General features: G+C 38.5%; 1 long non-coding RNA gene across 3 annotated transcripts; it reads right to left on the bottom strand.

Moving 5' to 3' along the window:
• Positions 1-55,428: 55,428 nt before the first annotated feature.
• LOC135312578 (uncharacterized) lies at positions 55,429-106,457 on the bottom strand. 3 transcript variants are annotated; one of them, XR_010372186.1, is made up of 6 exons: positions 106,215-106,457; positions 100,686-100,835; positions 100,271-100,363; positions 92,058-92,113; positions 87,948-88,031; positions 55,429-69,040 (listed from the first exon to the last, which is right to left on the bottom strand). It is a non-coding gene; the product is annotated as an uncharacterized LOC135312578 (long non-coding RNA). The 3 variants fall into 3 exon arrangements; XR_010372187.1 differs by lacking the exons at positions 55,429-69,040; positions 87,948-88,031; positions 92,058-92,113 and adding an exon at positions 97,668-98,677; XR_010372184.1 differs by lacking the exons at positions 55,429-69,040; positions 87,948-88,031; positions 92,058-92,113 and having other exon boundaries at positions 100,183-100,363.
• Positions 106,458-117,500: the final 11,043 nt, after the last annotated feature.

Genomic DNA, 117,500 nt, shown 5'->3' with positions numbered 1-117,500 from the left:
TAAAATAATTTAGCTGGCATAATCTGACAAAATAAAATCGAACAAGGATATAAATGCATGTTGGAAGCAGCTTTGGGAAGGAAGAAAATAACTAAATGTCAACACAATACCTGGGTACAAAGGTTTCAGGAATAAACTCAGGCTCAAAAGGAGAAAAAAAGTCAGAACAGAAGAAGAATGAGATTCTAGAACAGCTTCCCAGTATCACATTTCTGAGTAAAAATTCCTATCCTATTTCAAGATGTGTTTTGAGAAGCTAGTGAAACACACCTATCCAACGTCCTTGTTTTCAGATAGAAGAGACAACTCAGTAACCTAGGTGGCTTTTCTTTAGATCCTGTACCTGTACACCTGCAAGGCTTTGATGGGGTGGCCCGGTGAAAGTGACCTGAGCAAACTGCAAGACAGCTGGCTTCTTTCGCATTTCCTAAACTGGACTTGTATGTTTAGGCCTCAGTAAAATGTATTTCCTTCCCTGAATTGCCTCATTTATACACATGGCTTTTTATCTTTACATTTAGAATTGCAGCTTTTCTGCTGGGCTTTCTCACCGCTCAGGCTGATTATTCTTTACTTTAGAAATTCAAAGAGCCATAATGCACTGCAAGCTTCCACTGCCGAGAGCCCCTTGGAGAGGTTGAGGTTTACAGAAAAATTGGTGCTACTCATTACTAAATACCACCTCGTTGCATGCTTACCTGCCTGGCAGTTGTGGAGCACATCCTGCCGCTAGCAGGAGTCTTTGTGGTCCAACGAGCCCTTTGCTAACTATGCCAACAAAAAGCTACTACCTTTTAATTGTTACGTAGCTATTCTGGTCACCAAATATGTGGATGTAGGCAGGCAGCCCAGGACCTGGCCATCTGCTGTCCACTTGGGAGAAAACAGTCAGGGCTTCATTTACTCCTCTACACCTGAGCCTTAGGTTCAAAAAGTCTATTCAGTTCAAAATAAAAGCTATTCCAAGCTGTAAGAACAAATATTGTCCTTTTAATAAGTGTATAAGATGGTTACCAGTAACAGCGTTTGGTGAACCCTGTGTGGATAGACTGGTTGATAAAGCATTTTAAAACTTGTCTGTTCCTATACAGCACTCTACAATGTTATACTTCACAGTATTTGTTTTTGTAAGTCTGCACAGAGACCAAAACGGCAATATACTTATGACAAATATTCAATAAAAGAGAACTTGAGTATCCTTGAGAGCCAGGTTCTGCCTCACACATGTGACCTGCGTTGTGGGACTGTGTTGCATCACACTCCAAGGTTAAATTAGAGTTGGCCTTCCACCTCACTATTGCTGGTTAAGGTGATTCTATCATAGGGATTTTATTGTACGTCTCATGATATTTCATATTTTTCTTAATCCCTGGCTCCTGAAGTCATAGAAATCACTGAGGCTTAGTGTTTTCATTAAAAGGAAAAAAGTTTCTAGTCCTTACAGGGTAGAAGGCAGCATGAAGAGTGCAAGCCTGAGAATACCTTCATAGCTGGATGAACGAAAAGTAGCCTCATTTATTATTTATTTGCTATTTACTTCCCACAAATTCTAAGCCTAGCTCATGAGTCTCATGATCCCTGATTGATGATTTTTGAACTTCTATCATCTTTTACTGATTGTGATAATCTATAATAATTCACAGTATCGTAAATTGTCCCATAGTTTATCATGACTGTTGCAGTACTGATACACAAAACCTGTACATATATTTGCAATTTTTAATATATGGATATATAAATATAAGACCAGAGGACTTAAGTATCTGTGAGCTTATACAGACTGGACATACACACAAAGTGAGAGAGAGAGAGTCTGAGAAAAATAAGGACTGTTTTGCAGTAATACTGATCATGATCGCGGCTTTCTGTCTCACTCACATGCTCTGCCTCACAGAGCAACTACAGAGTATATAAGTGTCTTCAGAACTCTGTTGTTCAGTGAGGGAATTAATATGAAAAAAACCCAGTCTGAAAAACAGTGTCTTCACTGGTCTACCTTTCTAATAGAAAAAACCCATCAGTTGAGAGATGACTTCCAAAAAGTGCAGAATGGAGCACTTAGCATGTCTCAGTGACATCTTTACTTTAATTGTCCAAATATGGACAGAACACAGTGTCACCATTAAAAGTTCTCTGCTTACGATGCCAGCAGTAACAGTCTACTAATGTGTTTATTATAGAAATCCCCATGATGCTTCCCACGGAAAACTTGACCCACTTCAGGGAAATGACAGAAAGATCAAGGGCTATGGCTACATCGTGATGGCTGCAGCCAGATGCCAACTCTATCAGCTTTGGCCACTGACAGTACTTTCAGCCAGTACAGTCCAGTCATATATTACACTTATGACATCTCCTTCCCGACGGGGTTATTTAATCCAATCTAGTCCTATTGCACTTGTCCCACTTACTGCTCTCTTCCCCTTCTAGGTCATGTTACCTATGCATTGCAGCTTTGTGTTGCATCTAACTCTTCCTTCTTTGGTCAGGAACATGTTGCTTGGGCACTCCAGCTAATTTTTCCTCATATTTGCCTGCTGTAACAAAGATATTTCACTCATAAAGTACACACTAGCTGTCACTTGTATCCAGCACTCTATTCCTCTGTGGAGGACATGTCACCCATGATAGCTAAGCCAGCTGTCATTCATGCACAGCACTTCCAACCTTATATCTAGGGCATGTCACTCATACACTTCAGCTGTCCCTTACACCAGATGTCCTTTAAATCTAGCACACCATTTCTCTATCTACTACATGTTTGTGTTCATTACAGCTGCCCCTTTTCCCTATCACTTTCCTTTCCTGTTTAGTAAATGTCATTCAATCGTTCATTCCATCTGTCTTCTTCACTAAGTAATCCTTTTTCTGTCTATATACTAGCTCCCCTAAAAACTCTATTTTACTCGTATGTTATGGCTGCCTGCTGTACCTAGCACTTTGGGGTAGATTTGCAAGAGTGATTTAGAGGCCTTAATGAGTCTCTAAGCATGTAGTTTAATACTTAGTCATCATTAGCACTTAAAATTCCCTCAATTCAGCAGGTGTCTATGACTAAGTTTTCTCCAGTGACGGCCTTTATGTATTCAGGTTTCGATAGGTGTGTATGAGCAAAACGTCCCTTGCCTAGGCAGTGCTGAATTTCTTGAAGCTCCAATTCATACTTTGTTTCACAAGAGATTTACAAATCATGTGCTCCACCACCTTTTTTGCTTGACAGATCTATCACAATAAACATTTTCAGAGCATGCCTATCTGACAAAACGCAGTAAGTTTCTTCCTCCCCTTCAATGAGAGATTGGAAAGTATAGATTAGATTTAAATTAAGCATATATTTAAATTCTTCTTCCTCCTTTACCTTCTTCAGGCTGTGATTTAACATGAGATCTTTCCTCCAGTGGAAGAGTACTCTAACCAAGGGATGATATTGACTTTTAAAATATTCTCTCGTATTTAGTCCCCCACCTTGGTATTTTTAACAGAACAACTGCAAGTGATAGGGTGAGATGTAAACTTCTGCCTTGCCGAAAGCCTTCTGGTTATATCTTTTGTGAAGAACTTAAGCTCAGATGAAATAAGGTTTTGAGAACCGGTCTCTTGGCTGCATGCCCTCGTCATCGAGTGATACTAGACTGGGTCCTTTTGTTTATGTTCTTTTATCTCTTTGTGGAAAAAAAAAAATCATTTAAGTGGTTCACTACAGGAGGCAGTTCACAGCTAAGAAAGTTGTAAGCAAAAAGATATCTTATAAAAAGGGACAATCCCTTCAGCTTCACTGCTCTTCTCGCTGTTTCCTACCATCCAGCTTCTAGCTCAGTTTTCTTCCATTGGCTTACAGTGTATCATGGCTTGGGGAATAAGGAGAGGTGACTGGCTGGCAGTTTGCATGAAAATTAGATATCACAGTGTTAAGCTCTTCTTGACAATTTAACCCTTCATCTGTGGTGTGAAATGCATAGCACCAGGGAGGCTGGAAATAAAGAATAATGGTTTGATACACCATAATTTCAAGTAACATACACTTCCATGCTGATGATCCATTGAGTCCTTAGAGGTATGTTTTTCTGTCCACAACACATCATTTGAGCTGTCACTGTGGTTCAGGTCTTCTGTTTACCAAACCAGAACTTCATTTAGGTACTTATGTGACATCATCCTGATCTTCAAGACCCTTGATGAAAACCTCATTCTGAAAGTCTTGTTTTCTCTAAGTTTTTCAAATGCATCCTCTCACTCCTTTTGTTAAAGTTTTTTCTAACTTCTTTTAATCTTATTTTTAAAAAAGCCTTTTTTATTGGAGTACTGGGCAGAAGTTGCAGTGTTTTGACTAGGGGCTGCAGAGTGACCTCTGTGGGAGTAGGACACAAATTGTCTTGTGTTGTCAACAGCTGGGTCCAGCTGCCCTGAAACAAGTGTTGGCACTGCGTCATGTGCCAAAACTTCAGCCAGTTACAGGAGCACATAGTGCCTCTGCTAAAACATGTTTAAGAAACAGCATCTGCTGCTGTGGGGAAAAAGAAATGGAAGATGCACATGGACGGAGACATTGCTGGAAATACAGCTCAAGATGCACTCTTGGAAGGAGGAGCTTTACTCCAGAGGATGTCAACTCTGAGGGACTGAGGCCCATAGGTAACTCATGCCATGCCAGGGAAACACCTGAGGAATTGCAGTTATGGGTGGCCTTTGCTGGGGCAGGGACAGCCCTGAGGGACTGCAGCAGTGGGCAACCCGTGCTGGAGCAGAGCAACATCAATAAGAAGCAAGGATCTGTTTAAAGCATTCATCACACAGTGACCCCAATGTCCTCTGCCCCTGAAACTCACCAAAGTTTCTCACAAAGAAACTCACAAAGAAACTCACTCTACTCACCAAAGGAATTGAGGTAGACTAAATGTAACCCATGGACCAAATAAGGGGACCAAATAAGGGGAGCTGAGGCTAGCAAGAGAGGAAGAGGGGTGTTTGACTGAAGGTGAGCCTGCTGAAAGGGAAGGAAAGGTGTTTACTTAAGTGTTTCTTTATTTGTTTATGCTGTCTTTTTCTCAATATCCAATTCAATAGTGCAAAGTTTGTGCTTCTTGTCAGTAAATTAAATTAATTAAAGTTCCCTGAGTCAAGACTGTTTTTGCTGTGAGAAAGGTTAATGAAGTATTTCTGTGGCAAAGACAAGCCCAGAGTAAAAACTGAGAATGGAGGTCAATCTTGCCCCTTTTTAAGTGGAAGTATCCTTCTACATGAAATAAGTCGTCAATTTGTAAGAAGTTTTCAAAACATTTAGTACAGCCAAGATGTGGGTTCCTCTGGGACATTTGCAATTGCAGAACATTATATGCTTAAAAACAGTTGTTAAAAAAAGCACCTGTGCTGTTAGACACTAATAAACATGTATCAGTGGGAAGGGATCTTGTGAAATTCTCTGATAAATGTAGATGCCTATGTTCTTCCTGAAATGAAACATGCCCTTGATCGCTTCATGAACCTGAACTTTCCTCAGTGTCATCTGCTGATTTCTATAGAAGTGTAACCCATATGAAGGCTATAGACCTTTGTGTTGCTGAAACTATTTTTGAGGATTTGAGTCTAGATTGCTAGCTCTCAGCTGTGATGTTTCCAGGATGAAGTTTCCTGCCATACAGAAGCCAGTGCCTGTCCTAGTAAGGCATTATTTTGACATCTGAGGTAGTGAAAAATCTTTACACTTGCTTACTGCTTGTAGCTGAATGTGTCTCTTCATGAATAAGCCTTCACTTATAACACAGAACAAAAATTTATCCTACAAAAATTGCTTCAAGATTTTCAGTGAAAGCACTTGCTGTGTAATCAGGTTCCAAAAATTCCTTGGTGAACACCTAAGAACTGGGTGGTGTCATACCTCTTAACATCCTCATAAATGGATAACATCAGAATTATTTCACTGAATGTGTTTATAGAGAATAAGGTCACCTACACCTGGGGCGGGCTCTCAGAGGTGATGACAACACTACTGAAGCTGATTGCCTTAAAAGCAAATACACATGGTTTTAGTTTATGTCTGCCTGTAACTTACTAAATATATTTACAGGCTCAGTCTTGCAACCTGCTGTGTGAATACAATTGTATCCATGTGTGGACTATGGCAAAGCAGAGAAGACAGATGATCTTCCTTATATGGACTTTTCCCAAATATGCACTAAGCATTAAGAGATGAAAAACCATTGCCCCCGTGTTTGTCTTTTCCTCACACTGAAGGTCATTGCATTGTCTGCTGTTGATCTGCAGGGGTTATGATCTTTGGCTGGCCATCCCTTGCAGAGAGGAACGTACATGTCTTGCAGTGATTTTTGCAGTATTCCTTCACGTAATCCATTTGTCACCACCAAAGATGACTGCTTTCCTGGAGAATGCTCCTTGTTGACTGAAACCAGAAGTGAGCTCCACTTATGTCAGGAGTTGTTAAGGTAGCCTTTGTCAACAAATCAAAAGGTTTGGTCATTGTCCCAAAGTTTCAGCCTTGGTTCAGTAAGGGCTTTTATTCTAAGGAGATAGCCTTTTGTTGGCTGTAATTCTTCTCTACCTGGCACCTCTGCCAAATTAATGAATTGGCCACACGCCAACCTTTGGAATGATCTTGAGCCTGTTGAGAAGGGCTGTTCCTCCTCTGTATTGTACCAAGCACAACAAGGCCCCTGTCCTGACTGGGGCTAGATAATTTGAAAGGATAAAATCAGTCATGAGCTTTGCTAATGCTAGTAAAAATCTGCAGATTCTAATTGTAGGGCCAGTACTTGACTCTACAAGTTGCAGTTCACTAATTTGTCCACCTTTGTTAATGATCTCTCTTACAGTGTCCTGTAATAATTTCTCTGCTTCCTAAATGTTATTAGACAAAAGTAAGATGCATCTGGATGTTTAGAAATGGTGCACCTGAATATTTTAAGGAACTGTCTGAAGGACTTTTTTGAACTCTTGCAGATAATGTTTGTCAAGCTAGGGATTCAGAGACTAAAAATAACCCCATACAGCAGGAAGGAAGAACTGGGAAAATTCTTGCCAATTAAATTTACATAGATTCTACGTATAATATTCAGGCATACAAGGGAATCAGTATGCAAATATTTAGGGAGATTCCAATGAATAATTAAGAGTAAGCTTATTAAAAATAACCAATGCTTAAAAAAAATATAATCACTTTCTGTTGTAATTACTGACCCAGATCTCACCATTTATCCAGGCAGATGGAGTCTTTGGTCCATATGGAATGGTGCTGGAGTCCAAAGGGCTCTGCATGAACAAAGGGCCCAGTCAACAAGCAGCAAATCTTAGGAATGAAGCCTACGTAGATAGGATGGAGTACTACGGATAATGGACTGGAATAAGACGTTACACAAAGTGCTACCTAATACAGATTTACTGACTTGGAGATAAATACTCATTAAAAGTGATAGATTTCAAATAGGTTGACAAAAGGGAGAAGAAAGTAATTACTAGGGTAAGGCTTCTCAGGGGAGAGCATTATCTAGGAGTGCCAGGCAGCATCACTATGGTCACTACTGGAATCCATCTTATTTCTGATGACAACTTTCTTATCTCAGACATGGAAAGTACAGAAGATTCACTAATTGTGCTTAGGCACCAAAGGCAAATTTTTAAAGGGATTAAAGAGAGTGATCTTGTCCATTATGCAGATGTAACAGATGTTTTCAAAGTTAAAGGTGACATGCCAACAAATGCTTCTCCCATGTCACCACTGCTGCAGTACCAAAGTATTTATAAACATGTTTCTGCCAAGAGGATTTTCAAAGTATTGATTCTGTGTTTCTGTGTTCAGACAAAATATTGATGCTGGCTAATAATTTGCTTGAACCTCTATTTCAATTTGAAATTCAGGAAACCCATGAGTGGGATTTTAAAAAATATAGGGAAGAGTCTCCTTTTTGTCCCAATACTACAGGTATGCCCTGATCCTGCTTGCAACCTGGTATGTGCCAAATTCCCAAGCAGACAGCGAGGTACTAGAACACGCAAATTTTGAGGCAGTACAGCACCTATTCAAAAGCAAGTTACTGGGTCTTGGCAATAAAAGACAAGTGTGACATAAGTATCAGGTTTCTGAAGCATGTAGATCCAAGAAAAGAGGTAAGCACCTGAACTGTAATTTATGAAGAATTTAGGCATTTACAACCAAAGTGAGAACTGTGAAAAAATTGTTCTTCCTAATTTCTAATCTGAAAATTATTAGATTGATAGGTGTTAGTCTCAGAAAATTCATATTTATACCTCAAGTATTATAATTGTCCATGTCCACAACTGTGGCCATCTTGGGTGGACTAAATATGTTGGTCCATAATACTGACCTAAAATTCAAAAATAATGAATAACTAATAAATCAGAGAGTGCCAAACTCCGCATTGGTTAATTCAGAGCATCTCTTGAAAATATCTGTGCATAACAAAATAAACCATGACCATAGACATTTTCTATGAAAAATACAGACAGTGGAGGGGAGCTGAGATCAGAGGAACATTAAATGATGTTATAGGCACAGGGTGGTTCATATAAAACACTAATGGCTGCACTACCATCTGCAGTCCTGCTCTCACAAGAAATTACAAGAAATCCATTTGATGCCCAATGGAAAACTGTGCTTTGGGGCAGGAAGAGAACTTCAGATTGTGACTGCCATCCTCACACAGGCTCTAGAGTCAGTGCCTAAGAGGAGATGGGAGAGGCACTCCAGACACAAACATATTTCCTATTAGTTGGCTCAGGTTCAGTTTTTTTGCTGTTTCTTGGTCCTCCTCGTCTCTGGTAGTCCTGTAGTTGTGGATATTATTTTTACTGTATAGCTCTGAATTCAGACTTATGGACTTAGGAATCACTTCATAAAGGAGAGGTATGAGATAGGTGTGCAATGCCACGCCCAGTTGAAAAAGCATGTGGTATAACGTGATTGAGTCATTGCAGCTGAAATTACAACAGTCACAATTGACATTGACATAATTCTCACTGAAGTTTAAACCACTTTAATTACTTTGTGATTTGAGCTAGTCAAACTCATAGCTAGATAGTTACTATGCCTTACTTAATTAACAGTAACTTGTTATGTGTCAACAATGCATTTGTGTTTGCTTTTTTTGTCCATTTTTCAATCCCTTTGTGCAGCTATGTTAGGTACTGCTTAACCTAAAGCCTTCAAAGTGTCAGCTGTGAAGATACAGAATGTAGCTATATACGGTATGGGCCATAAGAATATTTGGGTTTTGTAAGGCTTCATAACACCATGTGTAAGTACTACCCAGCTATATGAAGAGCTTGATCAATGAAGCTCCACATAGTCCACCAGTGCATGTGCAGGAAGAAACTTCTAAATACAGGCAAACCTATAGGATGCTGAAAGAACAGACAGAGGAGTCCTGTGGGGATCGTTCAGTAACATTTTCACATCTGTAAAGTACCCAAATGCCATTGCAGATGTCACTCTTGGGCATCTTTCTGTTTAACACTCAGAGTTAAATCCTCACGGGAGACTGATGCAGCTCTTAGTCTTTTAAGTACTCTGTTACATATACTGAAATATGAGGCTCCAAGTTAAGGATCCAGAGCTTTAATGCAGGCTGGTGCTAAAATCACTACACAGCATGCTGGGTAGAATCCTCTTCTGGTTTAAAAATGAAATGGAAAATGGATTGCCAGAATGTAAGTTCTTCTAAGCACATCCAGGAGCCAGTTCTTGCATCCATGAAAAAATTTACATGTGATAACCTCAGCAGCTTGAGCCTTAAGTGCTAAACCTTAGCAAGAAATCTAAGAATTCTACTTGGTGTTAGGTACCTATAGTGGCAGTTAATACTAGTGTCCTTTTGTGGATCGAGGTCTGAGTCCCTGAAGAGTGTTGACTTAAGCCAAAAACACATCTCTTGAGTTATTTTCATTGGCCGATGTAGCTCCAAACACGAAAATTTTCAGCAATCCTATTTGCCGTGCAATACAGAGGGTTTGGCTATTTAACTCACAGCTGCAATTTCCATCATGCAAAAAGTGGTTTCCACATCAAAGCAGGAGGGACTGTAGCTACTTGCAATCAGGGTTTAAATTATATCTAGCCCACCCAAAGGTGGAATCGAAAGGCAGAAGGTGAGCAAGAGTCAGGTTTAAAGTAGCATAAGTGTCCAGCTTCTTTACAAAGCAAATACCTCTTCAATTCTAGTGATCACTTCTTGTGCTAATTAGTATGGAGCAACGAGGGGCATGAGCTGGGGAGCTGGAACAGACATGATACCTAACAGTAGCAAATGGTTGAAGTCTGCTCCAAAATATGCACAACACAGAAAATCTAAGGCCAATATGTCTGAAGTAGTTTCATTTGAGGGGACAGTGAATATAGTCATCAATCAAAGGAGACTACAAAAAATGAGTAGATGACAGCTATCTGAAAAGTAGCAAATATAAGAAAGAACAAGGGTGACAAATACTCATAAAAAACATCACAAGAATTAGTAAATAGGTTAGTAGCAAATGGATTTGTGTCTTGTGGTTGATTGATAATTCTTAACTGAATTATACTAAGATTGCAGCATAAACTCATACCTTATTACACCATAGAGAATCCACAGGGAAAAGCTGCCATTAAGAAAATGAGGCATTGGAAAAACTTCATTTGTGGGGTGGGCTTGCCTTACCAAATACTAGGGAATCTGTGTGAGAGAAAACACCAATGCAGACTAGATTCTCTGGTGCCTTATAAAACTGTGGTCTTTTATTGTAAAGCTCTCTTCTGTGTGAAGAGTGTTAGTAACTCTCTCCATCTTTTCTACCCAATCACTCATTTTCATCAATTGTGTAGAAATCACATACTTCTTATGATTCTAACCCTTTCTTAAATGTGGCTGAAACCGAAATTGCCTGCAGATTAGACAATTACTGGAGAGGAGCAGACAGACAAAGGAGTGCAGACATGTGGAACCTGATGGGATAACATCCATTCCTCAGAAATCCAGGTAAAAAAATGCTAGAATCAAACTACCATAATCTATGGACAGATTTACCTGTTTGTAACTTTTTGGAAACCACTTAAGGATTGGAAGAAGTATTATATATATTTACTGTCTAGGTTTTTCCACTCTCTGTGGTCTTTCAGATAAATACTAGCCTAAATGATGGAGCATTAGCTGTACTGAAATTTAAAATTATTTATTTTTTTAAAAAAAAGTTTAAGAGGTGTATTGGGTTTGCGTGGCAAGGCTGGGGGTGGGGGGCACTACAGGGGTGGCTTCTGTGAGAAGCTTCTAGGAGTTTCCCCTATGTCCGATAGAGCAATGCCAGCCAGCTCCAAGATGGACCTGCCACTGGCCAAGGCTGACACAAAGGTGGTAGCACTTCTGTGAGAACATATTGAAGATGGGAAAAAAAACTGCTGCCCAACAGCAGCAGCAGAGAAAGAAGGGAGAATATGTGAGAGAAAGAACTCTTCAGACACCTAGGTTAGTGAAGACGCAGGAGGAGGTGCTTCAGGCACTGGAGCAGAGATTCCCCTGTAGCCCGTGGTGAAGACCATGGTGAGGCAGGCTGTCCTGCCTCCCTTGGAGGACCCTGTGCCAAAGCAAGTAGATGTGCCCAAAGGAGGCTGTGATCCCATGGGCAGTCTGTGCTGGAGCAGGCTCCTGGCAGGACCTGTGGCCCTGTGGAGAGAGGAGCCCATGCTGGAGCAGGTTTGCTGGCAGGGCTTGTGACCCTGTGGGGGACCCACATTGGAGCAGTTCATGGAGGACTGTCTCCCCTGGGAGGGACCACATGCTGGAGGAGGGGAAGAGTGTGAGGAGGCCTGCCCCTGAGGAGGAAGGAGCAACAGAAAAAACGTGTGATGAACCGACTACAACTCCCATTCCCCTTTCCCCTGCATCACTCAGGGGGAGGAGGTAGAGAAAACTGGGAATGAAGTTCTGCCTAGGAAAAAGGGAGGGGAGGGGTGGGGGGAAGCTGTTTGAAGATTTAGTTTTTATTTCTCATTACCCTACTGTCTACCTTATTGCCTATTGATTGGCAATAAATTAAATTAAATTTCCCAAGTTAAGTCTGTTTTTCCTGTGATTATAACAGTAAGTGATCTCTCCCTGTTCTTATCTCGACCCATGAGCCTTTCATTTTATTTTCTTTCCCTTGTTCAGCTGAAGAGGGAAAGTAATAGAGCAGCTTGGTGGGCACCTGGCATCCAGCCAGGGTCAACCCACCACAAGAGGAAGCTTCACAGAAATTTTTCATGTAAAAATAAATAAATCTACATGTGAAATGCAAACAAATGTTGCAAACACTGGTAGCAAGAGCATTACACTGGCCAAAAAGATGTGAGAGAAGAGATGAGGTTTCTACATTTATATAGTTGAAAATAGGGAAGATAAGTGCAGGACATGATAACAGTTTATAAATACCTTCAAAGAAAGATTATAAAGAAGGCATGTAGATATTCACAAGCTAAACAAATAGGTAGGATAAAGAAAAATGACCTGAAAATAAGGCTGAAGATGTTTAGCTGAATATTAGGAAAAGGCTGTGATCTGTAAAAGAAAAGAAAAGGGGGCATGAAAAACTGAGTTCAAGTTGGCTTCTGTTTGAAGTTCTGTAAGTAGAAATATTTTCTAATGAACTAGAAAAACAAAATAATTTCATACATGAAAATGGCCCTGTGAAATAAGAGCAAGGAGAGAGGCAATTCTGAGAAGCCAATGAGAGTTGATGGTTTCTAGCACTGAAGTTAAAAATCCATGTCAAGCTGTGGAGTCAGTTCAGTAAGGCTAAGTACTGGACAGTCATGGTTTTTTCAGCAGAAATTAATTATGTTTGGAACTAAGAATGTATTCATTGCCATGACATAGCCAGGGTAAATTCCTTCCACTTTCAGGAGAACCTGCCTAGAAGAACATTATTCCCACAATTAGTTAGCTAAAACATAGAAGAAGTGGAAACTCTGGTTTTTGAAATCTCTTCCCTCAGCCATCATGGGGGGAAAAAAAACCCAAACCCCAAACCAAAAAAACAAAGCAGAAAACAGTTTTGTTAATATGTAAGATACAGTCAGTAGCAGTTGTGTTTGAAAAAGAAAAAGTTAATTTTGTCAGCAGCCTGACCGTGTCAGGGAATATTAGAGGAGTCAGATTAGGCTACAAAGGCATTCTTGGCAGATCTAGTCATTCAAGTGGGGAAGACTCAAACTGACATACTCCAAGCTTATGAGGCAAGAGTAGACTGTAGTTTACAAATCATTAATTTCATCCAACTTTAGATGTACAAATCTAGATGCACTGCTAGAGCACATATTCTGATTTATTTTCATTTGAATGGAATACAGCTCATGTGCTCCACAGCCACCCTGTGATGCCAACCAAAGTGCACTGTGTGGGGATAACTGTGAGGCTATCCTCAAAAATACACTCCTATTTTGGAGTAAAAGACTTGTGTAGCCAAAGCCTTAGATGCCTATCTTAGATATATAACTTTCAGGTATGTTAGCATTAGAATATGTCATGCTTGAATAAGGCAGATCAACACTCAGGGAGGAGGCAGGAACATTGCAGCTGTGTGGGCCAAGGTGGCTTTGCACATGTACGCTGGAGAAACACTGGTACCTAGGGAACTTCAAAAAGCTAAAGGAGATACCTGATGAATTTAGATACCTGCAAATTACTGAGCAAGGTTTTGGATTGGTTTGGTTTTTTAAACTGCAAATTTGAATGTGTATATTTTTTTCAATGCCATTGTAGTCATTAGATACAATTTCTGCATCTGAAGTTTAGCTTCACAATTAATTTCATTCACATGCCTCAGACTGGTTCATACAAGCATTTGATATCTTGCAGTTGGATAGGTTCTTTATTATTTTAAAACCTAAGATCCACTGATTCTCAGGTACTCTCATAAAGCCTTTACAGTTTTCCTAAAATTGGCTTGAAAGCACTGTTTTAAATAATGTTTCTTTCCCAGAGGTGGTTTGACCCAAGAACATTTCTGCCCCATCTCTGAAAACGCACACAACATGACACTCATGCAGACGCAGACAAGCAACACTCATTTTCATGTGTATTCTTATTTGTTAAGACTTCGGCAAGTGTGTCTCCCATCAACTAATTAGTAAGAACACTATACCAATGTCACTGTCTCAAGCTCGTTTTTGACAACAGAAACAATCAAAAAGATCTGATTCTGGCAATTGGTAGCCCATGATTTGGAAAGACTACCATTTAACTGATTCAGCTACATATATCTCAGTATATTCAGAGCTGAAATATGGAGGATTTCTATCTTTGGCTGACTATTTATCAGCTTATATAGTTTCAAGCTCTTGAAGGTGTAGAAGAACCGAACTACTAACAGATAAGAATCAGTTCCTGAAATAGACATATCCTGCATGAGTCGTTACGGTCTCAACCGTTGCAAAGAGCAACCACTCTTACCTGTTATATCCCTACAGTACAATATAACTACCCTAGCAACTGCTAGTCCCCTCTTCAGGGCCCAATCATTATATTACATTCTCCCCAGTCTTCTAAATCTTTTGCAGTTCCACTCCATGTTGAAATTTGTTTGGATAGAATAAAATAAAGAGATTATATTGAGAGTAGGCAAGAAGTCATTTTATGGCAACCAGAGGCTTCTGAAATTATAGATTAAAAAAAGAAGATCTGTATTTTAACATAAAAGGTATCTGAGGCCTTTTTCTCTGAGAAGCCTGGGGAAATCAAAAATACCATCCTTCTTCTTGGGAAGATTTTTTAATATCTTTGAACATTTATTCAGCATAGTAATCCTGCAGAACAAGCATTGGTCTTGTGGTTAAAGCAGAGAAGGATGCCATCTGGGTTTCATTTGCAACTGTGCTGCTGACTTGCTTTGACACCTTGAACAAGGCATTTAACATCACGATGGCTCAGCTGTAAATGATAATTAATTACAGTTGTGTCCAAAAGCTCCAGTCAGGATGAGGCCCAAACACGCCTGCTACCGTACAAACCAGGTCTGACAGCATCCCTGCCCCAAAGAATGTAATTTAAAACAAGATGCAGACAAGAGGAGGGTAATAGAAATAAGATAATGAAATTACTTAGGGATCCATTATAGAACTTGAATGTTCCAAAGCATTAATTAATTGATTAATTAATTAAAATTAGCTCTCCCTAACTGCACCACAATATCTTCACCACGGATTTTGTGTAGATGCCGTTGCAGAAAAAAATCCTGAAGAAGTACCTAAAGGAGAGGAGAGGTCAAGGCCTTTGGTGAGGTCTTTCAGGTTAATCTATACATCAGAGTAATACTGAAAGAAGTGCAGAACTGATTGACAACTAGAAATTCAAGCCTGTCATCCCTAGGGAGAAGGAATATATAGGGACAACAGTTTTCATTATTTTTTTTAATTTGTAAATAAAAAACATGACACTAAAGTGCATTTGCTTTTTATCTTGTTGCAAATGTCATAACTGAACTGTATAATACCAATGTCAGATTGAACTTTTTTACTTCATTTGTTGAATTGTGTGGTTTTCCCTTCCTCAAGTAGCTGATAGCAAGTGAAGATGTTGAAAAAATAAGCAACACGTCACCAACAACTTCTGCCTTTTCTTTCACGATTGCCATCTTTTTCCTTGCAAATGAAATGAAAACCAAGGACTTAGCCATCAGCAACAATTTCTTTCACTCTCCTATGCCTGTGTTCCACCTGTTATTTCAAAGCTTCTTCTCTTATGGGTCAGCTCATACTCCACAGAAATAAGTATGTTTTCCTCCTGTTCCCATTGCCTGTTTCAAATACCATTTTCTTCCTCTGAATTGCTCTGACTTTACTAATTTGCCTTCCTTCCCCCTTTTTTAATATTCTCTTCTTCCCTTATACTCCTTCTACCTCTGTCTTAGTTGGATTTGGGATCAGAAGATTATCTACTTTTCCCAGGCATATGAAACAGGCTATATAATTTCAATTATTCCTGCAGAGGGTATCAGTACAGCAGGCAGATATGAAGAGCAGAGAAGGAATCCAGGCATACCATGGTGCTAATTTGTTATAGGTAACTGGAGCAACAAGGAATCCTGCACACTGGTGGAGTAGGAAAATCAATAAGGAAAGGAAAGCGTTTTCTCCCATCATCAGTTGTAAAACAGATATAGCAAAGTTTTCACTTTCACAGCTAGACATCTAGATCTTTACTTAGCGTACAGCAAGGTAGATTCAGATGGTAGTCTGTAGAAATGTAGATGGTAGACCTAGCTCGAAAAAAGAATTCTTTTATTCCTAAGAATCTATTTTTACGTTCACTTATTTGAGATTTTGAGGCAGGAAAAAAAAAAAAGAGATATTTTTCAAAAATATTCACAAACTTAGAGATGGGGAGCTCTTTTGGGAAAGCCAAAGCTGAGTGCTAATCTCCTTGATGCAGGCTAGAGGCTGGTCCCAACTTCTCTTTGGGAACTTTGTCCTGTGTAGAGTCATTCAGTGACATTTTCAAAACTGAATATGTTCTGTTAAAAAAAAAAAAAAAAAGATTTCTAATTAAGGACTTTTTTTTTAAAGTGAGAAAAGATTGTGTTTCAGTCTGTTTTAATAGCTTGTATCCTCACTCACCTAGAGGTGAAGTCAATGGCGAAATTCCACTGACTCCAGTATGACAAGATTTCAGCCTAAGAATCTAGCTCATTTTGCTACCGGATGGGAAAACACAGTTTTGAAAGATCGCAAAGGATCCACTGGGTGGAATTCATTGACCGAGAATCAGGCCACAAACAGGCACAAGTGTAATTTTCCTTAATTTGCTAACAGCAATACCAGATTTTTTTTACTCCCTACACAAACCTTTTAAATAGCAACTTTAGATCTGCACTTTTCAGCTTCCTGTTCTGGTTGCTATTATTTCTTTGACAGTGTTTACAATTACATGGGGAAGAGGAGAATGAGAAATGAATAGACCTTGTGATTTGGGGAAATCATTTAGTTATGTAAGAAACACCTTTGTTGTTTATCCTGAAAAATATTTTGTGGGACTTCAGTGTATTGCAGCTAATGGGAAATATTTGAAAAAATATCAAAGTGTTACAAAACATAAGAAATGGCTCCAGTTGTAAAGAAACATTTCTTCATTATGCTTTACAGACAGTTTTGCCATATTGCTTAGTTTAATTAGAGCAGAACTCTAGCTTCTGCTCATTGGTTTAGCGGGTACCATAAAATGAAGTTTATTTAATTTTCTGAAATAAGGAAAGCAGGGTAAAGTTAATTAAAAGTTAATTACACTATAATGAATCATTCACACTCGCTGTGGCAGTGTTGCCCAGATGATTACTGATGTCATCCTTCCTGAGCACTCCTACCCTTTCTGTTGTGGGTTTTTCCCTCCAACAGTGTGGCATGTCTCCCACATGCCTTTTTTAGTTCCACCAATATTTTCAGTGCCTAGTTCCAAATGAAGACTGAAAGGGAGAAAAAAAAAAGCCCTTCCTCATTTCTTTCCTTCTTTCTTTCATTTTTTTTTATGCTTTCCTCAGGCATAATTTTCATTTAGACTTCTGATTGCCTTTTAAATTTGACAGAATATACCTATAAAATTTGTTAGTAATTGTTTCATTTCCTAGCCTGGCATGTGTAGTTAACCTTGAAAGACTGATTGGATGTTGCCTGCACTGAACCCAACCTTTACTGGCACCACAAAGGTCGTAGAACAACTCTCACTGTACCTCTGCCTTTAAATACAATGTTCTGTACACATTGGAATTACAATGCTTTTACTGCTCATTAATTCATCATTAAAAAGATGTAACTAATCACTCTTTATAAGACTCCAGTTTGAAAATCTCTCTGGCATGAAGTGCTCTGTACCTGGCACCTAGAAACCTAAAACCTTTTTGGAGCAGCAGAGTATTTGTAAAAAAAAATGTTCAACGTGTTTTTTAATGAAAACAATTTTTGGACAAGAAAGGTGACTTTCTTTACATTGCAGTTTGGTAACACCAGCAGTAATATTAGTATTCTGTACCTATATTATGGGAACCTCCCAAAACTCCACATACAACAGCAATCCTTATTTTTCTAACTGTTGCACGAACAGAGAATTCTTTATTCAAAAGCTCCTCAGTCTACAGTGATTGCATGATAAAGTACTTACAAGTATTATTAAAACAATACAGCTCCCATCCTGAGATGCAGCACTACACACTTTTAGTGTCACAGTAAGTGTTGGACTGAAAAATCCAAACTGAAAAAAAAGAACAAGAGAGAATTAAGACATTATGAGAGCACATCATCTGTTGTTGTTAATGCTCATATTATTTTGGAAAACTGAGCTCATTGTCATGTACTTTAATATATGAAAGGAAATGCATGATATGTTGCTTATATTGGAGAAGTTCTGATGTTTCGCAGTTTAGATGTGCTATGAGACTGACAGTAACACAAACCTTAATCTGAACAGCTTAACAATTAACAAAAGGTTGAACAAATGTATGCAAGAAATAGAGAAATAGGTGAGAGATACTCAGGACAGCACTGACAGAACTTCCTGGTAACTTCTACAGGCAAAAAATGTGTCTTGAGCAGAAGCCTCATATCCACGCATACATAATTACCAAAACAAGATTAAAATGTCCTTAAAATCAAACATTTAAAATCAGTGAGTTACTAGAACCAGAGGTACCAGGAAAGCCCTGTTCTATTTCTTTACGTGTCCAAGTTTAGATATGGTCTAACTGTGAGTACATTTATTTCTTCTGCCTGCCTTTTCACCGGGGTATGAAGATAAGATCTTCAAACCCCTGGCATAGATTTTGGCCACCAGACTCAGAGAAGTAGCAGACATGAGGTATTACCCATCAGGCAGATGGCTCTCTAGAGGAGGAAACAATGTACATTTGTTCTGTGGTTTGCAGCTGTTCAGAAGATAGCAATGAGGTGCTGAAATTTCTCCCTCACAAGGGGAATGTTGATCTAAGTCTGAAACAGTACTTAAAGACAGCTTAGTCAAACACATATAATTGGCAGATGTTTTTGAAAAGCAGTATGAAGTGGTTTACATTTCAGTCTATCATAGAAATTTAGGAGCTGCTCCAAATTCTGAGACCTTGTGTGACATCTCAGTTATCTGGCTTGTCAAATCAGAGCACTGGTCGTTGCCTGCTTATGAGTGCAGAAGTATGGAACCCTCATTTACAGTAAGGTTATTGTTACAAAAATATAGTAGCAGCACTTGGTGGGCTAGACAGATGAAATTCTTTCTTTTCGTGTTACAGGTCAACACACAAAAAAAACCCAGACACTTTGGCAGGTATCACATTTTCAAAACTTAATGGAATGCACTGTGTCCCCTTCCACTCACCAGTGATTAACAGCAAAATGGAAATAATAATTCACATGTAGGTTTCTGTGTCAGAGGAGTGCTGTGATAATTATTAAAGATAGTTATTAAATTAAAGTTATTAAATTAAAATTTTGAAATTGCTCCGATTATAACGGCACAGAATTTAGGCTTGAGATCAGTATTACCACCACCGTTTTTGCAACCTGAAAGGAGGCATGACCTAACAGAAACCAAGAGAGTGTTGGCTATGCTGTAGTTATTCTCAGTAATGGTAACACTTTTCAGGAGAGTAGTAGAAATGGGGTGTGGGACTCATCCATCCAGACATTACTGTCACCAGAACAAGTCAACCAAATCCCTCTCAATGGAGTCAATGGAAAGTAAGGTTCTCTCACAGTACTGTTTTGCTGTCCTAGATTAGCCATATATAACAGGGCAATGGATTATAGGATAAAAGTTCCTCTGACGATGAACAGATGCTTGGGTTGTTAGCTCAGCTGTAGAGGGATTCTGGATAGGTGTTATAGTGCATCTGGAACACCTGCCTGGAGCTAGCAGATGTGGAACAAGCCTGGTAGGAGTTCTATGGCTTTCTGGAGGGGCAGCAGGAGGCTGGGAAAATTGGAGGAATTCTTAAATTGCCATCTAAACAGGTTGTAGACGACCATACTTTGGGAGTCTAATCACTCAACTGAAATTAGGAGAGTCTTATCCATGGTGTCTGCCATCCATGCAAAGACTGGAGACTATGGCTTCATTAGAGTCATGGGGTCATTTGTGGGAATAACTGGTTTATCTGTAGGCCTAAGTTTTGTTTACTTATCTTTTCTATAATATATAACTGAGTCAAGTGAGAACAGGCTGAGGTCTCTGGTAACCAAAAAATATTTGGGGCTGTTAGACTGGTGGAAAGCCCGAACTTCTATCCTTTGCTATGTATTGTCTCTGAGTATGGCAAAACCCATTTGGGCTGATGTTGTAAAACAAATATTTCGTTCAATTGACTTATGGCCTCAGACAACGAGCACTTGTTTCACGAAAATGAGCAGGGCAGTATGTTTCAGGAAAACAAAAATTATGCAACATCAGGCACAAATGTATTCAACATTGCCAACTAAATGAATCTCTGCAGGGAAATGTAAATACAGAAGCCATTAAAGACTAGTCAATGTACGGTTTAGGTCTCAAAACAATAACACTGAGCAGATCGGTAACAGAGCCCTTCATAATTTGCAGTCTCCACAGAAACAAAGAACTTCTGTTGTATTTATTATCAGATAGCAGCATTCCTTTCTTGAAATCCAAATACAACAGAAACTCCACTGCCCTGTGCAGTTATTTTGGTCATGAATAGGGGCTCTGTTTAAGATCAGCGGGGTACGTACACCTAGGAGGACACTATGCTTCTGAAAGTTAACTAAGAAACTGTTGACTCAGACTCTGCTGATGAACATCTCATGGCTTCAGGCTTCAAGTCTCTCCATTTGCTTTTTTATTTTTTCTTCAGCAGAGTTCATTTAATTTCTAATATATCCAGAGGGTTACTGTGTCCTCAAGTATGAAAGCACACATGTAATAAATAATACAGTATTATTGCTAACTTTTGCAAAAAATATTTTACTTGGGACTACAAACGCATGAGTCCATTTCTTTAGGTTGAGTATTTTAAATAAATATTGGTGGTGGTTACAGGTGTTCGTTGCAGAACAATCCACCATTGCAATAAAATTTTAGCCTTTTTAAAGAAGTTTCTGCATTGTGTTTGAAAATAAATACATGAATAAGCTAAATTGTAAATGAAACAATTCATAAAATACATTAACAAGTCAGACTTCTAACTCTACATGCAAATATATTCATATATATTTGTACATATATGAAAAATACCTGGTAAAACCATTCAATGTAGTAAAGCATCATGGAAATCAGATTGCCATGTCATTAAAACTAAATTATTTTGGGATTATTTTTTTACTGTAGAAGGAAACTGCAGAACAACACCTACCTAGTCACTAAAGGTAAGTGAAGCACAGGGAGGTGAACAGGAATATTCCCAAGGAATCCAGCTAGCTTTGCCTCTGAGGCATTGAAACTTCAGTGAGTTTCATGCATAGAGGAACCACCAAACTCCCAGGGTGTATAGACCCTCCAGCTCTCCTAGAAGAGAGAGGCCAGAAGACTGAGAAAGTATGGGGTAGAGGTCCTCAGTGCTGGCTGGATGCAAGCCAGCTCGGGTCTGGATGCAGGATGACTTACAGTCACATAGATCCTGACAGCCTACATTTGTCTTGGAGCTGGAAGCCAGCACAACATAGCACATCCATTGCACATCCTCCTATGGACCTTCCACTGACATCCCTCTTACCTCAGGCATCCCTACATCTAGCTCCATTTCATGATGAAGCCATGCTTCCAATGAAGCAGTACTTCACAGAATCACACTTGAAAACTTGATCAGCTCTTTTGGTTTTTAACTTTCTGGTCTGACTAGTCAGCCAGTCCAAATGAATACTGCTCTGTCAGTTTGTCCTGGCTAAGGTTCTGATTCATTATGTCTATAGCTCATACTCCCACAGGTCTCCAAAAGCCTAATGCCATTAGGATGACCTACATTTGTGGGTAAAAGCTTGTAAAATTAGGATCTTAATTTACTGCTGGTGTTGTTCTTTGATCAAATTATTTGCATTTGTAATAAATTTCTTCATATGGCTGTTACAGTACATTTTTCCTCATATTACATAAAAGATCCAGATTAATAAAAGACTTATTGTAGTGTCAAACTATAAAGATATGACCATTCTTTTAAACCATTGAAACAATTGATAAGTTTACAAAATCCCCTCACTATAAGAACATCGAGGTGCTGGAGAGTGTCCAAAGAAGGGTAACAAAGTTGGTGAAGGGTCTAGAGTGCAAGTCTTACGAGAAGCAGCTGAGGGAGCTGAGGTTGTTTAGTCTGGAGAAGAGGAGGCTGAGGGGAGACCTTATCACTCTCTACAACTACCTGAAAGGAGGTTGCAGTGAGGCGGGGGTTGGTCTCGTCTCCCTCATAACAAGCGATAGGACGAAAGGAGATGGCCTCAGGCTGCACCAGGGGAAGTTTAGGTTGGACATTAGGAAAAACATCTTCACCAAAATGGTTGTCAGGCATTGGAACAGGCTTCCCAGGGAGGTGGCGGAGTCTCCGTCCCTGGAGGTATTTAAAAGAAGGGTAGATGTGGTGCTCGAGGATATGGTTTAGTGGTGGGCTTTGCAGTGATAGGTTAGCAGTTGGACTTGATGATCTTAAGGGTCTTTTCCAACCTTACTGATTCTATGATTCTATGAAATTTGGATGGGACATTTCCATCATGTATCTCTCCAATATATCTTGACTAAAACTTTTGCACTGTTTCTTAAAAGGGAAAAGAAGGCGGAGGGGGGGGGGATGAATGTTAAGCAATTTGTTCATGCTTGAAAAAAAACCCTGATGTGTCAGGTAGTAGGTTTTTTTCCCCAAAAGCTCTGGATTTTGAAAAGTCAAGGCCCTCAAGTCTTGCCATGAATGACATAAATTAAAACCATAACTATTGAACAATGAAAATTTGGACCAAGACTATAAAGCACTACATAGGAAAATTTACAAAAGGCTGCAACCGAGAAAGTGGCCCATTCCCAGATTTTACATTAAAGACTTATTAGACATACTGCTTCTTACACTGCCTTCATCTCATGTGACAAAGTGAGATCCATTTCATTCTTTGACAGAACAACCACAGGTGCCCATCCTTTCAGAGGAATGCTGCGGATTCATGTGCACAGAGGGCTGTTGATCCTCCTGGTGGATTCTGGTTCCTTATACAGGGTGTGTCTATGTTTTATTAGAAGAAACTTACCAAAATGATCCCACATCCAAAAGTACAAATGCATCTACAATACACGAATGTACAGTACCTGCACACTAAAAACATCATATACAAATATTATTTATTTAACACAAGTAATAACCTTGGGTTTCTAAATTAATGTGTCATGGGTCACTAACTTTAAGCAACATGAAATCTATTGCATGACGTACATATGAAAGCCAAACCAAAAAGCATTCATTTCCTTGAGGAAAAATTTCTCTCTATAAGGTAACATTTACCACACATTTTATGGAATAACTCTTTTCCACCTGAAGTTTTAAAAGATGAGTAAAGATTGACAGATACTTTTTGCTTCTACTCATAGAGAGCTATGTAAATGCATATTTCACATTTTATTTTCTCAATTAATACTATTTTTGTCTGCAGATTATTTACTTTCTGTATTGCCACACTGTACTCTGACATGCTCAGTAGTAGCACTCAATAAAGGCAGAGCAGGATTTTGAAGTCAGTCCTATTTGTGAATCATGGCAGATGGTGCCCCATCTAAGTGGTAGGGTTGCAAATATTCCCTGATATGCCATCATTCTCCTGAAAGCTACCTAGATTTCAAAGCCAAAATCTGGGACAATACTTGTCGATCTATCTATTTTAGTTTTTATAGTATGCTCATTACCGCAATATCTGGGGACACAGAGATATATTCTGGAGTGGGGTGATGAAGGGAAACTAATAAAATGGTATTCTTCCATCAGTTTCTCTCTCGCATAATGCAGAAAGACAAGCCACTTTAAAGTAACAGGGAGGGTGGATAAAAACTTTTCTTTTTTTTCTTTTTACTTCCTCTGTTCTTCCTTTATGATTTTATCTTTCCCTGACTCCTTATCTCCCCCCTCTTCCTTTCACAAATTGCATACACTCCTACTCACAAGTTGCGATCACCCGATCTACACTTGCTTGCTTACAGCCATTTTCTTTTCCTCATCTATTCATTCTCTTCACCAAACAACAGCAAGTTCTTCCGAGCCATCCCCTCCCAAGAGCTATCAGTTGAGTCCGTCTGACTCCCAAATCCTTTCTCTGCATTACAGGGTGCCCTCTGCCCAGCCCATTTCTGTATACATATCCCTGCCTGATCATTCATTATCTGACACCTTCCCCTTACAGCGCAAATGCAGTCCATTTTAGAGTGTAGAAGCTCTCTGCACGCATGCTGAAAATCTTTCATTTAGCCAGTTTTTCCCTCACATGTCACTGTCATTCCAATCCAGTCTCCTCAGAACTTCACCCAAACCCTTGTACGTAAACATCCTATCCTATCCTATCCTATCCTATCCTATCCTATCCTATCCTATCCTATCCTATCCTATCCTATCCTATCCTATCCTATCCCATCCTATCCTATCCTATCCTGAACATTATGCTGGGCTCATCACCATAACATGGAACCACCTTGTGGAGAAATTAAACATGAGTTATATTTGTCATGGTTTTTTTGCCAAAGGAAGTAAGCACATGATGTAAAGCTTATGCTAGTAAAATTTCTTCTTCTTTTAGGCATAAATTTCTGCTGGATCAGGAGGAGTAGAAGAAGCAAAACCAGGATATGTGTAGCTTAACTACACAAATTCACAGAACTCTGTGATTTGCTCCCCTTAATCCTAAGGTTGCTCTGTTGCAATTTCATTAATTCTCTGAGCCCCTGATGATAGTCCACCCTAGTATCCCTCTCATAGCAGCTGTTGCATTAGGAACTGAAACCCTCCTAATAGACTTCAGCATCTTTTGTCCTGCTCTATCAGCTTTTAAAGTGCAGGAGCCTAGCTGTCACTGTATTTGTTGCTCAATAACACTTCTGAGAGTGGTTCTTTTCCTGTGGTAGCTGGCTGGTGGGTTTTCCCCCAGGTTTTCTTCCTGCTTCATACAGGAGTTCCTAATGAAGTGTACAACAGACTATTCAGGAGACTGAAAGCACTGTCCCTGAATAGACTCCATCTGGAAAAGAAACAGAAGACTACCTGAATGGAACAAACAACAGAGAGAATCTGGATGAAGCTACATGTCTTTCCTGGTGATTTTTGTTTCTAATGTTGATTTGTGTTGGAAATATCTCAGTAACACAATAATCTACACTATCCTGCTCTCCCTGGCACCAAAAGAAATAGCTGTAGCAGTATTTATTTATTTATTTAGTTAGTTAGTGCCTGTAAGATCAGTCAGTACTAGTTTGGAGACTGTATCTCCAAGAAGCATTCATAACCTCTCCATCACTTACATTACTCTGTAAGGTTAGACTGTTTGGAGTTGCCACTGATGCCGGCTGAACATCTAAGTACAGGGACTGCATGGAAGTCTTCATAAGTACAACAGCGGCATTGTCAGTAATTCTTCCTTACTGTTTTTAACAAAAAAAAATACCCCAAGCAATGTGTAACAACCGATTAAAACAAAACAAAACAAAACAAAACAAAAAAAAACCACACAAAAACCTTGGCAATGAATCACTGGCTCATTTTCACTTAGGTTTTTTTTCTCTTCCCAGGTTAGTGATCAGCATTCTGTGCAAATAATGAATGGATACATGGAAGTTGACGAATGCAAAACTTCATTAACTATTCAGACTATGCTACTGCCATAGAACAGAATGTATATCAAAATGTATACCCAGCAGTTTCTCATATGAATCACAGAATCATAGAATCATTAAGGTTGGAAAAGACCTCTAGGATCATCAAGTCCAGCTGCCAACCCAACATCACCATGCCTCCTAAACCATGTACTGAAGTGCCACATCTACACATTTTTTAACACCTCCAGGGATGGTGACTCCACCACCTCTCTGGGCAGCCTATTCCAAGGCTTGACCACTCATTCTGTAAAGAAATTTTTCCTAATATCCCGTCTAAACCTCTCCTGGCACAACTTGAGGCCATTTCCTCTTGTCCTATTGCTTGTTACTTGGGAGACGAGACCGACACCCACCTCACTACAACCTCCTTTCAGGTAGTTGTAGAGACTGATAATTTTTCCCCTCAGCCTCCTTTTCTCCAGACTAAACAACCCCAGTTCCCTCAGCTGCTCTTTATAAAACTTGTGCTCTAGAGCCTTCACCAGCTTTGTTGCCCTTCTTTGGACATGTTCCAGCAAGTCAATGTCCTTCTTGTACTGAGGGGCCCAAAACTGAACACATGATGCTACTACATAGGACCTCATAATAAATTCCTTACCATTGCAAGAATCAAAAGCAGCAATGGCTTCCTTGGTTGCTTTCTTCTTTTCATTTGACACTTTGAAGTTCTGAGCTGTTTGGTTTTTTTCTTTTGCACTCACGAGTTCATATGTGCTTAGGGGGTAGATGAGTGCTGTGTGGCTTACAAGTAAGGTGAAAGTAGAAGTAGTCATGGATTATTTATTGTGTCATGGCCTGCTCTTTAGAGGACGGGACTCTTTGACCCATATGGTTCTTGTCATGTCATACAGTCCTATTCAGACAGGAAGAGAAGAAAAATAAACCACTTCATTTATTTTTTGGTTTCTTTCAACCTTACCTCACCCTAGATAGTTGTGGGGTTTTTTTTCCCCTTATGAAGACTGAAGAACAGTGATTAGATTCAGGAAAGGCAGAATTACATCACCACAAGACAAAAGCCTTCACCTCCCAGATAGCAAATATTCTACACCTATCCCAAAAAAAGCTTGGAAAAAAGTTGTGTTAGATTATTGCTTCATTGACTATTTTTAATATTACATTCATATCTAAGTTACTCAAGAAGGTATGTGCACTACCTTAACCTGATGTGCAAATCATCCTTTCAGCAACTATATTATTCTGTTCTGCACTCTGATTAATTCAAATTAATTAAATGGGTTTGATTAATGTTTGAATGGAAGATGGGAGAGCTTTTATATACTCATTTGGCAGTTATGTCTATATGTTGGGCAGTATAACACAGGCCAGTCCACTGTTCGATAGCACTAGGCTATTTATTGTTGCTATTTCTGGATGTAAACAGAGATTTGACCACTCTTGTTTAATAAGTCCTTTTTTGTTTCTCAGAGCAGTTAACTTTTACATCCTGAACAGTTTTAGCTCTGGTAATTGTTTTTGGATGACATATATTTTAATGAATTTTCAGTTGCCTGTGATACTCCACTTATTTGCTTGTCTCCAGTGAGAGTGCAATACTTCTACAGACTCTTAAGATACTGACCAGGTTACTAACAGAAAGCTTAGGGACTTTAGTGGTTGATCAGGTATTGTATGTTTCCATTTTTAAATGTAGCATCATGGTATTAATATTTGTAATTGTGGTGGTTAACTGATTAAATAAACTATAAATTCTCAGAAATATAGCTGAGAGCTTCAAGTTAATCTCCTAGCCTTAATATTTGTCAAAGAAATTTGAGGTCATCATCGAGAAAATTATTCAAATTAACACAAATAAAAAAGTAAGATACTAAATATAAAAATGGACTTATTCAGTTAGTGTTCAGATACTTTTGATACACTTCTGCATTCTACATGGTTATTTAGACCACAGTTGAACCAAAGGGCATGTTATTCCAGAATTCATATACATGTCCCACTAGCACTTTCAACAGTACAATATTTACATTTAAAAGAGACTAAGAAAGTTCATAAGTTTGCAGCTGTCCCAAATTTTACATTTTTTCTGCTAGCAACTTTTGCTAAAGCCATTTAAAATTAAAATGTAAATTTAAGGCTAAATTCCCTGGTCCCCCAATTCTCTCTAGACAGATAAACAGCATTCACATGTAAGAAATTACATCTACTCTGAAGTCCTCCATTGCTATTAAAATAAGGTTGCAGAAAATAGATTTGTATATATCAAAATGGGAGAAATATGTTAAGCACAACCACAGCAAGCAGGCAGATTACACACATGCACTCACACTCGAATATCTGTATGAAAGATAACCTGAAGGTGAAGAATGTCAACTGAAACTGCATATTCAAACTTTTGGGGCTTTAGAAAAGAAGACCTAGCTGTAAAAAAGACATTGGCAACATCAGTTTGCTTTACTTGATTTTTAATTTTTAACTGAGAATACTGAAATTAGAATGGTCTGCATTAAAAAAAAACAAAACACAACACCTAAATAATAGACGTTATTATGGGATTATTTCAGTTTTGCCTTTTGATACTCAGATAGGGCTTTTGCGGATGCCTGAGAGAAATAGCATAAGATCACTTTTCTTTCTTTTTCCTTCTCTCTGGATACAAAATGCTTTTCTGTCTGTTCTTTGGTTTCAGTTCCACAGACTTTCTGTTGTGCCATGAACCAAACAGCAGAAAGAAATATGTAAAGAATGAAGCAAAGAAAGCCAAAAAGAGAGGGGGAGTAATTCTAGAATAATATAATTGTATATTATATTACAGTGGAACAGGCTTCCTAGAGAGGTGATCAATGCCCCAAACCTGTCAGTGTTTAAGAGGCAGTTGGACAATGCTCTTAATATCATGCTTTAACTTTTGGTCAGCCCTGAAGTGGTCAGGCAGTTGGACTAGATGATCATTGTAGGTCCCTTCCAACTGAAATTCTATTCTATTCTATTCTATTCTATTCTATTCTATTCTATTCTATTCTATTCTATTCTATTCTATTCTATTCTATTCTATTCTATTCTATTCATTGGACAGAAAACAAAGAAGCAAAATTTCTCCTATAAACCTCTTTTTCACTGCAAAAAATCTCTAAGATCCAGCCAGATTTCTATCACTTAAAAGCTAGTTAGTCCTTGTCCTAGTCTTTCTATATGTGGTCATTGCCCTGTGAAGGAGCAGGACCCTCTGCAGGGTCATTGACTGTCCAAGTGGCCACAGGGTGTAAAGCAGTTTAAAAGAAACTCCAAAAGCTCACTTACATTTGCTGGGAAAGTTTGCATTTTGTTCACAAAGCACTGAATTTGCTAGGCAGAGTTTTAATGAAGGTCAAGGAAAGGGCCTGGAAACAGGGTTTATGAAAGTGTTGTAAGGTTCATTATTGTCATTGTGCGGAAAAGGATAATTTCCCTAAGAGAAATGGTGACATATACATAATAAAGTCCCTGTCCCTGTCATGACAGCTCAAGAGCATGCCATCGTTACCACCTATGTCACACTGCAGGTGTGCCTGCCATATGGGTGACAGCCGCTGACTTCTCTGATCAACACATAATTATCTCTGAATAAAAATGCACGTCGGAGTGGCTGGACATAATGGATTGAGGACCCAGGGCAAAATGCTCTTTGCCGCATCCCGCAGCACCACCTGGGGGTAGGAGGGGGCTGAGGGGAGCTGCAGGAGCCGGGGCAACCTTGAGAAACCTGCAGCGACTGGGCCGCCCCGAGGTTATCGTGTTTATCCTTCCTGTCTTCTCTCGGATAGGAGAGGTCACTTGGTTAATGGTAGGATGCCCCTGATGGAAAAGGTCCTCCTGATCAGGGCTATTCTCCGCTGATCTAACCATATATCTCTCTCACAGCATCTGGATAGTTTCCATTTGCAGAGTCCCCTTCCCCCATAAGATAATAAATATCATATCACAAGGATGGCAGTGCTCCTTCATGGAACACTGACTGTTTATTAGAGGCAAAAAGTTTAAGAGAAATGCTAACAATGTTCATTAATGGCCTGCATCCAGGTTTAATGAGGCATGTCAATATGCGGACTGGGCAACATCAGTGGCATAATAGTGGTGGTAAATGGGAGTAATTGTATCCAATTGTACGGCACAGCTTCCAGGAATGAGCCCGAACTGCCAACTGACAATGACAGAGCAATTATGGGAAGGCAAGCGAGCTGTGTCAAATTAGCACTTGGTGAGAACTCATTTTTCAGAGATGTGCTTGCTCTACAACACCACAAGTGATAGCTACTTTATTGTGAGTGATAGGAAGACCAGCACTTAGACTGATGTTCTGATTTGTCAATAGCTGTATTTGAAAGCTTAGTGTCACAAATATATAGAGATATTCAGGGAGAGAGGCACACTGCTCATGATCCGAAGGATAAGAACGTCGCTGAGAAGGTCATCTGTCAGTGTGAGCTGTCAAAGAGAGATCACACTCTATGAAAAGGGAACATTCAGCCGACTTAAGTAATTACCTTTGACTGAGATTTGAAGATGTCTTCTTTTGTTGGCCTACATTGACTGCATAATTTATAATTTACTGCAATCAGTGAAGGACCAGGAATTGTAACTAAGAAAATCCTTATTTTATTTCTCATAATTACTTTTTTTTTTTGCTCCCTTAGTGCCTCGGAATGAAAAAGTAGGATATTGATGAAGTCTTTTTTAGTAACTCGCTCAAATCGGCTTTATCTTTTAACGTATCATACCCAAATTGGAAGGTTGGGTTTGTTGGGGTTTTTTTTTGACCACAGATATAAGCCATACCCTCTGCCATCTTATAAAGTACACTACATTTCTAATGTGGCTTTACATGCTTTGTAGGATTACCAGTTGAAAAAGGATAAAGGAATAATTCAATTTTGCCTTTCTAGTGTAGAATAAGGAGAAAAAAAAAGATTTGGAGCACTAAGCACTGAAATTGTAATCCACATCCTATTCAGAGATAGAGATCAGTTTGATATAGTTGTCAGAACTGCAGAGAGATAAGTATTGTAGCAAATATTTTAGAACTTTGTGGATTAATAGAATTTTCATTGCTTGGTGTCTTTTTTCCCCAGTAATCTCACTGGATCAATGTTTGAAAAGTAATTTCTTAGCCTTTAATAATCTTAAAAACAAAAGATAATATATGACCAATTATGCTCTGGGGTATAACGAGTATTACATTTTTGTTTTTTATCTTAATAGGAAAAAATATCTACTTACAATTTATTAACTAGAAATATAGCATGAATAGTTATCAATGTAGCTTTTGAATTTTTATTTTCTCAGTAGAAAAGTCATTTTGGAAACCTGTCTTTGGTTTTCTTTATTCTCCTTGCCACTGTGGGCTGTTTTGTGTATCAAACTTTCTGTTTCAAACAAGGAAGTCATTTTATTGGGAGTGGCTGAATGATTAATGAATTGTAACAAAAAGAGACTGGGGATTAGTGTGCCTTCTGGCCAAAAACTGTTGTTTAATTCCAGGTGTATTGATTAGCTGTAGAGTTATTGACAAAAGAATTAATTTAAGTACTTTAAGTCAATGTTACTTTAGTTGAAAACTCTACCTTTAGGCACAAGGAAGTGCCGGTGCAAAACTAGTCAATTAATATATTGTCAAAGTACTGTCACATGAAAAAGGCTTTGTGACTTCATATCTTAAATTTTAGGTATGATTTTTTATGTCATGCTAATTTTCTAAGATTCATCAGAGAGTCATATTTAAAATTTGTAATTGTGGGTTTAGTGATGTTTTCTAATTATTTAATGTTTCCTCTGAACTTTAAAGATTCTTCTAAAATATACTTTGTTTTCTTTAGTTTGAATTTCAGTACCTGACATTATTTTAAATTATATGCCTTGCTGATTCTGAAACACATTTTTAATCATTATTTTTTTATGTTTCAGAATTCTTTAGGCCATTCAATTTCCCCCATTGTTGAAAGCTGTTTAATTCACAATGCCTTGAGTACAGGCCCGTCATCTATTCTATAGTGACTATACCACTTAATAATGGAATAGTGCATCAAAGTGCCACTTAGGTCTCAAATTGTTATGTATGACTGTCAAAGCGGTAAAAAAAAGCAAAAAGAAAAAAAAAAAGAAAAAAGGAAAAAAACCTTGATTTGTCTTTACTACTGGAACGTGAATTTGTCAGCCAGGTTTTGAAATCACAACAGCATTGCTTGCATCCCCAGCGAGATGTCGAAAATTTGACAGGTACATATTTTTTCAACTACAAGCACTTCTATAATGAAAACTAAATACACAAATCTTATTTTTTTTGCTCTTGACAGATAGTTGTTGCCAATGGGATTTAATGTTCAGGTTTGAGTTGTCAAGAGAAATAACCAATAAGCAATCCAAGTAGTCAGTATACAGATATTCAAAAGCAAAACGCCTGGCTTATGTGATATACTGGGAAGATTTGAGTGTATAATTAACTAACTGAGGAACCAAGGACACTTAATCTTCCCTCTAATGGCAAGTTCAACCCATCACTGTCTCTCTCTGGGGGACTAACTGTAGCTTGTTTTCTGGTCACCAGGGCCTTTGGTTGTCATTTTGCTCTTTCTTATTCATCATATCCTTGAGTTCTGGCACTGTTCCTTTCATCACTACTCAGACACAGTAAGAATTAACAAGATAAACTATGGTTCATTTCTGAAACTCTATTCATCATCTTATGTATTTTTAAATTGGGGCTGTTTATCTGTCTGCCAAATCTGTGTCACAAAATTATCCACTTTTCTTTCACAGTACAGAAAAAGAATATGCTTTTCTACATTTATTGCCTGCATAAACATGGCTTTACAATATGTATACTGGAAACCATTAACAATATTTTAAAAAATGCTCTGATATCAGTCATTTACCTCCAGGCTATGCATTCATTTTCCGGGCACTGTATGTCTCTATGTGCATATGTGTGTGTACATGCATATGTAGTATTTACGTGTATGGAAGAGGGTGAGAAAAAGCAGGATAGTGGTAAGGGGGAGGCTCAGGAATGGGGTATGGAGGAGGTCAGATGTGTTTTGCATTGAGCAGCTCCCCCTTCCAAACCCTCACTGGGGCTCTCAGCACTAAATAAGAGCAAGCGCAGAGCAATAGGCAGTCCCAACAGAGAAAAGTTGCTGAATTCAAGCTCTGCATAGATGTGGCCACATGGTCCCAGGTGAGAAATCCCGCTTGCACTGATCCCGTGTCCCCTGGGAAGCAAAGGCACCCTAACATAATGGGAGCAAAGCAGGAAAAAATTTCCATTTGCATAGGAAGCTCTCTGCTCACAGAAAGCAATTAAAATGGCTGCCGTGTACCATGCTCCAAGAGTTAGAATAATAAAAAAAAGTAACTTTAGGAGCAGGATGTAAAAAAGAATGTAGCACAAGAAGAGAGTAGCATGTCTAATGCTTTCTGGGCCACATGCCAGACTTGCGGACCAAGAATCAGGGACATCCAACTGTTCTGGGTTGCTGATCTCTGTGCATGCAGTTGTGGGACATCGCACACAACTGATCCAGAAGCCTCAGGCTGCGTGTATGTTCTAAATGTACCTCTTATAAATATTCACATAGCAGGGAGTGTAATGTGATTTTGTAAATCTGTCACTACAACTATTATGCTTACTAAACCACTGATTGTTTACTCAGCAAAATTATTACTTGCCAGGAAAGAATTTTGCAAAGCTAGATTATACACAGAGAAACAGAAAAGATCTCAACAGAAAAGCCCAGGGCTTGTGGTATATAGGTAAACACAGCGCTTAAGGTATACATTGTGAGCAAGGAGAGTCAAAGTGAAGGCTGACACAACTTCCTTCCTTCTTCTTCTTAAACAGCTACTATCGCTTGTGTACAGTAAATCTTAGTTCATGGATCATTGACACCATAGACCAAAATCTTTAAGGTCACCGGTATCAAAGTAGCTGGTGTGTTTATGCATTATGGACTAATCCTGGAAGGTGCTTGGTCCCTGCCAGTCAGATTCACTGGAGCTCAGACTGCTCAGGGTCTGGCAGGATTGGACCTCTAACCTCTATGGTAAAGATCTTTGCCATTTTGCTTGAAAAAGAATGCACTTGTGTAGCAAATCTGCTTTCTGAACAGGTAAGCTGTGTCTTTCTTCAAGTTAAAATATTAAATAATCTTGAATGTCCATTTTTATCTAAAAAGTCGATTTGTGTGCAAATTTTTTGTTTTAAAAGAAATAAATTATTGAACTATCATGAATAGCAAGAGAGAGCAGAAAATACTTGAGACCACTTGTTTTGATAGTCCTTTCTGATATGCACATTTATAACATTAAAACATCAATTTTCTCCAGTTTAGCAAAATAAAAAAGAAAGTTCATTAGCCCTATCCAAAGGGATGAAAGAGGATTATAATGTAATTACCAACAGACCCTTAATGCAGTGGTACAAGTGACTGACGTTATTATTCTAACACTGGAAAATTTACTGTAGATGCTTTTGAGTCAAACTATACATACTTGTCTGTTTAATGCAGGTACCTTCAAACATTAATTGTACCTGATAAAAACCTCACACCATGGCTGATATACATGTTGGAGGTACTGTGTGTTGTCATCTGCAAGTCTGGATAGCTCAGAGTTATATGACTGGGTTAATAGGATGAGATTCGTGGTTTAACACTCAGGCTTCTAACAGACAGCCATAAAGACGCTGAATGAAACACAATTGGCTGCTTCCTCGTAGTAAGCAGTCTGCAGGCCTCTAGTGATTGTTTCAAAAGTTAGAGACTCTTAAACGTCCTACATTTCAAAGTGTCTCATTTGTACAAAGACTTATAAGTGAAATAGCATGGAAGAGACACCCACATGAAGGAAATCTGTGTTTAAATATTTATCTGATGGTTTTTATTTTAAAAAACATAATTTTTGTACAAGAGAAAAAAGATAAGAGAATTATTTTCATGAAACAACTGATCTGTATCTAATCTGTAGAGACATATTAATATCAAAAATAGAGTCTCTCAAAAATCAGGCATAGCACAGATTTCATAATATATTTGATTAATCAAAACCCAAATGGAAAGTTCTGATCTTCCCAGATGCTGATAAGACTTACAACTTGCTTCAGGGCATTATAAGCCATGCAGCACCAAATGCTTGCATATATTTCATAACACACCAAACTCTCAAATATTTCCATAAAAAAGATCCATCATTAAAATCTTACTGCTTCTTTTCCCGGGCTGTGCTGTACGGACATAATATCATGCACTAATTTCCAAAGAGACATTTCCGATTTTTAATTCCTCGGTCTGCCAGGCCAGCATGTTAGATACAGAACAGATAGCAGGTGATGGTTTTTTTAGCAACTGCAAATAAGAAACAGGAGCAAGGTACCTCAGTTCTGATGGCTGAATGGTTAGCGAGGCCCAAGGGGAAGAATACAAATAGTTTTATTGTGTGCTGCTTCAGTCCTGGATCCATTTTAGTCCAGCTTATTTTGCTGACTTAAATGACATTTGAGAATTATTTTAACTTGTATTAAAGACATATCCACAGACTATGGGCTATTCTCTGAGCAACACTCTGTAAGAGAGCAGAGACGATAGAAATTATGAGAGAAGTAGTGACTCTATTTCAACCTGAGGTTCTACCCTTTGCACCACAAACTACCAGAAAAACAAGAGCATAGGAGTAAGGTTGCTAATAAATGTTAATGTTGCTCAGTCAGAGCATAAGCAGCTTTTTGTCACTAGGTGCAATAGCATGAGATACTGAGCGTCCATAATCCTCTTCCTGGAAACACTCATATCTTGGAGATGTTTTGTTATCATTCTTTACCACCCCTGCGTATACTGAGTGGGGACTAATATACCAGTGTCATCTATATCAGTGGCAACATTTTGGAGGAGGGAAGGGAAAAAGAAGGGGGTTATGAACTGACCTGAAGATGCCAAATCTGTCCATCTTTCCACCATTTAACGCCAGGAATGAAAGAAACCATCTGGAGGACGAGCTTACATCACAGCATTGAAGAAAAAAAAATGTAGAAAAATAAAGCTTTTCTCCTTATTTGGCTTCTTCTTGTTTAAATATGATGTATAAGCTGGGTGCTGCACGCGGTAACAAGCTATAGCTATTGTTCCATATTAATAATCCAAAGCATTGAGTCAGCTCTTTCTTAAAATTAGTAATGAATTTATTTTAAATTTGATACTAATTCATGATATATTTTGACACTTCCCAGGAGGGGAAAGTTGCCTCAGGTGCCAAGTTAACACCAGAAAAATTAAAGCTAAGGCTAAGCACACTGCCACTATTGCCCTTGTATTGCATTTACATGTTGCATACACCCCAAAATTAGCCTTTCTAAATATTTAATTGCCTAGACTGTATTAGTTTCAAAAGGAAAAGAAAAACAAAACTAAAAAACCTGGAATAAGAAAGTAAGTAGCTCAAGGAGGAGCCCAAGTTTTCACAACATCAGAAATTGCTCACATCTTCGTCAACACCAAAGGTATTGCAAACAGAGTACAATTAAAAAGAGCTACAACATACACTGGAAATAGAAAACAAGGTCAAGGGTGATATTTTAGCTAAAATATTTTCTTTAGGTGTGGACAAATTAAAGCAAGGTTCATGCATTCTCTCTTGTAAGCCCCTAAAAGCCTGATAGGAAAAGTTCTGTTTCCCATATTTTTCATTTTTATTCATTATTGTTCACATGAGTGTCTTGTTAACCCCTTCTTATGGCTCATCTTAGTCAATGGAACAAACCACTAGCATTTTTCAAGTTATGAGAAACACCAGTAAGAGGGGCAGGATATGCAATGCTGACTTTGGGAAGAGGGCTGGTGTCTACCATGCCAAACTGTAAACAAGCAATATTGAGGGAGGTTTAGACTTTGATAAAAGTATCCAAAAGACTAAGTGAATTTCTTAGCTCTCTTGCTTGCTGGCATCCTTCACTTCCTGTCCCCACCTTTCTGTCTCTCTTCCAACAACATCTGACTTTATCCACTGCTGAAGAATGTGACCCTAGACTCAGGTTACCCTAAATGAAGTAAATTAATGCAAGTCCAGTGACTACAGTTTATTAGTAAATCTGTAATTAATCATTCTGTGCCACCCAGAATTATTGCCATTTTTATCTCCTTCGACATACCTCTTTACCCTTTTATAGTCCCTCTTCCTCATACAGATTTTCCTTTGTTTCCAGCAACTGATCTGGATACCTTTGGGGATATTCCAAGTTCAGACAGAGTTTTACCTTCTAACCTCAGATCCTGCACACTTGAGACACAGGATTTCTGTAGTTTTCAGTATAGTTTGCCTGGGAGACTGGTAAATTTGTACTATGTAGACGAAGAAACCAGATTCGCACTTCTAAAACAGTATTTCGTGCATAGCAAGATATTATTCCAATAAGAAAGTCAAAATGATCTAGTGGAAGTTAGAATTAATGTTGAAAGTAGGGATCTGATGTTTAACAGGGAAGAGTGTAAGGGAAACAAAAAACAAACCTTCACTGCTGTTCCCAATGTATGCAGGGGAGTTGCAATCTCTATCAGCTGCTACATAAAATTGCCATTTAGAAGGAAAAGGTAACTGCAAAAATGCCACAAAGATATGGGACATACCGGAGAACACTGAACTGGGTCATTATTTTAAAACAGGAGCGTTTGAGCGAGATGCAGAAAATGCCAGGATGCAGGAAAGAAAAGGAATGAAATAATGGGCAAAGAAGGATTTGGTCAGAGGAATTAGTTAAATTTTAGAATAGGTGGAATAAAGAAAAATGTTTTATTTTTATGGGGTGAACAGAGGATATTGCTGATTATTTTGTTTCATTTTATTGCAGTTTTTTTTTTTCATTGGAGGGGCGATATTTTCTTTTTGATAACAACTGATCCAATCTGAAAGGACTTTTACTTTGTAAAAATCTTTGACTTTTACTTTTTGTGATGTAAGGACCAGTTCTTATTTACACCCATCCCTAATCAGCCCCTACAGGAAAATTTAAGGATAAAATGCCATCAGCCCTTAGAACTCAGTCAGGTGGACAAGGGGATACAGTTCATTAACTCAGCTGCAGTATGAGGCTGGTGTATTCACCTGTCTCTTCACATCTACCTTCCAGTTACTCCAACTCCTGTACCGAACTCACATGAAAGAATTATAAAGACAGGCACTATACATTAGGCATCACCATAAGAAACGTTTTCAGACACACCAATATCTGAATAATGATGGTGGGAGGCTGCAGTGTTGAGCAAACTGAAGTCACAAGTCTGCTTCTCCATGACGTCTAAGCTAAAATGTGATGCTGGAGACATTAATTCATCAAAATTCAACAATGTTCTTATGTGAAATACGAGGTGCTGGTGTGAAATAATTTTCAAATCTTGAAGGTTGAAGTCCTTGCTCTGGTTAAAACTAAAGTTTAATGTGTTTAAAAGGGGCAGGATTCACCCACAGCTGCTTCAGACCCACACCCAGGCAACACTGAGTACCCCCAGCTCCCCGAAACAAGGAGGTTCTTTGTGCTAATCCCGAATAACCATGTTACAGTCTGTCAAGTTGATCTGTGATATCATGCGTGTTACGGTGAGCAAGGTTTAGCTCTGCAAGATGGAAAAAAGGATCCCTAATCATGTACACTAGTTTCTCCTGAAAGATTTCTAAAACTTCAGGACGGAAGAAAACACTGGCATGCCCAGACTTCCTTCCTTCCTTCCTTCCTTCCTTCCTTCCTTCCTTCCTTCCTTCCTTCCTTCCTTCCTTCCTTCCTTCCTTCCTTCCTTCCTTCCTTTCTTTCTTTCTTTCTTTCTTTCTTTCTTTCTTTCTTTCTTTCTTTCTTTCTTTCTTTCTTTCTTTCTTTCTTTCTTTCTTTCTTTCTTTCTTTTCTTTCTTTCTTTCTTTCTTTCTTTCTTTCTTTCTTTCTTTCTTTCTTTCTTTCTTTCTTTCTTTCTTTCTTTCTTTCTTTCTTTCTTTCTTTCTTTCTTTCTTTCTTTCTTTCTTTCTTTCTTTCTTTTTCTTTCTTTCTTTCTTTCTTTCTTTCTTTCTTTCTTTCTTTCTTTCTTTCTTTCTTTCTTTCTTTCTTTCTTTCTTTCTTTCTTTCTTTCTTTCTTTCTTTCTTTCTTTCTTTCTTTCTTTCTTTCTTTCTTTCTTTCTTTCTTTCTTCTTTCTTCTTTCTTTCTTTCTTTCTTTTCTTTCTTTCTTTCTTTCTTTCTTTCTTTCTTTCTTTCTTTCTTTCTTTCTTTCTTTCTTTCTTTCTTTCTTTCTTTCTTTCTTTCTTTCTTTCTTTCTTTCTTTCTTTCTTTCTTTCTTTCTTTCTTTCTTTCTTTCTTTCTTCCTTTCTTCCTTTCTTTCTTTCTTCCTTTCTTCCTTTCTTTCTTTCTTCCTTTCTTTCTTTCTTCCTTTCTTTCTTTCTTCCTTTCTTCCTTCCTTCCTTTCTTCCTTCCTTCCTTCCTTCCTTCCTTCCTTCCTTCCTTCCTTCCTTCCTTCCTTCCTTCCTTCCTTCCTTCCTTCCTTCCTTCCTTCCTTCCTTCCTTCCTTCCTTCCTTCCTTTCTTTCCTTCCTTTCCTTCTTTCCTTCTTTCTTTCTTTCCTTTCTTTCCTTCTTTCCTTCTTTCTTTCTTTCCTTCTTGCTTTCTTTCCTTCTTTCTTTCTTTCCTTCTTTCTTTCCTTCTTTCCTTCCTTCTTTCCTTCTTTCCTTCCTTCTTTCCTTCTTTCTTCCCTTCCTTCTTCCCTTCCTTCTTTCCTTCCTTCTTCCCTTCTTTCTTCCCTTCTTTCTTTCCTTCTTTCTTCCCTTCTTTCTTCCCTTCTTTCCTTCTTTCTTTCCTTCTTTCTTTCCTTCTTTCTTTCCTTCTTTCTTTCTTTCCTTCTTTCTTTCTTTCTTCTTCTTTCCATCTTTCCATCTTTCTTTCCTTCTTTCTATCTTTCTATCTTTCCTTTTTTCTTTGTCTTTCTGTCTTTCCTCCTTTCTCTCCTCCTTTCTTTCCTTCTTTCTTTCTCTGTCCTTTTCTTCAATTTCTAATGGATACTGCATGTATAGGGGTTGAGGAGAGGAGAACACAGATTTAATTCCTATAATGTTTCTATAATCAATGCTTTGTATCTGAACAAAATTGTAAAGAAGGGCATAAATGCACTAAGCTGCATTTCAAAAATGACATTGTAATTGCTGGGACTGCCTATCTTACCTTGGCCTCAAGCATTTACCAGGATTCAAATTTATTTCAAACTGTTCTCCCAAGTCTGCCTAATTTTTTTTTTGTCCAAATAGCAGCAACTCACAGTTAGTGAACAAAGCTTCAAGATTTTTTTTTTAACTTACAGCTAAATTTAACTTTACCCATCCAATAAAAAAGAAATAAGGGAGCCTTTATTATCTCCCTGGATTTCTGGGTATGATACCACATCATAGAGAAGTGGTTATTAGAGACAATGGCCTACCAAGGTGAAGTTTGTAATAAAGCCTATTATGTGGTTTCACCATTGACACTAATGGAATGTAACAGTGATTTAGAATGATTTAATGGCTCCCAGGTTGTGCTCTAATAGTGCTCTTTATATTATGATGTATATCACAAAACCTAATGTGGCTGTTGTGATATATTGACAGTATTCATGCTGTTTCATTTTTTTAGGGGAATTTTAAAAACTGTCAAAGAAGAAAATTAATAGGCTGCAACTGCTTTATTTTCAAGGGGTCTGTTTTTTAAATGTATGTGCATAAATTTCTATTTGGTGCCATGCTTAAGCTAATAAATTCATTTGCATTTTTATTCCAAAGTCATAAAAGTGGAATGCGTGTGTGCATGCATGCATTTGTGTGCTTGTCTATGTTTGAAGTCCTGTTTCGAAAAGAATGCACTGTCATCAAAAAATCTGTTTACAAAATGGTACTAATCGTTTCAAATGCTCCTAAAAGGGGAATGCAAAAGACAAGTTTTCTTCTTCTCATAGGCTGCAAAATGACACTAATTTAATAAGGGGGGGGACAGCAGGGGGTATGACTATAGATTCACTTAAAAAGCATCCAGACCCTTAGGGGTCCAGGTGGCTTTTAGACTTGCACTTAAAGTCTGGAATTTAAATAAAAACACAATCATCCTGGAACAGACACAAAGGAAGATGTATTAGGACTGAGATACCTGCATTTTGAAACAGTTTGTGGGTGTCTCAGCAAAGCCTGACCTATTAGCTCTAAGGTGTTTCTTGCTTCAAGTAGGTTAAGGAACAGCAGGAATTTTCTTGCATTTTCTAAGTTTTTCCCCCCTCTTCTTGTAATTTAAAACCACAGATCATTAATTATGATTGCTCTAAAGACCATCATTTTGAGCACCTCCCAGGCACTCCAGGCCCCTTGGGTGACAGGGAAATGGTCAATGGATTGAGGTCGTGACAGTGAGTTGCCAGTGAAAATACCCAGAGAACACAATTGTCTCTCAAAAAAAAAGTTTCATACCTGGCTATATTTACCCTGTAAGTGTTAGAGCAAAGGTCCTCAGCATTTTTTCTGGTAAGTGCTTCCTTCCCCATTCGCAAAACTTCGTGAGTTTCCTGCGCTTTCATGTTGAAACACGGCACAGCTCTTATGGAGGGAAAAAGAAGGGAGGGACCATGAAAACTTGATTACTGCTACCTAGATTGCCTCATCAAACACTACAAAGGAAACAGATCTTCTCAATCCCCACTCAGGCAGAGAAGCTGTGGAAGATATCGCCCATCTTTTCTCCCCCAATAATGAAGAAGGGGAAAATGTCACTCTTGGTGAGGATGGGAGAAGGACAATAGTACCAGTGCTTACACGTCCAGTAGAGGGGAAGAGGTCAGTGAGAAGGAGACAGCTGCCTGGCAGTGAGTGTGTCATGTCACAGCTGGTAGGTGCTGCTGTGGCACCACCTGCACTGCTGAGGTGGGCACAAATCTGTGTCGGTTCATGCTGCACCCTCCTTTTGGAGTTGTACAGGAGAGTAATTCATTTAAATCACCCAGACAAATTTACCCCAGATGAAGTATTCCTTGGGTGCCCACACTCATGTAAGTACTATCACTTAAGGGGGAGAGAAACATCGCAGTCTGGAAGGAAAAGCAATGTGAGCAAGGGCTCAGAGTGAACACGGGTAGTGGTGAGTTTTTGGTCTGTCACCACCATATCGAGTGCTTCCAAAGCAAAGAGGGAACTTGTCCCTGTGGGACCCTGCAAAGAGCCTGCTTTGCCAGGCTGTAGGCTATGGCCATTTACATGGCACTGACGCTCACTAATTCCTCTGTTACAGGCCAATAACGCGACACTTTTGTCATATCCTGCTTCAGGTTAGCTCGCTTGTAGGCTTTCTCTTTTTTTTTTTTTTTTTTTTTTCCCTGTGAAAACACCAGCTTGTGATAAAACTGCCTGTGAAGAGATCCACTGGAACACAGCCAGCTGTCTCCGGATGGGATCACAGTTTGCATTGCATGTGCCTCCATCCTCATGGCTGGGGAATTCAGTGAGCACAAAAGGACAATTTTCCTCTTTCTCCAATTCACCCCTTAAAACTGTCCGCAAAACCATAATTTTTCAAGTGTAAAGAGTATGTACAGGCTGGAAAATGGTTTTATAAATAGAACCTTACATTGAATAATGACTTTGGGGCACTGAACTGAGAGAGGACAGGCAGAATTTTGGAGAAAGTCATTTGTTTTTGACACTGAAGTTATTTCAAAGTTATAAGAAAGATATTTCTCAGGAGGTGTTCTCTCTTTCTTTCCTTTTTGTACTGTATCATCCCTGTGGAGAGCTTTGTGGAATCATACCGAACAAAATTAGGCAAAGTGCCTGTTATATAACCTCCCAGTTCTCCAAAAACAATGGGAGCATCACTACCACCTGAGCTTCTCCCTTCCCGAAGTTTATGTACAGCACATGGAAAGTGGGATCAAGAAATAGTGGAGATCACATAATGAAATATAAAGATCTTTTTTAAAGCAATGCATTGAAATTTGCATAATTGTTATCCCATTTTGACTTTTTAACTTTAGAGAATCTATGTGGGTCAGTTTTCCCTGTTTTAATTAGCAAAATCAAAATAACAAAAAATGGCAATTTCCTTCTTTCAAGCTCAAGTGGACTACTCACCCTGTAGCAATAATTATATTTTTCAAATGTGAGGTGCCTAATTTAAAATACAAGATTCCCAGTAGTTGCAGAATTTTTAGGGACAAGAAGTGACAGAGGCAAGTGAGCCTTTTGTTCCTATTGCTTCCCAGCCAAAAGTCGTCCTAGCATCTAAACTTCATAGGAATTGTGTCACTTATGTAAATAAATTTCTGTGTCAATATTATGTATTGTAAAATATTTTACCCACTGGGGTAAATGAAGAGCAAGGCTTTACTAATCAGATTACTAGCACGCTTATTCTAATTTATACCTTCCACGGTTAGCCTTTAAGCCACAGTTGACCTCTTATTTTTTATATTAACTGGAAACAATTCATCAAGTGAGTTACCCCTCTCCTTTCAAATCCACTTGTATTACTAAAAGGTTGAGTAAAGACCTCTGGGGAACAAGGGCAATTTTTGACATGGATCTCAACAGATTAAACTATGCAGGGACAATATAGAATACATTGGAGGAATAACATTATCACATCATAGCCTGATTGAGAGGCATTTCCTTGCATTTTTGTCCTTTTACCATAAGCCAATAGTAGCCACAGGCATTTGACTGGAGAGCCCGGAGGATTGACAGGCCTGGCAGTCATTACACGCTGGATTGAATACTAGATTACTCCAAAGTGGCTCAGGGTCAAGGATCAGTGTGTTCCCTTTTGGCACTAAATGACTTTAATATCCTTACTGTATTAGTCAATTACTTTAAAGCTGCTGCTCTCTGAGCTCTCTCTGCCCCCCTGCAGTTTACTATGGACATTTGAATTGCTCCCATACTTAACCCACACATCTGCTTTTAGCTGTCAAAAGAATAGTGCTACCACTGGAGCTATTGACAATGCAAAATGAACAGAGATACTTGCTGTCAGTGTCAAGTGGCACTTTCTTTCCATTGTTTGTTTTAAACAACTCCTAAATAACTCCACAGTGAAACTGTTCCTAGTTCAGGAAGAGTCCAGTCGCATTCTGCAGTCTACCTTTAATCTAATCTCAACCTGACCAAACCAAGCAGGAGTAAGTTATCCTGTTGTCAGAGTTAATTGTTTTGGAAAAAAAATGTTGTCCAGAGAGCTGAAGTACTGTGGTAAGACACAAAAAGAAGGGCTGCTTTAAAAGCTTGCTTAAATTTCACAACAGTCACTGTGACTATAGCAAATTGCACTGCACTTCTGAATTTATTGGTGCAACACGGTGAAGAATTTTATATCATGGCCACTGAACATTAAAAGGTCTGGCTTGGCTTGGTGTTAAACCAACATGTCTAGATTAAATATGAGCAGAACTGATCTGAATTTTAAAACTGCTTGAAAGTCATGCCTTTAGTGTTTTAGTGAAAGTGATATCACTGCACATGAAAGCACATCTGTGCTGTGGGGCCCAACTTGTGTGCGGTGATGTCATTGGGCTAAAAAAGCAGCTCGGGTCTTCACAGCTAGATACATACAGAAATAATTTTCTCTTACAAATATACCTATTTTCATCTGCGTGAGGACAAATGGGCACTGCATTTTACCGGAAGAGCTGTCAACTGTGTAGTTCGGTGAGCCCATGCGTACATCACTTGCATATAGGCAGTCAAAACTTTTTCCTCTTTTCTTATTAACTCATGTGGGTATAAGGACTCATTGTTTTGTTATTCTTCTAAAAATTACAACCAGTCTTTTACAAGGAATAGCACCATGAGTATTGCCACTTGCATAAAATTGATCTACTTCGTGGGCAATGCAAGAAAGATCTGTCATGTCAGTGTTACCTTTCTTATCCTTCAGAGAACTCTTAAATAGCCTAATGAGCAGGGCTTCAGACTCTTCATTTACTGCATGAAAAAAGAGCAAATTTTGACATACATGGTAGATTTAACAGAGGTCATTACTATTGGGAATTCTAAAAGATCTCATATCCAGGTTGCTCAATACATGTAACAGGGAAGTGTCCACTCAGACCTGTTTGCTGATGACAGGGCCAAAGGAAAAATGAATCCACTGTGTACCATAAGCTTCTGGAAGGCTTAGGCGGTATCAGAGACATTGCAGCTCCCAGCTTCAGCAGTCTTTGCATTTAACCTGAGATTAACATTTCTGTGTTAGGAAGTAGGTGAAGCAACATTTTAAATAAAATACTGAGTCTCTCCATGTTATTCAGGATCTTTGAGGAAAATGAATACATTTTAGGTAACAGAGCACTGTTAAAAACACAGTAATATCATCAGTGCTAAAATGTATGCACACTTGTATGTCTTTCAATACACAAAAACATTTTATATGATGAATTCTGAGTTTTGCCATTTCAAGTAGATATTACATGTGTTCCTACTCCAGGAAGGCAGACAGACATGTGGACAGTAATATATATTTCGTTTGCAGTGTGCCTCAGCTCAGCGGCTAGGCATAATGAATGGTGCCTTGGGGAATGCTCTGAATAATTGTGCTAATTTAAAATTTAGTCAGCAAAGGACCTTAAAAAACTTGATACCTCTTGGTAATGATGCATCATTAGCACTTTTCATTCATTTATATTTTGTTGTGTTTAGGGATTTGGGTATTCAGGAGAAGAAAGGTAGCCTGACAAGAGAGTGATTGAATCAGCCCCCTTGATACCTGGGAGTGACAGAAGGTGAAGTACTGTAGCTGCAGTTGACAACTACTTTAATATGAGCCACTTATAAATATTTACAATTCATAAGTCAATGATGAGCTTGTGTATAGCACATAAATAATACCATAAGTATTTGGCATATTTATTTGGAGCCTGATCATTAGTTTGGAGATAGCTTAGTGTTAAAGAGTTATGGAAACATTTTCAATTAAGAGAGCTTCATTTGGAGACTGCAGTGCACAGCTTTGAAGAAAATAATAGACACAAAACAGGTGAGTTCACACTTCTAGAAAACTGCCATTCTGAAGAACCATTCTCACCTTAATCATGGGAGGAAAACATCCAACTTCAGTGCAGTAACGTACGTGAGTAAGACTAACAGGAACTGGCTCTTGATGATTTATTTGGCACAGATACCACAGCACTTAACATATGGCCTTTTTGCGGTACAACGATAAGCATATCGGAATCTAGTCGTAAAGCAGCGAGTCCTACTTACTGCGTGAGACATAATTTTATTGGGGATATAATTCCTCTTGTTAAGGAATTCTACTAATAAGTTGATCTTGTAGGCTAAATAAGACACCTTGGGTGCATGATTTTGAGCTGACTGCAACAAAAGATCAAGCTCTCACCAGGCTGACGGGTTGAAAATGAAGCACCTATTGACTGACAGACTTCAATATTTTTTGTTCGAGACAGGCAATTATATGCAAACGCTTTTTGTTTCTCAAATGTTGTACATGCTCATAAGGGGGGGAAAACCCAACAGACCCACACTCCATAAAACAAATCAAGTAAAATGAAAAACTTAGAATGCATCCCTTTTTTTTTCTTTGAAAAGCTAAAATATCTGTACTTTCCTGAACTACTTTTGGGCAGCGTAATTATCTGTAGCTTCTGTCTATTAAATATGAGTGCAAGGTGCAATGATGAGTGCTAAATACATTAATCAGTAGTGAAAACTAAATTGGAACGTTCAAGAGCATGTGCACAGGTACATAAAATGATAAACTAACCCTCTGCACAGGTAAAATATATAATAACTTGTTATGTTTGTGTGTCTAATTTTCATGTTTTCTGGATTTTGTCATCACTACTTTTTTAATATAACAACGAGGTTTTAAATGACCATTGGGGATGGATAGATACTCCTTTCTTTCCACCCTGGTGGGTAATGAGAGAGACAACACCTCCAGCCATTATCCGTTCGAGTGCTGAGTGGGAGTGCAGTTAACTTTGATAGCATAGAAGTAAGTACATTTTTTATTGCATAGAACAAAAAATGTCGGGAATAACCTATTCAGTTTAACATTTTCACAGAGTAATTACACATAAAATTAGCTAACCATCAAACTTTTTAGCTACTTTTCCCCATCATATTAACTGAATCCATACACATTTCATCTTTAAGCGCAGAAAAATTATTTTAACCTGGCAATATCCAAAGAAAAAATCTAGGGTTTTTTTCACTTTTTACTTGTTGATAATTTTGGGTTTGTCTCTCAAACTATAATTAATTTTTCAGATACTAGTGTCGAAAAATCAATCTGTGATGTCTCTCTCATGTTTGTACAACGCAATCATTCATTAATGCAGTTTCAAATACCAAAAAGGTGTCTGTTTTCTGTTTAATTTGTATGCTTTTTTGTAATAGGATTGTCAGAGTCTTCTTGTCATGGATCATCCTCGGGTATGTAAACAACATACAAACTTACTTTGAATTATAGACAATCTCATAATTTTTTCTCGTAAAATGACATATACAAATCAAGGAGTTAAAGCATGGAAAGTAACATATTTTGGTCTTGTGACTAATGGTAACCTGGTGCTATTGAATTACTGAACTGTGTCTGAGAACTAATGAGAAAAATTTCCCAGGGGAATCTTTATCCAATGCACTTGGAGAGCACCTTGGGGACTCATTCCGTGTCTGTCACCTTTCCCGTCTCATTGACACTCAGCTTCTTTACCACCATTACACTGTGCAACCATTTCACTTTACACCTCACGATTAGAATATTAAAAGGAGAGAATACTACACTACTTGCTCCAGATAGCAGAGTTGTTTTTGACACTTAAAATAGAAATTGTCACTGAAATATCACAAGGACATGGCTGTCTCCAGCTCCAGAGCTCGAGTGGAACATTTTAAACCTCAGAGCTGTATTATTTTGCAGCTAATGATATCTTTTATCATATTTCTTAAATGGCTTGTTCCTTAATTTCTTAATTAACGATGAAACACTTAAGGATACATCATGTCATGTAGACCACACAAATTATTTCTCTTAGGTAAAATTTGCTCCTGTCATAGTAGTGAAGACTGAGTCACTGGTATTGATTATATAATTATGAGTTTTAAAATGAAGGAATAGAAATGTCATTAGCAAAACCGTAACATTTCACATGTGATAAATATTTGGTGAAAACTGGTGAAGCCTGAAAACACAAGGAAAAATCTTCAGTGCCTGTAAATGTCTTCAGCTTCATTGACTTAAGAATACTGCTGATTTCCCTCAGTGAGGATTTGTTTCATATATCTTACATCTATATTTAGAAGAGCTTTTATACATCCTGTTAGGGCCAAAACCCGCCTTCCTCTGAAAAGCTTCCTTACTGAAGTGCACAGAACTACTCTCATGAGTAAGAGCAGGGAGGATTTGGCCTCAGGGAATAAAGCTCAACTTTAAAAAAAAAAAAAAAGTTTGAAAAAATGCAACTACATTTTTTAAACTTAAAGTGCTCTAATTTCACCTGGTTGGTGATTTCAGAGAGAAGCTAATTAAAGCCAATGGAGAATTTTAAAAATTAAGTTTAAAAAAAAAAAAAAACAAACCAGAAACAAATTAGAGCAGCAGGGGGAAAATAAGTCTTCTAATTATATATAATGAGGATATCTTCTGCCTAGTGCAGGCAATGTTCATCTTTTCTATAGTATCGAGAGTGTGTTGATTTCCATTTGTGGCCCAGAGTGCTATACACACAGCTGCTGGTACCCGTCGCACAAGTATTTGAGAGTCCTAGTTAGCCAAATGTCCATGGGGGTCACACACTGGTTTTGTGTAGAGACTGAGAAGGTCCAAATGTATTTGACTCTTGATTATATTAACAGAACCTATTGCCTCCATTGGCTATTTTTGTCACTTTGTTTTGTTGGTAGATTCTCAAGCTTATCTTAAAAGTAGGGAGGTGTAGGAAGAGGAGATTATTTTGGCAAGTACTAAGAAGAAGCAAGGCTATACGCTGAGTTTGGTTTTGTCTTTTGTCAAAGAAGATCTTTCCAGAAAATTGGAGAAAGTGTGCTCTCATCCTATCCTGCTTCTTCTGAAGCCAGTGACATTTCTGTTGCAGACTCCTGAGGACAGACTGAATGAAGTATTTTTTATTGTTTTCAGTAGTGGGCAGCCACTGGTCTGTTATGGTAGATCTACTATTTCTTGAAAATATTTAGGTATATCTGTCCCAGCCTTGCATTACCATCAGTTCAGTCTTTCATTGTTGACTCAGCAAATATACTTTGCTGTAAATTAAATTAAAATGCACTCTTGGGGTTGTAGATTTTCTAGAGGATTCTGTCCCCTCCCCATGTGTCCTGAGTTTTAGAGGAAAGGTAAGAGACAACAGGAAGACTGACTTAAAAATTACAATGTTACTGATAACGTTTAGGGAATGAAAAAACCTGAAGAACACACTCTGGCAGGAGTTATCGGTCCTCTGATGTTTGTTGTAAGCCATTGATGATGTGAGAAATATAGTGATGAGGATGAATACAGAAATAAGGCTTTGATGTTCTCTTCTACAGTTACTCTGAACCTACTGAAATCTCAAATGTTTTAAGTCTCATTTGTTTTACAGGACTCAGTTTAATTAATTAGAACTAGGAACAGTCATGCATGTCTGTGCAAAGTGAGGACAAAGCACTTCTGCTCAGATGATCTCCTTCATCTCCACTCTGCATCCATTCTGCACAGAGGGAAATAAATGAATAAGAAGCAAGGATGTGAGGATAAGATCTATATTACCAGCTTTAGCCTGTTCACCTTTACCTTTCTTGTTTGAATTTCAAGTCACTGTACTTTATTCCAGGTTCAGAACAAAATTCCTTTATCTACACTGTTGCTTTAGCTGGTCTGAGATCTACCATGTGTGAACAGAATGACAAAAAGGAAGATAGTTTATGATTATTTTAGAAAAGTTTTTGCTTTTCACAGCAGCATGCATACTCTTAAAAAATAAAAGTCTGTGAATTGGTCTATTTAAGCTTCCTTTACTATCTGAATATGTTGATTTAAGTCAAAACCTGTGAAGTGTATCTTTTAAAGCATTACCATATATTTTACACATTCTTGTCTCCTCTATTAAGTGGCAAAATACAGTTCTTTTGAAAATATATTGGGAAAACACTCCATGTCAATACTTACAATATCAGGAGGCAGGTTGTGAACTGTGTTTCCTTGTCTTTCTCAGAAATATAATCATGAGTGTAGCAGAGAAAGAAATCCTTAGACTCAGTTTTGCAGGAACCAGGTACTTGATACAGTTTCATGCTAGTGCTGCTGTGGGCATCAAGACATTTCAGTAGAAGCTGGGATTTAATATACATTTAAACTTTTTCTCTGTGACCTCCCTCCCACTCATTAAATTTCTTACAATGGCTCTTATCAGCTTCTCAGGGAAATTTTTGATTGGGAGTTGATGAAGCTACATTAAATCTTCCCAGTGCTTTGGATACCCAAACCTATGGCTTTCTTATGCAGCAGAACATTATAACTAACACCTGAGGGCAAATAATATGTATGTAAGCACTACTACTTTCATGTATCTTTACTAGTACAATATAGAGTTGCATTAAGTGAAATTAGACAAGTTTCATCGTCTACCATTTCACTTTGCCACCTTGGACTTACGGAGGCATCACCTCTATTTCATTTCTATGTAATTGTATATATGCATAGATAGAGAAATGTGCACTACAGAATGGGTCTCTTAAGGCCAAGAAAGTTCAGATATAATCCTCCCACAGCCACAGATCTGTGTGCAATTTTCTTTAAGTTCAAGTAGAGATGCAGAAGTAGAAGCAGCAGAGCATCTGACCCATCGCTCATATTCAGGATGGTTTCGCTGTTTTGGATGTTTTTGTTAAAGTTACTCAGTTTTGAGCAATTCACATTTTGTTTTGAGAAACTGTGAAGGCATAAAGATATGAAGACCTGCATTATATGAATGCCCGTAGAGAAAGGGAAAAAAATAATGCAGAACCACTTTCAACATCTGAGTGTCTACCTTGCAAAACTAATGTTATGGTGGACAGCTGAGACAAGAATACACGCTGTGTATTAATGAGACAAAAAATCTCACCCTCAACTTTTGCAGACTTCTGAAAGAAAAATATTTAATTTATAAACAGCTTTTTTTAGGGGCAGGGTATTTTGTGGTGCGGGTATCATGTATCTACTTTTGCCTGCCTAAGTAGAGTGCTTTGAAGGAAGCAAATCATATATGTCTAAGCCTAACTCGTGTCTCTCAAAATCTCTCTCTGTGACCCTCAAGGTCATATCTGAACATCTGCTTATTCTTTAATATATGATTGAGAATGTGCAGCGAAACACTAATGTAACTGCTTTTTAGTGCCATGAGTGGGCAGGTCATGAAAAGCTGGCCAAGAGGGTAAATAAAATTAAAACGGTATTGTTCAATGGCCTGATTAGCACTCTTTATCTGCCACTTCCTTTCAGTTTTGGAGATTTTATTGCACAGAGCTTGGAGCTTAACATTTACTGGTTGGATCATTCGTCCTGCTCTAGTTTGTCACAAACATCTAGAAGTTCTGCTCCAGATGACTTTGATGGTGTCAGCTCAGTCAGCGCCAAAGAAAACGCGGGGTATATGTTTACAGTCTCCTTTTTATACATGTCTGGGGCAGAAGAGCTATTGAAGCAAATTACTTCTCACCCACACGGAGGGTATTCCTTCAATGTCACAGCGGAGGTCATTGACAGGGCAACACGGAGAAGACAGCTTCCGAGAGTGTGCTTAAGTTTTCCATAATGCCCATCCAACTTTTCTCAAACACTCTCAAGAAAAATATATTTAACCCTTTCACGATTAACAAAAGCAAATGCAAAAATATATCTGTAAAACTTTTAGCATCTGCGATATTATATGAGGTTTGCAGGAATAACCATCACATGCCATAGTAGTCCCACACTTACAGTAACAGGCAGAACAGTACAACATATTTGCATTTTGAAAATAAATATTTGTGACTGCTAATCTATTCAGTGAAGCTATATAATGTCTTGTTGATGTTGCTATACTGACCTCTGCAGGCTTTGGAAGTTTGGAACATTGTTTACCGCAGTGACTGCTGTGACCCAGTACGCAGCTAAACGAGCCTGCAGCACCAAAACACTTGAGGGCTAACAGACTCACCTGAGAGCTTTATTTCTTTTTAGCTTTAAATAACAAACTGTAAAAGAATTTAAAGTAATGATTTGAAAGTAACTGTTCATGTTGGTCAGAAAATGTTACTTTAGGAAGAAGTAAATTACGTTAAAAGATCAGTATTTAAATGAGTACTTTACAGACTTGGGGTTTTGTGATATGACCTGGTTATTAAGAAATACAGCCATTTTAGCTGAAAGATATTATTCCTATTAATGACTGTGGAAAGCTTGTCTGTTAAAAAAAGAAATTCTGCTGTATATTTAATCCAATTTGATACAGTCTGCTATTCTGCTCCTAGATCTAGTTAAATTAAAAGTTACATATGATCAGTATAGGTTTTTATAAGTACAAGCTTCCTCAACTTGGACAGACACACCAGTATGAATAGTGTTACCTAAATGGTGCAAAATTCCCCAGTTTCTGAGCTTCAGTATATAGAATTTAATTAATTTCACAGATACAGTATAATGCATGCATTAATTTAATCTGGGTTATTTTCTGTTAAATGCTTACCGCCTTTCTGGAGTTAAGTGTGTTCCTTATATTTATTCATGTCCAAATACGATTTTTCAATTAGGGTCTGACACTTCTTTTATACATATATATCATTTTTGTAACTTATAGTCATGTTTGGCTGACATACAGAGCTATGCCCCATACCTTGTTTATGTTAGAAACAAAGACTCTCTGAACTGCAGCTCTGTTTATAACTATTTGTGGTTTAACAAATGACAAAATACAGAAGACTTAAAAATCTTGGTCTGGAAAAAATATCTCAGTCTGGTTTATGTTTTCATCTACTTTCCCCACATTTATTGATTTTGTTAACTGTTTCAGCCATTCACTGTACACTTCTCTGACCACATCGTATTTATGTTGTATGCAGGTAACTGACATCTGAAGAAAAACAAAACATACAAGATGAAGTCCTGGCTCCTCTGAAAGCTCCCATTGACTTTAGGAGAGCCAAGAATTTTCCCACTGCATTTTTGTCTCCCTTGCTTCATCTTCAGAATGAAATGCTCTCCCGAACAAATTCAAAGTTTATGTAATTAATCTTATTCTGTAATAGACTGACTGGTTATACTGTGAGACATACACACATGTGGACATTCCTATCTCCATTATTTCTTGAAAAAACTGTGCATTTTGGGATGGATTATTGCTCACATTGGATTAAATTTTCTGTAATCCAGTACTGGTAACTGAGAGTTTCCAAAAGCTGGCTAAATCAGGGAACATTCAGTGGGAGAGGAAAATACACATGGGAAGCTCCAAGGTACTTCTTTAAATACTTGGCTTAACATTCACTCCCTCAGTTTTATTTTTTCCAGTTTTCAATGTTGTCAAAACAAAAGATCTGAGATTACTGGAGATTTTGTCTGAAAGAAGAAAGATTTTGAGATTACTATTCCATTTATCTGCTGCCATTTGCATCACCAAAGTCTCCAATTCATAATCTTCTAACTAGTCCAAGTGCTGGTCATCCTCTCATGCTGGTCCTGCCATTCACCACAATGCTCAGAGCCATGGATGAAGGGATAAGTTTCTGTGCATTTGCAGACTGCCTAACCTGTTCTCATCCAGATTAACATCGGTGCCAGCAATGACAGTAAAGTTTCTGCACAGCAATATTCTGACTACTACCATTCCTGTGAGGTTCCTTCAAAGACTATTTAGCTTTACACAGTACCCCAAGATGCATCTAGGAGCACACCTGATGTTCTGCAGCCACAAAAGGGCAGTCAATCCATGCAACCAAGCTAGGGCTAATCTGAAACCAAAAATACACAAGTGTGTATAGTGAAGAATTTAGGTCCTCAGAATCAACTGTTTTACTCTAGACATCTGCTCCTTTTGCTCCACACTGTTTACTAATGTTAACATAGCCACATTGCCTTGCTCAGTCACACAGAAAATATTGAAAGAGTTTGAGACTAAACCCCCAAGCCTCAACCATCAGGGGCTAGCCAGTGAGAATGAGCAAAGGTAGACTCACTCCTGGTTACCAGCAACTTTGTACAGCCTGGCAAAGTAGGAAAGTGCAACTGGAAGGGGAATGTGATTATGCCCTTATTCCCCCCAAAAGGAAGCACTAGATAATTGCAGACAGAGGTGATAAAACAGAAATTATGGTAATTGTCTGTCCATTCCCATACTGAACCACACTGCGAACTGAAGTGCTGCGGAACCTGAACTGGCTTTATGGACACGTTTATGTTGTCGTATGGTGTACTGCAGAGAGGAAAGGTCTAGGCTTTGATTTTTATCTGTTCTGGCTCTAAGAATCTACGCCTGCATAATACCTTTTCAGCAAAGACAGTTCAGGGCATGTGCCTGGCCCAGGCACACACTGTGCATGTGCAGGGACCTGAATGTTGGATGACCTTGTGTCTACATTGCAATGAGGCATGTTAGAGGACTGACCATGGACACGGCTTCAGCTGCGCTTCCACCAAGAGGGAAGCTGCTCAGAGTCTACCAGCAGTGTCTTCAGTGCATACTTCAATTCTCTGGGTATAAGTACAAAGCAAACTGGAACCACGAAAACTACACTAAATTGCACCATACTCTAAATTAATAATTAAATAATTAAAGTTAGGGATACATCCTAAGCACAGGTACCAAACAGTTCAGCTATGGCAGCATAATTAACCAGAGGACTTGTGATGTGACCTTTTTCCAAGGACGTTTCAGGACTGTTAAGACACTCAGTACACAATTGACAAATTAATCTGGAATATAGGCTGGAGGACCACTGAAATTTAAGACATGAGATTTTATTATTTTTTTTTTACTACCTGTTGCATCTAGACCACATAGTAAATTCTAAAGCTCTGTAGAAACACAGCTGATAGTATCTGAAGTATGGCTTTTTGTGAGCTGATCCCAGATTACATCACCTGGACAACTGATTTGAGCAGCCACTGAAGCCTTCCCCTGACCATCAGTCTTGATTGCTTGGTGTTCATGTCAGGCTTATACTGTAATGTGAATAATCATTCAGTGTTACATTCCCACACTTTTCTGTTTTGATGGAAATTTTGGGGCAGGATGATGGCCTGATTCTGTCACTGCAAAGACCATAGTTTTGCTTTTGCCCTAGAAGTTTCTAATTTGTGCTCATTTGTCTGTTGGATCTCTGTGAAAGCAGTTAAGAAGGATGTCAGCTCCTTTTTATTTTACTAAGTGCAAGCCTTGTTACGTTTTGCTTAATCTCTGTCCATATGGTGACATATAAAACTGAAGCTTGACCATTTAAGAGTTCGGCAATAACCAACCTCCCAGCAGGGCCCCCCAGGGCAGTGTGTCAGATGGTATTAGTAGAAGAACCAAAGCAAGTGTCCCTGCTACACTGCTTGGACACATATAACTGGAGCACTCCAGAATCACAGAGTATTCTGTCTGCAACAAACTGTAAGCTCCCTTTATAGACCACAATATAGCTATCCACAGATACCCTTACAACTAAATTGTACTACAGTAGCTCTAAGAAGTAGCAGTAAAACAGTAAAGCAGTAAAACAGCATCTTTGACTGTTTCCCTGTTGTAGTTTAACCCCAGCCAGCAGCTAAGCACCACACAGCTGCTCGCTCCTCCCTGCCCCCAGCAAGATGGGGGGAAGAGAATTGGAAGGGTAAAAGTGAGAAAACTCATGGGTTGAGATAAGAACAGTTTAATAGTTGAAATAAAATTAAAATAACAATAATAATAATAACTGTAATGAAAAGGAAAATAACAAAGCGAGAGAAATAAAACCCAGGAAAGACAAGTGACGCAAATTAAAACAATTGCTCACCACCAATTGACCAATGCCCAGCCAGTCCCCAGGCAGCAGCTGCCAGGCCAACCTTCCCCCTAGTTTTATTGCTGACCATCATATGGTATGGACTATCCCTTTGGTCAGTTGGGGTCAGATGTCCTGGCTGTGTCTCCTTCCAACTTCTTGTGCACCCCCAGCCCGCTTGCTGGCAGGACAGTATGAAGAGCAGACAAGGCCTGGACTCTGTGTAAGCATTGCTCAGCAGTACCTAAAACATCCCTGTATTATCAACACTGTTCACAGCACAAATCTAAAACATAGCTCCATACTAGCTACTATGAAGAAAATTAACTCTACCCCAGCCAAAACCAGCACATTCTCCACTCCTTACTCCATACCATTTATGTCATGCTCAGGTCCCACACTATCCAATACATCCCCATTAATCACCACCCACCTTCCCATCCTTTGATACAAAACACATATTTCATTCCCTTAGTCTATGGACCACCCCTGTGAAATGTCTGTAGAATGTCCACAAATGCCCACAAAATATCCATCGAGTTAATTCAGTCCATGACTTTGGGCTCCATCTGTTCTGGTGGTCACTCAGGACAGGAGATGTGGTGTGTTGTGTGGAATTACTGGACACCAAAGCCAGTTCAGTTCAGTCCCTGCTGCACAGGCACTGCTTCTTGTAAGGCTTCTCCTCCATTGGCTCAGGTGGTTCCTGCTGTAGTAATTCCTGTAACATGCAACTCAAATAATGGTTTAAAATTTAAAGGTATATCATTATAGTCTCCACCCTGGTCCCTTTGGGCCAGGTTATAGGGTTTAACATTTCAATTAATTCCTCCCTGTCCTCCTAGCCTGGCTAACAACAAGGGCTTCCTGCTATAGTAATTCCCATAACATGCAACTCAAATCAGGGATTATTTTCACCCAGGATTAAATCCCCCTAACGTACACATTGAACTCCCTCACCTTTTTGCATTACCGACCAAGTGCACCCATGTCCTTGAGCAAAAACAATCCCACAAATAGGTTTACCCTTTCTTGAGGAAGGAATAACCCAAACTGGCTTTCCCAAAAAGTTCCCTACTATGTACTATAGGGACCTTATCTCCTTCCACAGTGCACAAGAGTTTTGATTTGGAAGGGCCAGGTCAACTGGCATATCTTCTAGTGTTAACTAGCCAAGCGGCTTCTGCTAAATATGTATTCCAATGCTTGAATGTCCCAGAACCCATTGCTCTCAGTGTAGTTTTAACAGTCCAATGTATCATTCAATTTTCCCGGAGGCTGGTGACATGGTACACCCAATCAATGCCATGCTCCTTGGCCCAGGTATTTATGAGGTTGTTTCAGAAATTAGTCCCATTGTCTAATTCAGTTCTTTTAGGGGTGCTGTGTTGCTGTAAAACTTGCTTTTCAAGGCCCAAGATAGTATTCCAGGCAGTCGCATGGGTCACAAGGTATGTTTCCAGCCATGCAGTAGTCGTTTCCACCATTGTAAGCACAGCGTGCTTGCCATGGCGGGTTCATTGTAGTGTGATATAATCCATCTGCTGGTCTTCCCCATATTGATATTTCAGCCATCATACTCTATACCTAAAAGGCTTTAGCCTCTTAGCTTATGCGATTATGGCACACATTTGACATTCATGGATTACCTGTGCAATGGCATCGATAGTCAAATCCACCCCTCAATCACGAGCCAATCTGCATGTTGCATCCCTTCTTAAATGTTCTTATGTGTCATGGAGCCGTTGAGCTATAAATAGCTCACCCTTATGTTCCCAATCCAGATCCACCTGAGCTACTTCAATTCTAGCACCCTGGTCCACCTGTTCACTTTTTGATGTTCTTCAGTGCCACAACACTTGTGTATGTGAGCATCTATGTGACATACCTTTACAACCAAGTTCTCTACCCAGGCAGTAATATCTTACCATAATTCAGCAGCCCAGATGGGTTTGCCTCTGCACTGCCAGTTGCTCTGCTTCCATTGCTGCAGCCACCCCCACAGAGCATTTGCCACCATCCATGAGTCAGTATACAGATACAGTACTGGCCATTTTTCTCATTCAGCAATATCTAAAGCCAGCTGGATGGCTTTCACCTCCTATGCAAACTGACTCAATTCACCTTCTCCTTCAGCAGTTTCTGCAACTTGTTGTATAGGACTCCACACAGCAGCTTTTTACCATCAATGTTTTCCCACAATACACTAGGAACAGGGCATATTGCTTTTAATTTTCTGGTAATTTATTATACAGAGGGGCCTCTTCAGCATGGGTTACCTCCTCTGGTGATGCTCCGAAATTTTGTCCCTCTGGCCAGCCCACGATCGCTTCCATGATTCCAGGCTTGGGGTTTCCCATTCGACCTTGTTACATTATCAGCATGACCCACTTACTCCATGTAGCATCAGTTGCATGATACAGAGAGGAGATCCTCCCTTTGAACATCCAGCTGAGCACAGGCATTGGAGGTATGAAAAAGAGCTGTGCTTCAGTACCAACCATTTCTGAAGCAGCTTGAATTCCTTCCTATGCTGCTAGTATTTTTCAGTTGGAGTGTAATGGGCTTTAGATCCCCTATATCCCCATCACCGAAACCCTAGAGGTCAACCTCAGGTGTCCCCTGGTACTTTTTGCCAGAGGCTTCAGGTGGGGCTGTTATCCATGGCTGAGATGTAAAGCACATCTTTCATATCTTGTCCTGTCCAGACTGGCCCAAGTGCTATTGCATGAACTATTTTCCAGGCAAAACATCGCTAATCACTTCAGAGCACAGCAAACTGCAAAAGCCAACAACAATCTTTAACATGAACAGAAAAATAAAGAGCATGGCACAGATTAGATAAACTGATATTGAGAACAGATGAATCAATATCATGACCCACAACTGTTAACAGATATAAATCCTTCCTAATACGCTTTGGTCAATCTGTTGTTATCTCAAACCCTACGGCCCCACAATTGGCTCCTAAAAGGACTGTCATGTTTTAACCCCAGCCAGCAACTAAGCACCACACAGCCACTCACTCACTCCCCACCCCCAGCAAGATTGGGGGAAGAGAATTGGAAGGGTAAAAGTGAGAAAACTCATGGGTTGAGATAAGAACAGTTTAATAGTTGAAATAAAATAAAAATAACAATAATAATAATAACTGTAATGAAAAGGAAAATAACAAAGCGAGAGAAATAAAACCCAGGAAAGACAAGTGACGCAAATTAAAACAATTGCTCACCACCAATTGACCAATGCCCAGCCAGTCCCCAGGCAGCAGCTGCCAGGCCAACCTTCCCCCTAGTTTTATTGCTGACCATAGCATCATACAGTATGGACTATCCCTTTGGTCAGTTGGGGTCAGCTGTCCCGGCTATGTCTCCTCCCAGCTTCTTGTGCACCCCCAGCCCGCTTGCTGGCAGGACAGTATGAGGAGCAGAAAAGGCCTGGACTCTGTGTAAACATTGCTCAGCAGTACCTAAAACATCCCTGTATTATCAACACTGTTCACAGCACAAATCCAAAACATAGCTCCGTAATAGCTACTATGAAGAAAATTAACTCTACCCCAGCCGCAACCAACACGTTCCCCTATTAAATTCTGTTTTCTGACAGGATGTAAAGCTGCCAGTGTAATGCCAGATACACCTCACTGTGTACTACTGCTCCTACACAAAACTAAGTTTCTTTATGCTGCTGAGGTGGCACAAAGCAGATACAGTAGGGACTGTGCTCTGTCCCTTTTTGAAGCATCTCTGGTGCTATTTATGCAATAAACTATATTTGGTACCTCATTACTGATAAAAGTAGAAGCATCACCCATCAGCTGCAAAGAGATTTTCCTTGGCATACCTCAGAGGCTGAATTTGATCCAGTACTTCTGAGACATTGGGCATAAAGTGTTTTTCCACTGATGTTCTTTGATTTGAAAAAAAAACCCACTATAGGATGTGTAGTGTGCAAATAGACTTTGCACTCTACTGTAACTATCAGTAATGGTATGCAGGCTACAATTTAAGGAGAACTATTAGCTTTCTGAGATGTTAAATTACTGCAGAGCATGCAATAATAATAATATGGGAAAAGACAGCACCCTAGTGGGTTGAAACAAAGAACACTGTGCAGCCTGATCGTACGCAGCCTCTATAACAACAGTTCTTTTTCACACAAAAAATTTCCTTCCTGGGGAGCATGGTTGTTATACACTGACACTGTATTCTTCTTGCACAATGGCCTTGATTCAGTGAAGTACCTTATTCACACACAAGTCTCCAAGCAATTGAGCAGTCTCACCTGAGTTAATACAGCTGTTCACGAGCTCAAAGTTAGGTCCATCCTTAAGACTTTACCTGAATGTAGCCTCTACTATTCAGTTGGCTTTCACATTTTCTGACACAAGGAGTTGGGTCTACTTCAATTTCATTTTTCTGTTGTGGCTTAATTTTTTATTTTATTTTTACTTTTTAACTGATCTTGCTTATGTTTTAGATCTTCAAAGTAAAGTATTTAATACAGGGTTTTTTCAGTTTAGTGCTGTCAGTACCAGGACTTTTCCCGTTTTTTAGCAATATTTACAACTAAGCTGAGCACATTGACCATCCCATTGTTTGACAAGTGGCTGAAAAGTGGAGTAGAAAGAAATCTGTATTTTGTGAAATTCTCCTGTGCTTATTTAGACCAGGAAAAGAAACCAATCCCAGATTAAAACCAAGGTCAAAATTAAATATTTTAACCACAAAAGAAGAGACAGATAAATGGCATAATCTAGAAATATACTTCCAAGGTAGTCTAACCCATTGGTATATAATGACTTGCAATCTTGGCCACGCTAAGCTTGTGTCTTTCATTTAAATACTGCTGAGGTGCTCCCATATTTTATTGAGGTCCCTGTCCTTTAATAACATTAAAAGAAGTGAATGGCCAAAAAGACAAAACAGGAAGCATTAGAAACTAATAATCAACCCATCAACTTAGCTTTCTATTTGTGCCTTAAGAATAATTTATGCTTTTTTAAAAAAAAAAATCCATACCAACATAAAGTGGATATATTTTGCAGATGAGAGGTGAGAACCTTAGGTATCCTTCTCTGACGTAAAGGTCTTTGGCCACAAGGTTAGAGAGCAAGATAATGTCTTCTAGATCATGAATGAAAAGAAAATTGAAGGCTTACTGCCTTGAAGAAAAAGTCTGCATGTAGAACAGAGCTCCTGCTACAGTATCAACAGTAACAATATAGAACAGGCTGTGTCCTTCAAATGAATGGTGTGTTTAGCAAAATAATTTAACAACTGTCCTCTTGTTTGCACAGAAATAAATAAGGTCCAATTTTATATTGCAATAGCTAGCCAACAACACTCTGGCTTTCAGGGGAGCATATTACAGCAGTGCTTTTGCCCATTTCTGTTCCCTTCCCTCAATATCCTGGCAAACTGGTTTGTTAACTGTAGCCCTGACATACTGGTGAATTCTCAGATGATGTTGGCAAGTGGTCAGTGCTCTTGGCTTCATTAAAAAAACACTGTACCTTGTCTACACAAATTAGTTGGAAGAAACTTCTGGATTTGTATTTCCTGGTCTTTCTTCCAGTAGACTTACATTTTATCAGTCAGGAAAGAGTATTGCAACCTTCATAGACATTTGTAACTAGCCTTACTTCCCATCTCAATGCCTGACTAAATATCTACAGATATCAATACTTTTGTATTGTCATATCTAATGTAGATCAATATTGAATTAATATTATCTGCTAAAAGCTCTCTTCAGTGTTATGAAACTTTCTGATATTTTTGGCTACTCATTTGCTTTTGTTGATCTCACTTTTTCAGCAAACTGAATATTCTTTTTGTCTGCCTATTTTGCTTTGGAACTGTTATAAATGTTGCCAAGGGACCTTGACCTTTACCATAGGAGATGAATGTTTCATAGATGAGAATACTTTGAAAATATGGGACTTGTAGAGTTGTGATTAGGTGCATAATATGAGCACCACGATTGGCAATGCATTGTACAGAGAAATAGCAGACTTCCATGATTTAACAAGAATTGTGCAAATATGCAGCCCTCAACACCATTTATGAATTAATCAAGTGCACAAGCACCTCTTATGAGGACTTCATATCAAGTAAGGAACTCGCCTAGGGACACAATACTAAAAGACCCCTACAAAACTCATTAATAGAAATTACATCTTCCAATTTTTAATTTAAATATATAATAGAAAAAGAAACAAGCTGTATCAACTTAACACTGGACTTGAATTAGAGATAATATAATGCGGGAATTACAAAAGTTTGAAAAATGCTGAATAAATACATATTTTATATTTAGATAGCGCCGTTCCACCAAGACATTTCAAAAAGCAATTTTGACACTGATGCAAATATTGTTTTGTCAGGCACTTATTTTGGGTACAAAAGGCTTCATTTTGTTGTCATTACTGACACATACTTTTCTCAGGAAGCACAATATGCTCCAATAAAAATGAGGGAATGGTTAAGTAGGACAGGTCCGTTGTGACTCAGCTGCCTGCACAGCCAGTTCTTATACAAGGGGGGAGCAAGGAGTTTAGCTTAACCTTTAAAACAGGAGCAAAATTAGGTAAAGTTGTGTGAAGTCACTATATTTTTACCTGGCTATTATGGAAGTACTTTTAAATGCTATCAGGCAGTTCAGATAATATAAAAATTCCAATACTGCCTTCGACTCGAGTCAAGGGTACACTTAAAGAGTTATTAGCACCCAGCAAAGTGTGTTAAGTCTGACATTCATGATGTCTCAGTTATTAAATAGATACTAGTACACGTACTGATTTTCTTATAAAACTTAATAATGATAATGACCTTTCCATTTAGAATCAGGCTTTCAATGTTGAAAACACCAGCAGATTTATAGAATTTAATGCTAGACGCAAATTACAGATCATTGTCAGTTTTTCACATATACAGAATTTGAAATGTATTTTTCACTTTTCGTCTTGAACATTCATGTGTCATAATGACCATCAAATGTATATATTTCTATGCATAGCTAACATAATCGATGTTACACTCAATTTATCATTTGATTTAGTGCTCCTCTGCACCAGTGCATTATTCCACTGAGATGATCTGCGCACTGTAGTGCCTCTTAATGTTAAAAAAGATTTTTAAAAATTGTGCCAGGGACTCTGCTGCTGTTACTAAACAACAGAAGTGATGTTTTGTGTGGCAAAACATCATCCTCAGACAGACGACTATAGTATATAAATCATTTTGGGCAACAGATACTGAGGCTGTTGTTTTGCCACTCAGTGTTCTAACACTACTGTAGGGATTTTTTTTTTTAGGTACAGTGAATGGCAATAAGATAGTCTCATAAAGAAAATGCCAGACATTGCTAAATACTGAAAATAATTCGACCTGGCACGCTCAGTCAAAATTACTGCATTTCAAGGACCAGGTTTTCATCTACTGAAAAAACAATGCATTTCCACTGATTTCAATACGGCTACGCCAGCTTACATGAGCCCAGGATCTAGCCCATTTCAATAATGAATGAGAATAAGTCCAAAGGGGATTACAGCAGCTGAGAATTTGACCCCTGACTCTCTGCTACACAGAGAAGAAAAGGCATCATTCTTAGAATACTTAATATATTTTCTTATGCACGAACCAGGGGTTATTTATAAAACAAACAAGCAAGACTCTGTGCTTCAGCAGAGATGATTATAAGCAACAATGAATATGATGAAGGGAGACCGTATTTCTTTTTTTTTGGTTTTGTTTTTTTACCCAGTAAGTCCTTTTCCCCAAACCTCTGTGCTATGCTTCATATACCTTAATAACCCCTGTGCTGCTGATTAGCCACCACATCCATGTCTGATTTAGACTCAGTTATCTGAGGGGGTCAAGTTATATGAGGAACTATTTTTGAATACTGGTACCATTAAAGGGTGAAATTTATGTGAGTTCAAGGTTATTTACGTGCAAAATAATAATTCCTGCAAAGTTATCTGTGACAACTTTGGAAGTCCCTACTTAACGCTGGTGATTTTAGGGCAGACTTTAAGGGTGGAAATTATCCACCTAACTTCAGGTGGGATCTGAATTAATCTGAACTTGTCCCAGGGTGCAATGGAAAGGGAGAATTCATTTCACTTACCTGAGACCTCTACCCAAGGATTACATTAATTGCAGGCCAGAAGTGCCAGTTTCTCTCCACTGACTATGAAGGAAGCCAAAGAGGACCTGCACAGACGCAGATGTCAATATTTGTCAAATTCCAACCTAACTTCTTCTTTCCCTGCAAAAAGGAAAATTCCCTCATCTCCCCCAGGATGACCCTATCTTAAAGGACTGAATCCTACAGGATACTCTGTGATATTCTTTTTAACAGCATTTATTTTCAATTGCTTTAAGATCAAGAGTCAAAGATGAAAGATGCTTGCTATAGATTGGGCAAGATTTCTGAGGAAGGGGTAAAGAGATAAAAGGGTGAAAAATGTTGTCTCAGGAACTGGATAATACCATGCCAGCTATTTCCTCTTGTGGAGAAGACAGAGCTTGTCATTTGGTTCCCACAGGGAGCTCACAAAGCAAATTTTCCTTGTTCTGCCCACAAATTTTCTGAACAATGAGTACCTACTCCAGGAATTAAAGCTTATACCTCATTCACATAATGTAACGTTAACACAAGAAGAAAGAAAGGTTCCATGAAAGTGATTCTGAAAGATTGGAGCTTTTTCTTCCCAGACACAGCGCCTCAAACGGCTATTAAATCACCTAATACCAGGCAGTGAAATGAATGGCATCCTTCCCCTTTCTGAAAAACAACACGCTGGTGTACTATGCTTAGCTATCATTTTCTGATCCAGAAATTTTAGGTCTGCATGTGATCCTAGTCTCAAAGCAACCAGGTCAGCTAAAAGCTTGCAAAACTGTGTTTCTTGAGCATGTTTATATAATTACATGAAAAATAAGAGTTAAGATTTTTTGGGGGGGAAAAAACCTTTAACACACTAACACAGTGAATGTAAGAAGAGAAGCACAGTTAATACTTTGACTTAAAGTAACTGGAGAGTGTAAAAATACTGAATTTGTTATCTTTGAGGAGCCAATTTTTCTTTGGCTTTACAAAGAAACATGTGAGTTCTCTTTTTACAGACACTGGAAACTGCTAAGCAGTAACAGGCAGGAGTGGTTTACACAGTGATTGATATTAGCCAATTTTACAAAAATATGAGGGTATTACTTGTGCTGTACTCGATCTAATTATTTTTATTATTTTACCATGGCTGTCGTGAAACTCAGTCCCAAAATTCCAGATCTGGATTAACTGTCCCATGAAATTTATAAGGGAAACAATTTATGGTGGGTTTTTGGTTAGTTAAAACCAGAAATGTATTTAGAACAAAATCCCAGTTTTGAACACTGCTGGACAGGTGGGAAATTTGATTGTGGATGCCAGCTTATGGCCAGGATTTTTAATACATCAGAATAACTGTGTAAAAGAACACTTCAGTGACTTTATTGCTGCATTTTTGCAGAACATACTCATTTTGAAAATATTACATTTAAGTACTAACCATCTCTGAGGAACTAATATGTTTATTATCAATGGGTTTGTATAATTAATGCAGAGTCGGTCTTTAATATTAGAGAAAGAAGGTAGCCTAAACTTAGGAATTCAAAGTTAAAGACGACATTCTACGTTCAATTCGTCCTCTGGTGCCTTGTTATTGAAGAACATATAATGCTAACATCACACACAGATCTGAGGCTCCACCGTTACCTAAGCACAACAGGGTAAGCTAACGACAGTGTGTCAGGCTTTTGTTGGTCCGTGTCACAACCTTAACGTTACTTTGTGAGAAGAACTGCTGTCAGGGCATTTCAAGTTGCTTTTGAAATAGAGCCAAGAATGAGGAGGCCCCACTGTCCAATTGCCTTTCCAGTATTAACAAACTATACAGGGGGAAAAAAAAATGGAGACATTGCTCAGTTTGCATCTCAGTGCATGAAAAATCCTAAAGTGTTGCAGGGACAATTGATTATCCAGAGGGTACTACACCATTTCTGACTGAAAAAAGCCCTTTCTGGCATCCTACTGGTTATCTATATGAAGATTTCTTTTGTATTTTTCTTTCAACAACTGAGAAATGAACAAGGGGTAGAAAATGAGGTTATGGGGAAAAAAATCAGGAGAAAACAGTGTTTTGTAAGATTGTTAAGGTTTTCAGCCCCTTGTCTAGGGATAACCTTTTTGTCTTCTCGGCAGTTCTCATCATATAACCTACAACAAATGTTTAAATATGTTTTCATTTTTTCTTTAGGGACCTTGTTGCAATAAACCACACTCCATATTCTAAAAGTATACTGTCTGAATGAGAGCAAAATGGCCTTAAATGTTTTTAGGGAGGTGTTAATTATCCAGTAGAAGTTCTACGACCTTTGTTGTGATTCATGAGTCTTTGTCACAATAAACCACTAAAACTTAGAAACAATAACATTGGAATAGTTTGTTCCCATGATGGGACTGTTCACATGGTTAAAGAGCAGTTCATACTTAAGTGATATGTTGGTCTGAAGCTTTCAATGTACAGTTATTTAGTGACTTCTAAACTATAAAACTGTTGAAGGTGCCTTTTTAACTGCACACGATAAACAATTTACAGATGGGTATAGGTTTCATTGTTTTGGTGAGTCATAGCATATATTTAAATAAATTAAAAAACAGAAGTCTAGCAGCCAGTCAAACAACATGCAGTTTATTTGTTAAAACATGGTATGCATACAGTAACTAATTCCATAGTATATAGTATATAAATATCCTTAGTTCCGAGGTTCTTTTCAGAAGGGTTCAAGCCATGACTTGGCCAGGCTGGGCAGAGTTTGCTCTGTAGCACACGGGCTACACAGTTGTGGAAAAAGTATCTGGGACACTAGTGAATCAAAATGGTCTTTAGAAACTTAGGCAACTGTTCCCATCATTATTTTAGCATGTTTAATTATAACTGTACCATACAGTATAACCTAAAAGTTAAAGATACAGCCCTCAGTACATGGAGAATTTAGTGTTTATCTAGAAACCTGTTATTTTAATGGTGGGAACTGTCACTCGTATTTCTAAAGCAAGATCAATCTAAAATACAAGCAGCACTTACCTTATATTTTTGCAATTGACAGTGTGATGATATAACCATTGAAATGAACAGTTGGAAGTGCCTCATTCTGGACATCAGCACATAGCTCTAACTTACTCTGTATCACATCAAGCCAATGTCAAATGTGTTGCATACTTCCTATTGCTTAGATGAGTAAACAGGTAAGAATATATTCCTTTATATAGATATGTATATGTAAATATAAATATGTACATGCACAAAAGGAAGGCAAAAGTAGATGCCTTTGGAGGAGACAGCGCTGCATCTTACTTTTAGTGGTTTCCCAGGACAAGATGATGTGTAATTCAAAACAAGTGTCACAAATCATAGAATTCAATTGCTAAATAACCCTTTTACCCTCAAAAATGCATAAAACAGATTGTCTCTATTGGGTAGAATAAAAGATTGATTGTCATGTGTGATTAATCTGGACATTTGAAAAAGTTTCATATGATAATCCTGCAGTTTAGTTTGACAAGAGTGAGGATTAGACCATTTTACAATCATCACAAAGCGTATTCAGTTTTCAGGGCCCAAGTATGGCAGTGAGTTGCAAGTCAGTTTAATTCTGTGCTGCAGAACAAAGGGCAATTTCTGCTGAACACTTCTCAATGGATATGTAGATGAGAGATGAGATGCAATGTTGCTGAAATATTCAGAAGCTGATACCCATACCAAGAGAAATTCTGTAATGTAAAACATATCACTGCTTTTTTTTTTTTTTTTAATTTCTTGCTCTGGGGTTTCTCCCTCAATAAATTGCCTCCTTGACTGCCAGCTTGTGGAAAATCCTTGGGTTTGCTTGGCTTCCCAGCTGCATAGGCTATTCCCAGTCTCTTAGCCATAAATAAAAAGAGTTGCCTGTAGCTCAACCTAGCCTGATTGACACATATGGCAATTGATTAACTACAAGTGACATCAGGGGACTGCCATCAAATACGGCCTTTTTTCTAAGTTCCTAATGAAATGATGGACTCTCCCCTTCAGGGCAGAATCATCCATTAGGCCCATGTGGACTGAGCTGAAGGCTCCATAGGTTCCTACATATCAACGTAATAACCTTAAGGTTCTTACATGGCAATAGCAGAGAGTTCTCTAGGAGAGGAATGATTTAAAGAAATTACCGTCTTTGTCTTACTTAGAAGAGCAATTTGGAAGTGGTTGTGTTGGCAGCTGTCTACCTTCCTTCTGACACTTCTGCTCCTCCGTTCAAATTTCTTTGTGCAGAATTGTTCTGCCCACCAAAAGTGACATTCCAATGAGAACACTTTCCACATCTGTAGTATCTTCTCTCAGAAGAGCTTCATAAGATGCTTTACAAAATGCAGTGAATTTACCATTGCAGTATGCTTGCATGCTCCACTAGGAAAGCAGAAGGGGCAAAAGAAGTTCAATGACAGGCTCTGCTGGCAGAAAAGCTGAATATGGTCTGATAATTGCAAGCTACTGAGTTAAAATAGTTTAAAAGTGGCTGCTGGAAATTTCCACAAATCTGCTGAGATGTAATTGTAATTTCCATGAGCATTCCTAGTCTCTTGCAAAGCGGATAAAATAGATCATGTTAAATTTGGGGGTCAATGCTAAACGGAGTCAGCTGATACATGGTAGAAACTTAAAGGTATGGAGGAAAGTCAGGTTCAGGAGGCTTCACACACTAATACATCCACTGAGAATTTCCATTGAACTGCATCCTGTGACAGTGACAGCCATCTTCCCTGTAAACAACTGAGTTAGCCTTTCATAAACATTCAGGAGGCCACATATTGACACATATGGTAAAACAATTTAGTAATAATGTCGACTGATGTTGATTTTATTTTGAGGGATTTTTTTCTGAAGGCCCAGAAAAAGCTTTGTGTACTTGAAACCTCTCAGTTTTTTCCAGCAACAAGTGTTATAAAATCTCTGTTCGCCAAGTTTGGCTCTTTAAAAACAACTGTGTGGTTGTGGGCTGTTGAAATGAAGTCTGTTATGTTCTTTTCCCCATATGTGCTACCTGGGTGACCTCTGTACTGAGACCATGTTTCAAGTATATATAGGGACTTCTCAAGTCTGAGAAGCTTGATGAACAAATTCCTCAGAGGTTGCTGTAATGGCAGGTTTTTCATTCAGCATTACTACAAGTACTCACGGCAGGATGGACTTGCCTCCCACATCTCTGCGTATGTTTCTGTAAAGAGAAAAAGGATTAAGATAAAGGATTGTCACCATCACTAGCTATGCAGAACTGGTATTCTTACTATAGATGTAAGAATAGTGAAGAGCTGTTCTTCAGAATAGTAGAACTGTGATTTTATTCTTATTGTTTGTTCAGCAAAAGCAAGGGTAGGGTCCTGCACCTGGGGAGGAACAACCCAATGCACCAGTGCACTTTGGTGGCTGATCTACTGGAAAGCAGCTCTGCTGAGAAGGACCTGGAAGTGCTGGTGGACAACAAGCTGACCCTGAGCCAGCAACGTGCCCTTGTGGCCAAGAAGGCCAACAACATCCTGGCCTGCATTAGAAGGAGTGTGGTCAGCAGATCGAGAGAGGTTATCCTCCCCCTCTACTCTGCCCTAGTGAGACCACATTTGGAGTACTGTGTCCACATGATCTCCAGAGGTCCCTCCCAACCCCTACCATTCTGTGATTCTGTGATTCTGTGGTACAGTAGAGACAGATTTTCAAAACCAGGCCTGAGAATAGGTGAAAATGTTTGTTGGCCTGTAATATTTTATAGGTAGGTCTATATTGTCTGAGTTGTTAAGGACCTCCAATATTTTGCCAAGTATCTGTAAAAAAGAACAGGGGAGCTAAGTCCTCCTACTGGCCCTCTCTGACCCTGCTTTCTAATAACTACATTTTCTTAAAAAAATGAAAAGTAACTTGAGTACCAGAAGGACATTTGTGTTAGATAAGCCTAAATGTAGCCAACGCAGTTATTCTTCCCCATTTTACCTTGGGGTACACCTGTTTCTGTCAACATAACAGCTTCTTCAATCTATTCATCACCCTTTTTTCTCTTGTTTGAAGACAAACCTCAAAGAAATTCATCTTAACTAACCCTGGCCATGTAAAAGTTGGGCATGTATTCTAAGCCACTCAACAGTGACATAAATGTCTTGTGTGCTTAGATTCTTAGTCAGACATTTAACTTCCAGCCTGATTTTAGTCACTTATGCATAGTCAAGGGCTTCTGTCATCATTAAATCCTTAAAAATCTATCTTTTCCTTGACACTCCTATTCTTGAATGCCAGAGGTCAAGGCCCATGAAACTAGTCCTGTCCCTTTGCACAGATCCATGTGCACAAATTGGATCAAGTCTTTACCCTCTAATAGACCAAATTCACCTTCAAATTCAAGTTGTGTGTGGAAAAAAAAAGGCCAGGGCTTTGCTTCAAAATCCTGATGCTGAATATTGTCCTGCTCATGGACCAGATGGAAGATGCTGCAGGAAGGAGTCTTACTTTGGCAGTGATGGTCCTGCCCTCTGCAATTCTCATCCCAGATTTCCCATTGGCAAGAGTGGGGAATACACTCCCAAACATTTGGATCACTGTTTTTTCCTGGTTTGGCAGTCCCTAGATAGATGCTGGATGTATAACTCAGTGCGTGTTTGAATAGCAGCTTGAAAGCGTGTTCTGCATTTTCCTGTTCAATGTGCAATTTAGACAAAATGTCTTCAGCAACTGGAGGGGATAGTGGCAAACAGAGAAAGTCTTGGACCACATTTCACAGGAGAGAGCTGCTTTCCTGGGAATCAGAAAGCTGGGGTGCAAGCCCATATCACCTCTATTATTATCATTATTATTATTATTATTGCTTACTCAGAACAGTCGTATAAATGTTGAGGGAAACAAAAACATCAGTGTGAGAGTTTTCATAGACTTCAGTGAAGTAAAGATTTTCAAGTAAACACGTACTGCAAAAGCCAGACTTAGAGAGATTATCACTAGTCTGTATGTATTCATTTTCCCCCTAACAAGGATACCAATCTCTTTCAAGAATCCTAATTGTTCCTACTCAGAAGCCATTAAAAATTATATGTTGTATTATATTGAGAGTTCATCTAATTTAAATGTGAAAATTTTGTAAACATCAGTATTATATTATGTTCTGTTCATTCATTTGATTCTCTAGTACATTAGAGGGGGAAAATATACATGCATTGCATTTTGGAGATTTTATTTTAAGGGCAGCTTTAATGAATTCTTAATTACATTATTCAAAAGATCCATTATTCAGCATTCATCTCACTTCTAAATGAAAGTCTTTACCTGACATGTGAATGAAATGAGTCTAAATGCTTTCCATGCCACCTAGGGATTCGTAATAGACTTCTTGCTGAATGGCAGCAGCAGGTTTTCTTTCTGTTTTAAATATTTGTGGATTGTTTGTAGAGATGGACAGGTATGAAATACTCAGCTGTCCCAAGGATCAGTGTACCTTTTAGGTGCACTCAGCCTCACCTGATGTAATGCAGCCACAATGGTTCAGGCAGGTGAAAGAGATAAAGGCTAGAGAGAAAAACATTCATAATATTTCAAAGGTTTTCATATACATTGATTTTATTTTGGATGGAAAAAGCTTACAGCCCCTTGATAAAGATTTTAATTTTTTTATGGTTTACTGTGAAAAAAGGTGGTGAACATTGTAAAAGGAATTGAGATCTGTTTTTCCAAAAGGGTAACTTGCTACTTTTCTCATTCCCCATTCATTTCAGTAGGACTAATATCTGGCATTAAATTTGGAAAAGAGCTTAAGAGCTCAAAATACTATACTGCATTTCAGCAGTGTAGTCAGCAACTTGAAATGAGTACACGCGTGGCTGATCAGGATTATACTGTCATTACATACATTGGGCCAAATTCCTCCATCACTCAGTCCACTCCTGATCCCGGGAAGAAACTGGATCATACGCGAGGGCTACTTGCTCCAGACTGAGTCTATATAACAGAGCGCCTCCCATCTCCTAGAAGCACAGAGGTGGTTTAAGAGGGTACGGTTATATAGCTATTTTTAAAACCCTGGGAACATCTTTCTTTAAAAACACATTTATTGGTTTCACTGAGACTTTTGCCTGCATAAGGGCTGCAGAATTTTCATCACAGAAACTACCTGAAAAAAATCCTAATTACCTGAAAAAAAATCCTTCTACTGTTTCGCCAGAAAATGTTAAACATAACATTAATACCAGGGAAATGTGCATACTGTATGCCTGTGACTTATTATTTGCCTATCTGTTAATTCTAAATATAAAAATATTTATTTTGGAAAGAACATTATTTAGAATGTTGAAGTTATCGCTGACTGGATACCACACTATAATCTCAATTCCTTGTGAAAGGATTGAAATATTCATCTCCAATAGATTAAGATTGTCTGTTTTCATTTGCACTAAAAAGATGACAGACTTTCTTGTTTCAGATTAACATGCCATAGATAAATTATTATATACATTCTGTTCTTAGCTATCTATGTTTTATAGAACCACTTTCGCAAAAGAATGCATATTAAAATACTTTCTGAATGCTTTTACAGTCTTCAGATCAATTTTTTAAAGTACATTTCTTAAACTACATTTTGTTGCTTTTCATACATATAGATGGAGCTTTGCCAGTGTCAAGGCATTGGTGGATGTATCATGACCTTTCACCCCACCTGATTATGAAGATGACTGTGAAATTTAATATGCTGCTTTAATTCCAGACCATTATTTAAGGCTCAGTACTGGAAGGTGCTGAGCATGTCTCATAAAGTGCCCAGCTTTACCAATTCCCACTGGCTGTCTTGCTTAGCACCGTGCAGGACTGCGTTAATAATACAAAACCCACATCACTTGTGTGATGCAGTCAGGCATTGGTTAACGAAGCAGCCGCAATATCAAGCAGGCTGAACAACCTACTGATAAAAAAAAGCAACATTTTCGAATGCCTAAGAATTCTCAGATGAAAAACCACATTATCCACTCTTCTGATGGGCAAAATGTATGAGTGCTGTTCACAGGGACTCCCATTCACCCAGCCTAAAACTCCCCTCTCTAGGAGTGATTGAAGTGCACCCTTGAGGACTCACATCACATTGTGTATCCTGTGCAGAAGAGATCCTTCAGCACGGACCAACAACTGACCCAGCCTTTGTAGCTGATTTCTCCATATGTAAAGTGCTGGTTTTGTCCTGGTAAAACTAAAAATCCACATAAATTACCATGTGGAAAATAACAAAATGAAACAAATACTTCTAGTGGCACTTGCGATGCACTAAGGTATGTGTATTAAGTCACCACTTCCAGATTTTATTTGTCTTTTTTGTTGTTTCCCCCCTTACCCCATTTACCCAGCCAGCAATTCAGTTCTGCAGGTTTATTTTTGTGCATATTTTTAAGAAAAATGAAATCTCAAATCCTCTTTAAAGGTTCTGGAAGGAGACACATCCAATTATCAAAACATTAAAATATGAGCAACCTTTCCAGGGTGAAATATATCCCCCAAAAGGCAGGCCCCAATGAACATACACTAAGCTTCAATGCATAACAGGTACACTGAAAAATGGAAAGGTGTCAGTCCTGCAAAGCATCAGACCAGGCAAAAATCTCCCTAAACTCACTGAATTGTATCCCCTATTAGTTTAATGGAAATCATCCAGGGCTACTGTTACCCATAATACTTAGGCTGCAGCCCACTGCGTCTCACAATCTTTAATGTATTTATTTCATCAATGCTTCAGAAAACTATGGGAAACTTGGGAGCAATGAAAGATTAAGGGGCAAAAATCCACAAAGACACCTTAACAAAGAAGGCAAAAATGCATGATTCATAGAACCAGTGAGTGAACAAACAAAATAGAGCATGACATCATGAATGGAGTTAAATCCAGGTGGCAGCCAGTCACAGACGGTGTTCCCCAGGGCTCAGTTTTGGGGTCAGCTCCATTTAATATCTTTATCAATGGTCTGGACAAAGGGATGGAGTGCACCCTCAGTAAGGTTGTAGATGACACCAAGTTGGGTGGGAGTGTAGATCTGCTCAAGGGTAGGAAGGCTCTGCAGAGGGACCTGGACAGGCTGGATCGATGGGCCGAGGCCAATTGTATGAGGTTCAACAAGGACAAGTGCCGGGTCCTGCACTTTGGTCACAACAACCCCATGCAATGCTACAGGCCTGGGGAAGGGTGGCTGGAAAGCTGCCCAGCAGAGAAGGACCTGGGGGTCCTGGCTGACAGCCAGCTGCACATGAGCCAGCAGCGTGCCCAGGTGGCCAAGAAGGCCAAGAGCATCCTGGCTTGTATCAGGAACAGTGTGGCCAGCAGGAGTAGGGCAGTGATCGTGACCCTGTACTCGGCACTGGTGAGGCCGCACCTCAAATACTGGTTCAGTTTTGGGCCCCTCAGTCCAAGAAGGACATTGAGGTGCTGGAGCGTGTCCAGAGAAGGACAACGAAGCTGGTGAAGGGTCTGGAGAACAAGGCTTATAAGGAGCAGCTGAGGGAGCTGTGGTTGTTTAGCCTGGAGAAGAGGAGGCTGAGGGGAGAACTTAAGGCTCTCTACAACTACCTGAAAGGAGGTTGTAGTGAGGTGTGTGTTGGTCTCTTCTCCCAAGTAACAAGTGACAGAACAAGAGGAAATGGTCTCAAGTTGCATCAGGGGAGGTTTAGATTGGATATTGGGAAAAATTTATTCACCAAAAGGGTTATCCAGCATTGGAACAGGCTGCCCAGTGAAGTAGTTGAGTCACCATCCCTGGAGGTATTTAAAAGACATGTAGATGTGGTGCTTAGGCCCATGGTTTAGTGGTGGACTTGGCAGTGCTAGGTTAACCATTGGGCTTGGTGATCTTAAAGGTCTTTTCCAACCTAAACGATTCTATGATTCACTAAGTCTAATTGCAAGAAGATATTTAATAGAAATATGTGGAAACATCTTTTATGCAATTACTGTCAAAGCTGTTTCAAATATGTAGCTCTGATCACGGTTTTGGAGCCATGGCACAGTGCATAACTACTTTTTCTAAGCAGGAACATTAAATTTTTTTGTCACCTTCACTGTATATAATTTGTATGGAACCTAAAGGGTAGTTTAGAATGCTTAAAGAAATGCAAGGATGAGTTTCTAATGACATTATGGTCTTTTTAAGTTTTATTTGAATCACTGTGTGGTCATAGTTCTCAGCCAAATATCTGTTAGCTTTTCACTAACACATATCAATAAGATAGTCAGTGCCCTGAAAGCTTATACGTACAAAGCAAACAAAACCCAACATCTTTCCATTCTTTTTATTGGCTAAAAAAGGAAAGCTGGTGCTATAGTCCATCAGATATTTTTAATATTCTGATATTTAAAAGCATTGTTCCTATTTTTCAGAAGTTTTTTTCTGCGGTGTATGTGAGATTATTAAGAAAGCTGCTGATGTTGATGAAGCAGGATGCAGTTGTGTCTAAAACATTCCAAGAGAAAATGCTCCCTGTTTTAGTCATTTCTAAAAGTCATCATAGCAGATTTGACACATTTCCCACCCCTTCAACTTTCCATTTGAGAAATTAAGTCCATTTGTATTATATCTTGCCGGGTAGATAGAAGATACGGGTGGTCCTTCTATCAATCAAAATTGTAATTACCTTTCCCAATTGTCTCTGATATTTTATTCAAAAACTATTATGACTCCTAGGCATTACATTAATACAATGATGGTTATTTTTATTGTTAATAATAATATTAATGGGATTTTTGATACAGTATATGCAATCCTATATGGCCTTTTCTTAATTTCTTCATTCCGTCTCTGTCTTTTCAGAGGTTTTTTTTAGATTATTTTAGGGGTAGTTCTGTGGGCTAATGCTAATGCTAATATAGACTATGTAAAACTCACAATAAATTGTCTTCCATTCTTTAAGAATTCACAGCACATGTGTTAGCCTGACTTCTTTGCAGAAGATTTGAGGTACAATCATATAATGCAGAAGTAATTCTTTATTAACCGGGCTCTCTGACTGCACTAATAATGGTAAACGTGAGCAAAAAGAACTTAAGAAGAACCACTTGATATGATAAAGGATAGTTCTTTTACTATTATGATGTATAATTTCCTGTCTTCCCCCGTAAAAAGAAGAAATTTATAGCCATTTCCTGCATGTACCTTTTTCATTTTAGTTTGACAATCCTCAGCTTTTTTACCTCAGCAGTACCTTTGTCACTGGAACTGAGCATTTGAAACTTCTTTCTAATTTGATAAAATATACATATGGCATTAGCATGCTAGAGGTAAAAGGTACTAACATCAAAGTCTGCACAGCTCACATTAGAATGATCTTAAACGGGCATTATATATTTATTTAGCAGGGAAAGAAGGAAGTCTTTTAGGAGGAGTTTAAAGGATCTTAATTTTACTAGATGTTTCCGTAAAGAATTTTAATTAATCTTCTTAACAGTAACTTCACTTCAGTAAAGCAATTTCAAAACAGCTGTCATTTATTTAGCAGTTTGGATGTGGTTACAAAACAGGTGCATTGTTGCTCTGCAACCCGTAAGGAGTTAAAGGATGTACATGCATACGATATCTTTAAACTTTCAATTTAGAATTATTGATGGATGTAAAGCTACTCACTCAAAATCATCTAACCTTCTTAACTGGTTAAAAGAGTATAATCCTCTCAGTTATTAGGAGACCTTTGAAGTGAAACAGTGAAACTCACTCCTTCTGCCTGTTTTGAAAATTCTCATTGACTGTAGACTAAATCACAGGGAAGTTTCGGCTGCAGCACTTTGTCTGCAGAGTGAGCTGTGGATTACTTAGTTGAACTTTGCTCCAGTCAAGACTTTGTAGTGCTTATAAATCTTGAATCCATCTAAGTTCACCTTAAATTAGCCTTGCAAAAACAATCTCTAAACTTCAGCTGTCTGCTTGGTGGCTTCTGGCTAGGTGCCATGCAGAAGCTGAGACACTGATTAATTGTCTTCATTTCTTAAAAATACCTCACATTTTATTAAAAATAAAATATCATGGAATACACACTTTTGCTTTTCACTTCATAAAACAACAGCGTCGGCTGGTTCTGTGCAGACCATTGGCAGATACATTGCATTTTAGAAATTAAATGGAAGAGAAACTTGAAAGCTTTACAAGTCCTGAAAGCCTTATTGCACAATAATGCCACTGCTGCATGAACAGCCTGGGACAGGGCCAAACAAGCATGCCAAGATACAACAGATTTTTCAATTTTCCAGCAAATAGAAACAAATTCTTGTTTCAGAAGGTGTACTCAACAAACACGTCCCAATGTGTTTCTGATTTGTGGTAAGAATGTTTTTACTGCTGGTGCCCTGTACTTTTGAGACATTTATTTCCTAAAAGAAAGATTCCTTTCTATAAACCTCAACTGTCTGTTTTTCAAAGCAATTTAAAATCAAACACACAAATAAAATTTTTAACATATGGAAACCTTCATATAGAGACTTACGTATTCCAAGTTAAAATTGTTTTATAAACTGTAATGCTTTGCAGATGAAAACACCGAGAAGATGACTGTTTTTAGCAGTAATGCTTTTTGACAGCGTTAAACCTTGTTTTAGTAATTGACATCAAAATGTTTGGTGGTTTTAAAATGGACCATTAATAAAAATGGCATGTTTTAAGTTTTAAAAATTTTAGTTAATACTGTGAAGTTGTATAGAATTACAAATATGATATGGTATTTTTTTAAAGAAAATAATCTTTTACGTCTCTATGTTAAAAACAGTGCAGATGCATCTTTAAAGTATTATGTTGGGTCTTTATTGTAATAAGTATCCTAGGGTTTGGAGTTTGATTTTGGTTTTTTTTATTTCTGTATCACATATATTTTTTCTTTTTCAAGTCGTTACTTATCTTCTCTACTGGCTGACTTTTCTCATCAGCTTTTACCTTCTTTGTTTCCTACAGGGTCAAATCTGCAGACTGCTGTACATAAAGTAGAGAAATTTATTATTTAAGCATTACCAGACTATTAGCTTGCACACTGAATACTTTTAAGATGCGTACATTGACAGCTGTAAAGTATTTTTGGAACAGTAAACGTTAATTTAGAGGAACATTGCAATCTTAAACTGTTCTTAAAGAGGATCTTTCAAAGTTTTTCTGGTTTAAGGAGGCTATAGAACATTTAATTTCCCCGCTTTAAAAATAGACAATATTTCTGCAGGAAATTTTTCTTCCAAATCTACTGTAGCTCATTAAGTTTCAAGGCAAGATTTGATATCACATTTTGTACAAACAAAATCTGAAAGTCTTAAAATTTTGATGCACTAGTGCTGAATAAACAGCGAGCATTAGTGTTTTTCACTAGTGTTCTGTTTACAAAGGAATTAAGTGAATGTTTGCTTTTAAGCATGTGTTTAAATCTCATTGACTCCTGCTCTGAGGGTCCTGTATGCTTTCAAGAGCTCTACTGCAATAAGTCATAAATTAATTTGCATCTTCCTACAGGCTAACGATGTATGGACAATTAGTAACTTTCAGAAGCCAAAGAAAATGAAAATGAACTCATGACACGATGAGCCCATTTACATGGAAAATAGAAGTTGATTTCATCCCTGTGCTCAAACCTTACAGTGGGGAGCGTGTGCATTCCCCATGCAACAGCTACCTTAGGCACCAACAGTCTGAAAGAAAGAAAAGATGGTAAAGAACAACAAAAGTAAACCCCCAACATATTCCAAATTGAGAGAACCAACTGGCTCTTTTTTGGAGGAATTCCAGTGACAATTTTTTATTGCTGCCAGAGTAATGGTACTGCTCAGTCACTGACCATGAGAAAAAACAGAAGCAGAAATGCAGGAAGCAAACACAGGTGCCAAGTGACTGATCTGCCTCAGTAGGTAAACAGGCAAAAGGAAAGTCTCAAAAGGAAATCATTTAGAGCGAGGCATGATCAGAGAGCCACCGAGGCTGTGGTTACACATGCGGCGGCAGGGCTGCTTAAGCCTACTTAGACTCAGTTCCCGCTGTCCACCACTCGTTCACTCCCTCCTCCCCTTCCCTGTGCTGGCACCACTGTTTGTACAGCTGCATGGAGAACAGAGTCAGGGACCTGGTCCCAGTGAAAAATGACCCACCAGAAATGGATCAGTTCCCTTTCTGATTTACTTCAGAGCCCCACAACTGGTTGTGCTGGCACAGCAGAGGTTATGACGTGGGAATGAGACTGTGCAGCTGAGGAGAGGAGAAGCTGTTGAAGGAGGCCCTGTCAGCGACACAAGGGGGTCACATCCCGGTCTTCAGAAGGGTGTGAGCAGCTGTACCTCCAGCATACTGCCCTCTTCCTGATAGAGCTGTCTTTGCTATTGGGAGTTTTACTCTTTTTAAGATTAGGACACCTAAACTAGTATTCTGTGCCTACAGCATGAAAGGTTTCTAGGTTGCCATCATAATCAACAGAGATGTAGGACTTCTTTCAGTTGCATAAATATAGGACTTTGGTGGCTTCTGAAACTGCCTAAGGTAACCTGCCTGGCCTCCACCAGCTAGTTACAGAAAAGCGTAGATCCACCATGTCACATATACCAGCCCTCTCTGGATGTCTCAGGCACCTTTGATCCTCAAATGTCACTAGACATCTGCTTATGCAACTGAATTAAGCTCCCAAGGTGGCACCAAGATACTTAAACAGAGCTATTTAATGTAGATATCTGTAAGTAGAAATTCCCATGAGTCCACAGCACCATTCCATTGCCTAAATCAGCTGCTTTTTGAGGTGTCTTGAGACATTCTTATGGGGCTGGCAAATTCTCCACAGGGCCTGGGGAATACCTGTGCCATTTTGAACAGTGGAGGTCAGACAGAAAGTCCTAGGACACCCCAGGTGGCATGAGGCCCAAGTCAACTGGACTCCACTCCCTTTGTTTAATATTTTGTTGGTAGTAGGTTGGGATCAGTTTGCATTTACTCCTCCCCCAAATACTGTCAGCTCTTATCATTATCTCCATATTTATTTATGGTTGCTGCAGATGATCAACCATACAACAGGCATTGCATGGGCTGGCATATGGGATTTGACTAGATGGCTTCCTTCTGTTCCAACAGTGCATGAGTTTTAATAGTCTTCCTCTGTGTTTTATGTGTTTCATTGAAAGAGCACTGAAAAATTCCCCTCTGACTTGCTGAACTTTAAGGCATGATAAAGAAAATGGATATAATCTGTTTCACCAGGTTTCTTACAATTAAATTAAGATGATCGTCGCTTCTTTACAATCTGAAAGAGCCCTTTGAGAAGGAAACAGCACATACCAAGGAGCTGATTTGTTTGCTAGTAAAACCAAAATAAAACAAAAAAGTACAGTAGTTTTGTCACCTGTGTGACTGTGTGTACTCACCTTCCCATTACATTTAACAAATAGTTTCATAAACCCATGGATTATGATCTCCTTGTAATGAGACATCTACTACCAAAAATAACTACAGAAAAGGGTAACCACATCATGAACCACTGACCTGCCTTTCTGAGACCCACAATATGACTATAAGAAGACAAGCTGCACTGATTCTTTTGAAAAGACATAGGAACACTTCCTATAGGTATCTGATACAGGTGTTTCAAACATGTTTAAGTAGTGACTGTAAAGGGATCCAGCATTTTTGATCACTGGATAATGTCTATTATGACTCTTTTTTTGTTTTACTGAATTTACAAAACAGTCATCTCAAAACCTGAATTAAATATCCATAGTACACAAGCTAAGCATTTGCCCCAGCATACTGAGCTTTCATCCCACCTAGTTTTCACTCCTCACCCCTTCCAATTAACCTGAATACGGGATTTATTGAAGGATCCAAATTTTACCTTTTTATCTCAAGAGATAATTCTCCCACCTCCACCAGTGCACACAGAGGAAACAATATGCAGCAGAAAAACAGGAAAATGGGTATAATGTAAGATGAAGAATATCAGCTATGGGGAATCAGGACAAAAGAAGATGTTTTCTGCTACAATTCAGACTGCTTTTAATGAGGGTCTTCTGAAATAGCTCATTCAAAGATCAGCATGGACAAGACTAATGCAGCTTTCAGCTACTTGCAGGGTTTTCAGACACACGTCTCTTTTCAACCTTTAGTAACAAAATTCAAGTGATCTAAAACTGATTAGTTTAATTCTGCATTTAAATGTAATTGTAATTTTATTTTATTTGTTTTTATCTTTTCTAAAGCACTCTAAGAGGTCCTACAGAAAGGTGTTACACAATTCTAAGTGCTAAAGTGATTGACAGAGTATTTTACAACTGGCACTTATTACTCCTTTTATTAAGAATAAAGTGGCTTTTAGACTAAAAACAATAGGGCGAAAAGGGGTCTTTTATGCACTCATTATAAGGAGAAAATTGGAAGGAAAAAGTTGTAATAAAAACTAAATGATTTTGGCACAATGTAGGTTTCTTGCATTATATGTTAAGTTGAAACTGCTGGACATACAATAGCCCTCTAGATATGGAAGAAAAAAATGGAAAGTGTAGATTAAATTGCCAAAGTAATACACGTAATAACCATCTTTTCTTATTTTTGTTATGAGTAGAAAGAAGCCTTTATGCAGCAGAAAGGAATAACATTGTTATATTTTCCTTTTGAGTTTAAATTCGGGGGAAGTGACAGAGGGTTTGAAGCAGATTGTCTATTACATGCCCTGTTCTAAGATGACAGGTGATCGTTCCCTCAGTTGCTGTAAGGTTTTCTCTTCTGTTTTATTCAGAGCAATCCTCTTTTCCCTAAAAATCAGTGTGTGCTAAATGCCTCTGCATCTTCAGTCATTTTTGTAAATGGGATACAGATTCACAGGGTCAGTTTCAAAATTTCAGAGCATTACCCAAGACAGCAAGCCCCAGAATCTCTGGGATTAAACCTGCACTGGGTGGTGGTGCTTTAATTCTGTATCAGAGTATACATTAATAAAAGCAACTGATTTTTTTAAAGCTCCTGAGCACAATAATAAAGTCACAATCCCAAGCTTGCAACTGGCTTATTTACAGCCCTCTACTTTCTCCATAGAGAGAATTTCACCGGGGCACTGTGGCTCTGTGTCAGGTGCAGAATCTCTGTTTAGCTCTTTCTAAAGCCACTGTCCCTGCAACAGGGGAGGGTACTTCACACCCCAAGTCACAGAGTCCTGCAGTCCCTGATTCTGCAGCAATTTGACCAATTCAAGCACTATAAGGCTCTTTCAAATCCAAAGAGCAAAGCATTAATACACATCCTGGTGAGAACTTAGGCCCTTCTCCTAAAGCATATGCTGAGGTATGCAGCTTTTACTGAAATCAGTGGGCATCTCAGTGTTTTATGTGTGTGAAGTGAGTATGCATATAAAGCAAAGGTGAAAAGGAGCTTCGGTACCTGATCAAGAGGCTCTGAGCATAAGCCATCTTAAAATAATTTACCATTTTGTCTTGGAAAATTTATTTGTCATGCTAAAGAAGCGTATTCATCAGTCAGACCTCAAACAGGTCTGACAGTGAAGTTTTTCACACCCAGAGGGCTAAATTTGCTAACGATTCCTTGGTGTTGTGCTGTGGTTATGGCACAGCATTATGTAGGGCCTTATGGTGCAGAGGTCCTCATGGTGGGTCTGGACTCTGCTTTCTCAGCAGCTGATCAGTTTCATCCTCGGACAAAATCCAGGGAGTAATGAGGGAAAGGCTACTAACATATTAAGCACAACAAACAGTAGAGACCTGAGATCAGTACCTAATGTGATTTACCCTACTTGACCTTGGCAAAATGTTGAATGTGTTCAAGGGCCCTATTTTTAATGAAAAACAGATGATGATTCTTCCACCTCTTACAATCTGTCCTGTTCTTTTTAGAGTATAACCTCATGAGAACATAGATCTTGTAGCACAGATGCACAACGACCAAGTAAAAAAGACCCAGCATTATTGTAATATAAATAGCATATCATATAAATAAGAAAATATTTCTCAAATAAAAATTCAGTTCTTGTCACCCATTAAGTAAGTTTAATATAATAATATAAATTTTCTGAAAACTCAAGTATGCAAATGTTGTAAAGAGGGCAGACTTCTCTCACATAGTCACATTGGAACCAGAGCTGACAAGCTGCCTTATTAAAAAAGCGTGTATACTTATATACTTAAAAATCCATACTATGTCACAGAGGTAGACCTCATGGGAGCATAGGAACTTGCATAGTAGAGAGTTATTGCGCAATGCTAACGTGACCTAGAAGAAAAGTTAGGAGAAAGGAATAACCCAAGTGAATGTTCAAAAGCCTATGATGGTTCTGATGTTTTAATGAAAAGCATTGGGAAGTATTTTCAAAGGCATCTAAATAATAAGATGTTTAAGTGCTGGTTTTATAATTTTGGAAATTATGGTCTACTGAAGCATTTAGATGCTTAAATATCTTTAAAAACCTGGCCTCTCAAAAATGTTATGTCTTAATATAAATGACATCCTACTACAAAATTAACTCTAGTTTTTCATACCAGCAGGAAAGCTCAGCGAATGAAAAACTGAGTGTTAAGTGAAGAAGCCAAGTATTTCTAATATTTAACATGGATCTTGTGAAATATCTCCTCCAATAAGAGTGGAATGGTCTGAATGGGGAAAAAATTACAGGCCAGGGGAGGAAGACGGGGGGAAGATTTCACTGTAAATTCTAATCTTAAAGCACAGTGAAAAAGGCCTTTCCCAAAAAACTTTCTTTGAACTTGTTTGTGGAGTTTTTTTAATGTTTTGAACTGGGAATATAAGAACTACATTAAACCTCAAGAATACTCTCTGTGAAGGAGGAAAGAAGGGAAAGGAGAAAGAGAGGAAAAGAGAGAAAGAGCCAGAGAGAAGGAGAAGTAAGAATAGGAGGGAGGAAAGTGAGGAAAAATAGAGAAAGAGCAAAAGAAAAAAGGAGTGAGATGAAAGAGAGAGAAAGAAAGAAAGAAAGGAAGGAAGAATGAATGAGAGAAAGAAAGAATAAACAGAAGTTAAAATATCAAGCCAATCCATCTAGCTATCAATCAGGAGTGTCAGGGCTCCTAATTCATAGGAAAAAAGAATGGACGACTACTGTGTACATAAGCCCTCTCAGCTTGAAAGGGTAGCATTTATATTTCTCTCTTCCAGGAACCTTAATTACCTGAACTGAAGCACTTTAAAATTTTTCTTGACTGTATGAATCTGAGATGCTTTTCATCCTCTGACAACAGATCAACAAACACAGCATATTCATTCAAAAGAATAACAATTTAAAAAGCCCTCATGACCAAAATTTTTGTATAAATACTCCAGGGCACTTTTGTTGGACAAGTTGCATAGGGAAGAAATTACTATTAAAAAAAAAGTACAGAAAGCGAATTATTTTCCACAAGAGTTTGTCTGTCTTATTCTTCATTGCAACAGCTTCATTGTCCTAGGGTGGCTTTAGTATAAATTTCCCTTCTTTGGAAAAGATGTCGTGTCTTAGCAGCATATACTAGATAGTCTGTATTTCAAAGGCTGCAGACAGCCCGGTAATATGTGCCATATTAGTCTCTTCTATCAGTATACTGCATTTATTTCGTATGTGTTGGCAGACCAAGAGGTTGACACTGTCATTGGCTGAGTCTTCATGTCACTTCTCACTACCATTTCAGTTACTTTTGACAATGTTTCATGATTTAGTCCTAGGCAAATATCAGAGAGTGAGAAATGCACTGAAGGGATAAAGGGCATTCCCTCAATGTAATATGCCACAATAAATACAAATAGTTAATTATATAATTTTGATTTTTTAAAAACCTCTCTATAAGGCAGTTCAGTTTGCCTGCTACATAATGAAACCATCTAAATTGTAATAAAAACATTACAAATTCTAAACACTCTCTTAAAATTTGAACAAGTAAAACAAATTGACATTTGATTCTCAAAAGCCTTTGGATAAAGTACCTCATAAGAGTCAGTTAAGAAACTTGATAACCACAGGGTTAGAAATACAGTACTGCCATGGATTAAAAACTGCTTTCAAAGTGGGAAGGCAAGAGTAGGAATAAATTTTGAGTTCTTGGTGGAATGAGGCTATTCATTAGTGGCACTTCAGAGATCAGAACTAGAACCAGCATTGTTCAATACAGCTGTGAATAATCTAGAGGAGAAGGTGAATGCTGAGACAACTTCTTGCCTATCCCTGTTACCACCATTTTTTTACAATGCAAAACTTTGCGTTTTTATTCTGGAAGCCCTCTTTATTATCTTTTCCCCTCTACTATTTCTTTCTTTGGTGGTCAGGGGTTACCAGTTACAAATAGCTGTACATCACAATGGGACTCACCCTTATCAAGGCTTCCTGGCACAATTCCGATATGCAGCATTAGTAAGCAGTATTAACTTTAGGCCATTAGCAAATGCAGCTCAGTATCCATCTGAAAGGGCAACTTGCAGTATTTGGTAGAAGTAAGTCTTCAGATTATTGATAGAAATATGACAGAACCAACTAGTGAAAAGCCAAGAGTAGGAAAATATTAAGATACCATTTACAAATTAATGGTGAAGTATATGTGACTTATAAAATTACTCTAAATATCGTGTCAGGTCTAATTTTTTGTGTCAAAAGAAAAAACAGCTATAGTATAAAAAGTTTACATTAAGAACAGCAGAAAAAGAGTGTTAGGTTTGGGGAGGAAAATTTCACTAAACAGATATTCCCTCCTAGGTTGACCCTGTGAGCTACTATTAAAGGACAGTAACATCTCAGTAATTAACCAGATAGATAGAGATTTTCCTAGGTCAGAGTAGAACCAACTATGTTAAAGATTCTGTGTTCCAGCCAACAGTGAATGTTAGAACAACATCTCTGGAAACAGTAATAGAAGAACTGACTCTGTATTCCTAGTGTATGTGAGCAGAACCCAGTAATTCCTTTTATTAGCACATGTGTCTTAACAATATGTTCTCACACACTGCTATGATACCATTATGTCTTCCAGGAAAGTAAGGAGAAAGGCTTTTGATGGATAAAGCTTGTCAATGTATCTTGGCACTGTCATACATAACAAAAGCTATTCCTAGAAGTAATGTTTTATGTCAGCACAGGACTCTAGGGAAAAAAACAGCTTGTCCAACTTTGGACATTACAAAGTTCAGATGCATCAAATAATAGGAAATATTCACAAATATTATAATTGAATTTTCTCCTGTTGAACCTGGTCATGATTTTCAACAGTTTCCTCTCAACAGGATTTCATATGGAACATAGTTGGTTTTGAGTTGCTTATGCAGGTGCATGGAATTGAAAACCTTCATTGTTTCATTCAAAAAGGAACTTTATGAAAAGGCTCTTTCCATATCTGAATGTTAACCTGGACATTCTTAAAATGGGCTGTGCACCAAGGAAAGGGCTTCACTTACATATAGCCAGTGTATCTTCCTTTCTCCGTACTGTGCCACTCACTCCAAACTCATTATCGCCACCAGACCCACATGGTTTTTCTTTACTTGCATGATTTTCTATAAAATTGTATTGTGCTAGCAGGAAGTTCCATCAGTTTACCTTTGTGTCTGCTTTCATATGAAAAATGGGGTGTTCTGAAGAGAGTATAGTACTGCCATCAGTTGCTGGAGATGTGGTTTGCATTTAGCTGCGAACAATGTGGGACTTTAGAGATGACTGTATATGTGATGGATGTTTAACAATTAAGAATCTTAAGTCGAATGTGGAGGAGCTTGGAAGAGAAGAAGTCCTCAAGAGGATAAATGAGTGTAAGACATTTATCAATGAAACATGGTTAATTTTAAATGCAGAGAATGAGAAGCAGCAAGGAGGTCAATGGGAGACAGCTGAGAACAGCCTATAGAGAGGAAGAAGAGGAAGAAGAAAAAGAGATAAGTGAGATATGTAAAGAGACAGAGTTAAAGTGAATGACAGGCATGCAGCATGAACAAGACTGCAGAGCTTGTGGTAAACCGTGGCTGACAGACCATATCAAATCACAGAACGGTGAGCGGACAACAGTGATGGCAGTGAGGAAGAACAGCCCAGCAAATGGAGACACATTGGAAAACACACTTTTTTGTGTGCACTTTTTCTTATCCTGACTTTTCTTCCAGGAATACAGTTAATTGTGACAGAACAGATGCTTATATTAGAATATTCTGTAAGAGAGTATCACCTCAGCTGGTAGGCATCAGTGGCATTATAGAGGAAAGATTCTTGGCCTGCATGATAACTCTGAGACATTTATAATGGCAAATGTAGGGTGACAAACTAATCATGATTTTGAGGGGAATGAGAAATTTTGTCAATGTAGCTAGGCTGGGTGTGTGCAACCGGTGAGTAACAGACAATCTGCAGCTAACAAAGAAACTAGATTACTTATTACAGGAAAATAGAAGATGGGACTGCATATAGGAAAGCAGTAACTATTTAAGTCTGTGATTGATAAAGAAATAATATCAATGTCATCTTACTGTAAAGATCTCAGTTTCCCCAAAACAGTTTTGCTTTAGGGACTCTCTCCTATTTTTAAGTGAAACAATTAATTTGGGAAATGCTGAGGACTACACAGGGAATTGTTGTGCAAAGCTTTTCACTCTTCTCTGGGGAATTATTCCATTACATAGCCTTTTATCTCTCTGGGAGGATCACCACATTGCAGGATTGTGTAAAGGAACCTACAGGTCCTGGCCCAGATTCTACTGCAGGGCAGAGCATCCATCCCTCTGACTTGAATAGCTTCTGTACAGATACATCTAGACAAGATATGGTTTATTTAGTGGCAAAGATCCTCGATGGTTTTATATGACAACTACCTTTCCATGTTCCTGGAGATAAGATGATTTACTGTAGCGTGCAATCTGGTCTGTTAGATGGTAGGAATACAGGAACACAACCCTGAATCTAATAAAAAAGCATCCCATATTTGGGAGTTCCACAAGACATCAATGCCATTACTATTGCTTGTTCAGGACATTATTTTAAAAAGATCTCAATGAACCAGTCGAACTGTTAGGACAACAGCAATATTCATAGTACTGCACTGTTAGCCAGTCAATGGCTTACTATTTGTACTGAAACATTTTCCAGGCAGCTGAGGAGGACATTTAAAAATCAGTTTTCTTAATCTCCCATAAATATGAAAACAATAAAGTACTTACAGATGCATAAAACGTTTGAGAGCAGTCCTCTAAGGCTATCCAGCCTCTTCAGTGTTCTAAAGAAATGTGGGTCAATGAAGGGTTCTGAAAAATAAGTATTTTATTTTATATTTTAGAAAATGGTGACTAGCAGAGGTGTTTTTAAAAGCTTCAGATAATTTTAACTTAGGAAAAGAGTGTGAAAGAGCATTTTAAAATGTACCCCTTACTTTGGGACAGCATTGTAGCATGTGTGGCTAGTTAAAGTGAGATTCTTATATTTATATTCAACAAATAAGAAACATGTAAGTGTGCTACTGTGCTGACTAAAAGATTCACCCTCTGTCACAGGAGACATGGGCTCAGCAGACTAAGATAAGGATGGCTGCGAGCAAGTATAAGCCTCACAGATAAAGAAAGAAGAAAAAAAATGTGCTTACTGGAAAAGGTGTTGCTCTGCTTACTAAGAGACAGGAGTTTGAGTCACTGCAATGGCTAAAGCCATGTTTGAGCACAACTATTTGTCTCTCTACTTAAAGTGAAATGCACTGGACAACTGGGATGGGGTACAGACAGTGCCAGATTCTGGAGGTATACTCTTTCTGTGTATTTTTACTTCGGGCATTTGTTTGGTTTTTTCCCCACCTAGAACTACAGTTGAGAGTCTGTGACGCCTAAAGGGGTTGGGAAGGACATATGAGGCCTTGGTGTCATGTGCAATTGGGTCATAAGTTTTTTGTTCTCTAATTCGGCCCTTCTTTTTCCTTGCTATATCATCTTTATAGCAGCAAACTCTTTCTCCCCTCTCATTTTACCTGTTCTAGATAGAAAATAATTTTTAATAATTTTTCATTACATTATGTAGCTGAAATTAAAAATATAGCAAATTGAATTGGACTTTGAATAGTGATGCTAGAGGAATTTCCATCTAAATCAAGAGAATCAGAATTATTCTTATTTAAGAATAATTTTTGCTTTTCAGACTCTTACCTTGAGTAATTTATACAGAACTGGCCACTATATCTTTGTAAAGGTTTAATTGCTCTTCAGGGGAGCAGTGTAGAGCAATTATACAAATGATACCAGATATCAACGATTTAAGTTATGAGGAAAGACTGAGAAAGTTGAGCATATTCTCAGTGGAAAAGAAGAGACTTCATGTAACCCAATTGAAGTTTTAAAAATTATGAAGAGGACTGATAAAATTGATCCAAGCAAGCTCCTTACACTTGCAAGACCACAGAAGCCAGAAGACATGATCTAAAAATTAGAAAGTTAGGAACAAGCAAAGAAATGATAAGGCAAAACTATTTTACACAGAGGGATTAGAAGTGTATGGAATAAATTACTATAAAGGGCCCCTGAAGCAAGAAGCATCATTGAATTCAAGAGGGAATAAGATGCAGTTCTAAACAAAAGGAGCAGATAGAGGGGTGGCAGAGAAAATAGTCAAATGGAAATAAGGGAAACAATAAGGAACAAACAAGAAGAGCATAAAAAGCCTTTTCCTTTTATTTCTTTGGTGGTTCTTGCTGGTAAAGCTCCTTGGGTATTGACTTACTATCACCTAGTAGCACAGGTCAGTCAGTCTTTCTTCAGAGATGATTTATAACATTCTTAATAGCAAGTTTATGTAATTAAGAGGTTCCTGGATTTTGACCCACGATAATCTTTGATCAAATGTTGAAAATGAACCAGTTACTGATCCTAACCTAGTTAGTCATATCGGACAACAATATATCAAGGAAACCCCTACCAAAGAGACACGGTGGTACAAAGCTATCAGAAGGACTCCTCCCTCCCACAACTCCAGCTACTGCTGGCAAGTGCAAGTTGTTGAAACAGTCAGCACCCTGCTCCTGGGATATCCGTCTGCTTAGGAGCTGGAGTTTTCAGGACTGGCTTTTACTAATAGACACAGAGGATGTACTTACATTAAGATTTTCTTTAGTGAGAAAGCCATTTTATGAAGTTCCAGCTTCCAGCCACAGCTACTCATTCCAATCCCCACACCATAATTCACTGTATTCTCAAGAAGCAGCACCAAAATTTGAGATGATTTTACAGATTCTGACTAAATATGTTGTTTTAATTTTCCTGTGACTGTGCAAACCAATAAGGAACAGCAAAGGCTCTGAAGCTGTGCATACTCAGTAAGACCAGATTTCATTGATTTACTTTCAGACAGGTGTGCTCAGAATGATAGCTTTAATTACATAGGAATGAATGGCTGAAAAACCTATGCACACCTGAGAAAGCGTCTTGGGTTTCATTGTTGACTACTACCTATGCCCATTTTGAAAACCTAATTGTTCCTCAACAATATTAAATATCAAAAAACCTAATTATTGCTCAGTTGCTTCATTCTCTTCCAGTCTCCCTCCACCTGTTGTAGTTTTTTGTATCAGACACATGTTATCAAGTAAAAAAAGAGCAAATGGACAATGATACGTTTAAATCCTAGTTGTTGCCTAATTTCCCTATAGCGTTCAGAAATGCACCAAAAATAACAAAAAGCTTGGTCTATATGGTAAATAGTAATAATATCGTCTGTTTTGTTTTCCTGGGGAGTGGGGAACATTTGAAAGGATTATGCAGTTTCTTTCAACTTAAAGCTTGATTTTTTTCTCTTGAAGAAAATGTAGTATTTTTTTCCTCCACATTTTAAACATTAATTTCCAAGGTATCAACAGCTAATTATTCAGCAGTTACTTTAATGTTTCAGATAGGGAATATGTAGCCTTGGGGAGAACAGATCAGGTTTTTAAAGTAAGTCTAGCTACAGTAAAGGATTATAACTAGAAGACATCCACTACATATAGTCACTGTTATTTCTTTCTCTGTTCAAAGATGGAAGCAGAGTGGCAAAATCTAATCTTATTTGAAAAAAAAACCCAAACCAAACACAAAACCACAAACCAAATGAATCTAGATGTTGCCTAATAGCAATAGTAGTTGGGGCTCTAAAAGATGAGCTCTGGAGGACAGAAGGATTTACTGCCATGAGCTGTTGGCTCCACCTTCTCTGGTCTTTGGTGAAACCCTGATCTATGAGCTGGCCAACTGGAAGTAGCACAGTTTAGCCTCCTCAGGGAAGGCTCAAAGCTCCTCAGTCACACCCCCAATGCCAGAGCTCCTCAGCTTTGTCTTCTTCAAGTTCTCCAGGGCCAGGAGTACCAGAGTGTGCAAGTAAAGAAGAAAATTGAAACGATATCTCAAATTAAAATTAACACTTTCATGCGGTTATATCTTCAGTCGCATCCTTTGGGAACTCATTCCTACAACAGTAGGCAGGCAAGAAGGTCCTAAGCGTAACGTGCCTGTTGCAAAACTGTTAAATGACAAGTAAGATGCACTTAAACTCTGTCCAACAACAATCCTATCTGATTGTTTCTATATGAGAAAAGGTATGTCAAGTGATGGAGACAGGAATCCTCACTAGGAACTGGAATAATTTTTCACAACCCCTGTAATGGAGAGCTCATGTCCTGTCCTCTCCGTGGCTGTCTCAGAAAGAGAAAACAGCACGGAGCAGGACCCAGCCTCAGGTCCTTGGGTCAAGCAGTGCCCTTGACTCCACTTCCACTATGTAGCTTCCGGATCTCCTCTGGGGTCACCAAATGCCTTAGCCATAAGACATGACAATTATTTGGGACGTGCTTTCCTCTGTTCAAAGTTCATTAAATAATATGAGGGTTCCTCTGCAGCCTGCTTGACTGGTGGGTTTTTAGCCCAAAACCAATGATTTGTTTGCACACCTTAATGCGTGGGATGGGAACATGTGGGAGTTTGGAGAGTACAAAGAATGCTGGGTTTGTGCTGGAGGACTGTGTCACGGAGAAGCAGCTAGATATGTTGTAAACTTATTCATACTGTCTTTTGTGAGTGGTCCCTGATCTGTCCTCTTCCCCAGATTGTGTCTGGAGATATCTGGCAAAGTGCTAGATGGCAAAGGCAAAAATGTGTACATGACAGCCTGCTAACAGTCAATGCTATGGGTGATGGCAGGCCACAATTTAAACCTGTGACCCGGACCTACTATAGCTGTTACTACCATAAAACCAGGCATAGTTCACTCTTTTCCTGGAATATTTCTATGTATTCCACTTTCATATATGGTTTCAAACTTACCTCAGCATCCAGTATTGGGTTACCACAAACCTGATGGAGGTATTCCGGTCAAATATCTATAAAAGGTAGAAAATGGTATAAGTTTTATTAATCACCTACATTGGTGGTTCAGACTTCTAAACACATATCTGTTCCTGCTTTATATTAAATGTGTTCCTTCCATTTAACTTACTAGTATAGACATAGCCTCTGAGTTATTCTGAGTGCTCTGGTTATTCTAACCAGAAGTCTGTCCAGATTTGGCCAGGAATTTTTAGGTCAGGGCTGGAGCTTGCGTCTTCCTCCTGCTAGACTTTATGACATGCTGATATTTAAAGGGTTACAGCTTCTGGGGCTGGTGAAGACTCTTTTCACTGGAACAGAATTTGCAGTAGAGTACAGGAGGGTAGCAGGACCTCTGTAACCCTCCTGTGATCCCCAGACAGCAGAGGAACCTCCAAGAGGTCACCCACGTAAGCACAGGTAAGAGCAGCAGCAAGGGTCTTACACCTGACATGAGGGAACAGACTAAGACTGCTCCCCTGGCTTCTCCTCAGCCTAGCCTGCCCAGAGCTGGGTGGATTCATAGATCTGCCATAAAAATTGAATAGAATTTTTTTTTTTTAGGTTTTCTTTTCCTATTTTTTTCACATCAATTCCCCCTCCTCTTATAAACACTTGTATAAACTATTGTAGATCTGCCCAGATCACCGGAATTTAACCAGCAGAGTACCATTCTAGTCTTAAGAGTTGACATACTGATACATGCTAGTCAGTTTCTCTTTAATTACCTGAGAAATAGGAAAATAATGATACTATAAATATAGAAGATATTGAATTTTTAGGAGTAGTGGTTCTGCAACCTATTGTTAAGCAGCACATACAAGTGTTTTGTGTATGCTGAGATTAATTTTCAATACGCAGTTTCCCTTGGGATATTTATATTCTCCAAATCAGCATAGAACTGTCCATCAAAAGTAACTTTATAAATATATATATACCCAAACACCACACACCACACACACACACAATGACTGCCACAAACTTTTTGGGGTTGCTTCTTTAGAGAGCTGTAAAACTGAGTAACAATTTCTGTGCACAATGACCTGTTCAGGTACGTGGTTGTTCGTTTCAACAGACAATTGGAACAGAAGTACTTGTTGGCTTATTTCTTTTTTTTTTCCCTTCCACTTTTACAAAGAGTTAACTTAAAAATTCTCGTCTGAGAGGTAGAAATTATTTATGCAAGGGGGGGAAATTTATTTCATAAGAGATGCTTTGGAGTCCAGCCTGTTTTGGTTTTCTTACTCAAACCATTTACTTCTAATTAGATAAGAGAACAAAAAAAAAAAAATTCCAAAGGGGAAAATACATTTTTTTCCACAAATTGCTTCCATCCTTTCTGAACTCTGCTAAGCATTTTTAATAGATATGTGCCCTTAGCTCATCTTTTGCATGCTAACAATTTAATCTGAATACCAATATAGACACAAAATAAACGATTGTTTCCTGCCAGAGGTATCTGCAGAAGAAATCTTGGAGTAAAACATTGTCTTTGCAGCTCATTGTGTCTCTAATTAGACTGGAAGGAGGCAGAAGCTTGCTGGTGTCAGTCTGTGTTTAGTATGCCCTGGAGCTTCAAGCTCCTGTGGGTATCAAAGTGCACTAATTAAATGAGGGGTCCACAATACCGCACTAAACATCAGAGTGAGAGAAAGAGTCCAGTGTCCTCAGTGCCTTTGAGAATCCATGGCCCACGCTAATTACCCATTGTTGAATTGACTTCCCATTCTACAAGGAATGAATGGTGCCTCTCTCCCCCCCTTCCCCCGGCCTCCCCCCCGCCCTCAGATTTTACCATCTTTGCTTTGGCCGCCTAATTAATCTTATGGAAATCTCCCGAAGCCAGATTCCAGCAAGGTTGCCCCGATGTTTATAATTTGATTTGTGATGATAAAAGTGAAGACACCCGGTGATGGAACAGTGTCATTTTCAACACTCTTGAGAATCGAAGAGGCTATCAATCTTTCCCACGTGCATGGCAAACTGATATCCTAGAAAATTAACTTCAATTAATAACAGAAATCCCCAGACGCACAGGGAAGTAGAGATGCTTTGAAAGAGAACCTTCAAAGATGTCTCTGGATTGTCTTTTATATGCAGACTCTTCTTTTTATATAGAAAGGATTCTCAATAAGGGAATGTGTGGCATTGGGGGGAGTTCCCCCTCTCCCCTTTTAATCCGAGCAAGATGAGGTAACATTTTATATTTAGTTTAGCAAGAAGTTAACCAAAGGTCTGTAGGTTAAAATCTGTTTTTATTTCCTCCCCACAGATACTATGACTTAAAGGATTATGCTACGCATTTCACTGAGGAAAAGAAATTTAAAATAAAAATGTTTTTTACCACAACGCTCCCCTCCCCAAAATGCTGGAAAGTTAAGGGTTGGGCTGCTTGTCATTGCCAGCCTTCTTTGCCTTGACAAGATTTGTGATCTAAAGCTGAATGTTCTATCAGGAAAAAAAGACTTGTTAAGGTTTTACATGTACTAACAACTGCAATGGCACAGGTACTAAAGACTCATAAAGGCAAGTTTTATTCCTGTGAAACATTGCAACACATGAATTTTACTCTACAAAAAATCTGCGATGTCTATGTTTGTGAGTGGCATTTCTGTGTTGCTGTTGTATAGGGTAGCTGGTTAGAAAACACTTCAGTTTATTACTAGCAAAATAGAAACAGATGTAGCTTTTCGCCATTTGTGATACCAAGAAATTCCTTGCTGAACAGACAAAAAAAATTTAAAAGATGACCCAGTAATAATTTCTGGGTTGGGTTGGGGGCTTTTTTACATAATATTCCATAAACAACTCTAATTCAAAGTTATGATTAACAATTAATTTGAGGTGATGTACAAACAAAACTTACTGCCAGGACCTTACTTAACGTTTAGCTTCCGAGTAATTTTCAAGGTAGCTTGAAACAAACCTAAGTTACAGTCTTAGCTTAGCAGCAAGAATGGGTTAAGTTTATTGCATTTCAGGTTCTTGTTATAATCTCTGTCACGTGAATGAATTCATGTTGTGCCATTTCTTGCTCTCATTACAACCTTTGTTACGAGAATGAGGTATTAGGATTTTAATGCCTCATATATTCTGTGAATTATGTTAGTGTGCTGTACTACTTTGACCTTTTAAGTATTCTGTAATTTGATTGGCTGGTAATTCTAGTCCTTTTCTTGTTGACAGCCTCAATAACCTTTCAGACAAAGGTGGAATGGCAATCCAATCAAAATGCAGAATATTTAAGAGTTAAAAATATGTAGTATAAAGGATGGATATCATTCATTGGGGGAAAACGAAATTTTAATTCTTCTAGTGATTAAAACTTGGGACATAGGTAGAAAACAGAAGTAATAATGCATTCCAATGATAAAGCTTAGGATAACAAATGAAAGTGATAGGATTTTTGGTTTTTAACCTTACTTTGTGATAACTTGTGGTATTCTCTTGGCTACCTCCACTTGATAGAAAATTATAATTTTTACCATCTTTTTTAATATTGCCATATAATATGAAATTTTATTAAATGGAAGTTTGATTTTGTCTTGAGTATCTAGACCTATTTTTAAACAATTTTACCAAATTGTGAATACAATAAATAGGTATACACAAAAAGGCAGCACCTGAACACCTTTGTGAGGATTATTAGTAGTAATAGTAATCCATACATCACATGCTGGGTGTACAAAGTATCATGAAAGCATAAAAAAGTAGATGTCTATTATTATTTGGTACTACCATCTGCATGTTCAGTTTTAATGATTGGAGAAGGATCTCTACTTGTCAGAAACAGACATCTGGGTTTGTTTTCTTGAATAATACATTTGGTCTAAAAATAACAATACTGATTAGAATGAATGCACAATTAATATATTTTAGTGTTTCATTGTATGTAGAATAGAAAGCAAACAAATTTTACAGAACCTAGCAAACTTTAAACTAATTCAGTTCTTTTCTGGAAATGAGTTCTTCCTCTGAAATATCTGCTTATTAAAAATAATGGTTTTTAAAATAATTCCTGTAACAACATTTTTCCTTATTTTTTCCCTCTTTTATCTTTCATAGAATTATATATGGAAAACGCATGCAAACAGTAGAAAACCTTCAGGAAGGTTTCTGATTTAGTATCATTTGAAATCTCTGGAAAAGCCTCTCAAGGAAGCTGTGCCAAACCCAGCTTGATACAATTCGGAGCTGAATTGCTGTAACTATACCTATAGGTAGGTATAGTTTACCCTTTTTTGTTTTGTTATTTCAAGTACAGGTTTTCTTTGATTAGAGGTTCTTTTGATTAGAGGCCTATAGTTTTGTCTATGGACTCCATAGGAAGGTTGAAGTGGCATACATACAGTCTTAAAGTTACTTCAGAGAATTATTTTTTTCAATGAAGGAAATGAAAGAATGGATTCTTCCTTTTTCATAAGACCACATATTAGGTATATTTAGAGGAAGAAGGATCCTTTCAGGACTCCTACTTAAAGGGGGTACGGATTTCCAGCCAGCTGAATTTTTAGACTCTTCTACTTAGCAAAGAAGGACCTAGGACAGATCCACAGACCATAGGCTAAAAATTTTAGGAATCTTAAAGGGGATACCATTGATTCCTGCAGAGTACTTGTATGAACAGAAATACAATGTGGCAGATTTCACACAGCATAATATGAAGCTAATCAGCATACAAAATAGGACACATACTCAAGCTGTTTGATATAGTTTCAGCCCTAATTTTATGGAGTTGTTGGGAATCCTGTATATCATGAGCAGAAATATCAGGAATAGAAAGTAGATTACAGTAATGTACCATATTGTCAGTCTGCAAATGCTGATGGCTTCTAACAGCCCTTGGAATTTAAAAAGCCTGGTCAATAGCTTTATGGCATGCTGGTGTGCCTGAGAGGTGGTGGAGAAATTGTGTTCTCTCTGTTACCACGTGATGCAAATATCATGCCCAAGGCATACCAGGGTCTAGAGTGAGCCTGGATACCACCTGTAAATGACCAAGTGAAAAGTGTTTTGTGTTTTTCAACTAAAGCTGCAATTACATGAGTGTAAATGTTTCTTATACATCCTGGGGTGCATTAAAAGGAGTGTGGCCAGCAGGTCGAGAGGGGTTATCCTCCCCCTCTTCTCTGCCCAGTGAGGCCACATCTGGAGTACAGTGTCCAGTTCAGGGGTCCCCAGTTCAAAAAAGACAGAACTACCGGAAAGAGTCCAGCGGAGAGCTATGAAGACAATCAGGGGACTGGAGCATCTCCCTTATGAGGAAAGGCTGAGAGACCTGGGTTTATTCAGCCTGGAGAAGACTGAGAGGGGATCTTGTCAATGCTTATAAGTATCTAAAGGGTGGGTGTCAAAAGGATTGGGTCAGACTCTTTTCAGTGGTGCCCAGTGACAGGACAAGGGGCAATGGGCACAAGTTGGAACACACGAAGTTCCACTTGAATACATGCAAAAACTTTGATGGTGCCAGAGCAGTGGAACAGGCTGCCCAGGGAGGCTGTGGAGTCTCCTTCCCTGGGAACATTCAAAACTGGCCTGGATGTGTTCCTGTGCCCCCTGCTCTAGGTGTGCCTGCTCAAGCAGGGGGGTTGGACAAGGTGATCTCCAGAGGTCCCTTCTGGCCCCTACCACTCTGTGATCCTGTCTGTCCCACTGATGTAAGTGTATCTTTGGTAAGACAGTTGCAAACATGCAGGTGTCTTCTGTTTGAAATGCCCTGGATTACCTGAGACATTCAAAGGTGGTAAAAGTCACACTGGAGTTGTTCTCTAGATCAGCAGCTGCTGACCAGAAACTGCTTAACTCCACATTGCTTATAATGATGAAAGATACCCTCTGTTTAATCAACCGAATTTTAACCCCAGGGTGGGATTCAGAGGGATTAACCTTCTGGATGAAGATACTGAAATTGTGGTCTTCACAGAAAGATGATCTTATGTGAGCTGGTAGATATCTGCTCTTGCAGTCAATGGATTCAAGAGAATCGTTCAGCTCCCCAAATGCAGGCTGCAGGGTGAGTAGAGTGTCTAACAGTCTTTGCTGATTATTTTGGCTAGGAGCTCATTTCAGGGGCCAAACCATAGGTATCACCAACTATTTCAGATACTTACTTTGGGACTGACATTGATAATAGTTTTATATTTGCACCTAGGATCAGATTTGTGAGAATGGGAGGAGTAATGGAGAGGAGTTTCCATCAGTTTTTTCTTATCATCACTGCTTTCCCACAGTGACTACACTTTGAGTTTCTTTCACCGAAGAATTAGGCTATTGCTTATCACTATAAAAATCTTCACACATGGACAGTTTATTCTAATCTGAATATGTTTACATTATTACATAATTTAATACATAAATTTTGAAGATAATTCTAAGAAGATGGATGTTGAATCTCTTGTACCACAAAAGTATCAGACGTGATTTTATGAAGATACCAACATTTCCAATGACTATGTTTTTCAGTATTGATGGAAGTGGTTCTCTTAATCTAAAACCTGAATTTTCATGTCCAAATGCAGTGGTTTCACCATTTTGCCAGCAGTAGGTCACCTCCACTGGAATTAAGGCTGTTTAACATACTGAAAATTAAATAAAAAGGAAGAATGTGTTGTAGTAAAAAGCTTTATATTCAGTGAGATAATCACTGTACTTCATGTGCTCCTTCTTAAAGTGCTTGTTCCTGTCCTTTGGAGGTGACCTGAAAGTAGCCTAGAAATAGTATTTTAAGCTCCATGCTTTGCTCACTTTACCTGTTTTTCTGTTCTGGTATGTGATAATGCAAATCAATTTCATTAAAGTTGAAAAGTTGAGGGAGCCGGCGAGCAAGTCTGGCTCAATCTTTCTTCTCAAAGACGTGACTGTTGAAAGAAGGACTTAAGGTGAAGCCAAGCAGTTTAGAAGCCAGTGAAGGCAAGGGCCTGAAAATTGAGAAAGTGGCTAATAAGGCCAGGTGATTCAAGTCTATTTCCTCTAACAGAACTGTTTGCTTCATTCCTTTCATATTTAAATTAGGAACCACTCCACTAGAGTCATTAAAGTTTTACTTAAAAAAAAAAAAAAAAGAAACCAAAATCAGATTTGACCTTTTAACTGTCTTCAAAGTGAGCCCTAAATTAACTAATTTATTGTTCCAGGGAAATGATCACCTGTGTTTGCACTGACCCACCTGAAGGATAAGCAATACCTCTTAGGAAAAAAAGGAAAGGAGGAAAGAAAACAAAAACAAATACATTCTGCATTTAATAGGCAACTTGGCCCCAGCTCTGTGCTTAGTTTTAGATAATGATATGGAACTCAGAGTAGTGCCTTTAAATTCAAATATTTCAAATGAAAGATGAAGTTCCTAGACATGCGAACAAGTAACCAAGGGGTAACAAATTCCTGCATATCCACTAACCTATGGTAACTATGAAAGTTCATGCCACTGGCTCATTCATCGCTCATTGCTGCCTTCAACTCACTTTCTGAAGGTGTGATTTGTTAATGTGCATCATTCACAACTGTGCAGAGTAATACAAGCAGCATCCAAAATGTGAACAGTCAGGAAGAGCTGGTTCAGGGAGCTTGTGTGCTTTCTCAAGGTGTTTTACTTAATGCACAGAAAGCACTTTTGTATTTTAAATGGTGATGTATTCAGAGAAGATACACAGTAGCTCCATATATAACACATGCTTCCCTGCCTTTCAGCAGTGAACGGAAGCCCTGGTGCTATGATTTGGAACACTTGCCCCCTGCCTCTTCCACGGCTCTCCTCTGAAGAAGACTATCCCTGCACACAGGAACTGCTCCGATGGGAACAGCTGTGTTTCAGCATGTCGTGGGACTCCACATAGCTCAAAAGCACTGGGTAAGATTTCTCGGTTGTCCCTGCATTCAGGATGCAGAAGAAAAGTGGCTCATCAAAAGTTAACAGCTAAAACTCAGTAAAGGTGGTGAAATTTCTCTTCCATCTGCCCACTCATAGCAGCACAAAAGTGCCACAATGTCAGAAGTCACACACCATTTTAAAAATAATTGAGTACGAGTCATGTCAGCTGTGACAGATATTTTCACTTGCACTGATGAAGAATTAAAAGACTGAAAATGTGATTTTCTGAGTGTTTAATTCACATCCTATCTTTTTTCACAGTGCTTTTCAGACTATTTAATACTCTAGAAAAAACATTGCTCACAGAGTGTTCAAACTGGAGTACACAGCACCAATGGATGCCTCACAAATAACGGCATTCTTGACAGGACCCATAAGAAATTCTCAGAAGTAATGCCTGTGGGAGGAGAAATAAACAGAATTTTGTCAAAGAAACAATCAATCATTTTGGTTAGAAGTTCTGATGTTACTCCTTGAAGTATCACTTTCAAGGAGAATATTCCAAAATCAAAGATCACAGCAGCTACAAGTTCAAGTGCTTCTCATGGTCTCCAGGCATATTCACTCTTGCTCTCATCTCAGTATCTATGACCCTCAAGCTCTAGTGCATGCAGGCAAATAAAATTGTTTTCAGAATCAGATAATTCAGTGACCTCATTTTGATCATTACTTTCATAGACTCCTGTATTTGAAACAGCTTGACATTTTTTATTACTGACCTGATTTCTACTTCTCCATTGCAGGCCCAAATGAATCATGTTGGAGGGAAGTATTCACTTTTTCTTCTGTCAGGAAAATATCTCATCTGATTGCAGCTGTAAATCAGATCAGATCTGGCAGAATTAAATCAGTTGGCAAGACCATTTTCCCTTAATGTTAGAATTAAGAAAAAAAAAAGACAAAAAAGAAAAAAAATCAAATTAACAAATCTGTATTTAAGGTTATCTCTAAGATTTGTTGGATAATATACAGACGATATAGAAGGATCGTGCTGGGCTGGCTGTATATTGCACCTTACATGCAGAACACCAAGATAATAAGGTTAAAACAATCTGCTTTATGCTGATTCAGGCTGGACTTTAGAAAGTGATAAACTATCACTTTTATCTTCAAGCAATCCTTGATAAGACCTTTATTGCATAAGCAAACAAAGCAGTTAAAAAGTCTCAGAAGAGCAGTAGCCGTACATGCTGGCAGGAAGAACAATGATACGTGTTTTATTCCTTTCCTTATGTAGAGTACTGAAAAGTACCCCTTTTGTGGAAAATCTGAGGTTTTAATTGGGATAGAATAAAATACTTGACAGGAGACAGTGACTTTGCCTCAAGATATTCTGCAGATGCAAAAGGCCAAATAAGGCTTTTCTTCTATTAAAAACAGTTTCACTGCAACAACTATGCTTTGGATTTTTTTTCTTCCATTGTGCCACATTGTAAGTTCAACCAGTTTGCTGTACTATCTCACAGCAGGTCCTTGTGACCCAGCAACTTTTCAAGTACTATCCTCCTGGTGAATATCTGTTTCATATTAGCTTTGTCTCAGAATGGTATTTTACATTTTTCTGCTTTGATTCTCACCTATGTGAACTTATTTTCGCTGCATATTACCAACCTCCGCAGCCCCCATATTATTTTCCTGTCCTCACAGTTACTTGCAACACCTCTTAATTTTGTATAATTTCCAGATGTGAAGTCTTGTTAATGTCTTTTATAAGAATAAAAGAATTAAACCAAATTAAATAGATTGTGTTTATAAAATAAAGCTCCAGGTTTGTCAAATGGCTCCATACTTATGCTAATGAGTTTGAAGAGCAGAAAGAAACCTCCTGAGTCCCAAATCCAGCATACAGGAGGTGGCAGGACCAGAACAAACAAAGCACATTCAGAACCAGGAGCATTTTGACTTAAGCAATGAACTTGGAATATCCACCATTACTACTTCTTCAACACACCTCAATGAAACACTGTCGTTTTACTGCCCAAGCATCAACCAGCACAGATTTTTACCTCCAGCCCAGACAAGCTGAAAGAGCTGTCAGGTTTCCAAAGACAAATGGGCAACTTCAGTGAGCTGGTGCTGCATAGATTCAGCAGCCAGCTCCCATCCACGTCCTAAACAAAGCAGCCCGCAACTGAAGAAAGAGCTAAGCATAACACTAGTTTTGAGCTTAGTTACATTAATAGTACATTATCACACTAGTAATTGTCAGCATATGCTTTTCAGAAAACAAGGTTATTACAAATGGCTTTACAAAGAATTGAAAAGAGAAAAAAGGATGTTTCATTCTGAGACTGTAAATTGATTGCAAAATATTCAGCCAATAATCAGTCTTTATATACTCTGGCTGTTTTACTTAACATACTGTGATAATAAATATCTTTAGCTCAACTTGATACAAATATGTCTTTCCCTTTGGAAACAAAAACTAACAAAGCAAATGAAAACTATCCCACAGAAGCACAGTAGTGTTTGAACATCAGTTTGACAGGTACTATAATTTCCCTATTAAGGGGCTCTGAATATCATACAGGAGCATACTGCTGGAACACTATAAGAATTCTTCACAGAAGCCATCTGAAAAAGAAAAGTTTTAGTACAAGTCAGAGAAGATATTGGAAGATGGACTCAGGCTGATGAATTTCACTGATGCTCCAAAACCATGACCTTGACTTATTTCCATTTAACACACATCTGTTATCACCAGTAACAAGTAGAACTGAAATCAGTACGAGACAGGAGAGTTATCTCTGTAACAGATTTACTCTAAGCAGTGCTATGTCATCCCCATACATTTGTATGCGACTGACAAGAATCGAAGCATGTTCAGTTCTAATCTGTGCCTTCCTTACTATTTTATGTCTAGGGAAAAGATGACAGAGATGTGCACTACAGTCTTACCAGGACCCTCTGTAATAGAAGCCATGAATGCAAAAGATGACACACATTTTATTAATCTTCTTTCAACACCTTCTTTTATAACGTATTCAGAGCTTTCCTTTTCCATATTTAAATAGGAAAAAATGGTTTGGACTGTTAAGAAAGGGGGGGGAGAAAGTGGTTCATTCTTTACGCAGAGATTTTTTCATGTTGTTGTGCCTGATCATGTTACTAAAAGAGAAACTCATAAAAAGACACGAGCATTTGCTTCTTCTGTAGCATATCTCACTACTGAAGGAATATGCCTTTGACTTAATCTTGATCCTCAAACTATTCACCCTGGATGGCTATTGAGATTTTTACAGTATTTTATATATATATATACAAACATCCCATTTATTACTACCAGAAGTCTGAACCTTGTGTTAAACCTCATGTTTCAACCTGCCGTAGAACGGGGCACACAAAAACTCCATAGGCTTTGCTATTCTAACCCTTAAGAACCAGGCAGAAAATGACAGGGTCTCTCCGCAAAGGGTCTCTTGCTGCAGAAGGCAGCAGCACAATTTTTGGCAATGCAGTTCCCTGTGAAGACAACTGGTGATCTTTGCATGCTGGCCCTCTCCATCTTAAGACAAAATTCAAAGATAAATGCCCATCCTGACAGGCACAGACTCCTCCAGGAATGTGGCAATAGTCACCTCAAAGATTCTGCTTTCCCCTTCAGAAATAAAGCTCTTGTCTCACAAACAGAGGCTTGCAAGCCCAGGAAACTGGACTTTTAAGGGATCATGAAAAATCATGTGAATTCATTCACAATAAGCATGGAAATAAAGAATTTTATTTTAGAACAAAGTGCACGTACTTTTTCAATTCGGCTATCCTTAACGAACCCATTATTTTACACAAGTATGCATCCACGCACACAGACACACACACAAACTTACTAACAGCTTCAAGACTGAGAAAAAAAGCTAACAGAAATTGAGGATCTTTAAATAACTAGAAAGGATGCTCAGGGACACATGAGCCATAGGTGCCTAGACAGACCGATAGAATTTTTACAGAATCTAAGAGGGAGACTCGTTGTCTAGTTAGAATCATAGAATCATAGAATGGTTTGGGTTGGAAGGGACCTTTAGAGGTCATTTAGTCCAACTCCCCTGGGGTTATATATTAGATAATATCCCTGGTGCTTCCCCTTCTTCTTGCAAGACTGAGACAAAAACACCATTTAAAACAACACTAAACTTTGCTGGGTACAGAATACGATAACAGTTGCCACTGATCATGCTTCTAGCTGCTTTTAAAAATATATGTCTTGGAAAGAAAAAGGAAATGTCAGCTCAGACAAGAAGTAACATATTGGGGTTTCTCCTGTAAATTGTCTTTCTGAAACCGACTAAATGTTGCTGAGGATTGAAAGCTTTTAAAAATTTAATTTTTTGCATAGCTTGTGGGAATGAGTTAACATTCCCAATCACATTTATTTATAAAGTAGGCACATGGTAAAATTAATACAGTGCAAAGGAAATCTGGCAATGTTTAAATTACATTTTAAAGGAAAGAAAAACTGAACGGGCACAGAGATTAGCTTCTAGTGTCTCAAACCCTTGAAAATTAAGACTAAAACATTTTGGGAGATTATTTGGGGAGCATGCTTTTCTGCAAAAACTTATCCTCAGATTAAGAGTCACTGCTGAGCACCTTTCAAGGTCCCTAACCATACACATGAAGGGGAGTATCCCTTAAGCCACTGAAATACTGTTCAAAGGAAAAGCATACAACACCTTTGTAGTAGCAATTGTTTTTTGCTTGTGTCATTCATAATGACACGAATTTTTAGACAGACAATCCCAGAAGAGAATCTGGTGAATCTATTCTCTTTCCCCAGTAATTCAGACAGAAAGCGAGTATTGTGAAATGTTTTCTTTTTCTTTCCCTCCCTCTCTCTTTCTCTTCCACCTTCCTTCCCTCCTTTCATCCCTTGGTCCCTTCCCATCTCCCTTCCTTCCTCCCTTCCTCACTTTGAATCTTGTGGCCCTGAGATGAAAGACAGTAGGGCTCAAAGGAGAATCCTAGCTCCTCTTTAAAAGGCACGTTTACAACAGTTTGGAGCACTTGCTCTAGCACCACTTGGATTTCCAAGCAAGAGGAGAGTTGGTAACTCTGAAACATAGTTTAGAAATACTCCTCTGCATTTGCAAGCATCAGGAAGGACCGGAAGTAAAGCTGATCACATATCCTCTAGACATATACAATATATGTTTATACTCTTCTTTTTCCTACTGTACTTTTATTTTAGGACACAAAAATCAGAGAAGAACTTCTGTGGGGCATCAGGTGTTGGGCAGCTTCTGAGCACTCAGCCATAATGTGTTCCCCGGTATAAATGCCGTGCCAAGCTTCTTGCAGAGAGTTTTCAGGTTCTTTGACTGGTTAGAGAGGAATAGAAGGCTTTGCATCCTGTCAGATCAGCATTAGGTTTATAAGATTTTTGCTAAAGTAATCATTTCCCTGGAATAAGGATAAGTCACTATGGAGACATGTCCTGATAGAATCATGGAGTTTTTTGGGCCATGAATCATAAGACTTGTATCATGTTACATGTATCTAAGAACTCACTGTTTAGAAGCAGAACAGAGCAGATCTAGTTACCTTATAACTCTTAACAGTTGTTATAAATACTATTCCACTGCTTTGAAGGTGAATTCATACAGCAGTTAAGTATACAAATGACTTCTAATAAAGTGGTAATTTTTCTGTACTTTATAAATGCAATCATATTCAACTCAAATCAGTGAAATGTTAATTCACTTTTTAATGAGCTCCTCTCCAATTTCTGATTTTTTAAACAACTTTCAACTGAGTTGGTTAAATATAGTTAATAAGATGAAAGAGTGTTTTTTAATTAACTGAGACAAAATATTCCATTGTATATATGTGACTTTTGAGGTAGTGTGCGATAAGCTCAGAATTCAGGTTTAACTCTGTTTATTCTCCTTGTGAGCTTTGAACTTTGAACACAGCAACCCGAGGTGTGGAGGAGAGGTATTCTATCCCCCTCTCACAAACCTGTGTTTCTGGGAAAAACTCTCAGTTTTCCTTTTGAACATGACTGCAGTATTATTGACCAGGACATGTTCTTCTTTCTGATCCATGAGAAAAGAAAATGATTGCAGCCCTTAAGCCTGGTTATCCCATAAAATCTAAATGGGTCATTATGAGCTTCTGCGTTGACTCTGACATTGTACAAAAGGACAGGAAATTTATTTTTGAGGCCCCTTTAAGGCCTATGTCCTCATTCAGAGATACTCTGAATAAAATTGATTTCCCCAAAGCTTACAAAAAATAACTTATACCCTACTCACCTCCGCCTGTTTGCTGTCTGCAAGGCTGACTGAAAGCTGGCCAGAACCAGTGGAAATCTTGAAGCTGATTTCAGTGGAATATGCAATCAGGGTCCTTGAATGTGGGATTATATGACCATTATCAATCTAGTAATGAAAAAAACATGGTCATTAATTCCCATTCTGTAGACACAAAAATGGCTTTTCTCATATGCCATTCAGATCAGGTCTCAGAAGGATATTTACTCTTGATTTGCTCTGGCGTAACTGAACTCTGGACCTGGTCCACTATACAAATTGCATTGCGCAAGAGAGCAGTAGCTCTATCTTTGTTGTTGGCAGGTTACTGCTATTGCCAACCATCAGAGGGTTCATTAGAGAGAATAAAATCAGGGTATCAGAGAGACCTGACAGTGTGCCGTGTCTTACTATCTTTTACCCAGCACAACTCAGCTGAAGAATTATTCAAAATAAAATGTAATACGTTAGAGCAGAAACTTATTTTTCCATGTGCCTGATTTTCTCATGCCATTCGTGTATTAAGATTTAGAATCACTGATTCAATTAAGGTATAGCTTTTATTCATATTTTGCAGCTATTGGAGCTGAATTTGAAGTCCTCCCTGGTCACCAGTTAGAGAGTTTTAATGATTGGGAGTTTGAATGAAGGTCATTATATCATATCCCACGTTACATGCAGGTAATAAAATTCCTTTCCTGCTTTGATTTTAATTGAATACAATCTTTCAAGTGAAACACGATATCAGAAAGACTTGCTTTGTCTAGATAGTAAAGTAAACGTGGCCTATTATTTGTCAATTTTATTGTCATTAAATGCTTCTTTGTTAGAGAAACTCAACATTTTTTCATTCTCATGCTCTCCAGAAACAGGTCAGAATGTTTTGGAAAATCTTCAAAACTTGGAACAGTTTGCCTGCAAGATGAGAGTTGGGATTCATGGTTTCTTTACACAGCAACTTAACTTTGCAAGCCAGGAAACCTCAGTGTTTTCACTGAGTCCCAGCTTCCCTCCCTCCTTCAATCCTCATAAAACACTTTGGTTTAAAAACTACCTTTCGGTCCAAAACATTAGTATTCATTTGTTTTAGATTCTTGCCTAATTCTGAACAGACAGACATCTCATGACACCAGTGGCATAACGACACCACTATTTGCAGAAACCCTAACAATCGCGATAAGAAACTCTTCAGAAATGGCTCTTTCTGCTGCCACAGACAGTTCACCCATATCATCTGTCCCCCAGAAGCACCCTGGCTGAGTGTCTGGGTGGCACTCTTGAGCAGGCAAGCAGGTGCGATAACGTGCTCCCAGAGCATCTGCAAAGTATTTGTCAATCAGATCTTTTGTTACCTAATACTTTTAGCTAAACCTCAAGGACTGACAGCTCTGAACCTAAGCCTACAACTTGGGTAATCCCACATCCACTTGATGAATAATGATGCAGAGCTCCTTGTTTATTTGCTTATTCTGAAATCAGATCTTGTTTATTCTGTGCCCCTTTCTAGTCCTGATATATAACTAATTGTTGGCAGATGTGGCAAGTATCTAGGGCCAAGATATATTTGTTTGCACAGTCTGAATTTTGAGTCTTAACCAGTATCAGGCAATTGCAGCTGGTTTTTATCAAGACTCTGTACACTGTAGACAGTCCACCTGGCAAAACAAGATTTGCCCATGTGACCTTCACATAAAAGCTTTAAATACAGGAGTTCTGCTCAAACAATATTTAAAATTTCTGAAAATGCCTAATTAAATTAACAAATTGAAGTGAAATGCTAATCAGTGTTTATACATGTAAAAAATTGCCCTATGGTTCATATATAATAGCGTGACAGTCTTATTTGTTAATTTTGATTTAAAATTTGAACCATATAATAAGGGTGCTAATTTTCTGAGACAATCTTTCCTTTTTGCAAGCTAGCCAGTGTCTACGTTTAGTCACCTCGCTTGAAACAAAGCAGAAAGCTAGCATTTGTCTGATGTTTGGAAGCAAAGGAAAAACAACAGCAGCAGAAGCGATTAAGAACAACATGAATCCAGTTTAGCTGACTAATATCAACACTTCTTTCTTTTCTGACGAGGATCTCACTCCTTCGATATGCCCATATGCCAAATTCTTCTTTGTGAGTTTTTATGACAATTTTTAAAACAAATAAAGGATTAACGTTGGAGCTAACTTGTTTATTTTAAGCTGTAAATTCTCTGAGCCACAGTAGTACTTGTGTTTTCAGCTTCTCGTGCTTTTCTATCAGTGGATGAAGGTAGTTGACTTGTTTCATCCATCCAAAAATATTTTAGGGAAGTAACACTGTGCAAGATTGTTTATTTGAAGTGGCAGTGAATAATCTGCAAACTCTGTGGCTACATGGCACTCTTCCCTAATAAAGTAAAAAAACTGTATTCATTTGTTTTCTGTATTTACTCTGTCACTGTCAAAAGCAAACCTGAGAAGAGGTACAGGCTGTTTACGAAGGTGGAAATCCTTCAAGCTAATATGACTATGCAATTTCTCCTGATTTTAGTAACAACTATAATTTCACTGATTATTGACAAATTCCCAAATGAATTAAAATACCACAAGCGGGTTCCCAAAATCACAGGAGCAAATAAAAATGTGGAATTTATAGAAGATTTTCATCTTGTACCTTTGACTCAGAGAACAGTCAATATTTCTAATTTCACTCTGGAAAGCTTTTACCTTCTCTTCCCTTCCCTTCCCCTTTTCTATTTGGAGGGGGAAAAAATTGAATACTCATGCTAAAATCAGAAAACAGACTTTGCCAGCATATTCCATACATTTCACAACACCGCAATGTGAAAGAAAAGCTATGGAAATTTCATAGGGTGGAGATCAGGTAGAAAAGTAATGAAAAACAGGCTAACAATTTAGACGGTTTTTCAGTTCACCACCCTTCTTCACTGATTACAATACCTGCATTAGTTTCCCTCAACATTAAAGCACCACATAAAAATTGTGTTACTTTAAACTTGAGTAACTACCCACAGGATCCCACTGGGTAGGTCTGGAGTGCATCAGAGAATTGTGATTTTCAGTCATAAGCTAAGTCCCTGTAGACTAGTACTTACATTGGTGCTACAAAAGAATTACCTTCTCCTGAGTCTAGTAGCATAGCCTAACACACGGGTGTTTGCCGTCTGCATTCCAGAAAGGAGAACCAAGACAGTCAAAAGGCTGTCCCAACACACTGCAGAATTTCCTTTTGGGATGTTTCCATCAAAGCATCCCCAGGTAAAGGAGGTGTCTCCTCCCTCCTCTCCCCTTCACTACAGAGCAAGCAGCGGGCTTTCCCAGTTGCCGCCCAGAGCCCCCTGGCAGCATGGAGCTGTCTGCAGAGATAGGGGATCCTCCATTGTGGCTCTGGGATAGCTGCAGCTCCTCTGCTTGGCAAACCCATTTCCTCTGCCTCTGGGCTGCTCTGCACTTCAGCACACCAGCTCTGCACAATACTTTGTTCTTCACATCCCGTTCCCTTGTAGAACATCTCGTCCTCCCTGAAAATGCAATAAGTGTTGCTGAGTTTGGACTGAATCTTTCTTCTATTGCACATTTACAGCAAAAAAGCTGATCTGCCATGATCTGCCAATCCACCTCGGTGTCAAGCCTGAAGTAAGGGAGAAAATATTCTGAAATACGTGCTTGCAAGGTATACTTTTTGAATCTGATAAACTTTACACCTCATTTCATATGTGTGAGGAAAAGGGGAGAAGTGAGCTTCTCCTGGAGGCCTGAACACATTTGGGATGTTTATGTGTATCAGCTCTTCACCCCTGGGTGGCTTAGCGTGTCTGCCCAGGAGTACTTATTATAAGATGATACACTAGTCAGTTTCTAAACCATTAAGTATGATTGTAATACCACAGCATGTATCTTCACTTTTAATGGATATGCCCCATATATTTCAGCATGGTTTAGAAGATTTTCTCCCTCTCTCTGACTGAAAAATGAACGTGGACGACTAGTTTGCAAGAAGAAAATAATACAGGACCTCAGTAATTAAGTGTCTGACCTAGAGAATTCCTTTTTCTTTCGTGTTTTGTCCACAGTCCATGAAAAATTGATGCTCTCTCAGGTAACATGCTTCTTTTTATCTACATGCAACACATTGATCCCCTTCCAATTTGGAGTTAGCTTGTTCATTCCACTATCATTCCCGAGGTAACAAATGATATTTTCATAGGCATGGTTAGTAATCAATATACACAAGGTACTGTCATTGATCTGAGTAAGACCCTTGATCTAGAAAATCACCAATTACAGCTATTTAAAACAGATTCAGCTGGATTAGGCGGGACCCAGAGAAAAACATTGTCTGGGCATTTTGCATAATGGTGTTAAAACTAAGGTGAAATCATTTAATTAGTTGGTATTTACACAGTGAACTTTAGGCTTTTACCACCTTTAAAAAAGAACTCTCTGAAGAGTTTGGTGTATGCCTTGAATTTTACTTATATATGTACAATTATTGTAACCAGATACAGAAACCTACATAGAATGTGGACTAAATTTGTTACTAACATTTTTCATTTTAACTTGATACAAATAATTTAATTTAAATGTTTATATAATTTGGAATATTACAACATCCTATAACGAGAAGTGTGAGCTTTTGTTTCAAGCTTGAGCCTCCAACTCCACGCTGCATTCTGTGTATTCCAGCTGCAGCTATCCTGCAAAAACGTGAGTTCCTTAGACCTGCACAGCTCAGGAAAATAGGACTAGACAACATATATTTCCATAACCCTATACAGCAACACGAGTTATGATAAATCAGCTGCAAGTATTTAACCATATAATTCACACTCACTTTAATGACCCTTTGCCCTGCCAAAGATGTTTAAAGAGGCTTTAATATAGCAGTGAATCAAGCCCGGTGACCAGCTGTAGCTTGGTATTTCCAAGCTTTTATCAGTTTTCACCACAGCTTTCATGTTATTTTTAGAAACTGGCTGGAATCAGAACTCTAGCCTGAAGTTGTCTGGGTTTGCAGTGACTGATTCTGGCTCTATTTTCATCACAGTTGCAACTAAACAAATGCCTCTGATTCTGCTCAGGCATCCATCCTATCTTTCTCATCTCCAGTGGGCCGCACACATTCTGTACCCATGGACTTGGTTCCAGGAAGGTTAATAGTCCCCATTTCATTCACCCTTTACAGAAGCCACTTTCTCCTGTTTAGCCAATAAATGGCTGCAAGTTTGGATGGCACCTCTGTGATCTATAGAGAGTTATACAGCTGGAACATCCACACAAGCATGCCTTACATCTGTTTCAGAACAAAAGAAAGGTGCTTTTAGATTTCAGGGGTATAAAGGGACCACACAAAACACAGAGCACCTTGCAAGACAAAGAAATTTCTTTCTGCAAAGAGGGAGAGAGAAGTTGCAGGGGAAGGGGCAAGTAGTTTTGCAGACTTAACCACAGGAAATATTTTCCTCTCTCAGCATTGCAACAAACATTCCTACACAAAGCCCAGCAACAGGGGCTTTTTGTGAGTATGGGAATTTACATATTCTCTCCGTCGAGCATTGTAGTAATTCATTACTAGGGAGTGGCCACTGCTAACCATGAGAGTAGCAGTCTGACTGTGAAACATGACCAAGGGAACGAGGAGGGTGTAAGAGTCTGAGAACTGTTCCCATGAGGCGCTCAAAATATGAAGCAGATTGATATTGCCCAAAACAAATATTTGTTTCCAGCTGACAAACTAGAAACAGTATTTCAGATCAAAAATGTCAAAATACTTCTGTCAAAAAGCTGATAATTTAGATAAATCTTATTCTGCTGAGTTTTTTTTTATATTTCCATGGATTTTTTTAAAGAAAACAAGTAAAAATAGCATAAATTATTCTAGATCCTCTGTGTTTTTCAAATATTTTAGATCCTTTAATAACAGATGCTACGTCTCCCATTTACTTTGTCTCTCTTATTGTCTAAAACTAGTACAGATGCAATGCAACTGTCCAACAGAGCAAGCTAAACTCAACTTCTTGACTTAGGCACAGGCACAAAATCTAAACTGGGCTGACAAGACCTACAAGTTTCCATTCCAAAGCACTCTATGGGGGCTGAGAGGAAAACAAGAGGTATGCATGGACTGCTCGTGGAAATGACGTGTACATCGTGGAGATGATGCTCAATGTTTATGCAGGGCAAAAAGTCTTCTTAGGAAAATCTGCTTGAACATTATCCCAAGTAATTTTACTAAATTAATCTCACCATATCTGAATGATTTGAATGTAACCACCAATTAATTCAAAACTCATGAGTTAACCTACCTCTAGAGGTTTTCTGCAGCATGTCAGACTTAATTGTTTAGGGATGTTGCTACCCAAACAGCCCAGTCTCCAAGATGTTGACTTTCACTTGCTTCATTTCGAAGCTGTTGATAGGTGCATTTGTTCTACTAAAAATCACCATCACGTGTTTGACCTGCCTATACTGCTAGTGAATTTATGAACATTTCTTGTTCTTTCATTGCCGCCAATGCACTTCCGTTAGCAGTGGGCAGGAGGTGAGAGTGGGCAGCTGGTGGATTGACATGTTTACCAGGGCTGGATCATGCTGAGGGTGTAGCACTAAGCTGAAATACGCTCATGCTCCCAATTCCTAGTTAGCTTGGTTGGGGTTTCACTGGTGTTAGTGGGTAATTAAAAGAAATTTTAGAAGGCAATTTTAACAAAAATGCTGGTTCACAAAAGACCTTGGCCTCTGGCTCTGAAGCAGGGTATTAGCATTACCGATCAAGATCTCCGAAGTTTTACTATATTGCAGTCTGCTTAGGCAGAAGATCTAATCTCTGAGTTTCCTTGACCCTGTGATCTTTTACCTCAAGAGAAAGTCTGTGTTCCATTTTAGAAATGTAAACATTATTAGTGCATATCTGAAAGACCACCTCTGCTCTACAATGGAAGATAAATAAATCCAGAAGAAAAGACCAAGGCCTAGGCTGAACGAGATGCATGTGGTGTGAGCAACCAAATCACCAGAAAGAGGAAAGTTGTCTTTATTGGGTTATATGAAAACAAAGGATGGAGACAGTTAAACTAAGAACACTGAATAGTGCAAAAAATGTTTTATAAAATTTAACAGATTTACTGCTTTCAAAAACCTCATCTGCTGACTTCACATATAAGTATATGTACAAATTACACAGTTCTTATATATATAGATATATGTGTATACAAAATCCTGTGTTTGGTCTGTCCTATATTAATAAGTTTATTGACATTTCTTACTGCTTCTTTGCCCACCAATATGTTACCACTAATGTAACTGGGAAGTACATGTGTGCATCTATTTAGCTATCTAGCTGACTGTTTACTGTAATGAAATTCTAATGATTGATCTATTTTTCTAATTGTTTTATTTCTTTGATCCTAAATGCATAACAGTATACAAATTCTGCTCAACACCCCCAAAAATAAGAAAAAAGCACAAATAAAAAAATTTCTTAAACGAGAATATTTCATCTCCCAAACAAGGGGAAACCACAGTCTCTCAGAGGAGCTGCACCGTCAGGGGACAGGGTCCTCAGAGAGGCCACTCAAAGACACCCACTCCCCCAACACCCTACACCTGGAAGGAGATGTTCAAGGAGAAATACAAAGGTGTCTCATCTCCCTTCACTTCCATGCAGACAGCACAGTTCCATCTGTGGAGTGCAGACATGTCAGCATTGCATTGCTGCTTTCTTCTCATCCATATGTATCTCCCACCCCCAGAGGTCTGAAGGAGTTGGTATGTGGCACTGAAATGGGTGCTTGGCTGGAGAACTTGCTGTGCTCTCTGTGCCCCTTCCCGTCACGGTGAGGAGCCCTCACAGTGCACAGCACTGCAGCTCTTACACTGGCAGTGCCTAAGTCATTGCTCAGCTCAGTTCTGTTGGCCAGACGGGGTAGTCTGGATTTAAGCTGGAAAGAAAACAGTGACAGAAGTACTCATGATTTTTCACACGTAACAACTCTTCCTAAGGATTTTTAATCCTCGTTTTTCTAATACTCATCTCCAGTTGCATTGTACTTAAAATACTCATTGACTTGAGTAATGCTGTAATGACTCCCAGCCATTAAGTTAAAAAGAACCTGCATTTTTATACCATACTCATCACCATAACTGCATGGTAACTCTATCCTAAATCACAGTCAATTCCACCAGTTTCGCCAAACATGTCAGCTTGGATTACAGCACCAGTTTTTAATGGATTTACAGGATCCTTTTTTCAGTTATGCTGGGAAACACTGGGAAACATGCAGAGTACTGTAAATACTAAGGACACACTAAGGCACCTAAGGTGACTGACCCACTGCAGATAGCATATGTAGTGTACAGACCTTTCTCATTGCCACTTTGTACATTTCTGAATGTATCATTCTGGTGTTACCTCAGTTTCTGTAAGAATTGTTTAGGTTCAAGTAGCATTTGTATATTTAATTATGTCACATATCCTTGGTGCTTTTAGATTCAAAACTAATTAGACAACATATTTCACCAGGGTATCTTTCCTTCACCATAAAAAGCTCTGCTGATAAAAGGCATCAGCTTGGGAACCTGAGAATAGAAAAATTGTTTTGGATTGAGTGTCTAACTTTTTTCACTGGAGAAATGTTAACAAATTGCTAGCTGAAGTATGGATTTGAAGAACAGGAAAACTGACACGGTGGCCATCCTAGATTATTTATTAGTTTCGGCTCTAATTGTGGAGGAGTTAGAAATAACAATGCTGCTGTGCAAATGCAAAAGATTGCCAGCCAGGTAGAGACGAAGAATTTCTGTTTCCAAAAAGGTTAATTTCATAAAATATTTTACACTTCCAAGTATTCTCTGGTCACTGGCAAGAACCAGAGATGTTGCATCTCTTGTATGTCATATTAATGAAGCCGAATGCTTTGTGTGTAGAGCAGTGTGTGCTCTGAAATAGTTTGAAAGCTTAGCTCTGATACCCTGTGGTGCCAACTGAAACTGGGGGGAGGAAAGGCAGGCTGCTCTCCAGTTTTAAAACTTGGAAATATTTTCCTGAAGTAATGTATGGAATAAACTACTTACACTAAATGACTGTAATACTATGGGAGTTTTTACTGATAGAAGAATGTGTGTAAGACACCCTGACATAAAAAATAAATCAGCTTTGGCTTCAATTATTAAGTGCTAAAAGTAACATTCTCAGATGGAAAAGGGTGGGCTTCCTGCTTTTTAATGATAAATATGTATGAAAAAGAGAAGTGTCACCATGGAAACCAAAATCTTGCCATAGTTTTTCACACAGGCAAATGTTATAGTGGAAACTTGTGTTCATTGCAAAAACAAACAGCTTGAGACTGAGTCGAAGGTAGTATTACAGCATTGTCAACTTAGTCAGCTTGAGCCCCTTTGCAGTTCATTTTCTTTTATCCAAGTCTTCCTGTGTTTCCCATCTGGATTACACTGTCATACTTCAACCTGCTGTCCAAGGTGAAAAGTTTAATATTTTTCCAGTTCAACAAAGCAAAAACTTTAATAAAGATGAAAGGAAGATAAGTATCCAAAAATGCTTCTCTTCACCTGTATTTAATCATAATGACAAAAACTACTTAAATCAATTTTAAATATTAAACAAAAAAAAAAACAACAAAAAAAGGAAATGAAATTAAGACACTAATCCTACAGGCACAGTTCTTCATGACTTTAAACTCATGAATAACTTCACTGTTGTGACTAGTGCTTTTGTAATCAAGGAGATGTTTCTGTGAGTGTTCATTAGCAAGCTCAGGGCTCGACTGTATGAGTACAGAAAATACATAGAAGATCACAGATGTCATTAAATAACATAACGTACCAAGAAGGAGAAAATATGTGCAAATGGGACGGTTAACATACAAAAACTGCATCCCAAAATGCTGGCAAGGATTATGACCCCCTGTTTGCTATATTTGTTCAGTAAACAGAGATGATAAAGCATGTGCAAATTTGGAAGCAGTGTACCGGGGCGGGTGCCTTTCAGCACGTCTCATCTGCCAAAACTATATGCCAATTTGCCAAAACACTTTACCTCAGCTGGGCAGTGCAATGCTGTTACATCTCGCTTTCTTGGAGCCAAATCAAGAACCCATTGCCCACAGGCAAGAAATGCTATTCTCCCAAGGAGTCCCTTTGGTTTTAATAGGACTCATTGTGTGAATGAATAATCACAGAGGAATGTGAGCAAGAGACTCAAAATCTGGCTGCTTAATCACTTCTTTGCAAGCCAAGAGGACAGCCTGGCTAAGTAAGGGCCACTGCTGCCATGGCATCATTCCCTACCCTGAGAACCCCCATGCTACGGGGTTCTCCAAATATCTTTATGATAAGTTGGCTGACTTTCCATTATCAGCTATTCTATTTCTTCTATACAGCATAGGAGATCTTGGAATTATTATGGGCTATTATTTAAATGCATATTTAAATTCCTGTAGACAGGAAATTTTTTAACCCCAATAGACTACAACTGCTCCATTAAATCTGTTTCAGCATTTCATGTCTATTTGGCTGCTGCATATACAGAACAATCTGTGAGCAGTTATGGAATTTATCTTTTTTAAAATTAGGTTGTGGGCGTATGTGTGTATGAATGACCAGTTAGAGAAAAATATCAGTTATCTGGCATTTCCAAAATAGCCCTCAACACTTCTCTGCCTTTTCAAGACTAATGACCTGCAAAATTTAATGTAAAAATATTTTCTTAAGTTTCATAAGCTAAAAAAGGCATCTAAAATCACACCATTCCTATATCTTTCATTTATGTGACATAATAACAGCTGAAACAATTTGCTTCCACTTTTTTCTTAAGATCAGTTGCATTTAAACTAAGATCCTATAGTTACATCCCAGAGAAAACTTCAGACATGGACCTACACAATATGCCCAACCTCAATTTTATGCGCAGGGCTGTCCCATTGCAGCTAGCAGGGCTACTGAAACACAGAAAACCACAGTACTGCATTTCCAGACACGCTTCGCTACCAGGACTACTCTCAGCAGTCAAGTTAAGCATATGTATATGTGTTTTTCCAGGACCTGGGTCTAAGTCTTTTTTACAGGACTGGACTCCTAATGGTTTCATCATAAAAAATCTGAATCAAGGAGTTATAAATGAAAAATACGACATAAATGTACCCGGAGTGGCACAAATGGCATCATCATAGTAATCACACTAGAGACTTTCAGGGAGCAAAACAATATAAAATAATTCAAATCTTTCTACTGAGGAAAGAAAAAAAAGAGTTAATTGAATAAAGTACTTCAGAGGATTGT

The sequence above is a fragment of the Phalacrocorax carbo genome, chromosome 1 (genome assembly GCF_963921805.1).
Source record: "Phalacrocorax carbo chromosome 1, bPhaCar2.1, whole genome shotgun sequence".
NCBI classification, from domain to species: domain Eukaryota; kingdom Metazoa; phylum Chordata; class Aves; order Suliformes; family Phalacrocoracidae; genus Phalacrocorax; species Phalacrocorax carbo.
Note: the sequence above shows the minus strand (reverse complement) of the source record. Positions and strands in the feature narration are given on the sequence as shown.